This window comes from Coregonus lavaretus (genome assembly GCF_964263955.1).
Source record: "Coregonus lavaretus genome assembly, chromosome: 29".
NCBI classification, from domain to species: Eukaryota; Metazoa; Chordata; class Actinopteri; order Salmoniformes; family Salmonidae; genus Coregonus; species Coregonus lavaretus.
In genome coordinates this window covers 15,403,787-15,510,120 of record NC_140016.1, presented here as the reverse complement: position 1 = coordinate 15,510,120, position 106,334 = coordinate 15,403,787, and the positions used below count along the sequence as shown (strand labels likewise).

The 106,334-nt window shown below is 44.5% G+C and overlaps 1 protein-coding gene across 5 annotated transcripts; it reads right to left on the bottom strand.

Annotated features, from left to right (window-relative positions):
• Positions 1 to 3,040: 3,040 nt before the first annotated feature.
• Positions 3,041 to 84,228, bottom strand: LOC311104775 (peroxisome proliferator-activated receptor gamma coactivator 1-beta-like; the record flags this gene model as incomplete). Of its 5 annotated transcripts, XM_084146683.1 has the most annotated exons (12): positions 3,041 to 9,610; positions 9,785 to 9,918; positions 10,591 to 10,709; positions 12,507 to 12,582; positions 15,288 to 15,885; positions 18,809 to 18,873; positions 19,667 to 19,712; positions 19,949 to 20,939; positions 24,256 to 24,381; positions 30,773 to 30,943; positions 32,299 to 32,484; positions 84,148 to 84,228. In XM_084146683.1, the coding sequence occupies 12 exons, from the start codon at positions 84,226 to 84,228 to the stop codon at positions 9,519 to 9,521; spliced, it is 2,685 nt and encodes an 894-aa protein (XP_084002809.1). In that variant the 3' UTR covers positions 3,041 to 9,518. The 5 variants fall into 5 exon arrangements, with proteins under 5 accessions (XP_084002809.1, XP_084002810.1, XP_084002811.1 ...); XM_084146684.1 differs by lacking the exon at positions 24,256 to 24,381; XM_084146685.1 differs by lacking the exons at positions 32,299 to 32,484; positions 84,148 to 84,228 and having other exon boundaries at positions 30,686 to 30,775.
• Positions 84,229 to 106,334: the final 22,106 nt, after the last annotated feature.

Sequence of the window (106,334 nt, the reverse complement as noted above, 5' to 3'; positions counted from 1 at the left end):
AGTATTCAGACCCTTTGCTATGAGACTCGAAATTGAGCTCAGGTGCATCCTGTTTCCATTGATCATCCTTGAGATGTTTCTACAACATTTTTACATTTACATTTTAGTCATTTAGCAGACGCTCTTATCCAGAGCGACATACAGTTAGTGAATGCATACATGTTTTATTTATTTTTATTAAAAACATTTCATACTGGCCCCCCGTGGGAAAAGAACCCACATCCCTGTCGGCCAAACCCTCCCCTACCTTGGACGACGCTGGACCAATTGTGCGCCGCCCATGGGTCTCCCGGTCGCAGCTGGCTGCGACAGAGCCTGGACACGAACCAGGATCTCTAGTGGCACAGCTAGCACTGCGATGCAGTGCCTTAGACCACTGCGCCACTCGGGAGTCAACATGATTGGATTCCACCTGGGGTAGTATGAAAAAAAAAGAAGAAGAAATGTATGCACTAACTGTAAGTCGCTCTGGATAAGAGCGTCTGCTAAATGACTAAAATGTAAAAAAATGTCAAATGTAAAATAAATTGATTGGACATGATTTGGAAAGGCACACACCTGTCTATATAAGTGCCCACAATTGACAATGCATGTCAGAGCAAAAACCAAGCCATGAGGTCGAACAAATTGTCCGTAGAGCTCCAAGACAGGATTGTGTCGAGGCACAGATCTGGGGTACCAAAAAGTGTACCAAAAAATGTCTGCAGCATTGAATGTCCCCAAGAACACAGTGGCCTCCATCATTCTTAAATGGAAGAAGTTTGGAACCACCTAGACTCTTCCTAGAGCTGGCCGCCCGGCCAAACTGAGCAATCAGGGGAGAAGAGCCTTGGTCAGGGAGGTGACCAAGAACCTGATGGTCACTCTGACAGAGCTCCAGAGTTCCTCTGTGGAGATGGGAGAACCTTCCAGAAGGACAACCATCTCTGCAGCACTCCACCAATCAGGCCTTTATGGTAGAGTGCCCAGACGGAAGCCACTCCTCAGTAAAAGGCACATGACAGCCCGCTTGGAGTTTGCCAAAAGGCACCTAAAGGACTCTCAGACCATGAGAAACAAGATTCTCTGTTCTGATGAAACCAAGATTGAACTCTTTGGCCTGAATGCCAAGCGTCACGTCTGGAGAAAACCTGGGACGGTGAAGCATGGTGGTGGCAGCATCATGCTGTGGGAATGTTTTTCAGCGGCAGGGACTTTGAGACTAGTCAGGATTGAGGGAAAGATGAACGGAGCAAAGTACAGAGAGATCCTTTATGAAAACCTGCTCCAGAGCGCTCAGGACCTCAGACTGGGGCGAAGGTTCACCTTCCAACAGGACAACGACCCTAAGCACACAGTCAAGACTACGCAGGAGTGGCTTCGGGACAAGTCTCTAAAAGTCCTTGATTGGCCCAGCCAGAGCCCGGACAATCGAACATCTCTGGAGAGACCTGAAAATAGCTGTGCAGCGACGCTCCCCATCCAACCTGATGAATGGGAGAAACTCCCCAAATACAGGTGTGCCAAGCTTCTAGCGTCATACCCAAGAAGACTTGAGGCTGTAATCGCTGCCAAAGGTGCTTCAACAAAGTACTGAGTAAAGGGTCTGAATACTTATGTAAATGTGATATTTCCGTTTTGTATTTTTAATACATTGGCAAAACAAATATTTTAAAACAACAAAAAATAACGTTTTTGCTTTGTCATTATGGGGTATTGTGTGTATATTGATTAAAACAATTTAATCAATTTTAGAATAAGGCTGCAATGTAACAACATTTTGAAAAAGTCAAGGGGTCTGAATACTTTCAGAATGCACTGTATATGTAGTAGTCTATCCTTGATTTCAGCAGTGTATCTCTGTATTTAATTGATATAGATGTGTATCCTATGCTACCCTATCCTATCGTTATTAGTAATGTAAATAAACCGCTAATTCAACTCTGCATCTGTCCCTCACCGCATAATTAAGTCCACAGCCTCAGCATCACCCTCAGGATGTAGTGAGTGTTACAGTGTGTGTACAAGGTGTGTGTGTGTGTGTGTTAACTATCCCACTGGGGTCATAAATAACAGTCTTATAAAACACAGAAAGATGCCCCACCTAATTGAGCGCCGAGAATGAGAACTGATTGGCAGAGGGAATCAGAAGGGGTGGGCTTTCTTTAGCAAAGAGCTGTGTGTCACCACTACACACCAACAAGCTACACAACACAGTAGTAAACATAGTAAAGCACTGTGCTAAGCAGTGCACTGACCCAGCTGCCTCTATCTCTCTCTGTTTAACCAATAGGGGATTGCTGCAGTCAGGGTTGCCCCTATAGGGCTGTGGTGCTCAGTGAGGCTCCTAGTGTCTCGTAGCTGCATAGAGGCTGAGGCTGCAGGGGGATGAGAGACAGCCAGTTAGAGAGCATCACACTGACATGAATCACAGGCAAGATGAGTGGAAAATTGGCCAGTGGCTCCTTAAGAGACACCATTAATCGGGAAGTCTTAATCAGTCAGTGCGTCCATCCGCTAGGCTAGCTAGATATGTCCCCTTAACAAGGATAACTGCGGACACAGACACTCTACACCAAGGGACCCCCTCCCCTCCCCTCCCAAACCACTGCATAAAAACAAATTATAGAATCATACCAAATATGCTTGTGTCAGATGTGATGTTTCTCTTTGTAGAAAGCATGGGGAAAAGGTTGATATTGCTTTGCTGTGTAAGCCTTTCAATAGAGAAATCCCCTTTTGTTGCTTTCTTGTGATGTCATTACTGATTACTGTAGGTCAGAATGTGCAGTCTAGTAAGGAGCCCTGCTACAAAGTCAGGCACTGCATGTATTGGCTCTGAATATGCACCACAGAAAGAAAGATTAAGATCTGAATTAAACTAGTTTAACTACTGCTGTTGTGTGTTGTGTTGTTTTGTGTTGTCTTGTGGTGTAACACCACATCATAGTACCTCAGTGAAACGTGACCTGACTAGACCTCCTCTGCTCCATGTGTACCGTCTCAACCATTGACACATGAATTAATGCACAACTCATATAATGTCATGTCCAAACCTTCACGTTGTTCATTAGGATTTAATTTTTTGGGAGGCAAATTAATGAATATGTACTTTTTTACAGTATATGAGGAACATTTCTATAGTTTAATAATGTAAACAATCTCTGAAGAGAAATGTATTCAGTTTAAAAGGAAGTCATCATCTATTTACATGAATTAAAATATAATTTATAACATCAGATCATTTCCGCTATAGATAAATGCATCTATGAAACTAGATTTTAACAATTCAAAAATACTGAAATGCATTTTGTCTCTACATTATCAACACATTTGAAATCACACGAAACAGAAAAAACACCAATAAAAGACATCCAAACTAAGTGGCATATAAATAAAAAAGAATAAACGCTAAATAAAACAAACGTGTAAAAAATATAAAATCTTACAAGCAGTATTTACCGTTTACCAAAAACTAAGTTAAAAAAGGAAATCATTTTGTGAATTTTTATAGTCATTAGATGTAAATAGACACAAAAAAAACTATACCAATAAAAACTAAAAAACACACAACAATGTATGCCCTTTTTTGTCCGTTTTTCTTCCACCAAACACCCACAGACAGCTAGCTAGATTGTGACCGTTTGCAACCCCCAAAGTGCCCATTGACATCACGTTACCATCTGTCTGCCTGGGATTCCATTTTTTTTGTTGATACACACAACTAGTAGTAGTGCAGACATAACCATTTACATCCAGAATACAGTGATCAGGGGTGATTCAGTGGCCTATATAGGACCAGTATTGCAAGCACTTTCTGTCCATAGGGCGTTTTATTAATGTGGTGGTGAGTTTAAAGAGACATTTTCCAATTAAATGAAATGTCAGAACTTAAATATGTACACGAAATGACCAAAAGTATGTGGACACCTGCTCGTCGAACATCTCATTCCAAAATCATGGGCATTAATATGGAGTTGGTTCCCCCTCTGCTGCTAGAACAGCCTCCACTCTTCTGGGAAGGCTTTCCACTAGATGTTGGAACATTGCTGCGGGGACTTGCTTCCATTCAGCCACAAGAGCATTAGTGAGGTTGGGCACTGATGTTGGGCGACTAGGCCAGGCTCGCAGTCGGCGTTCCAATTCATCCCAAAAGTGTTCGATGGGGTTGAGGTCAGGGCTCTGTACAGGCCAGTCAAGTTCTTCCACACTGATCTCGACAAACCTTTTCCACTTCACAATGACAGCACTTACAGTTGACCGGGGCAGCTCTAGAAGGGCAGAAATATGACGAACTGACTTGTTGGAAAGATTGCATCCTGTGATGGTGCCACGTTGAAAGTCACTGAGCTCTTCAGTACGGGCCATACTACTGCCAATGTTTGTCTATGGATATTGCGTGGCTGTGTGCTCGATTCTATATACCTGTCAGCAACAGGTGTGGCTGAAATAGCCGAATTTACTAATTTGAAGGGCTGTCCACATACTTTTGTATATATAGCGTATTTGTGTGGGCCATGTTGTTGACATTTAGAAAATAAATCTGACGAGGCACTCCAAATTCGATTTCAAGCCAACATCAAATATAGTTTTTGGTCAATTTGCCTCAAGTTTATTTCTTGCTATTTTCAGAAATGAAAATTGGAAAGGAAATATTGCATTCTGTTCTGACGAGGGTCCCCTTTGGAAGGAGTTCAATTTGGATCATCTCTCAATTTAACAAATGCTAGATTGATAGTAGGCTAGTGGTTGAAATGTGTCAAAGTGCTCTGAAACACTGAGGAAAATGGTCACATCAAAGTTTTCAATAAGAAAGTATATACAGTGCCTTGCAAAACTATTCATCCCCCTTGGGGTTTTTCCTATTTTGTTGCATTACAACCTGTAATTTAAATTAATTTTTAACATAAACAAAATTGTCCAAATTGACATTAAACAAAATAGTCCAAATTGGTGAAGTGAAAAAATAAAATAACCTGTTTCCAAAAATTCTAAAAAATAAATAATGGAAAAGTGGTGCGTGCATATGTATTCACACTCTTTGCTATGAAGCCCCTAAATAAGATCTGGTGCAACCAATTACCTTCAGAAGTCATATAATTAGTTAAATAAGCCCACCTGTGTGCAAATAAGTGTCACATGATCTCAGTATATATACACACCTGTTCTGAAAGGCACCCAGAGTCTGCAACACCACTAAGCAAGGGGCACCACCAAGCAATCGGCACCATGAAGACCAAGGAGCTCTCCAAAGAGGTCAGGGACAAAGTTGTGGGGAAGTACAGATCAGGGTTGGGTTATGAAAAAAGATCAGAAACTTTGAACATCCCATGGAGCACCATTAAATCCATTATAAAAAATGGAAAGAATATGGCACCACAACAAATCTGCCAAGAGAAGGCCGCCCAGCAAAACACATGGACCAGGCAAGGAGGGCATTCAGAGTGACCATCAGGTTCTTGGTCACCTCCCTGACCAAGCCCCATCTCCCCCGATTGCTCAGCTCTAGGAAGAGTCTTGGTGGTTCCACACTTACATTTAAGAATGATGGAGGCCACTGTGTTCTTGGGGACCTTCAATGCTGCATACATTTTTTGGTACCCTTCTCCAGATCTGTGCCTCGACACAATCCTTTCTCTGAGCTCTACGGACAATACCTTCGACCTCATGGCTTGGTTTTTGCTCTGACATGCACTGTCAACTGTGGGACCTTTATATAGGTGTGTGCCTTTCCAAATCATGTCCAACAATTTAATTTACCACAGGTGGACTCCAATCAAGTTATAGAAACATCTCAAGGATGATCAATGGAAACAGGATTGACCTTAGCTACATTTTGAGTCTCATAGCAAAGGGTCTTAATACTTACGTAAATAAAGTATCCGTTTTTTTATTTTGTATACATTTGCAAAATTTTCTAGAAACCTATTTTCGCTTTGTCGTTATGGGGTATTGATGAGGACATTTTTTTTATTCAAACCATTTTAGAATAAGGCTGTAACGTAACAACATTTGGAAAAAGGGAAGATCTGAATACTTTCCGAATGCACTGTACCTTTTATAATATGGATGTATGTATTGAAAAAGGTTTTCATTACTTCAGTAATTAATAAAACACATTGGATTTGAAAGGAGCTAGAACAGTAACAACAGTGATAGATTTAGTTAGTCCCTATTGTGTTAAGGCTCTCCTTGTGAGAATCGTCTGTTTGCTGTCATTCAATTCTACTGATGGAAGCACACCACTGGCATCAAGTAGGCCGAAAATACAAAAGGGCTAAAATTGCAATGACTGTTTTCTTTCCTTCTATCCAAAATGTGTCATATATGTTCACAAGTTACCAAATATTAAGTGTCCACTGAAATTCAACAAGTTGAACAACCTGTGTACCGACATTATGTGTCAGTAATAGATAGTTCCCTTCATGAAAAGTTGCAAACAGATATTTCACTATTTTTTACAGTTCTAACATTACTTTTTAGATGTAAAAAATGACTGACCACATTACTATTATTTGTCATTTTACAGGATCTGTTTTCAAGGATTGCCCCTGTCATATTTTAACAACCAACCACTTGAATAACCCCTTCCAATCCCTGTCATATTTTAACAACCAACCACTGAAATAACCCCTTCCAATCTCATAGATATATATGTATTGCATCTCAATACAAAAAATAAAAATCATTAAAAATATTTTGTCATAAAATAAAAAATAAAAAAACCTTAGCATATCTAAAGGGATACTTTATACAACAGTGTTTGCCTTGAGTCAAGTAATTTCTACATAAATTACTCCCTGTATTGTTCAAACTTGCATCTTTAAACAGTTTATTCTTGCCTGTCTGATTTGCGATCGTGACCCACCACCTTTATAATGCACGCTGTATAGACACAACGACACATTTAATGTTTACACTAGACATAGTGCTATATACACATATTATATCATATATACACATATTATATCATATATACACATATTATATCATATATATATATTGTATTGTGTAAACCAGCACATTCTCTCACTATTTAGTAGTATACATACTAAGCACAAATACTTTTTCAGCTTTTCTTCTTTTGATTAGTAAGGGGTTTTTCAGATTACATCTAATTTCTCAATCAGTATGTATAGCACTAAATTGTCGTTTATTCGGTAAACCTACTAGGGTAAGCCAAGAAGGCACATCCTGATAGGATACTCTCGAACACTGAATAAGGCGTCTTTGTACTTAGTGTGCGCTCTAATAAAGTGGAAGGAGAATTCAGTGATGTAAACATTCAGTTTCATGTGTTACAGGAGGAGTTTAGATAAATGAGGGGTAGAGCGAGACAGGGATAAAACCCTAGAAAAAAGGAAAGGGGGTTTGCCAAGGCTGGGGCAGCACGAGGCCCCATGCCCACACACAGAAAGGCTGCACAGTATTGAGGGGCCGGAGGACAGGGGGACCTGGTCCTTGAAGAAAACAAGAACAAAAGGGGGAGAGAAGAAGAGGTCTTAAGTCTCCCAGCACACCAGAGGGCCATGTGTCCCCCTGGGATCCCCAGCGATGGCAGCGCTCACCCGAACACGAGACAAAGACAGACGACTCACTCAGGTACACATTGGATACACGGTTGAGACTGACTCCAAAAAACTGACACACAATCTATTTAGAGTTTTTAGCCACGAGGCGAGAAGTGGGAGTTTTAGCGGGAAAACCAAGCTGACGTCCTCCACCTATCAGAGAGCTTGGGAAAAGTAAACAAGTGTTTCAGAGTAGAAGGAAGAGAGAGAGAGTAAAAAGAGGGAGAGAGAACCCGAGAAGGAGAGGGAAGGAGAGGGGAGAAGAGGGAAGGAGAGGGAATGAGAGGGAAGGAGAGGGAAGGAAAGGGAAGAAGAGGGAAGGAGAGGGAAGAAGAGGGAAGGAGAGGGAATGAGAGGGAAGGAGAGGGAAGGAAAGGGAAGAAGAGGGAAGGAAAGGGAAGGAGAGGGAAGGAAAGGGAAGAAGAGGGAAAAAGAGGGAAGGAGAGGGAAGGAGGTAGAGATGCTTGACTGATGTAGTACCATCCATACCTCTGGGAAATGTCAACAGACTTCGACAGAGTTGATTTCCCACCCCCCCCTCTCTCAGGTGTTAATGCTAGTATGACCTCTACCCTCACCAGATACAGAGGTAGTTCCCCTGTACGGTGAGCCTCGGACGGTCTCACCCTCAGCTATACTGCTGGCTGCATCACAAAGAGACAGGCTGCAATAGAGCTCCATTAAAGAAGCACAACTACAGAGACTTGGATTAATATAATAACAATAATAATAACAACAATAATAATAATAACAATAATAATTTGGATTCAGGTAGGGGCTCTACATTCGGATCATTCAGGTGTACATTCCATTACTATAGTTTAGGGTATATCTGGAACTTGTAGTAAATGTCTGATTCTACTCTGTCCTTGACTGGGTTGACTTACTGACTGAGTCAGATGTTCCGACAGTACGAACAGTGCAGAGAATTGGCTACGATGGATTTTGTGATTTTCTTAGGGTAAATATGCCTTGATGTTTACTTCATGACATAATAGCATTGGTTGTCATAACCCCATTGTGTGTTGGTAGGATAGGAAGTGACTGCCATCCTAGATTAGTGTTAGCACAGCGTTCCCCAAACTCGGTCCTGGGGCCCCCCCTGGGTGCACGTTTTGGTTTTTGCCCTAGCACTACACAGCTGATTCAAATAATCAAAGCTTGATGATGAGTTCATTATTTCAATCAGCTGTGTAGTGCTAGGGCAAAAACCTAAATGGAAATGGGAAAAGCTGTAAGTTAGCAGGTTGTGTCTATCTCAGCAGCAGTGGGAACCTTCAGAGTAACGCAGCCAACAGCATGGCAGCGTTGTGTGGCAGAGTAGGGGAAAATCGAGAGAAGAACATTATTACCTCGTTAGAGTGCATAGATTAAATTAAGGAAGCACTAAAATGACATAAAACAAGATTTCTTTCTTTTCATTTTCGATTTGTAAACTTTAAGTTGTTCAAATGATTTTTCTGCTTTTGTATTTTATGTCATAACACACATAGTTTTAACATCCACAAGTTTGCTAATATAGAGCAGGCTCGTTATATACTGTACGACGCAACGGCCAATACAGCTGAGCTTGCAGTTGCACCAGTAGTGACCAAGGGGGTACAAAGAAACGACACACACGCAGACACACACACCACAACGACCAACAGAGGGAGAAATGTTTGCTACAGAAGTCTCGCCTGACTGCACACCCACTCCCAACGGGGCGACGACGAGTCACGACAAAGTCATGAACACAGACAGGAAGCAGCTTTTGTGTTCAGAGAGTTTCTATGTTGTTTGGTTGCTTTTTCCTCCACCCCTTCAACCCCCGCTTGCTTTCTCAGTAGTATCCTCAGTCGAAAGAGACAAGGTCAGTTTCTTATTCGAATGTTAAAAATGTAAACATGATGAGTTGCCTTGGTTGAGGTACTGAGGTGAGTCTGGGGGTGGTTTGGGGATTCTAAGGCGAGGCCAGCCGAGTCACCATCAGCGATGCAGGCTCTTCTGGGCCTCCTTCAGCAGGGTGTCAAAGTCCAGGGCGTCATACTTGCTCTTTACCGGCCCTGGTCCCGCTTCGTCTGGAGAGAAAAAGCTCTGTTAGAACAGTCATCATGGCTACACCCAACTCTATTACATCAACATTACAGAGGGAGAGAGATAGATACTACACATGAAGTATCTTAGCATTGCCAACAGTCATGTTTTGACTATACCTCGGCTGTATAACATGTTTTGACATTATCTCTGCTTACCCAGATCTATGTATCTCTTCCTGCTGAGCCTGTGCATGCCACCCCCTCCATTCTGGAAGAGCGGCTCTCGCCTGTGCTTCTGGATCTGCTGGCCACTGGACTCTTGACGGAACTTGATGACTCCACAGCGTTCCCTATGGGCACGCGCATGGACACACACACACACACACACACACAGAGATGAGTTTCAGCACGTGGTCCTCACCTTCACTGCAGTCTGTACTCCAAAATGCCACAGACAGGCCAGACAGGCAGACAGGCCACAGGCAGGCTAAGCAGGCAGACAGGCCACAGGCAGGCAGAAAGGCCAGACAGGCAGCCAGGCCAGGCAGGCCAGACAGGCAGACAGGCCACAGGCAGGCAGACAGGCCACAGGCAGGCTAAGCAGGCAGACAGGCCAGACAGGCAGACAGGCAGACAGGCCAGGCAGGCCAGACAGGCCAGTCAGGCCAGGCAGGCCAGGCAGGCAGACAGGCAGACAGGCCAGGCAGGCCAGACAGGCCAGTCAGGCCAGACAGGCAGACAGGCCACAGGCAGGCTAAGCAGGCAGACAGGCCAGACAGGCAGACAGGCAGACAGGCCAGGCAGGCCAGACAGGCCAGTCAGGCCAGGCAGGCCAGGCAGGCAGACAGGCAGACAGGCCAGGCAGGCCAGACAGGCCAGTCAGGCCAGGCAGGCAGACAGGCCACAGGCAGGCTAAGCAGGCAGCCAGGCCAGGCAGGCAGACAGGCAGACAGGCCAGGCAGGCCAGGCAGGCCAGGCAGGCAGACAGGCAGACAGGCAGACAGGCAGATAAAAGGACCTACTCATTTTTGGTGATGACTTTGCAGTCCTCCGGGTCGCCAAAGGCCTCGAAGCGTTTGCGCAGCATAGTTTGTGTGACGCTGCTTGGCAGGTTGTGAATGTAGAACACTCTGCAGTTGTCCTAGGCAACGACACCATGGTAACCGTCAGAACAAGACACTTGCTGCAGTGGCAAAGCATGCCTACTTCACACATTTATACTTCACAAAAATATAAATGCAACATGCAACAATTTCAAAGATTTTACCAAGTTACAGTTCATATAAGAAAATCAGTAAATTGAAATAAATTCATTAGGCCCTAATCTAAGGATTTCACATGACTAGGAATACAGATATGCATCTGTTGGTCACAGGTAACTTCTTTTTTTTTTTAAGTAGGGGCGTGGATCAGAAAACCAGTCAGTATCTGGTGTGACCACCATTTGCCTCATGCAGCGCGACACACCTCCTTCGCATAGAATTGATCAGGCTATTTATTGTGGCCTGTGGAATGTTGTCCCACTCCTCTTCAATGACTTTGCGAAGTTGCTGGAAATTGGTGGAAACTGGAACATGCTGTCATACACATCGATCCTGAGCATCCCAAACATGATCAATGGCATGTCTGGTGAGTATGCAGGCCATGGAAGAACTGGGAAATGTTCAGATTCCAGGAATTGTGTACAGATCCTTGCGACATGGGGCCGTGCATTATCATGCTGAAACATGAGGTGATGGCGGCAGATGAAAGGCACGACAATGGGCCTCAGGATCTGGTCACGGTATCTCTGTGCATTCAAATAGCCATCAATAAAATGCAATTGTGTTCTTTGTCCGTAGCTTAGGCCTGCCCATACCATAACCCCACCGCCACCATGGGGAAATCTGTTCACAACGTTGACATCATCAAACCGCTCACCCACACGACGCCATACATGCTGTCTGCCATACATGCTGTCTGGGATTCATCCATGAAAAGCACACTTCTCCAGCCCATCGAAGGTAAGCATTTGCCCACTGAAGTTACGACACCGGACTGCAGTCAGGTCAAGACCCTGGTAAGGACGACGAGCACGCAGATGAGCTTTCCTGAGACGGTTTCTGAAAGTTTGTGCAGAAATTCTTCGGTTGTGCAAACCCACAGTTTCATCAGCTGTCCAGGTGGCTGGTCTCAGACAATTCCGCAGGTGAAGAAGCTGGATGTAGAGGTCCTGGGCTGGCGTGGTTACACATAGTTTGCGGTTGTGAGACCGGTTGGACGTACTGCCAAATTCTCTAAAATGACGTTGGAAGCGGCTTATGGTAGAGAAATGAACATTCAATTATCTGGCAACAGCTCAGGTGGACATTCCTGCAGTCAGCATGCCAATTGCACGCTCCCTCAAAACTTGAGACATCTGTGGCATTGTGTTGTGTGACAAAACTGCACATTTTAGAGTGGCCTTTTATTGTCTCCAGCACAAGGTGCACCCGTGCAATGATCATGCTGTTTAATCATGGTCCTCTGTAGCTCAACTGGTAGAGCACGGCGCTTGTAACGCCAAGGTAGTGGGTTCGATCCCTGGGACCACCCATACACAAAAATGTATGCACGCATGACTGTAAGTCGCTTTGGATAAAAGCGTCTGCTAAATGGCATATTATTATTATTATTATTATTATTATTATTAATCAGCTTCTTGATATGCCACACCTGTCAGGTAGATGGATTATCTTGGCAAAGGAGAAATGCTCACTAAAAGGGATGTAAACAAATTTGTGCACAACATTTTAGAGAAATAAGCTTTTGGTGCGTATGGAACATTTCTGGGATCTTTTATTTCAGCTCATGAAACATGGGACTAACACTTTACATGTTGCATTTATATTTCTGTTCAGTGTACATAACAGGGTTGCATGACTTTGTCAAAATTCATAATGGAATAACTGGTGTTTACCTCGTCAATTTGAAACCCAGACTTGGAGATTTTGTTCCCCTGCTTGTCTCCGTGGCACGTCTCAGAGTTCTCACAGCTGAGGAGAGAGAGACACAAGGCAGAGATATTAGACAGGAGCGAATGGAAGAACCTGAGTCACATAACGATGAGAAAAGCCATAGTACTCCTGGCTGTGACTGCTAATCAGACTGATCAGGGCCTCTTTACACTACACTATTTTGATGACTCAAACTAGGATACTTGTGTAGTGTAAAGAGTCTGAGCTAGATTCAAATCTCCCTTTAAAGGTCCAGTGCAGTCAAAAACTTTATCTTCCTGTGTTTTATATATATTTCCACACTATGAGGTTGGAATAATACTGTGAAATTGTGAAAATTATGATAATGCCCTTTTAGTGTAAGAGCTGTTTAATAAGACGGCCTGAAATTTCTGCCTGTTTTGATGGGATGGAGTTTTGGCCTGCCTGGTGACATCACCAGGCGGTAAATTAGTTAATAGACCAATCCGCCAATAACAAATAGTTTTCAGTTTTCCCCTCCCCACTCCCAGACAGTCCTAGCAAAATTATTGCTTGAGAAATTGCTCTTTGCTAAGAAGCTATTTTAGTTTCTTTTTTACCATTTTAATTGAAAACAATCGCAGTAAGGTACTTAATTGTTACCCATGAATGATTTGATAATGAGACAAAAACAGCTGCATTGGACGTTTAAGAGATGTCTCCCACACCACCTCCGGAGGTAAACATCTACACCACATACAGTTGAAGTCGGAAGTTTACATACACTTAGGTTGGAGTCATTAAAACTCATTTTTCAACCACTCCACACATTTCTTGTTAACAAACTATAGTTTTGGCAAGTCGGTTAGGACATCTACTTTGTGCATGACATAAGTCATTTTTCCAACAATTGTTTACAGACAGATCATTTCACTTATAATTCACTGTATCACAATTCCAGTGGGTCAGAAATGTACATACACTAAGTTGACTGTGCCTTTAAACATCTTGGAAAATTCCAGAAAATGATGGCATGGCTTTAGAAGCTTCTGATAGGCTAATTGACATCATTTGAGTCAATTGGAGGTGTACCTGTGGATGTACTGCAAGGCCTACCTTCAAACTCAGTGCCTCTTTGCTTGACATCATGGGAAAATCAAAGGAAATCAGCCAAGACCTCAGAAAACAATGTGTAGACCTCCACAAGTCTGGTTCATCCTTGGGAGCAATTTTCAAATGCCTGAAGGTACCACGTTCATCTGTACAAACAATAGTACGCAAGTACAAACACCATGGGACCACACATCTGTCATACCGCTCAGGAAGGAGACTCGTTCTGTCTCCTAGAGATGAACGTACTTTGGTGCGAAAAGTGCAAATCAATCCCAGAACAACAGCAAAGGACCTTGTGAAGATGTTGGAGGAAACAGGTACAAAAGTATCTATTTCCACAGTGTAAAATGAGTCCTATATCGACATAATCTGAAAGGCCGCTCAGCAAGGAAGAAGCCACTGCTCCAAAACTGCCATAAAAAAGCCAGACTACGGTTTGCAACTGCACATGGGGACAAAGAACGTACTTTTTGGAGAAATGTCCTCTGGTCTGATGAAACAAAAATAGAACTGTTTGGCCATAATGACCATCGTTATGTTTGGAGGAAAAAGGGGAAGGCTTGCAAGCCGAAGAACACCATCCCAACCGTGAAGCACGGGGGTGGCAGCATCATGCTATGGGGATGCTTTGCTGCAGGAGGGACTGGTGCACTTCACAAAATAGATGGCATCATGAGGAAGGAAAATTATGTTGATATATTGAAGCAACATCTCAAGACATCAGTCAGGAAATGAAAGCTTGGTCGCAAATGGGTCTTCGAAATGGACAACGACCCAAAGCGTACTTCCAAAGTTGTGGCAAAATGGCTTAAGGACAACAAAGTCAAGGTATTGGAGTGGCCATCACAAAGCCCTGACCTCAATCCTATAGAAAATGTGTGGGCAGAACTAAAAAAGCATGTGCGAGCGAGGAGGACTACAAACCTGACTCAGTTACACCAGCTCTGTCAGGAGGAATGGGCCAAAATTCACCCAACTTATTGTGGGAAGCTTGTGGAAGGAAACGTTTGACCCAAGTTAAACAATTTAAAGGCAATGCTACCAAATACTAATTGAGTGTATGTAAACTTCTGACTCACTGGGAATGTGATGAAATAAATAAAAGCTGAAAGAAATAATTCTCTCTACTATTATTCTGACATTTCACATTCTTAAAATAAAGTGGTGATCCTAACTGACCTAAAACGGGGAATATTTACTAGGATTAAATGTCAGGAATTGTGAAAAACTGAGTTTAAATTTATTTGGCTAAGGTGTATGTAAACTTCTGACTTCAACTGTACATCTCCCACGTCCCTGCAATAATAACCTTAATACCAGTAGACAGCATTGTTGCGCTGATAGCCAAGTTGAAAATTAAAGGCTTTTAAAATATCCACACATTTGTGAATCATTGCGTTAATCAAGTGTGCAACACTATGTGCAACATGGTTGATATGAGAAGCTCCTGTATAGTTTGAATTGCTATCCTTATTTGGTTTGTCTATATACTATGGTATTTACAGTATGCTAATAGGTACACACACACGAAGCAGGAATGTTGCTTGGGCCACACCACATCCAGGGCTAGTGTAAACAGAAAAGTTGCAAATCTGATGTTGAAGAGAAATAGATCTCACTAGACATATTTTACTAATGTAAATCCTTAGAACTGTGGTTTATATTCTCACCTGATGTCAGGCTTACTGCTAGGGGAATGGGGCTGGCAGAAGCTGGAGTGGAGGATGGGGGAGGGAGAGCGGGAGGAGCGTTCCCCCTCTTCATCATACTTGTGGGGCGATAAAGCTTGGGGCGATCCTGATTGGCGTACTGCCGCAGTCGCCCCCCGCCCGTCCCCCTTGCTGTCAGCCCTGGTACCGTTACTCAGGTACTCTGGTGCCTTGGAAAAGAGTTTGTCTTCACGCTGAAGTCCAAGCCTCTCGTCCCCCAGCACCCTGGACTCAGCCCTGTCCCCCTTAGGCTCTGGACCCTCAGGAGAGGAGCGTCCGAACAGGGAATGGGACAGCATGGCGGCGGTTCTCTTCCGGCGCTCCCCCAGACTCAGCAGGCAGTAGTCGTGGTCTCCGAATGTCTGGTGGACTTTGAGTTCTGCATCGCTGGCCTGGCCCATCTTGCGGAGCTGGGCGTAGAGTTCGGTCTGCTCGGGGAGCTTGCGGGAGTGGGCCCGGTTGAGCCACAAGCCCTTCGGGGGGGACTCTCCTTTCCCCTCGGGCTTGAACAGCTCATCCTCCACAGGCTTGTGAGGGGGGGTGGTGGGAGGGGTGAGGCCTGAAAACACATGCCACTCTCATAAGTCACGTGGTTTCATACAGATCTGACATGTTAGCATCAGAGAAACATCAACGATTCACAGACAGAATGTTAATGATCAACTGTTACTGGGTGTACTGTCTGTTACTGAACTGAGTAACTATCTGGTTACGACAGGGACATTGCAGAATAGCTGTCTTTCAACGGCTTTCCTAATAGAACAAATTGCTTTGATGCTGTTATATCGTAAACATTACAGCAACACAGCATCTCGATATGGCACAAGGCGAGCACACAATCTCCTATTGATTTTGACCGAAGAGCATATTTGACATTCAATTGTTAAACGTTATGGATTTTGAGGACGATATCAGCGGCAGACACTGCATTGTAATATCTGTTTTCTCAGCTACCCAAGTAGCTATGGAACCAAATTAGCCCTGTCAAGATGACATTTACCCAGGAATAGAGTGAAGTCATGCTCTTTCGAACACAATACAAATACATTCCCCCTCTCCTCTACCACTCTACTACTGAGCTGTTAGCCACACTTTATCTACAGTACATTATGTTACAGTACTATATCTACAGTACATTATGTTACAGTACTATATCTACAGTACATTATGTTACAGTACTATATCTACAGTACATTGTGTTACAGTACTATATCTACAGTACATTATGTTACAGTACTATATCTAGTCTCCTGTACATTATGTTACAGTACGATTTCTACAGTCTACAGTACATTATGTTACAGGACTATATCTACAGTCTACAGTACATTATGTTACATTACATTATGTCACAGTACTATATCTACAGTACATTGTTACAGTACTATATCTACAGTTTACAGTACATTATGTTACAGTACTATATCTACAGTCTACAGTACATTATGTTACAGTACTATATCTACAGTCTACAGTACATTATGTTACAGTACTATATCTACAGTCTACAGTACATTATGTTACAGTACTATATCTACAGTACATTGTTACAGTACTATATATACAGTCTACAGTACATTATGTTACAGTGCTATATATACACCAGATACACTGGACTACAGTACATTATGGTACAGTACTATATCTAGTCTCCAGTACATAATGTTACAGTATGATTTCTACAGTCTACAGTACATTATGTTACAGTACTATTTCTACAGTACATTATGTTACAGTACTATATCTAGTATCCAGTACATTATGTTACAGTACTAGTTCTACACCAGATACACTGGTCTACAGTATATTATGTTACAGTACTATATCTATACCAGATACACTGGTCTCCAGTACATTATGTTACAGTACTATATCTACAGTCTACAGTACATTATGTTACAGTACTATATATACAGTACATTATGTTACAGTACTATATCTAGTCTCCAGTACATTATGTTACAGTACTATTGCTACAGTCTACAGTACATTATGTTCCAATACTATATCTAGTATCCAGTACATTATGTTACAGTACTATATCTACAGTACATTATGTTACAGTACTATATCTACAGTACATTATTATTAAGAGTACTATATCTACAGTCTACAGTACATTATGTTACAGTACTATATATACAGTATATTATGTTACAGTACTATATCTATTCTCCAGTACTTTATGTTACAGTACTATTTCTACAGTACATTATGTTACAGTACTATATCTAGTCTCCAGTACATTATGTTACAGTACTAGTTCTACACCAGATACACTGGTCTACAGTACATTATGTTACAGTACTATATCTATACCAGATACACTGGTCTACAGTACATTATGTTACAGTACTATATCTACAGTCTACAGTACAGTATGTTCCAATACTATATCTAGTCTCCAGTACATTATGTTACAATACTATATCTACAGTACATTATGTTATAGTACTATATCTAGTCTCCAGTACATTATGTTACAGTACTATTTCTACAGTCTACAGTACATTATGTTCCAATACTATATCTAGTCTCTGGTACATTATGTTACAGTACTATATCTACAGTACATTATGTTACAGTACTATATCTAGTCTCCAGTACATTATGTTACAGTACTAGTTCTACACCATATACACTGGTCTACAGTACATTATGTTACAGTACTATATCTATACCAGATACACTGGTCTACAGTACATTATGTTACAGTACTATACCTACAGTCTACAGTACATTATGTTACAGTACTATTTCTACAGTCTACAGTACATTATGTTAGAGTACTAAATCTACACCAGATACACTGGTCTACAGTACATTATGTTACAGTACTATACCTACAGTCTACAGTACATTATGTTACAATACTATACCTACAGTCTACAGTACATTATGTTACAGTACTATACCTACAGTCTACAGTACATTATGTTTCAGTACTATATCTACAGTCTACAGTACATTATGTTACAGTACTATACCTACAGTCTACAGTACATTATGTTACAGTACTATACCTACAGTCTACAGTACATTATGTTACAGTACTATACCTACAGTCTAAAGTACATTGTTACAGTACTATACCTACAGTCTACAGTACATTATGTTACAGTACTATACCTACAGTATACAGTACATTATGTTACAGTACTATACCTACAGTCTACAGTACATTATGTTTCAGTACTATATCTACAGTCTACAGTACATTATGTTACAGTACTATATCTACACCAGATACACTGGTCTACAGTACATTATGTTACAGTCCTATACCTACAGTCTACAGTACATTATGTTACAGTACTATATCTACACCAGATACACTGGTCTACAGTACATTATGTTACAGTACTATGCTACTTCTGACAGACACAATAGGATATAGATCCAAAATGCTGCTCTCATCCAGTCGCGTAAAAGGTGTAAAAGACGTCACAATTATCAACACTGACTCAAAGCCCCAACATTACCTGCTGTGCCACACAGGTCCACGCAGAGTGTCTGCTCAAAGGGCTTGTTGGCATACTGTGTGTCTCTGATCATGGGGAAGAAAGAGAGAGAGAGAGAGAGAGAGAGAGAGAGAGAGAGAGAGAGAGAGAGAGAAAGAACGAGAACGAGAGAGAGAGAACGAGAGAGAGAACGAGAGAGAGAACGAGAGAGAGAGAGAGAGAGAGAGAGAGAGAGAGAGAGAGAGAGAGAGAACGAGAGAGAGAGAGAGAGATTGCAGAGTCATCATCAAGGCCAGGGGAAGGGGTGTGGAGTTGGGACAAAGGATACTGCTGAGTGCTGACTGATGATTCTTTAGGATTTCTTAAGGCGCTATGAGGGTTTAGTAGGGTTTATGAGTGTTTCGTAGAGTTTATAAGGGTTTAGTAGGGTTGATGAGGGTTTGTTAGGACTTATGCAGGTTTAGTAGGGTTTAACAGGGTTTATGAGGGTTTGGTAGGTTTTATGAGGGTTTAGTAGGGTTTATGAGGGTTTAGTAAGGTTTATGAGCGTTTAGTAGGGTTTACGTTTGAAGTTTGTATTACATTTCCATTGTGAATGTGAGCATTCCCTTTTTCCTGTAATGTTTTTCTTTACAGCCTTCTGTGATTGGTATTACAGTACAAGCTACGTCTCCTATTGAGGTCTATTTTGGGATCTGTGTTACCATGAAAGGCTTTTGTGGAGTGATTTGGGGATATTACAGGGAACATCACAGTAATTTTACACATGGAAGAGTTCCAGAAGTGAACATTAAAAAGAGCTTTGTGATTGCTTGACTGGACAGATGGGCCAGCAGTATATGTGTTGTAGTGTATAGGAATATAGTATGGAAAACAAACCCTGAAGATTTGGGAGTCAGCGGCAGACAGAGGCAGGTGCGTTTCTCTGCAATCAGAACAACAGAAAGAGTTAATGGTACCAATGATCACATACATGGTCAGAGAACACACCAGCAGACCTAGCAGGTGTAGAAACAGCCTTTTGCTTAGCACGCTGTGTAAAAATGCTGGCGCTCTTTATTTTTCATCCACGTCAAATTGAAGAAAGATGCTGCATGATGGAGCCATGTGGACTGGCACAACAGGACTGGTGTAGGGAGCTTGGTGCTTCATCTTCCTTACCGTTTTGACAGCAGAGGTTATCGGGTTCGGCTGCGTCTGCCGTGGTTTGGAAAGAAGTACTGTTGTTAGGGGTGGTGGTGTCTTCCTCCAGGTTGTGTCCCATGGGGTGTTTGACCGCCGTGTCCTCCTCGCCAGGGCGCCCCGCTCCCGACGAAGGCTCCACCCTCATCTGGCCCGCACGCAACTTCTTGGCGAAGCGGCTGGGGAAAGAGGCGAGCCTTCGGGAGCGGCGGACAGAGAAAGAGGCATCCTCCAGATCGGGGCTCTTAGGGGCCTCTAGTACCCTGTCGCTCTCAGAGCCAGCAGAGTATTTTCTAAGCTCTGGTTTGGTTGAACGGGCAGCCGGACTGGGGGTCTCAGTCTTTCTGTCTTGCGCTGGTTTGGGGATAGCTCCTCTGTTATGGGTGTAGGGGGGGCTGTGGAGTCTGTAAGGCTTGCTCACGTCAAAGGATTTGACCGCTTCGAGCAGTTCGCGCAGGAGAGAGTTGGCTTTGAACTCCCGTCTGCGGGTGAAGGCGAGGCGTGGCCGAGGGACGCTGCTCTGGACCTGGGTTGCAGCCTTGTGACAGTTTGGGGGGATACGAGCCGGGGGACACTCGGGCCTGGCCCTGCGTACCTGGCCTGGGCACTCGCGCTCCTTGCGCTCCCAGTTGGCCTGCTTGCGTGTGGGGAGGCAGTATGTGTGCATGTACTTGATGAGCTCTACCACAGAGTGCAGTTCTTTCTCCGAGGAGAACTGGGGCTTGGCGGGATCAGGCGGGGTGGAGCTTTCACCCTCACTGCTCGAGGTCTCTTCCTCCTCCTCCTCTTCTTCCTCCTCGGACTCACTGTCCTCCTCGTTATCATCTTCCTCCTCCTCCCCGTCCTCCTCTGTGTCAGCTGAAGGAGTGTCCTCGGCCTCCTGTGTGGTGGTCAGGTGCCGGTGGAGCTCTGTGCACAGACGTCCAGCTGGTCGCACCGCTCGGGGTTTACGCTCCTGTGTGCTGTCAGGCTGCAGAAAGAAACACAGAGATTAGAGTTAGAGTTATTACCTACAAACATGACCTTGGTGAGACTCTGTGCACTGCATGATCCAAGAGATTAACGAATTACTTCTATGTCTAGTCAATGACTACATACCGTACAGAGTGAACAACTCATGACTACATACCGTACAGAGTGAACAACTCATGACTACATACCGTACAGAGTGAACAACTCATGACTACATACCGTACAGAGTGAACAACTCATGACTACATAACGTACAGAGTGAACAACTCATGACTACATACCGTACAGGGTGAACAACTCATGACTACATACCGTACAGAGTGAACAACTCATGACTACATACCGTACAGAGTGAACAACTCATGACTACATACCGTACAGAGTGAACAACTCATGACTACATACCGTACAGGGTGAACAACTCATGACTACATACCGTACAGAGTGAACATCTCATGACTACATACCGTACAGGGTGAACAACTCATGACTACATACCGTACAGGGTGAACAACTCATGACTACATACCGTACAGAGTGAACAACTCATGACTACATACCGTACAGGGTGAACAACTCATGACTACATACCGTACAGGGTGAACAACTCATGACTACATACCGTACAGAGTGAACAACTCATGACTACATACCGTACAGAGTGAACAACTCATCAGCAACCAAAACCAACACAGAGACCCTTCTTTGTGATTGTGACAATTTGCCAAAGTTATACAACAATTAAGATTAGATTAAGATCACTTTATTAATATTAATTGTACACAAGGTCCAACCAAAATATGACTTCCTCTTTATCCCAACCTCCAAAAGACACACATACAGGTTGGAGCAGGGGGCTGCCACACTGGGCGCCCGTGGAGCAGCTGTTGTGGGGGGTTGAATACCTTGCTCAAGGGCACAACGGCAACTAGGATTTGATACCAGCAGCAATCTGGTTGCCAGCTCACTTCATGACAGATTTTTCCATCAGACCTGGGATTGGAACTGGCTCGCCCCTCTAACCGCTAGGCTACCTGCCGCATACCAATGTTCCAAGTAGAGAGAGAGAGAGAGAGAGAGAGAGAGAGAGAGAGAGAGAGAGAGAGAGAGAGAGAGAGAGAGAGAGAGAGAGAGAGAGAGAGAGAGAGAGACGAGAGAGAGAGAGAACGAGAGAACGAGAGAGAGAGATAACGAGAGAGCGAGAGAACGAGAAAGAGAGAGAGAACGAGAAAGAGAGAGAACGAGAGAGAGTGAACGAAAGACAGAATGAGAGAGAGAGAACGAGAGAGAGAGAGAGAGAGAGAGAGAACGAGAGAGAGAGAGAGAGAGAACGAGAGAGAGAGAGAGAGAGAACGAGAGAGAGAGAGAGAGAGAGAGAGAACGAGAGAGAGAGAGAGAGAACGAGAGAGAACGAGAGAGAGAGAGAGAGAGAGAGAGAGAGAGAGAGAGAGAGAGAGAGAGAGAGAGAGAGAGAGAGAGAGAGAGAGAGAGAGAGAGAGAGAGAGAGAGAGAGAGAGAGAGAGATCATTGCCAGAGCTGCCCTTCCCCTGGTCAGCCATCTGTCACTCCAAAGATGACACATGCCTTGGCCCCCGCAACCAGAACTGAAAAGCCAGAACAGGACAGGGGTAATAAATGAGAAAACACAGGCTTAGTATAGAACTAAGGGTCATAATATAGAACTAAGGGTCATAATATAGAACTAAGGGTCATAATATAGAACTAAGGGTCATAGTATAGTACTAAGGGTCATAATATAGAACTAAGGGTCATAGTATAGAACTAACGGTCATAATATAGAACTAAGGGTCATAGTATAGTACTAAGGGTCATAATATAGAACTAAGGGTCATAGTATAGAACTAACGGTCATAATATAGAACTAACGGTCATAATATAGAACTAACGGTCATAATATAGAACTAACGGTCATAATATAGAACTAACGGTCATAGTATAGAACTAAGGATTATAATATAGAACTAACGGTCATAATATAGAACTAACGGTCATAGTATAGAACTAAGGGTCATAATATAGAACTAAGGATTATAATATAGAACTAAGTGTCATAGTATAGAACTATGGGTCATAGTATAGAACTAAGGATTATAATATAGAACTAAGTGTCATAGTATAGAACTATGGGTCATAGTATAGAACTAAGTAAGGGTCATAGTATAGAACTAAGGGTCATAGTATAGAACTATGGGTCATATTATAGAACTAAGTAAGGGTCATAGTATAGAACTAAGGGTCATAGTATAGAACTAACGGTCATAATATAGAACTAAGGATTATAATATAGAACTAAGTGTCATAGTATAGAACTATGGGTCATAGTATAGAACTAAGTAAGGGTCATAGTATAGAACTAAGGGTCATAATATAGCACTAAGGGTCATAGTATAGAAAGCCTTTCCTGTCGTGTGGCCTATGCACCCACTCTCTCTCTCTTTAAAGTAAAGATTCACCCATTTTGAATGTTATATTGTTGTTGTGCATCTCCAAGCGACGTTCTATCGATTCCCGGTGTCATTTCATGTTTTCATATATATCTGAGCTATTGCCGTTCAAGCAGGCAGAAATTCAGCCGGTATGACGTAGCATTGCGATAAAGCCGCTCTCACTACACTCGAAGTTAATAGGAATCAGATTTCAATACTGTCCGATGCCATAACGCGAGAGGTTGTCTTCTCTCGAATGAGCCATTGATCATATTTTTGCAATATTCCTACCTCGAGAAATGTGTAATTTAACAGAGGGTCTAACACATTTCTCCTATTTGTCTGCCTCTTCAGTCCAGGGTGCATTGCATGGTGCCGTTGCGAATGTCAGGCTCCACTCTGTGAGGCACATAGATCTGAAGGTTAAACATGGTGAGATTGTAGAGCAGTTTGTTTAGGTGATTTTACAGCTAACTAGCTACTTCACATGCAGATATGGACTTTGGTATTATTGTGTGTAGCTACTTTGCTAGCTAGCTAGCTACCTAGCTAGCCAGCCCATAGAGAGAGCATTGCATTGTGGGTTTTGTAGTCGACTTGAGCTGCAACGGATTTCCACAACGATTTTCACGTTGCTACCAACCTTATTACAACGACAAAATGAAGCATTTGTTCACAAAAAATATTGTTCTCACATATTAGTGTTATGTAACTTTTATAGGAATGAGTGGTTTTGGTTGGATTTTTCCTTTAAGTCTCTCATGTTCCCTTCATTCTGAGCTTCTAGAGCTCTATTCTAGACAGAGCTCTTTTCTACAAAACAGAGCTCTATTCTAGAACACAGACAGAGAACTCCAACTCACTCACCTTAACCAAAGGCCTGACGGGTTTCAGATGCAGGCTCCGGCTGCTATGACGATGCACACTGCTGCCCTCTTTGTGTGACTCCAGGCCTGTGGGCATGTTAGGGGGGGATAGTAGGAGCCTTTTCAGCTGTAGAGAGGGGGACATAGATTGGGACAACTCATTTACACGTCTCCCAAATCAATCCATCCATCAGCAGAACATACAGTATCATCACTCTTGACATGGTCCATTCCGAAGCAAAAACCCTCCTTTCATTTCTGCTCCTTCATCCAGCGTTCAAACCGAAGCTGACAGGAGGAAGCTGTGTGAATAGAAGATCAAACGGAAATGTGATTCTATATCTCTCCTAGTCACTTTTTAACCAGGAGGTAATGCTGCATCGCATTTCAAATGGATATTTTATTCCCTCGCATTTCATTCACTACACATTGAGGCAGCGGTATCGCATGTGAAATCATCAGATTATATAAATCTGCTTGCAACAACAATCCCCTAAGCTGCGTTGGTTGTGGAACACACTGAGGATGTCACCAGAGTGCTGACTATAGATGTGAGGGAATGATGTGGCTGGTTCCAGTATGCTTGGCTGCTAGTTAATACTGACTGGTGTCATGTAGAAACAGATAATGAAATAGATGAGAAGAACAGTGCTAATTGAGTTGCCCATCCCTGTCAGCATGTGCCAACTTGGCATTGGCATCAATGGTGCCTCTCAGTGTTTCATTGAGGAAAGTGAAGGGGCGCTGAAGGTTTCCATCTCTATGTACAAAACACTGTTGGTCCACCCATGCCATGAAAGACTACTCTCCTCTGGTCCACTTCCTGCGCTGCCTGGCTCAATGCAGCCCTTGTTCTCTGCTGCTCACACACACGCGCGTGCACAGCCTCTTGTGTGCACACATACACCTTGCATCACACACACACACACACACACACACACACACACACACACACACACACACACACACGCACGTACACACACACACACAAACACAAACAACATACAACACATGCTGAGGTCAGGTGCAGTTACAGGTCCTGCCAGCAGAGGGAGTCCTGCTCCTCCACTCACAAACCAGTCATGACACTCCCAGGGTAATCTTGTTCCCAGACACTTCCGCCCAAATGCGCAAAGAGTCTAGTGGACCAACGCATCAGACTTGGCCTTTGTTAGCCAATACAGAGAGAAACTCAACTAACCAATCATCTCCCACAACACATTCTCAAACCACAAGCACAGAGCCACACCTCAGTCATGTGATTCGCTAAAATTAAATGATGACAAATACTTTACTCAGTAAGGTCACTTCCATAGAATCCTATGGTCACTCCTACTAAGGCCAACTTTGAGTGGTTGATATCCCAGGCTTATATGCGCTGTGTGGTGAGGTTACCCCCAGGGTCACATCAATAAATCCCCTGGTCTGTCACTGGGATGGAGAGGGACTGACAGGCAGGGAGGCAGGCAGGGAGGTGGACTGTTACATGTCACCATGTTAATCCACACTTCACCATAAAATGTGCCTTTTTTGCCTAAAAACAGGTGCAGAGGGTCAAGATTTTGAATATAATAATGAAATTGTGACAAAATATTGCCCATCAGTCCACTACTCTAGCCTATATATTTGTCAGTAAAAACATCACAGATGTTTACCTCTGAATGACTAGCATGCACAACAACAAATGTTTACCTCTGAATGACTAGCATGCACAACAACAGATGTTTACCTCTGAATGACTAGCATGCACAACAACAGATGTTTACCTCTGAATAACTAGCATGCACAACAAATGTTTACCTCTGAATAACTAGCATGCACAACAACAAATGTTTACCTCTGAATAACTAGCATGCACAACAACAAATGTTTACCTCTGAATGACTAGCATGCACAACAACAGATGTTTACCTCTGAATAACTAGCATGCACAACAACAAATGTTTACCTCTGAATAACTAGCATGCACAACAACAAACAGAATTCCAGTTTTGATCATTTTGTCGTATTGCTGCTACCAGTGCCAACTGATACCAACTCCCATGAAGATTCTTAAGCTATCTAAGGACATCATGAGGGTAATTTCCATCAATTTGTTAAAAATGTCCCATCAGTGGGTATATACAGTTGAAGTCAGAAGTTTACATACACTTAGGTTGGAGTCATTAAAACTGGTTTTTCAACCACTCCACAAATTTCTTGTTAACAAACTATAGTTTTGGCAAGTCGGTTAGGACATTTACTTTGTGCATGACACAAGTAATTTTTCCAACAATTGTTTACAGACAGAAAGTCAGAAGTTTACATACACTTAGTTGACTGTGCCTTTAAACAGCTTGGAAAATTCCAGAAAATGATGACATGGCTTTAGAAGCTTCTGATAGGCTAATTGACATAATTTGAGTCAATTGGAGGTGTACCTGTGGATGTATTTCAAGGCCTACCTTCAAACTCAGTGCCTCTTTGCTTGACATGGAAAAATCAAAAGAAATCAGCCAAGACCTCAGAATATTTTTTGTAGACCTCCACAAATCTGGTTCATCCTTGGGAGCAATTTCCAAACGCCTGAGGGTACCACGTTCATCTGTACAAACAATAGTACGCAAGTATAAACACCATGGGACTACGCAGCCGTCATACTGCTCAGGAAGGAAACGCGTTTCCTAGATATGAACGTACTTTGGTGCGAAAAGTGCAAATCAATCCCAGAACAACAGCAAAGGACCTTGTGAAGATGCTGGAGGAAACAGGTACAAAAGTATCTATATCCACAGTAAAACAAGTCCTATATCGACATAACCTGAAAGGCCGCTCAGCAAGGAAGAAGGCACTGCTCCAAAACCGCCATAAAAAAGCCAGACAAAGATTTTACATTTTGGAGAAATGTCCTCTGGTCTGATGAAACAAAAATAGAACTGTTTGGCCATAATGACCATCATTATGTTTGGAGGAAAAAGGGAGTCCTTGTAAGCCGAAGAACACCATCCCAACCGTGAAGCACGGGGGTGGCAGCATCATGCTGTGAGGGTGCGTTGCTGCTGGAGGGACTGGTGCACTTCACAAAATAGATGGCATCATGAGGAAGGAAAATTATGTGGATATATTGAAGCAACATCTCAAGACATCAGTCAGGAAATGAAAGCTTGGTCGCAAATGGGTCTTCCAAATGGACAATGACCCCAAGCATACTTCCAAAGTTGTGGCAAAATGGCTTAAGGACAACAAAGTCAAGGTATTGGAGTGGCCATCACAAAGCCCTGACCTCAATCCTATAGAACATTTGTGGGCAGAAATGAAAAAGCGTGTGCGAGCAAGGAGTCCTACAAACCTGACTCAGTTACACCAGCTCTGTCAGGAGGAATGGGCCAAAATTCACCCAACTTATTGTGGGAAGCTTGTGGATTGCTACCCGAAACGTTTGACCCAAGTTAAACAATATAAAGGCAACGCTACCAAATACTAATTGAGCATATGTAAACTTCTGACCCACTGGGAATGTGATGAAAGAAATAAAAGCTTAAATAAATAATTCTCTCTACTATTATTCTGACATTTCACATTCTAAAAATAAAGTGGTGATCCTAACTGACCTAAGACAGGGAATTCTTACTAGGATTAAATGTCAGGAATTGTGAAAAACTGAGTTTAAATGTATTTGGCTAAGGTGTATGTAATCTTCCGACTTCAACTGTATATAGTCTGAATGTTATCCGGTAATTGTAATCATCTCTGAGAGGCTGAGTGAGTAGGGGTAGAGACCATGTAGGTATGTAGATAACTCGTTTCACTCAGCGCTGTAACCCAAAACGACCTTTGTAACCCTTGCCTTGATCATTTGAGATTTCTGTATCTTTAAACCCGCTCCAAAGTTTGTGTCCTCTAGAAACTTAAGGAAAATGAAGGAAGTATGTTGGCTTCATTGTGGACAAGAGCAATAAGGACATATTACAGGAGGAATAAGAGGGAATATATTACACCAGACTTCCTAGTTCACTTTTGTGCCAGAGCTACTTACATGCTCATCCAAGCACACAGAATATCAACTGGCCAAATGTTTCCCAATGTAATGAAATCCTATTAATGTATTCTCTGTAAAATATACCAGTTTTCTGTTGCAATCCAGAGCAAACATGAGTAGATAGGGACAACAGTTGAAAATAAAAACATGTTTTTCCTGAGAGGAGAGGGATGCATGGGAGAGAGGGTAGGGGCATCCCAAAGGACAGTGTGAAAAGAGGAGAGGGCTAGAAGGGGGGGTCACAGGGTTATCTCCACAGTGTAACTGCTAGCGTTATAGGAGGCTGGGCTGGGTCCTAGGAGTCAGACATGGGTATGACAGTAGTATATCACCCCTTTAAGATGGCAAAGGAGTGAGAGAGAAATAGAACAATGGCGGAAAGTAAAAAAAGGAAGATTGAATGAGAGTTAGAGGAGGTACAGTGCATTGGGAAAGTACTTTTTCCACATTTTGTTACGTTACAGCCTTATTCAAAAATGTATTATATTATCTTATTTTTCTCAAATTGTCTACACACAATACCCCATAACGCCAAAGCGAAAAGAAAAAAAAACTGATTTTTAGTAAGTTTTGCAAATTTATTACAACTAAAAAACAGAAATACCTTATTTCCATAAGTATTCAGACCCTTTGCTATGAGACTCGAAATTGAGCTCAGGTGCATCCTGTTTCCATTGACCATCGTTGAGATGTTTCTACAACTTGATTGGAGTCCACCTGTGGTAAATTCAATTGATTGGACATGATTTGGAAAGGCACACACCTGTCTATATAAGGTCCCACAGTTCACAGTGCATGTCAGAGCAAAAACCAAGCCATGAGGTCGAAGGAATTGTCCATAGAGCTCCGAGACAGGATTGTGTCGAGGCACAGATCTGGGGAAGGGTACCAAAAAATGTCTGCAGTATTGAAGGTCACCGAGAACACAGTGGCCTCCATCATTCTTAAATGGAAGAAGTTTGGAACTACCCAGACTCTTCCTAGAGCTGGCCGCCCGGCCAAACTGAGCAATCGGGGGAGAAGGGCCTTGGTCAGGGAGGTGAACAAGAACCCGATGGTCACTGACAGAGCTCCAGAGTTCCTCTTTGGAGATGGGAGAACCTTCCAGAAGGACAACCATCTCTGCAGCACTCCACCAATCAGGCCTTAATGGTAGAGTGGTCAGACGGAAGCCACTCCTCAATAAAAGGCACATGACAGCCCGCTTGGAGTTTGCCAAAAGGCACCTAAAGGACTCTCAGACCATGTTAATCAAGATTCTCTGGTCTGATGAAACCAAGATTGAATTCTTTGGCCTGAATGCCAAGCATCATGTCTGGAGGAAACCAGGCACCGCTCATCACCTGGCCAATACCATCCCTACGGTGAAGCATTGTGGTGGCTGCATCATGCTGTGGGGATGTTTTTCAGCGGCAGGGACTGGGAGACTAGTCAGGATGGAGGGAAAGATGAAAGATTAACAGAGAGATCCTTGAAGGAAACCTGCTCCAGAGTGCTCAGGACCTCAGACTGGGGCGAAGGTTCACCTTCCAACAGGACAACGACCCTAAGCACACAGCCCAGACAACACAGGAGTGGCTTTGGGACAAGTCTCTGAATATCCTTGAGTGGCCCAGCCACAGCCCGGACTTGAACCCGGTCTAACATCTCTGGAGAGACCTGAAAATAACGGAGCAGCGACATTCCCCATCCAACCTGACAGAGCTTGAGAAGATCTGCAGAGAAGAATGGGAGAAACTCCCCAAAAACAGGTGTCCCAAGCTTGTAGCGTCATACCTAAGAAGACTCGAGGCTGTAACCGCTGCCAAAGGTGCTTCAACAAAGTACTGAGTAAAGGGACTGAATACTTATGTAAATGTTATTTTTTTTTTTTTTTACTTGCAAAAAAATTTGAAACACCTGTTTTTGCTTTGTCATTATGGGGTCTTAAATAATATAAATAAATAAATTGGTCATTTAGCAGACAGTCTTATCCAGAGCGACTTACAGGAGCAATTAGGGTTAAGTGCCTTGCTCAAGGGCACATCGACAGATTTTTCACCTAGTCGGCTCGGGGATTAGAACCAGCAACCTTTCGGTTACTGGCACAACGCTCTTAACCACTAAGCTACCTGCCGCCCCGAGTGTAGATTGATGAAGGGAAAAAAACATTTAATCAATTTTAGAATAAGGCTGTAATGTAACAAAATGTGGAAAAAGTGAAGGGGTCTGAATACTTTCCGAATGCACTGTAGGGGGAGTGGCGGGGGTAGGGGAGGTAAGGGGGTCAAAAAGAGGTGAGAGCCACAGTTTCTTTAAGAGAACATGTTTGTGGTCCAGGTTGCCTGCCTGTGCCTGCCAGTAAAAAGCATTCTTATTAGAAGTAGTGGTTGCTAAAAAGAATGGAAAAGCCCAAAATGAGAAAAATTCAGACCTTTGTTGACTATCATACCCATGCTGTGGGGTAGTCAGAGCAGAGGCCCATCCAAATCCATCTTAAACAGTGAGGAAGGGTTCTTACTAAAGATGGATCTTCTGTCTCTGGGCTCAGGGAGCCTGAAGGGAAGGGAAGGTCATCCTCAGACCCCTCCCCCAGCGAGGGAAACACAGACAGCCCCCCCTCCTCGTCCTCCACCATGCCGTCCAGGCTGTCTGTGAGAGCAGCCAGCAGCGCCGCATTCTCATCTTCTATCTGGAGGGGGCAGGAGAGAAAGAGAGGGCATCAGTGAACACACTACTACCCACTTACAACACAGTCAGTCACAGAGCACTCTGCATTTGAATTCTGAAATGGCTACTCTAGTCTGAGAGCACCATCCATTCATACACAGTGTTGTTCGTTTTAGCAGCTGCCATGTTGCTAAGAGCATAGAGTCTGGTGGTGGGATGATAGCGGAGCGGAGACAGCCTATGGGAAGTGAGCGAGGCTTCATCTCCCCCACCCCACCCATCTGAAGGTTAAATTAACTAAGCTGGGAGATCAATGGCTTCCACACAGGCATCCAAAACAAGGCCCAGAGGGGACCGTCCCAATCCAATCTTTACTCTACCCCTCTAAAATCAATCTGAACAAGGGATTACAATCAAGTGGATGGTAAAATAAACAACAGCGTTGGGTGGTGGGGCCCTGCTCACTCAATCACTACCATGGTGGATGATGTTTATGAACACATTATATTAGATCTGTGCATTAGTCTGATCGATAAAAACCACTGAAGGGAATTCTAAAATGGGAGTCTACAAACTTATCATAGACTAAGACTGGAGCCTCTTCAATTTACCAATAATCTGTGTAGTCTAGTCCTATGTAGGGTTGCAAAATTCCATGAACTTTCAATAAAATCCCTGGTTTTCCCAAAATCCCGGTTGGAGGTCTCCTGGAATCAGGAGGGAAATCCTGAATCATCCAAACAGGATTTCTGGAAAACCAGGGAATTTATTGAAAGTCACAGGCATTTGTAACCCTACACTCTTAGAAAGAAGGGTTCCAAAGGGGTTATTTGGCTGTCCCCATAAGAGAACCCTTTTTGGTTCTAAGTAGAACCCTTTTTGGTTCCAGGTAGAACCCTTTTTTTGTGTTCCCTGTAGAACCCTCTGTGGAAAGGGTTCTTCTACATGGAACCCAAAAGGGTTCTATCTGGAACCAAAAAGGGTTCTTCAAAGGGTTCTCCTATGGGGACAGCCGAAGAACCGTTTTAGGTTCTAGTTAGCACCTTTTTTTCTAAGAGTGTAGTCCTACGCCATAGGAATCTACAGCCATGTTTTAGGGTTATTCTAGTCCCTATGTTGGAGTTCTATTACATAGGGTGGGTGGTCCTGGTGGAATCCTTGCCTGGTCCCAGATCAGTTTCCAAGACAGCACAAACAGATCTGGGCCCGTATCCACAAAGCGTCTCAGAGTAGGCGTGCTGATCTATGATCTGTCTAATCTTATTCATTATGATCTAAAGGCAAAACTGATCCTCGATCAGCACTCCTACTCTGAGACACGTTATGGATCCAGGCCCAGGCTAGTGGAATCCCGTGCACACGGGCCGAGCATCTCACCTCAAAGAGCTCCGGGTCTGGTGTGCTGTACTGGATGGAGGCAGGGGAGATGTCACAATTGTCGTTGCACCAGTGGAGCTCGCTGAGGCAGTTGACTGAGTCAAAGTTGCTGGCGTCCAGCTGAGAGAGGTCAATGTCAGGGAAGTCAGCATCCAGGCGGTCCGAGCAGACCTCCTCCTCCCCATACTGTAGAGAGAGAGAGAGAGGAGGGAGGGAGGGTCAGGTTAGACTCTTGTTTGATCAAAGTCCTTTTTAAGACATACAGTACATTGAAGATATCATTGATATCTTATCAAATATATATAAATTAAATAAATTACATTGATATCAAATATGAAATAGCTGTAATGGTTAATAGAAGGGTAATGGGCCAGCAGCCACTACTTAAACCATGCTCCTCAGCATGCTCATATTAATGGAACCCGGGGTAGACTGCTACAGTACAGTAGAGTATGGTTGTCAATGACACAGAGACTTCTAAAAGAGACAGTCTCCCTCAGCACACGCTCATTACAACTAATGGACAGAGTGTTGAAACATGCACCACACAGACAGACCAGAGTCACGAGACTGAGACCATCTTCTAATGAGCCCCAGTAAAATGGGGATATTCTACTACAGGGCAGCAGTGCTGGAGGTCCTCTGGTAGTAAAACTGGGATATTCTACTACAGGGCAGCAGTGCTGGGGGTCCTCTGGTAGTAAAACTGGGATATTCTACTACAGGGCAGCAGTGCTGGAGGTCCTCTGGTAGTAAAACTGGGATATTCTACTAATTGATACCGGTTAGGAGTTCATAAATTGCAGATGTAGGCCAACACAGTTGTGTGTGTGTGCCACTATAATGATCAAAGGACTGGTTACTCAAGCCAACTCAATTATGATGTTCTCTGGCTGAGCGAGAGAGAGAGAGCGAGCGAGCGAGAGAGAGACAGAGAAGAACAAACATCATTGTAAATACAACCCATATTTATGTTTATTTATTTTTCCCTTTTGTACTTTAACTATTTGCATATAATATGATATTGGAATGTCTTTATTCTTTTGGAACTTTTATGAGTGTAATGTTTACTGTTCATTTTTATTGTTTATTTCACTTTTGTTTATTGTCTACTTCACTTGCTTTGGCAATGTTAACATTTGTTTCCCATGCCAATAAAGCCCTTATATTGAAATTGAATTGAGAGAGTGCTGTGGTGGCAGGCTAGCTGGTGTGTTATCTCAGAAGATGTGGAAGGAGTAAAGAGAAGAGGGAGAGGAGAATGCCTTCTGCAGGTCTGACTAGAGCGGTTCACTCACTCACTCACTCACTCACTCACTATACCAGTGAACCACAACACTGAGCAACAACCACACCATTGAACCACAACCACACAATTGAAACACAACCAGGCCATAATTGAAGTGGCTCTGGCCTCTGTCATTTAGTAATACTACACGCTGTCTGTGGGGATCCATGCTGTTGCCCATTCACCAGAACTGAATCTCTATAGAAGGAGTTCTAATCTAGGATCTGTCCATATAATGTTATTTATTATGATATAAAAGCCAAAACTGATCTTAGAACAGGACCCTTACTCTGAGATGCATTGTGGATACAGGCCCATGAATCACAATACAGGAATCATCTAAAGCAGATAACTATGTGCTGTGGTGTGAATTGTTGTTAACTCAAAGGAGGTTATGTATAATAATCAACCTATCAAATGCAGAGTGGATATTATTGCCTTGTATGGACCTAAAAGGAAATGAGTCATAGTGTTCTAAAGTGGCATCAGCAACTTCCAACTGAGACATGAAAACAGTGTTAGCTCAGCCATGTGTTGTGTGCAACTACACACAGAGATAATTATGCTAATGTAGGCTGGCGCGTCATTGTTAATCCAGCTGTAACCTACTACCTTCTTTTTGTCTGTCTTCCTCCTCATTCCGTTGTTCCGTTGTTCTGTTATTGGCCGATATTAGCCTTTTACGGCTGTATTTGTATCTGTGTTTAATCCACCGAACAGGATGGTAGAAGATGCGGATAAAAACACACAAAAAACTTCAGAATATTTTACTTTTTTTTTGAATTTCATCATTTGTCCTGAAGAGGGCGATTTGATTCGATTTGTTGCTCCCCCTCAGCTGCTATTGTCACGAATTCAGCCGAGGCTGCCCCTCCTCCTTGCTCGGGCAGGCTTCGCCGTTCGTCGTCACCGGAGGACTAGCTACTACCGATCCATGTTTCTATGTTCGACTTGTTTTGTCTTTATTGGTCACACCTGTTTCCCATCATGTAGTTATGTCTTCCCTATTTAACCCTCTGTCTCACACTGTGTGTTGTGCGTGTTTGTTCATGTTTTGGTTGTCGTTAGTGTGCAGGTTTTTTCCTCCCTGCATGGAGGTTTGTTCTTTCTCTTACCTACGAGTAAAGTAAGTTTTTTCGATTAGCTCTGTGTCCTGCGCCTGACTTCGTCCTACCGCATTACACTGACGCCTTGACAGCTATGGGGGACGTGTAGCCTACACCACCACCACTGAAATATGTGACATCAACAGAAAGCCCAAGGTGACAAGGACAAGGGAGATATAAACCAGGAATGAATATGTCAACTATGCACTCCTTGTAGATGTCCCTGTCTGTTTACAGCCAACTAGAGCCGATATTATTGGCCGATATTAGCCTTTTACGGCTGTATTTGTATCTGTGTTTAATCCACCGAAAAGGACGGTAGAAGATGCGGATAAAAACACACAAAAACAAACGTACTTCATAATATTTTACTTTTTTTTCAATTTCATAATTTGTCCTGAAGAGGGCGATCTTTACATGGCTATAAGCCTATCTTGCCTTCGCACTACAGCAAGACTGGCGACCATCACCCAACGCAACTGTTTAGAATCCTCTTGGACCTAGACTTGGCGCTCCGGTACCGCTTGCCGTGCGGTAGCAGAGAGAACAGTCTATGACTAGGGTGGCTGGAGTCTTTGACAATTTTTAGGGCCTTCCTCTGACACCGCCTGGTATAGAGGTCCTGGATGGCAGGAAGCTTGGCCCCAGTGATGCACTGGGCCGTACGCACTACCCTAGCCATACAGAAAATGTTTTTTTTTCTTCATTCCAGCTATACTAATAAAAATATTGGCAGTTATCGTGAATATTTCCCCTCTAAAACTGGTATCAGATTTTAAAAATAACATATCGGTTGGGCTCTACAGCCAACAGCCTTAATATGCTGTATACAAAATGGCCAGAATCCATAGTGGCCTTTTGAAAACAGAGAGGGAGCAGGATTCTTGAGGCCATTAAAAGAGCTATTTGTTGAATTTCCATTTGTGTTCGCTTAGGCAACACTTTCCTATCCATTCAGACAAAAACGGCAAAGACATCTATATCGACCCCCCAAAAAACTAATTATAAACAGCATATGGAGGCTCGCTATAGCGTGTGTTGTGTTATATAAAGCTCACACAGTCACAGTCATGTGCTTCAAAGTCAGTGGAACGAGTCACACAGTGCTGTGTGGGTCGCTGATACTCTCTCTCACTCCCAAAGCACAACCATACAAGGACAACTTGTAGGCTGGTGAGAACAGGGAGCATTGACGAACTTCTGCTACAATTACTGTTACAACTACTGTTACTACTGTTACAACTACTGTTAATACTACTGTTACAACTACTGTTACAACTACTGTTACAACTACTGCTACAACTACTGCTACAACTACTGCTACAACTACTGTTAATACTATTGTTACAACTATTGTTACAACTGTTACAACTACTATTAATACTACTGTTACAACTACTGTTACTACTGTTACAACTACTGTTAATACTACTGTTACTACTGTTACAACTACTGTTAATACTATTGCTACAACTACTGTTAATACTATTGCTACAACTACTGTTACTACTGCTACAACCACTGAAATAACACATATGGAATCATGTAGTAACCAAAAAAGTGTTACACAAATCAAAATATATTTTATATTTGAGATTCTTCAAATAGCCACCCTTTCCCTTGATGACAGCTTTGCACACGCTTTGCATTCTCTAAACCAGCTTCATGAAGTAGTCACCTGGAATGCATTTCATTCCAATTGCGATCCAATTACGATCTTGTCTAATCGCTGCAACTCCCCAACGGGCTCGGGAGAGGCGAAGGTTGAGTCATGCGTCCTCCGAAACATGACCCGCCAAACCGCGCTTAGGGGGGATATACAGAAGATAGCCCTATTTGGTAAAAGACCAAGTCCATATTATAGCAATAACATCTCAAATAAGCAAAGATAAATGACAGTCCATCATTACTTTAAGACATATAGGTCAGTCAATACGGAAAATTTGAAGAACATTGAAAGTTTCTTCAAATGCAGTCGCAAAAACCATCAAGCGCTATGATGAAACTGGCTCTCATGAGGACCGCCACAGGAATGGAAGACCCAGAGTTACCTCTGCTGCAGAGGATAAGTTCATTAGAGTTACCAGCCTCAGAAATTGAAGCCCAAATAAATGCTTCACAGAGTTCAAGTAACAGACACATCTCAACAACTATTCAGAGGAGACTGCATGAAACAGGCCTTCATGGTCTAATTGCTGCAAAGAAACCACTACTAAAGGACACCAATAAGAAGAGATTTGCTTGGGCCAAGAAACACGACCAATGGACATTAGACCGGTGGAAATTTGTCCTTTGGTCTGGAGTCCAAATTGGATATCTTTGGTTCCAACCGCTGTTTCTTTGTGAGACAGCATTCTGCAGCGATACGCCATCCCATCTGGTTTGGGCTTAGTGGGTCTATCATTTGTTTTTCAACAGGACAATGACCCAACACACCTCCAGGCTGTGTAAGGGCTATTTTACCAAGAAGGAGAGTGATGGAGTGCTGCATCAGATGACCTGGCCTCCACAATCCCCCGACCTCAACCAAATTGAGATGGTTTGGGATGAGTCGGACCGCAGAGTGAAGGAAAAGCAGCCAACAAGTGCTCAGCATATGTGGGAACTCCTTCAAGACTGTTGGAAAAGCATTCCAGGTAAAGGTGGTTGAGAGAATGCCAAGAGTGTGCAAAGCTGTCATCAATGCAAAGGCTGGCTATTTGAAGAATCTCAAATATAAAATATATTTTTTGGTTACTACATGATTCCATATGTGTTATTTCATAGTTTGATGTCTTCACTATTATTCTACAATGTAGAATACTGTTACAAATACTGTTACAACTACTGCTACAACTACTGCTACAACTACTGCTACAGCTACTGTTACAGCTACTGTTACAAATACTGCTACAACTACTGCTACAGCTACTGTTACAACTACTGTTACAACTACTGCTACAACTACTGGTACAACTACTGCTACAAATACTGCTACAACTACTGCTACAAATTCTGCTACAAATACTCCTACAGCTACTGCTACAGCTACTGTTACAACTACTGTTACAACTACTGCTACAGCTACTGTTACAACTACTGTTACAACTACTGCTACAACTACTGTTAAAAATACTGCTACAGCTACTGTTACAACTACTGTTACTACTGCTACAACTACTGCTACAACTACTGTTACAACTACTGTTACTACTGCTACAACTACTGCTACAACTACTGTTACAACTACTGCTACAACTACTGTTACAACTACTGTTACAAATACTGCTACAGCTACTGTTACAACTACTGTTACAACTACTGCTACAGCTACTGTTACAACTACAACTACTGTTACTACTGTTATAACTACTGTTACAACTACTGCTACAACTACTGTTACAGCTACTGTTACAACTACTGTTACAACTACTGTTACTACTGCTACAACTACTGTTTAACTACTGTTACTACTGTTACAACTACTGCTACAACTACTTGCATGGGCTGCGTCTCAATCCACCACATCGGCCAATGGTAGTCTTCCGCATATGCAGCGTTTGTCAGACCATGAGACATCCCGAAAATCAGCCTTCTCACGAAAACTTCAGTAGCGTCTGAACTGTTACAACTACTGCTACAACTACTGCTACAGCTACTGCTACAACTACTGCTACAACTACTGTTACTAATACAACTACTGTTACTACTGTTATAACTACTGTTACAACTACTGCTACAACTACTGTTACAGCTACTGTTACAACTACTGTTACAACTACTGTTACAACTACTGCTACTGTTACAACTACTGTTACAACTACTGCTACAGCTACTGTTACAACTACTGCTACAACTACTGTTACAGCTACTGTTACTACTGTTATAACTACTGTTACAAATACAACTACTGTTACTACTGTTATAACTACTGTTACTACTGTTACAACTACTGTTACAACTACTGTTACAAATACTGCTACAACTACTGCTACAACTACTGCTACAACTACTGCTACAACTACTGCTACAACTACTTGCATGGGCTGCGTCTCAATCCACCACATCGGCCAATGGTAGTCTTCCGCATATGCGGCGTTTGTCATGACCATGAGACATCCCGAAAATCAGCCTTCTCACGAAAACTTCAGTAGCGTCTGAACGGTTTTGCTTATAAAATGCTGGAAGGTGAACCTCCGTCCCAGTCTCAAATCTCTGGAAGAGTGAAACAGGTTTCCCTCAAGAATTTCCCTGTATTTAGCGCCATCCATCATTCCTTCAATTCTGACCAGTTTCCCAGTCCCTGCCGATGAAAAACATCCTCACAGCATGATGATTCCACCCCCATGCTTCACTGTGGGGATGGTGTTCTCAGGGTGATGAGAGGTGTTAGGTTTGCGCTAGACATAGCGTTTTCCTTGATGGCCAAAAATCTAAATTTTAGTCTCATCTGACCAGAGTACCTTCTTCCATATGTTTGGGGATACTCCCACATGGCTTTTGGCGAACACCAAACGTGTTTTCTTATTTTTTTCTTTTAGCAATGGCTTTTTTCTGGCCACTCTTCCGTAAAGCTCAGCTCTGTAGAGTGTACGGCTTAAAGTGGTCCTATGGACAGATACTCCAATCTTCGCTGTTGAGCTTTGCAGCTCCTTCAGGGTCATCTTTGGTCTCTTTGTTGCCTCTCTGATTAATGCCCTCCTTGCCTGGTCCGTGAGTTTTGGTGGGCGGCCCTCTCTTGGCAGATTTGTTGTGGTGCCATATTCTTTCCATTTTTTTTATAATGGATTTAAATGGTGCTCTGTGGGATGTTCAAAGTTTCTGATATTTTTGTATAACCCAAACCTGATCTGTACTTCTCCACAACTTTGTCCCTGACCTGTTTGGAGAGCTCCTTGGTCTTCATGGTGCCGCTTGCTTGGTGGTGCCCCTTGCCTAGTGGTGTTGCAGACTCTAGGGCCTTTCAGAACAGGTGTATATATACTGAGATCATGTGACAGATCATGTGACACTTAGATTGCACACAGGTGGACTTTATTTAACTAATTATGTGACTTTTGAAGGTCATTGGTGGCACTAGATCTTATTTAGGGGCTTCATAGCAAAGGGGGTGAATACATATGCACGCACCACTTTTCCATTATTTATTTTGTAGAATTGTTTGAAACAAGTTATTTTTTTCATTTCACTTCACCAATTTGGCCTATTTTGTGTATGTCCATTACATGAAATCCAAATAAAAATCGATTTAAATTACAGGTTGAAATGCAACAAAATAGGAAAAAATGCCAAGGGGGATTAATATTTTTGCAAGGCACTGTAATCCATTGCGGAGGCCTAGACTAAAAGCCAATTTATGCTTGAACCGAAAATGTGGTCTGAGGCTCCATATGGAGGGAGTGACGCAATTGTGGAGCCTCCAGTGGTATGCAGAGGCCAAATCGAGCTCTGTACCGCATCGCCATGCGCCTCCCAAATGTTGTAACAATGCGGAGGGCTCTGTATAGCTCCGCATTGACATGATTGGTTGACGGTAGGTGGGGGCGATGCATCCTGTATAAACACAAACTCACTTCCTTGACAACAGCTCTTCACTGCTCCATATAGCACAAGAAGTATGAATGCCCTGACTTCTGCTGAGGCCATATCACTGTAAATGCTGCATGGCCAATGATTGACCATGCACCCAGATGCACAATGCACCTCTCTCTCCAGAATGCGATCTCTCCCACCAATTCGTGCACATTCACTGTTTCATAACTTCATTGTGTGAATTGTTTGTGTTTGATTGTTAGTGTATATCAATTCCCCATTACATATATCACCAGTAGTACTGTTAAGTCCTATAATTTCTCATCTACAATGTTTGTTACTTTGGTAACAGTAATTATTTTAATGCATTCAATATTATTATTCCAGTCTTCCTGTTCTCATTGTCTGAGTGGACACATTGTTTGCAAAGTGCACAACCTATGCTACACTTGTGAGAAAAAAGTTTTGGTTTATTTCATTCCATTTACGAGTTTTGTCAATTTAGTCATTGTCTTTTGTTTGGAGCGCTCCAGTCAATGTTGAGTATGGAAGCGTACGCATAGAAGTAGGCCTATAGGCTACCTGAAAAATCTTTCCAGCTCTCTCTCTTTCGATAACCACTCAGCGTAAAAGTGAAAAATGTAATGCTCTGATCCAGTGGAAACGTCATAAAATAGGCCTACCTGATTACTTCTTATCAGTGCTTGACTTGGACTGAAATACAGTGAGGGAAAAAAGTATTTGATCCCCTGCTGATTTTGTACGTTTGCCCACTGACAAAGAAATGATCAGTCTATAATTTTAATGGTAGGTTTATTTGAACAGTGAGAGACAGAATAACAACAATAAAATCCAGAAAAACGCATGTCAAAAATGTTATAAATTGATTTGCATTTTAATGAGGGAAATAAGCATTTGACCCCCTCTCAATCAGAAAGATTTCTGGCTCCGGTACTCAGCTCCGGTAAGCTCCTGCCCAAGTCAGGCACTGCTTCTTATCCCTAGTCTCCCAGCGGCAGGTACTGGGAGACTAGTCAGGATCGAGGGAAAGATGAACGGAGCAAAGTACAGAGAGATATTTGATAAAAACCTGCTCCAGAGCGCTCAGGACCTCAGAATGGGGCGAAGATTCACCTTCCAACAGGACAACGACCCTAAGCATACAGCCAAGACAATGCAGGAGTGGCTTCGGGACAAGTCTCTGAATGTCCTTGAGTGGCCCAGCCAGATCCCGGACTTGAACCCAATCGAATATCTCTGGAGAGACCTGAAAATAGCTGTGGAGTGACGCTCCCCATCCAACCAGTCAGAGCTTTAGTGGATCTACAGAGAAGAATGGGAGAAACTCCCCAAATACAGGTGTGACACGCATGTAGCGTCATACCCAAGAAGACTCAAGGCTGTAATCGCTGCCAAAGGTGCTTCAACAAAGTACTGAGTAAAGGGTCTGAATACTTATGTAAATGTGATATCTGTTTTTGTTTGTTTTTTGTGTGCAAAAATGAATGCACTGTGCATTGCACTGCGAGTATTGACTCAGGGGTGTGAATACTTACGTAAATGAGATATTGCTGTATTTCATTTTTAATACATTTCCAACATTTCTAAAAATATGTTTTCACTGTCATTATGCAGTATTTTGTCTAGATTTGTGAGAGGAAACAATCTATTTAATCAATTTTGAATTCAGGCTGTAATACAACAAAATGTGGAATAAGTCAACGGGTATGAATACTTTCTGAAGGCACTGTATAGATAAATGCTATCATCAAGCTGCTTGTGATGGGCCAGCCAGGGTTTATATTCTGGCCATGCCAAATTCAGATGGGCTCTGCTCTATTCAGAAACAGACACACAGAAAGCTAGACAGATAGGAAGATTGACAGACACGCATACACACAGATACACACAAATACACACACACCACACTTGTACTGATACTGTACATGAATGGATTAGATAGGTTCAAATCAACATCATCTTCAAATCCACAACAAACAGAAAGACATGTTTAAAATACTCCTCAATGAGTCTCTGTCGTCCTTCAGTATTAGATGTGTTCTTCATGAGATGCCTCTCTGAAAGGATGTCTCCTCTCCAACCATTCATTCCCCCAACAGGAAATGTAAATTCACTGCTGACGGTCGGTTACTAGAAGTAGGCTAGTTAAAGGGGGATCTGAGACAGCCATGTACTATATAGTCAATTACGGATGTTCCTGTCATGGCGATCGTTCAGTAGGATTGATACAAGTCTTCCTCATAGGTCCAGTGGGTAGTTTGTTACTTTGTTTTGCCATTTTAGGTCATTATGGCCTAAAATGGATTGCTTGAGTGCCCCTCTCGCTCCCATCAGACATTGGCTCACTTTCAGCAAACATTTAATCTCCCATGAAGCAGCAGGACGATTGGTGCAATTAGATATGCATCTTATTGAGCTCCTGTTTGAGAACCCAAGGAGAAGCCTCCAGGAAAAATACGAAAGGCCTATCGTTTTTGGGGAAGTGCTCGGTTGGCCGCCTCATTGCATTGCCAGGTAAATAAAACAAGTGAGAATGTATTGAGTTGAGTCCATCTTGCGAAAGAATACAGTACAGTTGGCTAATCAAGACTCAAAGAGATCTATTGTGGTTCCACTTGCAAAACTGTCCATTGTTTTTTGTGTTTTGTTGTGTTTGTTCACGATGTAGAACTGGGGGCTATTGTCTTGGAAACCTTCTTAAACCTGTTTATTTTCTAGGGATTGTTGAGATTAAATGTGGATTAGAACAATTGTGGTGTTTGGATTGGGGGCCCTTCCTCTAACCTCTGCTTACTCTTGTAGAATAGATCCCTTAACACTCATCTAACCTCTATCCAACCCCTCACTGACAGTCACACTGACAGTAACATAATCTAGCCTCTATCCAACCCCTCACTGACAGTCACACTGACAGTAACATAATCTAACCTCTATCCAACCCCTCACTGACAGTCACACTGACAGTAACATAATCTAACCTCTATCCAACCCCTCACTGACAGTCACACTGACAGTAACATAATCTAACCTCTATCCAACCCCTCACTGACAGTCACACTGACAGTAACATAATCTAACCTCTATCCAACCCCTCACTGACAGTCACACTGACAGTAACATAATCTAGCCTCTATCCAACCCCTCACTGACAGTCACACTCTGACAGTAACATAATCTAACCTCTATCCAACCCCTCACTGACAGTCACACTGACAGTAACATAATCTAGCCTCTATCCAACCCCTCACTGACAGTCACACTCTGACAGTAACATAATCTAACCTCTATCCAACCCCTTACTGACAGTCACACTCTGACAGTAACATAATCTAGCCTCTATCCAACCCCTCACTGACAGTCACACTCTGACAGTAACATAATCTAACCTCTATCCAACCCCTCACTGACAGTCACACTCTGACAGTAACATAATCTAGCCTCTATCCAACCCCTCACTGACAGTCACACTCTGACAGTAACATAATCTAGCCTCTATCCAACCCCTCACTGACAGTCACACTCTGACAGTAACATAATCTAGCCTCTATCCAACCCCTCACTGACAGTCACACTCTGACAGTAACATAATCTAGCCTCTATCCAACCCCTCACTGACAGTCACACTCTGACAGTAACATAATCTAGCCTCTATCCAACCCCTCACTGACAGTCACACTGACAGTAACATAATCTAACCTCTATCCAACCCCTCACTGACAGTCACACTGACAGTAACATAATCTAACCTCTATCCAACCCCTCACTGACAGTCACACTGACAGTAACATAATCTAGCCTCTATCCAACCCCTCACTGACAGTCACACTCTGACAGTAACATAATCTAACCTCTATCCAACCCCTTACTGACAGTCACACTCTGACAGTAACATAATCTAGCCTCTATCCAACCCCTCACTGACAGTCACACTCTGACAGTAACATAATCTAACCTCTATCCAACCCCTCACTGACAGTCACACTCTGACAGTAACATAATCTAACCTCTATCCAACCCCTCACTGACAGTCACACTGACAGTAACATAATCTAGCCTCTATCCAACCCCTCACTGACAGTCACACTGACAGTAACATAATCTAACCTCTATCCAACCCCTCACTGACAGTCACACTGACAGTAACATAATCCGATTCGGACAGATGACCCAATATTAGTTCTTCTCTGACCTAGACAAGTTATTACAGGAGCCTTGTGTTCCTTGGGTGCCCTCAGCAGTCACCAAACAGTACAGCCTCCACGCCCCTTTAAATCCCTCTTAATTCCTCCAGATTAGCAGTCAAACTAAATCTAAGTGTTCGTATTAAGTGCGCCTCAAGGACGTCCACGGCCCGTGGGGGAAGATGTGGGAGGCGCTGAGATGGTGGGAGAAAAGCACTGCACTCTCTGGCACACAATCTCCCTCCACTAGGTAGGAAAGTAATGGGATCTGATTGGAAAGCAGATTCAGTGCTTAGAAAAAGGGCTTTGATAGTCTGCCGGTTCATTCAGGGGGAGATCTTTGCATAAGAAAGGAATAGAAAATAGATGACCAGTGCAGGACTGGGGGTTGAAGTATGAACATGAATACAGCTATCTCTAGTAACTCAAATATCTGTTGCTGCAGATTGAGTTGCCTCCAGTGATAGTTCGTATCTCTAGTAACTGCAGATTGAGTTTCCTCCAGGGATATGTATTATCTCTAGTAACTGCAGATTGAGTTTCCTCCAGGGATATGTATTATCTCTAGTAACTGCAGATTGAGTTTCCTCCAGGGATATTTATTATCTCTAGTAACTGCAGATTGAGTTGCCTCCAGGGATATGTATTATCTCTAGTAACTGCAGATTGAGTTGCCTCCAGGGATATGTATTATCTCTAGTAACTGCACATTGAGTTGCCTCCAGGGATAGTTCTTATCTCTTAACTGCAGATTGAGTTGTCTCCAGGGATAGTTCGTATTACAGGCTAGTTGCAGCACTAGTGATTCAAGTCAAAGTTTACGGTGCAGGGTAGAGTACTGGGTGGTAGCCGGCTACTGACAGTGTCTAAGCTATTGATCATCTGTAAATCAGTGTATCTGATGTTCTTTTCAATAGCGTCATTATCAATTAGCGGTTGGTGGTAAAACCGACCAACAACTCAAACAGACCTGCTTTGATACAGTACATTATAGGTAATGTGTCAATCACATTGTGTGGGATGGGAACCATGTCAGACGGAACAGGATGGTGTAGTATAGTGAAATGGAGCTACACTGTAGGAACAGATCAATCTATTTCCTCCCTCATCCTCTCTCTACTACAGATGTAGGATCTTAATTTGAGCCAGTTTGCTACAACTGGTAAATAATCTTGCAGCAACAGGAAATGTGCAACAGGGTGATCAAATTAAGATCCTACATCTGTACACCCACCCACCTCTGGCAGCGGAGACCTTCCTGTCACACGTGTCATCTGAGGCAAGACAGCAATTATTTCGGACTCATTAATTTTAAGTGACATCACTTGATCTTCTACGGCCCTTATTTAAGGCCCTGTTTGTAAGTCCTTAACGAGATTGGAGAGAATGATGGATAACCTTATCAGTAAGGGCAAGAGATGACAAGGGTTAACAAGTCTCAGTCCTCCCAGTCTCGTCTGAACATTGCAGTTTGTTTGTGATGACTGGACAGGGATAGGTCTATTTTTACATTGTGTTTGTCACGTCCTTGTAATTTACATTAGGTACAGACAGTGGAAATATCATAGCCTAAATCTCCATTTTGAGTAGAACCTGAAGGCAGATGACTTTCGTTCTTACATCATAACTGGCACTGTTGATCATTCTAGAGCTTTTGGTTGAGAGCCAGCTCATTCTGAGAAAGCTTCCTCCAAGCCTGTTCTGACCCTGATCCTACACCCACTACTATACTGCACCAGCTTACACCTGTTTAGAATCCCAGGACTCCACCACCCTGACTTCTCCCTGCTCCTCTCTCTTTGACGACGGTGATGCTTCCTGATTAACTCCACTGCCTGTATAGACACAAAGGCCGACCACTGCCGAAGAGATACCTCTGCTGCAGACACTCACTGATTATTACAATAGGAGGCTATGTGAGGATAAACAGCAAAAAACAACTGACCACCTTGGAGCCTGAGGTCCTCCTGGGGAGGTAACATGATATTCAGTAACACTGGGGAGAATATGTAACTAATATCTGATAATCAATTATCAAAAGACAAATGAAGTGACGTCACCATGAGTGTCTAAACTTAGTCTGCAATATAACACTGTTACGCATAGATCCCACAATGTTATATGTATGCTGCATAGGCTGTGAAGTCGTATAGGCTGAGAAATGCACATATGCAATTGGACGTAAAACGTTTGCTCCCTTTCCTACAAATATGTCATCCACTATTCATGTACCTTTTTATAAACATGCCAAATCCTTTTCCACTAACCCTTGCATCTCAGTCTGTGAAACAGAGCTCAGATGTGGTCAAAATAATACTGACGACTTTTAAAAGAAAAACTGCAAGGATGAGAGGAGGGAAAGAGTACCATCCTGTCTTCATATTCATTTGGGATTGCTCTCGTCTGGCGTCTCCTGAAGGGACTCCATTCCCATCCTATGAGAGCGGTGCTTTGTCAACAGCCTGTGAGCAGCCAGCCAGCCCATCCAACAGGGTAATGAGATGGAGACTGGAGTGACCAGGAGGATAGTCCATTAGCAATGAGATCTAGTGATCACCCACAATCAGTTCTTATTTGCATTCCCAGATAGAAACACAAACCGCTACCTAGGCTATTGCTTTGCTTACGACATTTATGTGTTCATTTCTGATTCCCTGCTGTTAATCAGCTGAATGTTTGGTGGCGATATGATGCTAAAACGACAACCCAGACTTCAATTACCCAAAAGGCAATGCCTGCCTGCTTCAGACAGCAGCCTCAGCAGCGCACCTAATCAGCAATCATGGAACCTCCAGCCTTAATTCAAATCAAATGGCTTTCTCCAGCCAGACTGCCTACCTAACCGTAACTAATAGGAACCTTATCTGCTCCTTCAACTGGATGGCAGTCGGTCAAACCAAAAAACGGCTTCTCAAGGTCGCAGGGAATTTCACTGACTATGCAGATACACCACATCAGCCATTTACTGACTGCCTGCATGGGGAGAAGACTGGGTGGGAGGAAGAGATGCTGGTTACCAAACGTTGGAAGAGATGTATGGGGAGAGAGTTAGAGAGAGCTGGTTACCAAACATTGGAAGAGATGGTATGGGGAGAGAGTTAGAGAGCTGGTTACCAAACGTTGGAAGAGATTTATGGGGAGAGAGAGATAGAGCTGGTTACCAAACATTGGAAGAGATGGTATGGGGAGAGAGAGAGCTGGTTACCAAACGTTGGAAGAGATGGTTTGGGGAGAGAGAGAGCTGGTTACCAAACGTTGGAAGAGATGGTATGGGGAGAGATAGAGCTGGTTACCAAACGTTGGAAGAGATGGTATGGGGAGAGAGAGAGCTGGTTACCAAACGTTGGAAGAGACAGTATGGAAAGAGAAAGATAGAGCTGGTTACCAAACGTTGGAAGAGATGGTATGAGGAGAGAGAGAGCTGGTTACCAAACGTTGGAAGAGATGGTATGGGAAGAGAAAGATAGAGCTGGTTACCAAACGTTGGAAGAGATGGTATGGGGAGAGAGAGAGCTGGTTACCAAACGTTGGAAGAGATGGTATGGGAAGAAAAAGATAGAGCTGGTTACCAAACGTTGGAAGAGATGGTATGGGGAGAGAGAGAGCGAGAGACGTAGAGAGTGAGAGCTAAAGAGAGAGAGCTGGTTACCAAACGTTGGAAGAGATGAAGGATCAGCAAGAGATCCAGAGGGTTAGTCAGCACTTCTGGGCTTCCGAGGCCGTATCCCATTGCAGTGGAACAATGAGACGCACGCTTCTCCCATTACCTTGTGTAAGTTTGCTGGCAGGCTATTCCGTGTCACATGTTCTGTTCTTTACACAACCTAACACAACACAATACAGTGCCGTGACTTTGACCTGGCAGAGAGAGAACAGAAGCACTTCAAACCCCCCATTACCACCATCTTAGCAGCAGTTACCAGTTATTATTATTAGCTGAAGAGGCAATGGATTGGGGGGTTATATTGGACACAGCCACTATATCCAGGCAGATATCATGCCACTAGGCTGGCTATCACAGTAAGGAACTTTAATAACCTGGTCGCTACATCCTTCATCATACACATCTCTTGTCTAACCCTGATTTATGGGCAAAGCAGCCATTGAATTATGATGACGGAGTGTGGCGTGTGACAAATCAGGAGCATAGTAGTTTCATTAGGGCACCTCATCAGTGATGGCCAGGTTGAGCAGGTAGCAGGTTCCTTCCTCTAACTGGATTAACATATTGCAGCAAACAGAGAAGATGGTGAGGGAGGGAGGAGTAAAGACAGGAAGTGAGCTTGGCCCTAGTCACCTCACATATCGGTGACTGCAGAGCAGACATATCACGACTCAGGGAGAAATGTGGCAGGAGTCCAGCTCCGACTTCTCCACATGCAGCAATCAGGGTCTGCCTGAGAGTTGATCAGTGAAGACTGCTTGTTCTGTAATCAAATAAAAAATGCTTTTTCTCTGCTGACTATTTCATCTACGGGGCGATGGGGCTGGCCAGGCTGCTGTGTCCTTGGGCTGTGAGGAGAGCTTAGAGGTATGCATGCAGCAACTCCACAAAGCGCATTGCCTGCTCCCCACTCCCTCCTTCCTTCCCTCCCTCTCTCCTCTATTCCTCAGTCACGACTCAACAAATGGATGGAGGTGGAGAGGAGGAGAGGCTAGGAGAGGGACAACTAGAGTGGGGCCAGGTTGCAGTTTGGCTAATCACTAGGGTGGGTCACTGGTCCGGCACCACCACTAGGGGCTAGTAAAGCCCCATGTCTTCAGGGGGCACAGGCAGGGTCACACTTCCTTTCCAGGCAGGGTCACACTGCAGTCAGGCATGAATAGCATGGTGTGGAATAGTCATGGTAATTCATATCCACCTAAATATAGAGGCGAGGTATTAGTTTCACAACATCAATACCACCATGTTATATTGCAAAGTGCACGGCACAGATCAAAGCGAGTCACGCTTTTTCAGGGGCCCTGTCGTCTTGGTTTTAACAGGATGTCAGAGAGGGAACATCCTCCTCCTCTGTCCCATAGCAACCCTGGCCTGCTGCATATATCTCTCAGTCTAAATATGGAAATAGTTTCTACAGCAGTGGATTTGCTCTCTCTTGCTCTCTGGCTGTCCCTGAGGAAAATGTACTAATGCACCAACATGAAAGAAATCAAGGGCTTCACTTGACCAGTGATTCCCAAATGCAGACATCCAAAGCGGTGCATTATGGGTATGGAAACAGTTAGAATAGGGGGAGGAAGGGAGGGTGGGAGGAAGGGAGGGTGGGAGGAAGGGAGGCTGGGAGGAAGGGAGGGTGGGAGGTTTGGTACTAAAACCAAAGTCGTGCGGAGTGTCACGGCCACTATCATAAATCCTCTTCTCAGGTTTCCCCGTCTACCGTTTGATAGCGGCCAAGAAATCGAGGTAGAAAATATCTGCCTCTCTATTTTGGAGTTCCCTGCCCAGTGAGAATGAAGGGGGTTTGTTTTGAAACCCAAGAATTGACTGAAGCACCGCAGGAGCGCTGATCTTTGCCGCAGGATTTCAAAGGTTGAAAGGACAGTGCTGAGACACAGCTGTTCAAGTCTCGCACACATCGTTGGCGGTAGCTGGTCTACTTCAAGCAGACCATTTGGCTGTAGAAACAGTGAGATACTGTACCTCCCAGTCCCAACAGCAGTCAGCTACAACCTCCAACCTTGTCAGGAGATCTCCTCAAATTAGCCTACTACTTTCCAAAGACATTTAATGAGATAAATTAACACCATTCCCTAAAACTGTTAGATTAACACCAACACACTTTGATCCAACAACCCCATGACCAGAAATGCTCACTGGCATTAAATACAACATAATAAAGGCAATCAGAATTACTGTAGATAAAAAGCCTGGCAGTACTGAAGCTGACACTGTGTTCCTATCTCAAAGTTCACACTCATGCTGCCCGCTGCTCCAAGCAGGTTGCCTGCCATGATTGTATAAAGCTCATGTTATTTTGGTGACTGTAGGTTCCAACCCCCTAAAACCGGCAGTTGTTTAAAGAGCTGGCAGCATTTGCCCCTGCACAGACCCAAAGAACAAGCCTCACACTCTGTAAATGTCCTTTGGTAAACGGTTCTCCATAAAAGAGACACAGTAACCAGGCAGATACAGGAGGACAGTTTGCTATCAAAACCCCTCGGATATCAGCTCTGAATGCTACTCTCTCTGTTCCCCTCAGCCTGCCTAGCATAGCCTATACTCTGCAGAAAGAACCTGCATCAACATGAGGTGATTTCTATCAGTCAGCGTTGTTCCATACAGCCCTTGAGGAAGAAGCGATCAGTGGGTGAGAAAGAGAGGTCTATAGGACACGGCTACACAGGGCTTCCTGGCTGGGTGAGCTTTGGAAGTTGGGGGTGACATCCTGAATACCTAATGGTCAAACAGAAGGCTCTGCCATCTGCTAGCCGTCCTTCCTACTGCAGCCATTAGGGTGCTGATATCCAGCAGTACCGTAGTGGGTCCTCCTGTCTACTGCAGCCATTAGGGTGCTGATATCCAGCAGTACCGTAGTGGGTCCTCCTGTCTACTGCAGCCATTAGGGTGCTGATATCCAGCAGTACCGTAGTGGGTCCTCCTGTCTACTGCAGCCATTAGGGTGCTGATATCCAGCAGTACCGTAGTGGGTCCTCCTGTCTACTGCAGCCATTAGGGTGCTGATATCCAGGAGTACCGTAGTGGGTCCTCCTGTCTACTGCAGCCATTAGGGTGCTGATATCCAGCAGTACCGTAGTGGGTCCTCCTGTCTACTGCAGCCATTAGGGTGCTGATATCCAGGAGTACCGTAGTGGGTCCTCCTGTCTACTGCAGCCATTAGGGTGCTGATATCCAGGAGTACCGTAGTGGGTCCTCCTGTCTACTGCAGCCATTAGGGTGCTGATATCCAGCAGTACCGTAGTGGGTCCTCCTGTCTACTGCAGCCATTAGGGTGCTGATATCCAGGAGTACCGTAGTGGGTCCTCCTGTCTACTGCAGCCATTAGGGTGCTGATATCCAGGAGTACCGTAGTGGGTCCTCCTATCCTGGCTGCTGGCCTTCATAGTGCTCCTTAACACCAATTGGCTTTGTCTAATCGGGATCCATTTACATTTGAGTCATTTAGCAGACGCTCTTATCCAGAGCAACATACCACACAACCACATATTAGTCCCAGTAAGTAGTTACATCCGTCTCTTATCACTGCCTCCCTCCAACGCCTACGGCTCTTGAACTTTTATCTTTATTTTTTTACGATGATTGGGTCTGAAATAACACAAGAGAGATACTGACAGGAATGTATTATTTAAAGTACTGACAGCCATTGGCCTCAGGGACAATGGTAGACAGGAAGACACAGTCCTAACTAAACTCAGTTATAGCCTAGGCTAGGAATGGCTACCATTTAGCCTAGCGCTCAACTTAGAGTTATTAGTCGCAGGCAACCTGTTTTTGGCCCCTAATGAATCTTCCAGTATAAGCCCAACAGTTAAGGTCATTAGGGGTAATTACTGCAGGGCCAGATTACCATTCCACTTCAGTTTCCTCTTTGTCTATGGTAGAACGGGCTGTCATGTCAAGGACATTGCACCAGCTTAACACATGTGCTGAGCACTGCTCCTAGACAGAGGAGAGGACAGAAGGTGGTGACTACGGACCGGCGTAGCAGGGGGCAGGAGGGGAGTCCTGGCTGTAACCCTCCGGTGACCGGTTCCCTATGGGTGAAATGGCACATTCCCCATCAGGGACCCCCCTTGGTGGAAGTAAAGGGCTAATCAGGTCCTTCCAGACATCTAAAGTCCATTTACACATTCCATTCCTTCTAAACAGCAGGATACCTGTCCTGTATGAAATGTACAGCACACAAATACCTCACCAAGGTAAGCTAAACCATGGATGGGATCCCCTGCTCCGGTTGTCTGGCATTACTCTCCAGGGTTATGGAATAGGATCCTATCTGATTGGTCTATGTACTAATCCATGAATCAATCAACCGGCTGTATGTAGGACTATTAGAGCACAGTTGGATGCCCCCCAAAAGTAGTTCCTGTGAACCGCACATTTGTGTCAGAAAGCTAACAGACCAATGAGCTTTGTGAAGAAAGGTGTCTAGTCTGTGTGTGCTCTCAGCCATTCCCTTTCAAAGCCACGTGCGTTCCAACCAAATTAATTGCATTTTATGACAAATTGTGATTAATTCTCCTCTTGGCAGGCGACCAAGACAAATCCTTCTCTTTTTATACTTCAATGCATTTCTGGGGTCATTCAGACTACTGCGTGTGGAATGTGATAGTATTTTCATAGAGAACAACATTGCAGATGCATTTTCAACAAAATTTAACAATAAAAACTGATTACTCCCTGGAAAGCAGTAACTCTCAGTTGTAATTCTGCATGTGATTTTACTCTGAAATGTGAAAATGGTAATCCTGCTGCTTGTCTACTCTATCTACTGTTTCACCTCAGAGGGATGCAGTGGCGTGAATACAATGTGCCAGTCCCATCACATCCCTGTGGTGGAGCTCTCAGCAACTTGTCTCTCCAAAAGGTCAGGCCTTTGGGGTGCTAAATATCCAGATCTTTGCACAGATGGGTGGAAACAGAGCCCCCACCCCTACCACCACCCCCACCCTAAATCCCCCGGCCGGAACAGCCTGGCGATGACAACCAGAGAGGCTCTTCTCCTACTGAGACCCCTCCTAACCTCAGTGTCCTCCCCCACCCCAATACCCCACCTCCGGCAGCCTGAAGCTGGGATAGGTAGTATCAGATTAACAACGTCTCCTTCTCCTCTTTGACTCGCTCTATAAATGATTTAGAGCTGCAGAGGGCGACGAGCAGCAGGGGAGTGGTATAATATGGTGGAGGTGTTTGGGTAGGAACGGTGCTCTTACTGGGCTGGCCATGCAGGGCACAACGCAGCGAGACAGACTGATGCATTACCTGCAGGGCACAACCCAGCAAAGACAGACTGATGCATTACCTGCAGGGCACAACCCAGCGAGACAGACTGATGCATTACCTGCAGGGCACAACCCAGCAAAGACAGACTGATGCATTACCTGCAGGGCACAACCCAGCAAAGACAGACTGATGCATTACCTGCAGGGCACAACCCAGCTAAGACAGACTGATGCATTACCTGCAGGGCACAACCCAGCTAAGACAGACTGATGCATTACCTGCAGGGCACAACCCAGCTAAGACAGACTGATGCATTACCTGCAGGGCACAACCCAGCAAAGACAGAATGATGCATTACCTGCAGGGCACAACCCAGCAAAGACAGAATGATGCATTACCTGCAGGGCACAACGCAGCGAGACAGACTGATGCATTACCTGCAGGGCACAACCCAGCTAAGACAGACTGATGCATTACCTGAAGCTGCTCTGTCTTCTTCTGTGGTACTAATGGTTTGTGCCTGGGCTCTGTAATCTTTTAGCTTTGTCACGGTCTGCATGCTCCCTAGATGGATCGAGGTATACACACTGTTCCCAGTTCAGTGACTATGGCCTAATGTGGACAAGCTCATAGAGAGGGTGCAGGCTACTACCGTGTAGCTTAACTCAGTGTAGGTCTACTGTGTTCACTAGAGAAAGGGGATCCTCTCCATTTAGAAATTAGTTGGGCCAAGGTAAGGCAGTGTACTGTGTGGAATACAACACAACGGTTGACTGCCCCGCTGCCCGCCGTCTCCTGAGTTTCAGACGCTCAAATATCTTTCATTTGGATCTACCGTGCTGCCTGGAAGAGACTCCTTTAAACTCTGTTAGTTACTGAGGCGTAGGATGGACAATACCCCACAGTACATTCAACGCTTAGTCTGGTAGAATAAAAGCACCTTTCACAAGTCCCAATAAAAGCACCTTTCACATGTCCTGAAGTTTGCTGGATAGATTTGGTCCAGGGCTTTCAAACAGAGTGAACACAACAAAGATCTCTTATTCATCACAGTTGGTGTGGGGGGATTATTAATTACATTTTTGTCTAAATGTAACTGTGCATTCTGCAAAATGATGGCTTGTCAACTGCGAGCATAAATGAAATCTGTTATAATTTATTTTGATTGTAAAGCTTGAACTTGCTTGGCAGCCGGTCAAGAAAGAGGGCGGTGGTAGTAATACCACTAAATCTGCTTGTTAGACACTCCTAGACCTGCTGTCAGACTAGGCTACACCTTGACCCATTCTTCCTCTGACAGACTTTCACAGAGGCTTGGTGAAATCAACCCCAGCCTAGGGACGCCTAAACAAATGCATTGCTAGGAAACAAATACTGGAATCACCCCCGGCAGAGCACCTGTGTGAAACATAAAGAGAATATGTAACTTTAGTCCACTACGTGACTGGTTTTATAGGCCAAGCCTTGTTGCACTAAATAGGTGTCCTAGTTTACAACAAAATTGAGTAATGAAAAATAATAGAGGTAGCTAGTGAAAGGTGATGATACCTGTACAGGCATGCTCAGGCATGCAGTCACACCATGCAGTCACACCATGCAGTCACACCATGCAGTCACACCTTTCTCTCTCGCCCTCTGCCCCTTCCTTTGAGTCAGATGGAGAACGTGCCTGCAGCTGTCTGCCTGCTGGCTGATAGTTCACACACCATCCATCTCCATCAGCTCTCCTCTCATTAGCTGAATGAGGAGGAGAAGGAGGAGGAGAGCTGTGGTGGTGAAACTGGCTGGCTTGCTGGTTGGTCCGTCACCCCCCCTCCCATCTTTACATATTTTCACTGTCACAAGCCGAGCTGGTCTATACTGCTGCTTTCATTTCAGCAGCAGAGGAAAAGGAACCTAGAAGAGACTGCTGTCCTTTGCCGAGTCACACGCACATACACACACACGTAACTGCATTGAGAACTCAAAGCCTGGGAGAGGGTGGCAGAGGCAGGCGAGAAGCAAGAGAGAGAACAAGGAAACAGGAAGAAGTAGAGGGAGAGAGAGAGAAAGACGTGTGGTTTCTAAGCATGTTTCCTCCCTCCCTCTCCCCAAGCCCGGCAGCATTGTAAAATGCATCACGTTTGGTGGTTTCACAACTCTCTCTCTGGTGGTTTCACAACTCTCTCTCTCTCAGGGGAGGTGTGCTGTAGGAGCAGAACAGACAGGTGGGCAGCAGCTCCTCTGGCTGCCATGGCGACAGGGACGGGCGCTAAGCGACCTACTCCGACCCTGTGTTCAGCCACACCTTTCCTCCTGCCTGTCTGGCTAAATCTGATGACACGCACAACACAAGCCTTGAAGGGCACACAGACACCGCAGCACACCAGTCTGTCCCTACCCGGCATCAAGGACACTATGGCAGAGTGTAGTGGTGTAGTAGACTGATCCTATCTGCTCTCCTTCTACATTGACTAGGCTACAGTAGGAGCCGTCCCTCCTGAGAAAGTGGTCCTGGTCCTCTAAGGCCTACTACACTACCCTGCCCAGATCCACTGCTGGAGGAGCCGGTGGACATAGCACCTTCACAGGCTACTAATGTGCAGCTCTCAGAGTGGAAACAGGCTTTAGTGTTATTCCCTGTTGTAATATGGTCAGGATGGCCCCTTTACACTACTTTACATTCTCCTCCAATGATTAAGATGTCCTTTGAAATGTGTCATTGGCCTTCACAAGTCACCAGATAGCCATTCTGACAGCTGCATCATGAAGAGAAGAGCTTAGGCAACACTAAAGAGGGGGACTTCATTTCACTTAACATCTTAAACATGTAAAAAGCTCATTTATTGTGGTGGTGGCCATAATATGTTAAAGTATGTTGCTGGTGGTCGGTCGTATTTTTTCATGGCTTTAACCACTCAGCGTAGAGAATACATTATGCACCTCGAGCTCCAACGTTTCCCGCAGTTATCATTTGGTTATTGATTTAATTCATTAGACAAAGTGCTCTCTTCCAGACCCTTAAGCACACAGTCTTCCTCTCCACTCCTCACGACTATTTTACAGCATTGCTATTCACGACCAGGCCCCTCAAAAAGCCTGTGGTAATCTCCATTAATTCAGCTGTCCCACAGCTGTAACTCACCCACCGTGTGAAGGCTCAGCAACTTATAGAAAGGAACTGGGACTAAGAGGCCCTGGCCTCTCTTCTTCCCAAAGAGACTGGCAACCTTTAGCACAGATGGGGGAAGTTTTATATTGGGCAACAAATGGAGCAAGGTCCCTATAAGTCTAAAGACGCTTGAGGTCCAAGTCAAGTGGGGCAGCAGGTAGCTTAGTGGTTAAGAGCGTTGTGCCAGTAACCGAAAGGTCGCTGGTTCTAATCCCCGAGCCGACTAGGTGAAAAATCTGTTAATGTGCCCTTGAGCAAGGCAATTAACCCTACTTGCTCTGGATAAGAGTGTCTGCTAAATGACGAAAATGAAGTGTGAGCAAAGCTCTTCACCCAGTGCAGTGGACTATTAGCTTTCACTTTCTAACCTTTGTTCAGGTTTATCAGAAGAGGACTTTGTCTACAGTCAGTGGCCTCAGAGGGACTTTTACTATGTTGGCTAGTTCCATAAACAAGGTCCAGGCAAATCATGACAGCATTTCAGGGATGAATTCTTAGTGCTGCCACATAGAGATAGTTAAGTGTGTGACTAATGCCAGGTGTACACTACACGACTTGAAATCCTAACATTGCTGAGCCTCTCACATTAAACAACCGTCTTTCCTGTATTTGGTTGTCATGCCAACTTAGTGGTGCGCACACCAAACGATCTGGCACATCCTGGGGGTCACACACTACAAGATTCTTCACTTGGTCGTGAGGATTCTCCATACCACCACGCTGTCTTGCCAAAACAATGATGTGATGATGTGATTAGATTGTTAACGTAACTGGAACGAGCTGTGGCTCAAAGCAGCCTCATAAACGTTTTCAGTCAGACATTCACGCTTGCCATACAGAATTGAAATATCTAGCCAACATTTTGAATTGAATAACATTGCTTTTGAACTTCAGAGCTGTAACGATTTCACACTTTGGCTTTGGTTAAAGGCAAGTACAAACGCATACTAGTAGTAGTCAATGTTCCTGCTGGAGAGTCTACACATTCTGGGTGATGCAAAACAACGTTATCATCTCACTGGCTTCTTCTCCGGCGAGCTCTCATTGGCTAAATCACTTCTATGCTCGCTTCGAGGCAAGCAACACTGAAGCATGCATGAGAGCACCAGCTGTTCCGGATGACTATGTGATCATGCTCTCCGTAGCCGATGTAAGTAAGACTTTTAAGCAGGTCAACATTCACAAGGCCGCAGGGCCAGACGGATTACCAGGACGTGTAATAAGAGCATGTGCTGACCAACTGGCAAGTGTCTTCACCGACATTTTCAACATGTCCCTGACTGAGTCTGTAATACCAACATGTTTCAAGCAGACCACCATAGTCCCCGTGCCCAAGGACACTAAGATAACCTGCCTAAATGACTACCGACCTGTAGCACTGACGTCTATAGCCATGAAGTGCTTTGAAAGGCTGGTCATGGCTCACATCAACACCATTATCCTAGAAACCCTAGACCCACCCCAATTTGCATACCGCCCCAACAGATCCACAGATGATGCAATCTCTATTGCACTCCACACTGCCCTTTCCCACCTGGACAAGAGGAACACCTACGTAAGAATGCTATTCATTGACTACAGCTCAGCGTTCAACACCATAGTGCCCTCAAAGCTCATCACTAAGCTAAGGATCCTGGGACTAAACACCTCCCTCTGCAACTGGATCCTGGACTTCCTGACGGGCCGCCCACAGGTGGTAAGGGTAGGTAACAACACATCTGCCACGCTGATCCTCAACACGGGGGCCCCTCAGGGGTGCGTGCTCAGTCCCCTCCTGTACTCCCTGTTCACCCATGACTGCATGGCCAAGCACAACTCCAACACCATCATTAAGTTTGCCGACGACATAACAGTGGTAGGCCTGATCACCGACAACGATGAGACAGCCTATAGGGAGGAGGTCAGAGACCTGGCCGTGTGGTGCCAGGATAACAACCTTTCCCTCAACGTAACCAAGACAAAGGAGATAAGTCGCTCTTGGATAAGAGTGTCTGCTAAATGACTAAAATGTAAAATGTAAATGTGAGAGGATTGTGGACTACAGGAAAAAAAAAGAGGACTGAGCACGCCCCCATTCTCATCGACGGGGCTGTAGTGGAACAGGTTGAGAGCTTCACCATCGAACTATCATGGTCCAAACACACCAAGACAGTCATGAAGAGGGCACGACAAAGCCTATTCCCCCTCAGGAGACTGAAAAGATTTGGCAAGGGTCCTCAGATCCTCAAAAAGTTCTACATCTGCACCATCGAGAGCATCCTGACTGGTTGCATCACCGCCTGGTATGGCAACTGCTCGGCCTCCGACTTCAAGGCACTACAGAGGTTAGTGCGTACGGCCCAGTACATCACTGGGGCCAAGCTTCCTGCCATCCAGGACCTCTATACCAGGCGGTGTCAGAGGAAGGCCCTCAAAATTGTCAAAGACTCCAGCCACCCTAGTCATAGACTGTTCTCTCTGCTACCGCAAGCGGTACCGGAGCACCAAGTCTAGGTCCAAAAGGCTTCTCAACAGCTTCTACCCCCAAGCCATAAGACTCCTGAAGAGCTAATCATGGCTACCTGGACTATTTGCACTGCCCCCCCACCCCATCTTTTTACGCTGCTGCTACTCTGTTAATGATTTATGCATAGTCACTTTTACTCTACCCACATGTACATATTACCTCAACTACTTCAACTAGCTGGTGCCCCCGCACATTGACTCTGCACCGGTACCCCCTTGTATATAGCCTCCCTACTGTTATTTTATTTTACTTCTACTCTTTTTTGTTGTTGTTTTATTTTACTTTTTTATTTAGAAATAAATGCATTGTTGGTTAAGGGCTGTAAGTAAGTGATTCACGGTAATGTCTACACCTGTTGTATTCGGCGCATGTGGCAAACAAAATTTGATTTGATTACGTTCTCAAAAGTTGTCGCTGCACATCTCACACTACAAGAGCATTGCATATTTTGTGCCGATAAAATCAAACATGTTTGAAAATATCGGGATGTCTGGGACTGCTCAAAGACGGGATCGTTAGCCCTCAGATTGTGTGTCTCTGACCCGTTCACATTAAACGAGCGTCGGTGACGGCTGCGCGCCCCGAGTACGCAACGACATCGGGATTTTGCCTCCGATCTGAAAAACTTGTGTGGGACAGCTAGATCAGGGCCAAAAACCCAGCTCTCTCTCTCTCTCTCTCTCTCTCTCTCTCTCTCTCTCTCTCTCTCTCTCTCTCTCTCTCTCTCTCTCTCTCTCTCTCTCTCTCTCTCTCTCTGACAGAGACTGAGATAGGGAGGGAAGGAAGGGAGCATGCTTGTGCCTGGGGAGTAATAATCCAGAGGGAGGGATGTTGGAGGGATCTGTGAGCTCACAGCAGATGCCGTTCCCTCTTTCGCAGCCTATCCAATCCATCACTGTCAAGGTCCGCCTGACTGATAGGACAGAACAGGCGGTTGAAGATACAACCGTCTCCATGCTCACCAGCCCCCAACCCCCCCTCAACTTTTGGGTTGAGCAGCTTTACTACTCAAATACGAGGCTGTTAGCGTGTTTGTGTGCAGAGAGAGAGAGTGATAATAAATCCGGGGTTATTGTTTTACCGGTCACATACTCTGGCTATAGTCATGCATGCTTAATGTCGACATGCATCGTCTCTCATATCTCACCTCTCCCCTATTTCCTATTCCTATGATGTGCTAGCTGGTTTCATGTTATTTAATTCCTATGATGTGCTAGTTGGTTTCATGTTATTTAATTCCTATGATGTGGTAGCTGGTTTCATGTTATTTAATTCCTATGATGTGCTAGCTGGTTTCATGTTATTTAATTCCTATGATGTGGTAGCTGGTTTCATGTTATTTAATTCATATGATGTGGTAGTGTAAGGGATCGGGGGTTGGCTGGGTCTAGACAGACTTGCTATTCATTACAGGTAGCTGGTTTCATGTTATTTAATTCCTATGATGTGCTAGCTGGTTTCATGTTATTTAATTCCTATGATGTGCTAGCTGGTTTCATGTTATTTAATTCCTATGATGTGCTAGCTGGTTTCATGTTATTTAATTCCTATGATGTGCTAGCTGGTTTCATGTTATTTAATTCCTATGATGTGCTAGCTGGTTTCATGTTATTTAATTCCTATGATGTGCTATCTGATAAGGGACTGTAGCGAGGCTCATGTTTGACTGTGTGGGTGTCTGCCTCAGGAAGCCATCCTAACTCCATCTGTACCACAGAACGCTGTGCTGATGTCTGCCTCAGGAAGCCATCCTAACTCAATCTGTAACACCGAATGTTGTGTGGGTGTCTGCCTCAGGAAGCCTGGTCCTCTGTAGCTCAATTGGTAGAGCATTGCGCTTGTAACGCCAGGGTAGTGGGTTGGATCCCCGGGACCACCCATACGTAAAAATTTATGCGCAATTGACTGTAAGTCGCTTTGGATAAAAGTGTCTGCTAAATGGCATATTATTATGTTATTATTATTTTATTCCTATGATGTGCTAGCTGGTTTCATGTTATTTTATTCCTATGATGTGCTAGCTGGTTTCATGTTATTTTATTCCTATGATGTGCTAGCTGGTTTCATGTTATTTAATTCCTATGATGTGCTAGCTGATTTCATGTTATTTTATTCCTATGATGTGGTAGCTGGTTTCATGTTATTTTGACATGCTAACCTGAATGGCACTCTGGTGTATTCCAAGGACTGCCCTGTCGGATTAAGGTTGCACACGCTGCTAAGCAACGTACCAGATGTGTGCTCAGATATCAGACATAACCCCACAACCCCATAACCTCACAACCCCAGCAACCTCACAACCCCAGTAACCCCAGCAAACTCACAAACACACAACCCCAGTAACCACACAACCCCAGCAACCCCACAACCACACAACCCCTTCTCCTCCAAACCCCACCCATGTGCCTTGCCTAGCCCACAGCCAATGCAATCAGCAGTGATGTCCTTGAGCGCCAAACAGAGTGAGGGATGCCTCTGTGACACATCATCACCGGGCTCCCACCCCATTACTCACCTCTCTCCGCTCGGCTCTCATCAACCATACCCCTGCTAAATCACCCCCACTGCGACCCAGCCCTCAAAACGACAGTCAACAACACCCCACTCCCTCCCCAACACTTCCTCAATCTGATGTTGACAGGGACATGGTCAACATGTGAATAAATGAGGGCAGATTTACACCATGCAGCCACGTCTGAGTTACTACCCGAAGATCCCCGCCCCTGGACAGAGACCCTCCACGTATCTGAGTGTGAGGATGTGTTTGTGTGAGTGTGTGTGTGAGTGTGTGTGTGTTTATGTGTGTGGCGGGGTGTGATAAGGGACTGTAGCGAAGCCCATGTTTGACTGTGTGGGTGTCTGTCTCAGGAAGCCATCCTAACTCCATCTGTACCACAGAACGCTGTGTGGGTGTCTGCCTCAGGAAGCCATCCTAACTCAATCTGTACCACAGAATGTTGTGTGGGTGTCTGCCTCAGGAAGCCATCCTAACTCAATCTGTACCACAGAACGCTGTGTGGGTGTCTGCCTCAGGAAGCCATCCTAACTCAATCTGTACCACAGAACGCTGTGTGGGTGTCTGCCTCAGGAAGCCATCCTAACTCAATCTGTACCACAGAATGTTGTGTGGGTGTCTGCCTCAGGAAGCCATCCTAACTCAATCTGTACCACAGAATGTTGTGTGGGTGTCTGCCTCAGGAAGCCATCCTAACTCAATCTGTACCACAGAATGTTGTGTGGGTGTCTGCCTCAGGAAGCCATCCTAACTCCATCTGTACCACAGAATGTTGTGTGGGTGTCTGTCTCAGGAAGCCATCCTAACTCCATCTGTACCACAGAACGCTGTGTGGGTGTCTGCCTCAGGAAGCCATCCTAACTCCATCTGTACCACAGAACGCTGTGTGCATCCCTATATTTTCTTCTCCAAGTGGCTGACATTTGGGGCGCTTTTCATTACGGAGAGATGTGGAGCAATGCTCCCTCTCTCCCTCTCTTAGAGCACCACAGATGCCTGAGGGGGGATGGCGACAAGGTAAGGCAGCCATTTGCTCACCTCACTCTGAAAGGATTTCCTTCAGTGCTCATCATCACGACTCACTCTGGACACAGTGGCTTAGCCTTAGCAGTACTGACTGACAGCCTGCCTAACAGTAACACTGCTTGCTAAATTAGACTCTTGAATTCCACACTTTCATACAGAGACAGAATAGTACTAGAGACCTGGCAGTAACATTGGACTGTTCAGACCAGACTCCCATTACCATTTTGGGCACCTGGGTGAAGTGGGCAAAAGGGCAGGTGGTGTCATTCAGAATAGCCGGAGTGGGAGGGAGCTTAACGAAATGTGAGCAGATAACTGGGCTTAGTGGTTAAGCTCTTACTGTTCGAAGGGTTCAAAAAAACGTTAGGAATTACACTACTGGTTTTAAATCCACTGCTGTTTCCCTTTACTTGCAGTCTTGCAGGCATTCTACTGTCGAATTGAGTTATAGAGAAAAAAAACTCACATAGAAATGAACTGTCACGTTTAACATTTAGTTGACAGATGGCAGACAGTGTCAGCTCTGCCTCGACACAACAACCCAAAAACATATCTTCCTAACTTGACCAAATGAAAAAAGAAACATTTTACAAGCTGACACAGTTGGCTGTCTTTCCCTTTGGAGACGAGACTTTAGTGGAGAAAGCAGTGAACCTAACATTATTCACAATGATACAGTTGCTATAGTTAGGCTACAGTATGAGTAAATCATTGTGAGCAGACCTGACTTTGGTGACGTGTTGGTTAGCGTTTCGATTTTTTCCTAAATAAATCCAGTGGAATAACCCTGTTGAAACCCTGTTTAAACAACAGGGACTATGAGAACCATGTCAGTGAACTGTGAGGCCTAACAGCACATGACTGAACAGCTCACAGAGCACCACAGCCATATTTGGGAGAAAACACCCATCTGAGTAAAACAGTGTCAGAGGGAAGAGTCTGCTCTAGACCCTGCTAGGCTGCTTCCTCAATCTATCACCAAACACCACAGTCTAATCAAGACAAGCCCACTGACTGACTCAAAATTATAGTTACATTAATCTGGCTTTTGTTTAACCTGGCAAAAAATCACAAAGATGGTGTGTGTCTGTGTATGTCCATGCGTATGTGTCATCGGTGCAGCTTATCCTATCAGAGAGCAGCAGCTGCGGTTGAAAAGGACATGGGCGACTACAAAAGCACATGCGTTCCCTCATCAGAAAGGGCGCTAGTCCTTTGAACTTCACAGCTGTCCGATTAAAGAGGATCTTCCTTTGAGATTTCAATAAACAGCCTTGTCTCTGCCAGTCTCGCTATCGCACAGATCCACGGCAATCACATAACACGAGGTATGTTCCCAAAACCAAAGGTCCCTGCCGATACCCATGTAAAGATCACCTGCTTCACAAAGGTTACAATCAAGACTACAAATGTGGTCTATTCATCTCTCTTATTACGTTTGACAAAAAAGGTGAATATTCACGGTTTCAAACAAACAGACCCATTGGAGGAGCAATGTGGACAAAATGGCTCCTCTCCATCAAACAGCCGACCAATCAGCCTGTTACAAGTGCTTAGCAAACTTTTGGGAAAAATGGTGTTTGATCAAATAAAGTAATTTTACCAAAAACGAATTAACAACAGACTTTCAGCATGCTTATAGGGAAGAGCACTCAACATGCTCAGCACTGGCACAAATGACTGATGATTGGCTGAAATAAATGGATAGTAAGAAGATTGTGGGAGCTGTTTTGTTAGACTTCAGTGCAGCTTTTGATGTCATTGATCATAACCTATCGCTGAAAAAACGTAGGTGTTATGGATTTGCATCCTCTGCCTTATTATGGGTTCAGAGTTACCTATCTAATAGAACACAGAGGGTTTTCGTTAATGGATGCCTCTCTCATGCAGATTCAGTTAAGTGTGGTGTACCGCAGGGCAGCCAGCTAGGGCCATTATTGTTTTCTGTTTTTACAAATGACCTTCCACTTACCTTGAATAAAGCCTGTGAGTCTATGTACGCTGACGACTCAACAGTATACACGTCGGCTGCAACATCAAAATAAATAACTGACACCCTTAACATAGAGCTCCAGTCAGTTTTAGAATGGGTAACTAGTAATAGGCTGGTGCTAAATATCTCAAAAACTAAAGCATAATTTTTGGGACAAATCACTCACTCTACTCTAAACCTCAATTAAATCTATTATTGAATAATGTGGCTATTGAGCAACTTGAGGAGACTAAACTGCTGGGTGTAACCCTAGATGTTAAGCTTTCATGGTCAAAACATATAGAATCAATGGTTGCTAAAATGGGAAGAGGTCTGTCCATGATAGGGCATTGCTCTGCCTTCTTGACATCTCAGTCTACCAGACAGGTCCTACAGGCCCTAGTTTTGTCGCACCTGGACTATTGCCAAGCTGTGTGGACATGTGCGCGGCAAAGAAGGACATAGGTAAATCGCAGTTGGTCCAGAACAAAGCAGCACGTATCGCACTTAGATGTACACGGAGGGAAAGTGTCAGTAACATGCATGTCAGTCTCTCCTGGCTCAAAGTTGAGGAGAGATTGACTGCATCACTATTGATCTATTTGTGAGGTATTGATGTGTTGAAGGTACCGAACTGTCTGTTCAAGCAGTTGGCACACTCATCGGTACAACACATGACATGCAACCAAAGGTCTCTTCACAGTCCCCAGGTCCAGAACAGAGGCTGGGAAACGCACAGTATTAAATAGAGCCATGACCATATGGAACTCTGCCATCCCAGGTAACTCAAGCTAGCAATAAAACCAGTTTCAAAAAACAGATAAAAGAACACCTTACTACACGAAGAGGACTGTGAAGAGAGCCAGCCATTTTATATACACTACCGTTCAAAAGTTTGGGGTCACTTAGAAATGTCCTTGTTTTCCATGAAAACATACATGAAATGAGTTTGAATAGGAAATATAGCAAAATGCATAGGAAATGTAGTCATTGACAAGGTTAGAAATAATGATTTTTAATTGAAATAATAATTGAGTCCTTCAAACTTTGCTTTCGACCTGTGTAGCTCAGTTGGTAGAGCATGGCGCTTGCAATGCCAGGGTTGTGGGTTCAATTCCCACGGGGGCCAGTATGATTTTTTTTATAAAAAAAATGTATGCACTCACTAACTGTACGTCGTTCTGGATAAGAGCGTCTGCTAAATGACTAAAATGTAAATGTCAAAGAATCCTCAATTTGCAGCAATTACAGCCTTGCAGACCTTTGGCATTCTAGTTGTCAATTTGTTGAGGTAATCTGAAGAGATTTCACCCCATGCTTCCTGAAGCACCTCCCACAAGTTGGATTGGCTTGATGGGCACTTCTTACGTACCATACGGTCAAGCTGCTCCCACAACAGCTCAATAGGGTTGAGATCCGGTGACTGTGCTGGCCACTCCATTATAGACAGAATACCAGCTGACTGCTTCTTCCCTAAATAGTTATTGCATAGTTTGGAGCTGTGCTTTGGGTCATTGTCCTGTTGTAGGAGGAAATTGGCTCCAATCAAGTGCCGTCCACAGGGTATGGCAAGGCGTTGCAAAATGGAGTGATAGCCTTCCTTCTTCAAGATCCCTTTTACCCTGTACAAAACTCCCACTTTACCACCATCAAAGCACCCCCAGACCATCACATTGCCTTTACCATGCTTGACAGATGGCATCAAGCACTCCTCCAGCATCTTTTCATTTGGTCTGCGTCTCACAAATGTTCTTCTTTGTGATCCGAACACCTCCAACCCAAACACTTTTTTTTTTACAATCTTCCTCTGTCCAGTGTCTGTGTTCTTTTGTCCATATTAATATTTTCTTTTTATTGGCCATTCTGAGATATGGCTTTTTCTTTGCAACTCTGCCTAGAAGGTCAGCATCCCGGAGTCGCCTCTTCACTGTTGACGTTGAGACTGGTGTTTTGCGGGTACTATTTAATGAAGCTGCCAGTTGAGGACCTGTGAGGCGCCTGTTTCTGAAACTAGACACTCTAATGTATTTGTCCTCTTGCTCAGTTGTGCACCGAGTCCTCCCACTCCACTTTCTATTCTGGTTAGAGCCAGTTTGCGCTGTTCTGTGAAGGGAGTAGTACACAGCGTTGTACGAGATCTTCAGTTTCTTGGCAATTTCTCGCATGGAATAGCCTTCATTTCTCAGAATAAGAATAGACTGACGAGTTTCAGAAGAAAGTTATTTGTTTCTGGCCATTTTGAGCCTGTAATCGAACCCACAATTGCTGATGCTCCAGATACTCAACTAGTCTCAAGAAGGCCAGTTGTATTGCTTAAATGTATGTATTTCAGTCCTTGACTAATAATGTTCTATTCTATGTATTATGTCATGTTTCATGTGGATGGGGATCCTAATAAATACCAAAACCTCTCTATCATTTTTCAGAGCTATAGGGCACCATGGGGCTACTTGAAACTACTGCTTTACTTTCTCCAGCTCTGCAGTACATGTTTAGCCATGCAGGCTCACACTGGCTCAGACCCCCTCGTATGGGGCCCCTGTATCCAGGCTAGGGTTTTAATAGCCGGCAAACAAAAATAAAAAAAATAGAAAGCAGATTTAAAAAATTGTCGGTGAAATGTCCTAACGGAAACCCTGCTCCAGGCAGACATGCAGCACTAGAAGCTTGTTTTCTGGGGAAGCTAGCAGTAAATAATACATGGCTGTGAAGCTCGTTTGGCCGGCCAGTTTGCTTCCTCTCACGACTGACCAGTGACCTTGTGATTCCAGACACGGAAGGACTAACCCAGCCCTGAAGAGGGGAGGGAGGTGGACACGCTACACTGATGTCCCCCTCAGGATGGAGCGGGCCACCTCGAGCAGCAGAGCTGTTTATGGCACCATGGTGGCCTTCACACCAGGAGTCTCACAGAACACTGTGTGATTGGTTAGGCTTTATTGTGTCCCATTCTTCTACCTAACTATGGCCACTATTGAAGATACACTACAGTAGTGTTGGAAATGTATTGATAAGGGTCAAGGGTTAGGAGCTAAACTAAAGAAGAGAAAACCAGTGGAATGAACCACAATAAGGAAGGTGTGTGTTGCAATTGTTTTGGTGATTGTTCTGGGGCAAAGCAGGACCCCTGGTACTGTTAATCACTGCATCATGTTCCTGCTGTCGACGGACTGTGTGATGCTGTGTCCTCTGTTCCACTGTTCCTGTGGCAGAGATAAGAGGAGAGGTAGAGGAGGGGGAACAGTGGAGGGATTGTGAAAGAGAGGTCCTGGAGGACTGGCCAGGCATGATGATGAGTGGAGAGAGACACCAGCTGAACCATCTCCAGGCCCTTCTCTCCTCTCCTCTCCTGTCCTGATCCCATCCCACCTCATGTCATCCATCAGGAGGTGTCCACCCACTGACTAGGTGTCCCCTGTGACAGAGCACAGAGAAGAGGAGAGAGGGCTGGCCTTGGCGGAGGAAGGGAGGGATGGGGTGGAGGAGAAGAGTGGAGAGGAGAGAAACATCCCTTCACATCTCAGTAGCCCTGCAGGACACCAGAGGACCAGTAGGGGGTGTGTGCTCTGCGCTGCTGATGCTCTTCTGTCATTCACAGCCATGCTACTCCACTAATGGAAGCACCCGGCAGTGGCACACACACAACGCACACACACGACTGATGTGCGCCTTTGATGAAAGCTAGGGGTTTGCCAGTGACATAGAGAGAAAATAGCCCTCTGGACCTGCCGGGCAAATACCTGAGGTATGGTGCGCTGAAAGATTCATTGGCGTTTTGTAAAGCACTATATGTCATGATAAGTGCTGCTTGAGAATATTTCAGGAGCAGGAGTGGGAGTCAGTCGGCAATAGAGTACAGCGCTGGGTTTTATGTCCCAGTGTGAATTAGTGGGTGTTTGTCGGGAGGTGTAGGATGTACTTACACAAGGCTCACTGCTAGACGAGAGGACAGGATGGCTTACATAATTAGAGTCATTTGCTAATCCTTCAGGAATGCAACACGACTGGCCTCACATTCATGGAAATGGATTGTGAAACGTTAAAAGTTAATGCAGATGTAGTAACTTGCCCCTTGACCTACTCTAGGGATAAATAGGTTAAACATGTGCGTGAGTGAATGTTTCAATGTATTTCAATATGTATTGCTGGTATGTCTCGTTCCTTCATCTCTGCTGCCTTGCAAAGAACACAGTGCTAGAACATTCTAGAAAAACTTCCCCTGCAGGTCTTAAACAATTCCAGCTCCATTCAGCTTTGTTTTGGACCAAACTTGAGGCTAACTGGCATGAAACAAATGGCCCAGTGTGCCTCTCCCATTCTAATGACCCTTCATATTGAGAGAGAGAGACAGACACCCCTCTGAAAGCATTCAGTCCTCACTATGGTCCATCACTACCAACACACCATCCTGGTGACACCACCCAAACACTGCCCCAACATAAAAGGACAACTCCAGCAGCCTCCACACGGCCCGACTCCTAAGTAGGCAGGATTGTGTAAGGCCCCGTGTAGCTCAGTTGGTAGAGCATGGCACTTGCAATGCCAGGGTTGTGGGTTCAATTCCCACGGGGGCCAGTATGAAAAAATGTATGCACTCACTAACTGTAAGTCGCTCTGGACAAGAGCATCTGCTAAATGACTAAAATGTAAATGTAATTGTCAGTGATACCGCGGCTTGGCCGAAGCCTCTATAACATGGCCTTTTGAATCCCCGGTGAGGTGGCATTCCCTGCCATACTCTCGTCAAATAGGGCTGGGCTTTAACATGAGCCATCTGAAGAACACTCCTCAGCCCAGGCTGCTGAGGAGATCCAGCTCAGTCTCGTGACTTCATTCACTTCATTGGATCTACAAAGTTACTGACAAAGGAAAAATGAAATGGCTTAGCACGAACGGATCTTCCCAGACATAATACCTTCCTCATTTCTAGACTTGCAGCCAGCCACAGACCTTCTCCCTTTATCTAAACAGAGTGTTAAGAAAAGCAGAAGCTATCTCTTGAGAAAGCATCTGGAAAGTGGGCCGGGTGGGCCTCAGTGCAAATCATTTTTCATCCCTTTCCTCAAATCAAAGTCAAATCAAATTGTATTTGCCACATGTGCCGAATACAACAGGTGTGGACCTTACAGTGAAATGCTTACTTATAAACCCTTAACCAACAATGCAGTTTTAAGAAAAATAAGTGTTAAGTAAAAAATAGATAAGTAAAAAATAACAAATAACAAATAATGAAAGAGCAACAGGAAAATAACATAACAGTAGGGAGGCCATATACAGATCACCTCAAGACAAATACCTGCAGAGAAATCAATGAGTCATCAGGGCCAGAGTGCATCCCCATCTCAACTCCCTCCACTGTTTACCTTTCTCATCCAGGCGTCTGCCCCAGGTGATCGTATACTGACACTTTTACTAGACAGATAACGCTGACAGCTTCTGCTAATAGGTGTCTGTGTGTGTGTGTGTGTGTGTGTGTGTGTGTGTGTGTGTGTGTGTGTGTGTCCGTGTGTGTGTGTGTGCGTGAGTTCACCTGTCTGTGTCACACAATCCCAATAGAAATCTGACTGGCTCAATGCTTATCTGTTTACTCAGTAAAATCAGACCACTCTCCAGTGGGAGTCTGAAACTCCAGATGCCGCTGCCTCCAGACTGTTGTTGAGCCTGATGATGCACTGACATCAGAATAGACTGTTTCTAATTTATTCAAAGAATAACATGCAAATTAAGCTGCTGTCGATCCAATGAGTTGGCTCTTGCTCGCTTGTGTAAACGGAGACGGCTTAAAATAATGTCAGGCTAGGCAGCAGAGCATCATGGGAAGCACTGAAAAGCAGAAAGAGTGCTGAGGAAGTACATGAAAGGACTAATGTAGTGGGAGAGAGAGAGAAACATTCTATGGAGTGGGCAGAATTCAAGACTCTGACAAGGAATAGAACTGACTCCCCAACATTCTAAGGTGATTGCTAAAAATGTACCCATGACAACCAGAGGCCAGAGTAGACCTTGTCTAAAGCAGTTAACTCACTTTTCCTTCTGTGGTTGGAGACAGGGGCTTTAGAGAACCGAGACAGTCCTTTATCACAGGAGCACACTTCTGCCGTGAAGTTAGAAAGGTTCAACTAAGGCTACGTAATTTGTAGTGGGGCAGAAGCTGCAAGATGCAGGTCCTCAGGTGCATTGTTGGGTTTGAGCGAGTGAGCATGTTAGTCAACAGTCAAGTGCAGCGATTTGGAGATGTCACTGAACTCTGTCAGGTTCCATATCAGTCAAACTTAAGACATAGAGCTATAAATAAATAAATATATGTTTTATAGTCACATATACCCTGATAGGTGCATGAAATGTGTTGTTTTACATGGCCAGTCATAGTAGTACAGCGCCCCTGGAGCAAATTCAAGTAACTTGCTCAAGGGTACATCGACAGATTTTTCACCTTGTCGGCTCGGTATTCGATCAAGCGACCTTTCAGTTACTGACCCAACTCTATACTACATCCTCCCAAGATGATCAGCAAAAGGAGAGAGTCATATTTCATTCGATTTCTCTATGTTAGTCAAGGTTGGGAATCCACAATTATACCAATGTCTTAGTACTTTCATGATACTATCAGGGGGATGTGGCGTTCTAATAAGCATGTTGGAGGGAAGTCAACGTGTAGATAAACCTTTTCTATCGAGTCTTCACTGAGGATTGGAAGAGTATTGCATCCTATATGACCTTTTTTCATCAGAGTGAATCTGGTACGTTTTGAGTAGGAGGAAATACTATTAGATGGGTTGATCTTCTTAGTTGAAATCATGTGCAGACAGGGCACAAGCTAACACTAGTTTAGACTAAATCTTACAAATCCCAGCCAAATGTGTCACCTAGCCAATAGTTACAGTGGCTTGCGAAAGTATTCACCCCCCTTGGCATTTTTGCTATTTTGTTGCCTTCCAACCTAACACAGCTCCCAAGCTCCAGTCACGCAACCAACCCCTAAGCCTGCCAAGCTAAAAGTTCACTATTAAACTACAGTGGGGAGAACAAGTATTTGATACACTGCCGATTTTGCAGGTTTTCCTACTTACAAAGCATGTAGAGGTCTGTAATTTTTATCATAGGTACACTTCAACTGTGAGAGACGGAATCTAAAACAAAAATCCAGAAAATCACATTGTATGATTTTTAAGTAATTAATTTGCATTTTATTGCATTACATAAGTATTTGATACATCAGAAAAGCAGAACTTAATATTTGGTACAGAAACCTTTGTTTGCAATTACAGAGATCATACGTTTCCTGTAGGTCTTGACCAGGTTTGCACACACTGCAGCAGGGATTTTGGCCCACTCCTCCATACAAACCTTCTCCAGATCCTTCAGATTTTGGGGCTGTCGCTGGGCAATACGGACTTTCAGCTCCCTCCAAAGATTTTCTATTGGGTTCAGGTCTGGAGACTGGCTAGGCCACTCCAGGACCTTGAGATGCTTCTTACGGAGCCACTCCTTAGATGCCCTGGCTGTGTGTTTCGGGTCGTTGTCATGCTGGAAGACCCAGCCACGACCCATCTTCAATGCTCTTACTGAGGGAAGGAAGTTGTTGGCCAAGATCTCGCGATACATGGCCCCATCCATCCTCCCCTCAATACGGTGCAGCCGTCCTGTCCCCTTTGCAGAAAAGCATCCCCAAAGAATGATGTTTTCACCTCCATGCTTCACGGTTGGGATGGTGTTCTTGGGGTTGGACTCATCCTTCTTCTTCCTCCAAACACGGCGAGTGGAGTTTAGACCAAAAAGCTCTATTTTTGTCTCGTCAGACCACATGACCTTCTCCCATTCCTCCTCTGGATCATCCAGATGGTCATTGGCAAACTTCAGACGGGCCTGGACATGCGCTGGCTTGAGCAGGGGGACCTTGCGTGCGCTGCAGGATTTTAATCCATGACGGCATGGTGTGTTACTAATGGTTTTCTTTGAGACTGTGGTCCCAGCTCTCTTCAGGTCATTGACCAGGTGCTGCCGTGTAGTTCTGGGCTGATCCCTCACCTTCCTCATGATCATTGATGCCCCACAAGGTGAGATCTTGCATGGAGCCCCAGACCGAGGGTGATTGACCGTCATCTTGAACTTCTTCAATTTTCTAATAATTGCGCCAACAGTTGTTGCCTTCTCACCAAGCTGCTTGCCTATTGTTCTGTAGCCCATCCCAGCCTTGTGCAGGTCTACAATTTTATCCCTGATGTCCTTACACAGCTCTCTGGTCTTGGCCATTGTGGAGAGGTTGGAGTCTGTTTGATTGAGGCTGATGACTCAATGGCTGGTGATTCTACCTACTGTTCACCTGCGATGCTGGGTGCCATAATGGGGAACCAGCCATTGTTGTGGCCAAACGGCCTGAATGGAGATAATGGAAATGTAGAGGTTGTGAGAAGCCTCCTGGCGGGAGGCCAGGTAATCAGAGAGTTTACAGAGGTACTAGTGAGCCAGGCCACTAATCAGATCCCTCCCCTCTCCTGTAGTTCCCTAGCCAGCCCACCGTGTGGTGGAACACTGTCCTGCTTTGTTGTCATGGGAGGGCACTGAGTGGAATGTTTTTCACAGGTGTGCAGGTAGTGGCTTGCAGTGCAACTCTATTACTTAGTCCCCTGAACAGTTTAAATTCACCCTCGTTTCCACCATGCAGCAGCAGCCCTCAGCAACATGTTTACTACCTACCTGCTGCCATCAGTACTCAGGCCCTGCACCAGCAGCCCTCAGCAACATGTTTACTACCTACCTGCTGCCATCAGTACTCAGGCCCTGCACCAGCAGCCCTCAGCAACATGTTTACTACCTACCTGCTGCCATCAGTACTCAGGCCCTGCACCAGCAGCCCTCAGCAACATGTTTACTACCTACCTGCTGCCATCAGTACTCAGGCCCTGCACCAGCAGCCCTCAGCAACATGTTTACTACCTACCTGCTGCCATCAGTACTCAGGCCCTGCACCAGCAGCCCTCAGCAACATGTTTACTACCTACCTGCTGCCATCAGTACTCAGGCCCTGCACCAGCAGCCCTCAGCAACATGTTTACTACCTACCTGCTGCCATCAGTACTCAGGCCCTGCACCAGCAGCATTCCACAAGGTGGGACAACACTACACGGGTGTACTATTTGTTGTGAGTGTGTGTGCCAGGGACCCATGAAAGGTTACCACTATGGTAAGTTAACACAGCTCATAACACACAGGCTAAGCTAACAGTCAGATCATGATGCAAGATGGTGATCTGGCCTGAACTCATGACATACACAAAAAAAAATTTATGCACGCATGACTGTAAGTCGCTTTGGATAAAAGCGTCTGCTAAATGGCATATTATATTATATTATTACATAACAAGGGTCAGATCACTTGTCTAGGGCAGTGAATACCGGTTCCTGTTTAACCTTTCATAACTGGATAGTAAATCACAGAGCAGTGAAGGACAGAGGACAGACACTCTTGACAGCGCAGATGGAGATCCTGTAGAAAGACAACCAGGCAGTAACGCTATCTTTAAATGGGACACTGCATCTTGTGTTCAGGTTGCAGTAAGGGAAGTAGTTGGAGGGAGTTGTAATCCCCCAGAGCTTGATGATGATTATACGGCATCATGATGAAATCATGCAGAATCCAACCTGACATGCTGACAACACTTCATGCAAATACAGAACTATGCCACTGCCATGGTGGCTAATTATAAACTCCACCTTCATCTGAGTAGCAGAACTACAAGGAACTGTGCTGCTAATAATAGTAATACCCTTATAAAAAAATACAGGATTTCCCTTCACCGACTGTAGTGTCACGCTGACAGTCAGCTGGCCGTGTTATTAGCGATCGGCTATAGCCATGAGCAATGCTATCAACTGCCAACAGAATAATAGTACATGAGAGATGTGTGAAACAATTAGCAACCACCCCATAACAAGGTTGTAGGGTTCTGATTGGCCATGTGAGATCCATAACTAATATCCATCCGGTAAAATAAATAACCAAGTATAGCTGCAGGGAAGGCCCTGTTGCCTGTGCCTGGCCACACTTTTGACATAATAACAGATAAGGCATTTATTTTCACCTCGTGATGTCTAAACTTGTTACACTAAAGAACAGGGAGTCAACATCCATACCTGCTCTGAACATGCACAATACACACCTCTTGTTAATGAGCAGGTTATGAGCTAGCTGAGCTGCCATCCATAACCCAGTCAGTGTTAGGGGGTAAGCCCTTGCCAGTGTGAGCTTGCCCTCCCCAGTGAGTCCCCAGGTGCTAGGTTACCATGGTAGGGCTGGCACACGGCAAGTCTGTACTGCACTATCAGGACCTTAGAATTTTCCTTGAACCTTTCCCTGGTTTACAATCACGCCCAGGAGAGAGAGAGAGAGAGAGGTTGGACCGACAGGTTGGTCCGTCCACAGTAAGGGTTTACTATGAAGGAGCCATTCATTTACCACCCAGATCTTCAGATGACTGGGCTTAAGGGCTAAATAAATCACAACCTCACAACAGCAACACATGTAAGCACTAGGCTATATTGGATATTATATCCAATTCATCTATTTATATCAACATCTAAATGGTTCCCTTCACTCTGAATGAGGCTGAAGTGCAGAAATACCGATCAGTCTTGCTGTTTAAAACATCAGGATTTAATTGTCTCAATCCATATTCCACACACACCCACTCACGCACGTGCGCATACACACACAACCGCTCCACACTTTGACAGAAGCGGAGTCAGTACTCTGTATGGAGGTCTAGCTCACGCTGCACTCTTAGATAAAAAGGTGCTATCTAGAACCTCAAAGGGTTCTTCGGCTGTCCCCATAGGAGAACCCTTTTTGGTTCCAGGTAGAACCCTTTCGGTTCCAGGTAGGAAGAACCCTTTTGGGTTCCATGTAGAACCCTTTCCACAGAGGATTACTGTTATACTATTCCAGGTATTCCTTAAAGAGGTGGGGTTTCAAGTGTCTCCGGAAGGTGGTCAGTGTTGCCGCTGTCCTGGCGTCGTGGGGGAGCTTGTTCCACCATTGGGGTGCCAGAGCAGCGAATAGCTTTGACTGGGCTGAGCGGGAACTGTGCTTCCGTAGAGGTAGGGGGGCTAGCAGGCCAGAGGTGGATGAACGTAGTGCCCTCGTTTGGGTGTAGGGTCTGATCAGAGCCTGAAGGTAAGGAGGTGCCATTCCCCTCACAGCTCCATAGACAACTGATGCAGAGTTGGACCGTTGTCCACTACGTCCTGACCAGACATTAATTTACAACTGAACCGACTGCAACTCTCATTAATAGCTGTTTTACAAACTTCTACTGAACTGGCCAGAAGAGGTGAATTACTTGCATATTCAAATAGGGAAAAAAAGATTTCCCTTAAATCATCTAAATGATTTTGAACGTTCATCTTATGAGTGTTTTTTAAGGAAATAAAACGTCTGCAAGGAATATGTATTTAATCTTAAATCAATATATCTCACCATAAACTACAAAAACAAACTTACAAACCTGTTGACCCTACATTCAGCACACACAATCCATATACAATAGACTACCTGCACACCCATTGTTTGGCTGTGGCTGAGGTACAGTATAATGACCTGGAGGATGCTGACTACGGACAAATGCCTGACTGCACATTGAAATAGTAAAGCAGGTGGTGGTGAATATCATCAGGGGACGGCAACACCTGGCAACCCAGTTTCAACTTCCCTTTACCTAAGTCAGCCTCATCAGACAGTCTGCTACTCTGCTCCTGTCCTGGCCTGTCCTGGCCTTTCCTATCCTGGCCTCCACCTGCATATCATGACCTGTCTCAGCAGTCATGTGCTTTAGTGGCCAGGAAAAGCACACACATGGGGCAGACTACAGAGTGAAGCAGCGTCCTCTGTTCCCAAGTAGGGCCCTATAAAATCTGTTTATTTGCCTGATTCAATTAATTTTTTTCACACATTTTGTTTTCTCCATTTGTTTTTCCAGGTTTCCACTCTCAAAACACACTTTTTTAATAGAAAAACAAAAAAATGTATGTTCTCAAATCAAATCAAATTTCATTTGCCACATGCGCCGAATACAACAGGTGTAGACATTACCGTGAAACGCTTACTTACAGCCCTTAACCAACAATGCAGTTTTTTCTTAATAAAAAAGTAAAATAAAACAACAACAACAAAAAAGTGTTGAGAAAAAAAGAGCAGAAGTAAAACAAAATAACAGTAGGGAGGCTATATACAGGGGGGTACCGGTGCAGAGTCAATGTGCGGGGGCACCGGCTAGTTGAGGTAGTTGAGGTAATATGTACCGTAATTTTCGGACTATAAGCCGCGCCTTTTTTCCCATTTTTCAACCCTGCGGCTTATATAACGGTGCGGCTAATCTATGGATTTTTACAGCTAACGGCCACTAGAAGACCTCCTAAATCTATGGATTTTACAGGTTACAGTCCACCAACTTTAACTCTATGGGCTCTATGACCGGTCCGCGCCCCCCACCTTTAAGCGGCGGGCTCCAGCAGGAAAAGCTGGAGGCCGGAAAAGAGTGAGACAGGTAGCGCGCAAAAGTAAAAGTGGAACCGAGAGTGGTACGGGAGACAGAACGAGAGACAGAACGAGAGCAAGACAGACAGACATTACGAGAGCGAGACAGTTTGTCTCTTTCCCGACAATCCCCTCTGTGCACGAACCTTTACATATGGTAATTAAACATTAAAACACCTGCGGCTTATAGTCCAGTGCGGCTTATATATGTACACATCATTCAATATCATTAAATTTAGCTGCTGCGGCTTATACTCCGGTGTGCCTTATAGTGCGGAAAATACGGTACATGTGGGTAGAGTTAAAGTGACTATGCATAAATAATTAACAGAGTAGCAGCAGCGTAAAAAGATGGGGTGGGGGTGGGGGAGCAGTGCAAGTAGTCCGGGTAGCCATGACTAGCTGTTCAGGAGTCTTATGGCTTTGGGGTAGAAGCTGTTGAGAAGCCTTTTGGACCTAGACTTGGCGCTCCGGTACCGCTTGCCATACGGTAGCAGAGAGAACAGTCTATGACTAGGGTGGCTGGAGTCTTTGACAATTTTGAGGGCCTTCCTCTGACTAAGTCCACAACAATGCTTAAACCACATCAGCAGACCCTTTTAAAATCTAGATTTTTGGGTATAATTATGCCTACCCTTTAATTCAACTGCGCACCAGCCAAAGACCGTTGTTTGGTTAGCGATGTTTCTGTAGCACTCATGTGAGATTGCAAAAAAAATGGCCACTGGATTGATACAAATAATCATATCATCATTCTGCCCGGAAGGCATAGGCGACTTTGTAGTTAACATTTAATTGAAAAGGTTTTGGGGAAAGCCTTTCCATCAAACAGAAGACGGTTGTCATTACATTAGCATCATCACTAACAGCTACACAAAGTGGTAGACAAACGCGCACACACAGACAGGGGCATTCCTGTGACGTTGCCTCTTCAGAAAGTTCAGCAATCATCATTTATTCCAAAAACAATGTTTCCATCATCATTTTTTGCAATAAATAAAGTTAGACAACAGAAAAATCCACCCGTCAAACTGATAATGTTGTCGATCTTTAGAAAATGTCTCCTATATCTGCCATTTCCATTACACATGTCGCAAAGATTTTGTTGCCGACATTGCTTTTGTCAAATAAACCTGGGTCAATGGCAACCTGCCTACTTAGTCCCATAGGCATTATGTTAATGCCCCTGATGTATTTCCCTAAGCAAGGTACAGAATATGAAACAGGCTCACACTAATGTCGTCAATAGAGTCATTGTGATGAATACAAAACACTTGCAAAGGTTAATTAAGGACATATCTTCACTTAAGTCTTAGAGGCACAACATTATGGCTTGTTGTGTTGTATTACATATTTTTTTTAACTGCACATTATTTCATAATATATTTCGAAACCATGGCTAATTTCAAAAGCAAAATGAAAGACAATAATACATTTGCATGTTGACACAGCAAAAGATGAGTCATAGGACAAGAGATCATCGAAAACACAATATAAGGAAAACCAAATGATCCTCATTGACTTGGGACCACACAGCCTGAATATGTGAAGACAACCAAATGCCTGCTATAGTCAGTGTGTGTCCATGCAAAGGATAGCCTTTGATGCCATTTTTGCAATCAGCCGATGATGGATTAGCCTGCATCAATTATTGATATCTAATCACCTGTTTTATAGTTCCCCTCCCTCCCATACAGTCAGAAAGTGTGTCCCAAATAACACCCTATTCCCTTTATAATGCACTACTTCTGACCACCAGGGCCCGATAGGGCAAAAGTAGTGCACTATAGAGGGAATAGGGTGCAATTTGGGATGCATTTTCTTGGGCCCCAAAAACGTTTTTAGTAATAAAATGATATCTATTTTACTTTATGGTAAAAAAAGACTGTAAAATCACCAGGAATTCAGCTAAAACTTTGTTATATTTAGAAAACCTGTTCCCAAGTATTCCTACGAATCAAAAAAGAGACATATGTGATGGTGTCTCAATGTAATCAAGGTATGAAATTATTGTTATTTTCCAATACAACCTCTTTTTGGGCTTAATTGTTGTCAATTTGCAGTGTACAAATTATTATAATTATGTTCCGCCCCCCCGACCATCCACTCTGACAAAAGTCTGCCTGCAGCTGAATCTAGTTGGCTACACATGGACTAGGCTCAGAATGGAGGGGAGGGGTAAAGTCATCCGTGAGAGTGCATCCTCAAGCCTCCCTGAGGACAAGCCTCAGAGCCTCAGCCAGATGATGGATCTCTGGGGCTTTGGGAAGGAAGCAGCCATTCCCATCCTCAGTGACAAACCACAAAGCCAGGCAGTGACACAAGCAAAACCTCCCAGCAACACTTCTGGGAGATTAGACTCTTTCATCCTCATTTGAGTTGATCATTTTGAGGGATGATCATTCAGAATGACAAATAATATATATATGCTCTTCCTACCTAGATAATGATCATTTGAAGGATGGGTGGTAGGCTAGGATCTTTCAGAATGATCCTCATAGATCATGTGTGAGAATTTTAAATATTGGTGAAATGCTACTCCTAGAGCAACATTATCAGTGATGAGAATCATCTCTGTAACTGTTTCATTTATTGATTTTCCAGATTGTAGTAGGGCTTAAAGATACAGTAACATCACAGTGAACATCCAAACACAGAAGCCACTGTCCTGTGGTTCATGGCCAGTCTAAATCAGCATCAAACCCCCCTAAGCAAAAGCAAAAGCTAGTCTTATCCATCATCTTCAGTCAGTACACAGCATAGCCAAAGCTAATTTCATTCATTCCATCAGAGAGACAGGCAGGGGTACTGTAGGAACTCCTCATTTCATAGACATAATGCATTTGCTCTTGCTAAAGAATAGGCCTCCACTCTAGGCCTGACAGGTGACTCAGCCCATATCATGGAAGCTGAACACATAGCACTGCAGTATTCCATCACGGCAGGACAGCTCAGTGTCTGTGCAATAATACACAGACTTTCATTGCAGAGAGAGCGAGACTGTTGAGCAAAGTGAGCACCCTGCCTGGTGCAGTGGGCTATATTGTTTCCCTGTCTGACTAAATCTGGGAAAACAAGACTTCTGTTTGCAAGCTGATATGACCATGTAACAAGACGACAACTCACTCAGCAACCAGAATCAAATGAACCATTGACTGACAGGTGGTGAAACCACATACTGTAGCCTAAACGATGAGGCAAACTACAGAAATGCATTTGCTATGTCACTCATGCATCTCATGAATATAAAGGATAGAACATAACTAAGCCATATAACGTTTGTAGCATAGGCCTTTAAATATTTACATCAAAAAGGATGATTACATTTGATTGAGTACTTAGAAAGAAAATACACTGCTCAAAAAAATAAAGGGAACACTTAAACAACACATCCTAGATCTGAATGAATGAAATAATCGTATTAAATACTTTTTTCTTTACATAGTTGAATGTGCTGACAACAAAATCACACAAAAATTATCAATGGAAATCAAATTTATCAACCCATGGAGGTCTGGATTTGGAGTCACCCTCAAAATTAAAGTGGAAAACCACACTACAGGCTGATCCAACTTTTATGTAATGTCCTTAAAACAAGTCAAAATGAGGCTCAGTAGTGTGTGTGGCCTCCAAGTGCCTGTATGACCTCCCTACAACGCCTGGGCATGCTCCTGATGAGGTGGCGGATGGTGTCCTGAGGGATCTCCTCCCAGACCTGGACTAAAGCATCCGCCAACTCCTGGACAGTCTGTGGTGCAACGTGGCGTTGGTGGATGGAGCGAGACATGATGTCCCAGATGTGCTCAATTGGATTCAGGTCTGGGGAACGGGCGGGCCAGTCCATAGCATCAATGCCTTCCTCTTGCAGGAACTGCTGACACACTCCAGCCACATGAGGTCTAGCATTGTCTTGCATTAGGAGGAACCCAGGGCCAACCGCACCAGCATATGGTCTCACAAGGGGTCTGAGGATCTCATCTCGGTATCTAATGGCAGTCAGGCTACCTCTGGCGAGCACATGGAGGGCTATGCGGCCCCCCAAAGAAATGCCACCCCACACCATGACTGACCCACCGCCAAACCGGTCATGCTGGAAGATGTTGCAGGCAGCAGAACGTTCTCCACGGCGTCTCCAGACTCTCTCACGTCTGTCACATGTGCTCAGTGTGAACCTGCTTTCATCTGTGAAGAGCACAGGGCGCCAGTGGCGAATTTGCCAATCTTGGTGTTCTCTGGCAAATGCCAAACGTCCTGCACAGTGTTGGGCTGTAAGCACAACCCCCACCTGTGGACGTCGGGCCCTCATACCACCCTCATGGAGTCTGTTTCTGACCGTTTGAACAGACACATGCACATTTGTGGCCTGCTGGAGGTCATTTTGCAGGGCTCTGGCAGTGCTCCTCCTGCTCCTCCTTGCACAAAGGCGGAGGTAGCGGTCCTGCTGCTGGGTTGTTGCCCTCCTACGGCCTCCTCCACGTCTCCTGATGTACTGGCCTGTCTCCTGGTAGCGCCTCCATGCTCTGGACACTACGCTGACAAACACAGCAAACCTTCTTGCCACAGCTCGCATTGATGTGCCATCCTGGATGAGCTGCACTACCTGAGCCACTTGTGTGGGTTGTAGACTCCGTCTCATGCTACCACTAGAGTGAAAGCACCGCCAGCATTCAAAAGTGATCAAAACATCAGGAAGCATAGGAACTGAGAAGTGGTCTGTGGTCACCACCTGCAGAACCACTTCTTTATTGGGGGTGTCTTGCTAATTGCCTAAAATGTCCACCTGTTGTCTATTATATTTGCACAACAGCATGTGAAATGTATTGTCAATCAGTGTTGCTTCCTAAGTGGACAGTTTGATTTCACAGAAGTGTGATTGACTTGGAGTTACATTGTGTTGTTAAAGTGTTCCCTTTATTTTTTTGAGCAGTGTACTTCTGAAAAGAAGGCCAAATAAAAATGGATTCACATGGAAGGGGAAACCCTAAAAGGGCATAAGAGCATCCACTTCTCCATCTACTTTATGTGGTTAGGGCAGGGTGTGTTGTGGTTGTAAGTAGGACTGATCTTTAGATCCTCTTGACTAAACTGGAGTAGACCCGGTGAATTATTCGTCCTGATCTAGAAGCAGCCGGCCAGCAGTAGCAGCAGCAGCTCCAGTCACATGCAACCCAGAGGACTGAGTGTAGCTGTCGCTCATGCACGTCACTGGAGCAGAGTCCTCCAGACTACTATGCAGCAGAAAGCACATGACTGCAGCAACTCTGTGCTCTATAACTCTGGGGTGTATTCATTACGGAAACCGTTTAAGAACCAACCAGAAGCAAACAGAGCAAAACTAGTTTTTATTGGACAAATTCAGTTAAGTCCCTCCCCGTTTCGTTTGCTTCCGTTTAAGAAAGGTTTTGCAACAGAATAGGCGGAATGAATTCAACCCTGGTCACGATAGTAGGGTCCTATTACAATGACCATAGATAGCACAGTCAACCCAATAATTCGGCAAAATGAACATGCAACACTGTAACACAGCATCGAACCCTACATTTGATGGGGCTATTATTACAAACATCACTACGTGATCAGAGCCTGATACAACTTTGTCACATTACGCTCTGGGCCAAATGTAACTTTCCGTTTAGGGGAACTTCGTATCTAAGCGGGGACACCCTCAATAGGCATGTTTTACCCTTTGTTAACGTCATTATGCTGTACCATGTTTCAACTCATAGTTCATTAATGTTATTATCAGATCATTATTAACTGACATTTAACACGGAATGTTCACTGTGCACACCTTACACGTGACTTGAAATATAAATAGCTTTTAGTCTTGGCTTCTGCAATCAATGAACCTACTCACTAGCTACACATCTAGCAAAGAGTAGAATATCTGAGCTCAGAATGAACGCTCTCATCGCAATCTAGCGTTACATCATAGGCTATCCTAGGTATGCTGTAATAAAGAATAGTCGGAATTCAATGAGATTTAGCCTACTGAGAATAATCTGTGGGTATGCTGGCGAGTTGCATCCTATAATTATTTGAAGTCTGGTGGTCTAATAATATTGTGCAATATCACATTACGATGAGATACAGCCTATAATTTGATTTTCATTCATATGAATGTTTGACAATTGTTATTTTGTTACCCTAGAACATGCATTTTTGGTATCAAGGTTTTGTAACAGTTGCTCGCCGGTATCAAGGTTTTGTAACAGTCTCGCCGGTAACAAGGTTTTGTAACAGTGGCTCGCTGCTTACGCAAACGATTACGAAAACATAATCGCCTGAATTTTTCACAGATGGGCACAATATTCCGCATTTCACATCATCATTCTTGCAGCACATGAAACTCAACGGACGTCGATGATCGGATCAAATAGCCATTATCGTTGCATTGCACCCTATTCCCTTTGTAGTTCACTAGCAACTTTAGCCCAACTTTGAACCGTGAGAGGCGCACTGTACAGAAACCGTAGCCTACCGGTCTACAGTTGAACTATCTTTAGTTACTAGATAGATGGGCTAGTGAAACAGATGGATAGCCAACATAAGCAAGTTGCATTGATTTGCAATAACATAAGCATTCATCAAAACTCCAGTTTGTAGGCTATTAGCTGGATGGGAAATAAAGACAGCATTGTATAGAGCCAACAATACAAATACATCAATATTTCTAGATAGTCAAACCTTTGTATACAAATTATTGCCAATATATCCGTTAATTTCAATGTCAAATGTATAAATAGCAAAAAGTCAAGTTCATGCGACGATAGCCAACCCACGTGCTGGGTCTCGGATTTGACAGGATTAGTCAAACATAGTAAAAGTTTTAAGAGCAACATAGAAATTGTTATTTAAATGTTAAATTACAAAATAATTTTACGCAACCAAAATTATTAAACTAAATGTTTTATGAATTCCTATCACCACGTTGTTCGAACTAATAACATTTCCTTACAACTCCACGTGAAGCACATACGTCAAAGGTCTGAAGACGCCGGTTGGAGAGCCGAGATGCTGACAGCCAGAGCATACATGAAGATTAAATTACGCATGATTCTGCCAATAACATGCAAACATGAACCCCCGGCCAGGTAGTCCTGATCCTGGATATATAGAATATGAACATCCCTTACCTGGCTGCCGGAGTTTTCTGTCAGGTAATTGAAGACAAAAGAAGAGAGCTCCTCATCTAGCAGTGAAACGCAGTCCGCCATCTTCTAGAGAATGAGAGCTGGAAAGTCCGACAGCGGGTATAGTTATGTTCACGTTCAATTGCAGTTAGTCGCCGGATGAGGGCGTTGTCATAGACTGATATAACTGAATACAAATGTTCTATTACATAGCCTGTAATGATGTTATCACTGTTTGTGAGATTATTTAATTTTCCTACGAAAGGTTGCGAATCAATCGACGTGCAGGCATATTGTACTTGACATAAGTAATGAAAGCCTGCTTGGAAAAACAAAATGCATATGAGTAAAATAAAATAAAAATAAAATGTCCAGCTGGAATGGGCTCATAATGCATGTGGGGACTATGATGATGACTCATACAGCAAACACGCAATTCAACTGATCTGTTTACACAACAGGCCTAACAATTTAAAGTACTGCATACTCATATTTGAATATCATTTTAGATTTTCCATTTTGGTCTATTTTGACAATATTTGACAGGTTATCCATAAAGAGCACATCATTCAGGCCAAATGGCCACCACCACAGTAGGTCTATTCCAACACCCATGTTGAGGTCTGTTGCCTGGTTAGGTTTGGCAAAACAAATAGATAATTGGTGTCCAAATCTAAATTATTGGAAATGTATCATTTAGAGCTATTATGCCTAATAAAAATGGTCTACAATATCCCCAATGACTGCAGGGAAGAATATTTGCTCATTGGCCCACCTTTGCCCCTACTGATTGCATTTCAGCTGGGTCATGCGAGATTCAGGGACAAGCTACTACAGTACATTATGGCTCCTCCCTCCTCCACCTCCTCCCCAATGCCCCACTTCCTGCTGCATCAATTTACCATTCACAACATAACACAGGCAGCTAGTGAGGTCTTTTGTTGGCTTATCGTGTTGAAGGTTATGAGTTGTACAATTGTTGTACAAGGTTTTATTAGCTTACTAATTTGTTTGCCCACCACATACACCAGCGCACACACACACATGTGCACATTTCCTCCTGTAATCTTGGCCAAGTCATCCAGCAAGACAGATGAACCTAGACCGAAAAGTGATTGAAATCAAATGGAATGTGGACCAAGAATGTTGCCCACTATGACTGGAGTTTATATATAAATGCCTGGAGCATTTCAATTTTGGAGAATCTCTTATAAAATGGGATAAAATCATGTATAGTAACCCTAGGTGTAAAATAGTAAATAATGGCTATTTCTCAGAAAGTTTTAAACTGTCAATAGTAGTAAAACAAGGGTGTCCACTATCGGCATATTTATTTATTATGGCCATCAAAATGTTAGCTATTAAAATCAGATCCAACAATAATATCAAGGGATTAGAAATCCAGGGCTTAAAAACAAAGGTGTCGCTGTACGCTGATGATTCATGTTTTCTTTTAAATCCACAACTTGAATCCCTCCACAGCCTCATAGAGGATCTAGATACATGTTCTAACCTCTCTGGATTACAACAAAATTATGATAAATGTACTATATTACGTATTGGATAACTAAAAACAAAAAAAAATTACATTACCATGTAGTTTACCAATTAAATGGTCTGATGGTGATGTGGATATACTCGGAATACATATCCCAAATGAAATAAATGATCTCACTCCAATACATTTTAAAAGAAAGTTAGCAAAAATAGATAAGATCTTGCTACCATGGAAAGGTAAATACCTGTCTATTTGTGGAAAAATCACCCTGATTTACTCAGTTTACCTATTTGCTTATGGTCTTGCCTACGCCTAGCGAACAGTTTTTTAAATTATATGAGAAATTTGGAACGGCAAGCCGGACAAAATTAAACGGGCCGATTTATACAGTTGAAGTCAGAAGTTTACATACACTTAGGTTGGAGTCATTAACACTCGTTTTCAACCACTCCACACATTTCTTGTTAACAAACTATAGTTTTGGCAAGTCGGTTAGGACATCTACTTTGTGCATGACACAAGTAATTTTTCCAACAATTGTTTACAGACAGATTATTTCACTAATAATTCACTGTATCACAATTCCAGTGGGTCAGAAGTTTACATACACTAAGTTGACTGTGTCTTTAAACAGCTTGGAAAATTCCAGAAAATTGTGTCATGGCTTTAGAAGCTTCTGATAGGCTAATTGACATCATTTGAGTCAATTGGTTTGGCCGGTGTAGGCTGTCATTGTAAATAAGAATTTGTTCTTAACTGACTTGCCTAGTTAAATAAAGGTACAATTAAATTGGAGGTGTGGATGTATTTCAAGGCCTACCTTCAAACTCAGTGCCTCTTTGCTTGACATCATAGGAAAATCAAAAGAAATCAGCCAAGACCTCAGATTGTAGACCTCCACAAGTATGGTTCATCCTTGGGAGCAATTTCCAAACACCTGAAGGTACCACGTTCATCTGTACAAACAATAGTACGCAAGTATAAACACCATGGAACCACGCAGCCATCATACCGCTCAGGAAGGAGACGCGTTCTGTCTCCTAGAGATGAACGTACTTTGGTGCGAAAAGTGCAAATCAATCAAGATGCTGGAGGAAACAGGTACAAAATTATCTATATCCACAGTAAAACGAGTCCTATATTGACATAACCTGAAAGGCCGCTCAGCAAAGAAGAAGCCACTTCTCCAAAACCGCCATAAAAAAGCCAGACTACGGTTTGCAACTGCACATGGGGACAAAGATTGTACTTTTTGGAGAAATGTCCTCTGGTCTGATGAAACAAAAATAGAACTGTTTGGCCATAATGACCATCGTTATGTTTGGAGGAAAAAGGGGGTCGCTTGCAAGCTGAAGAACACCATCCCAACCGTGAAGCACGGGGGTGGCAGCATCATGCTGTGGGGGTGCTTTGCTGCAGGAGGGACTGGTGCACTTCACAAAATAGATGGCATCATGAGGAAAGAAAATGATGTGGATATATTGAAGCAACATCTCAAGACATCAGTCAGGTAGATAAAGCTTGGTCGCAAATGGGTCTTCCAAATGGCCAATGACCCCCAGCATACTTACAAAGTTGTGGCAAAATGGCTTAAGGACAACAAAGTCAAGGTATTGGAGTGGCCATCACAAAGCCCTGACCTCAAACCTATAGAAAATGTGTGGGCATAACTGAAAAAGCGTGTGCGAGCAAGGAGGCCTACAAACCTGACTCAGTTACACCAGTTCTGTCAGGAGGAATGGGCCAAAATTCACCCAACTTATTGTGGGAAGCTTGTGAAAGGCTACCCGAAACGTTTGAATTAAATGTCAGGAATTGTGAAAAACTGAGTTTATATGTATTTGGCTAAGGTGTATGTAAACTTCCGACTTCAACTGTATAATGAATATGAATTCGGAGGACAGAAATTATTAAATATTAAAGCATTAGACCTATCACTAAAAGCTTCAGTCATAAAAAAAGTTATACTTAAATCCGAACTGGTTCTCTAGCAAATTCGTAAGATTGTCTCACCTCATGTTCAAGAATGGCCTTTTTCCCTTTATTCAGATTACAACCTCTCACTTTCAGTTATTTGAAAAGGAAATCGTCTCCTAAATATCACTATTTCTAAACCAAGCCATAGAAAGTTGGTTGCAATTTCAATTTAATCCTCCAGAAACGACAGAACAAATAATGCAACAAATATTGTGGTTAAACTCAAATATACTAATTGAAAAAAAACATTATTTTTTGATTTGGCACAAAGCCACCAGTGATGATCCATGGCACGAAGCCTCCAGTGATGATCCATGGCCCGAAGAGTCCAGCTCCGGTCAGCTGCTCCACTCCAGTGCCAGAGCAGTCCGCTCCACCGGTGCCTAGTCCAGCTCCGGTCTGCTGCTCCACTCCAGTGCCAGAGCAGTCTGCTCCACCGGTGCAAGTCCAGCTCCGGTTATCTGCTCCCTACCAGAGCCGGGGAAAGTCCGCTTCACCGATGCCCAGTCCGGGTCCAGTCGTCTACTCTTCCCCCATGCCAGAACCATCCGCTCAACCAGGGTCCAGACAGGACTTGGTGCATCGCGGGAGGACTGCCGAGCTGGAACCAGACGTTAACCCCTTTCCAGGGTCGGGGTCTCCCACACCAGGGTCCAGACATTGTTTCTTTAAGATATTAAACATGTACACATGTCACGCTGCACCTTGGTCCGAGCCTTTACACAACGAACGTGACACATATGGAAATGTCTGCTCTACCCAAAATTACAACCAAATAATTGCAACATTACCGCAAAAATGGAAGAGGAAAGTGGAAGGGGGAAAAAGTAAGGAACTTGTCTGTCGGCCCTGCATTAAAGAACATCATTGGTTAAAGAAAATGACTACCTGGTTTGGTAACAATGTGGCAACAACTCTTTGACACTTACTTCAGAGAATTCAATCCAGTTGGTTACGACCTGTCACCAAATGTTAGGTAATGATGCTTGTTTTAATGACTCTCCCAAAGTGACAGAAGAGTAGTTATTAGATAACTAGCATGTAATTACACTCTATAAGTAAATAACAAGTCAACAAAGAAACTGTCTGCATGTTAAATGTACAGCTGTACATGAACACAATGCATCCACAGACCAGTTAGATTATATGAATCTCTCTATTAAAGCTGATGAATGCTATTATTGTTTGGGACAGAATCGAGACGTAAACACAGACGTTGCCTATCCAAACGGACATAATAATGATCCTATGCCATGCCATACTATGAAAAGCTCTGTGCTCTGTTCTACAGCCTTAGACAGCCTGATGCATGCCCACCTGCTCTAATTAGGGTAGAGGTTACACAGTGAGTAGACAGGCCCTCCCTCAGCGACAGTGGATGGCATGTCTGATACTATATCTGCCAGTGGTGGTAACATAGCCTGGTCCCATGATCTGTTTGTGATGTCAATGACAAAGCCCATTGCAGTTTCTAGTGGAAACAGCACAAACAGGCTAGTGGAAATGTTGTTGTGTATTAGTATTAGAACTATAGGCTATATATGACCATCAATCAGTAGAGAGCCCAATCCTTTTCCTCAGTTATATCAATTCATTGATCTGGCAGGAGGAAAGGCCTGATGTGATGTGGGAGGTCAATACAGCGGGGCTGCCTGCTGCACGTTCTGCCCAGCCTACGCCAGTTGTTCAAGGATGCCAATCAATAGGATTCGCACAATCTTTTCCGAAACAGGGGGCTCGCACGCCACTGTTTGATTGGGGACAGGGGCATTTTCCTCAGTCGTGATCAATGGGGATGAAATGAGCGCTACATGTCACTTTCGCAGGACGGCGACGCCATCCCCCCCCCATGTGACGCGGCCAGGCATAGCCCCAGTGACATGGCAAATCAAATTTGATCCGTCACATGCTTTGTAAACAACAAGTGTAGACTAACAGTGAAATGATTACTCCCCTTCCCAACAATGCAGAGAGACAAAAAGAGAAATAATAGAAAAATAATAACACAAGGAATAAATACACAATGAGTAACGATTGGCTATATACACGGGGTACCAGTACCAGTCGATGTGCAGGGAGGGGTACGAGGTAGTTGAGGTAGCTATGGACATATAGGTAGGGGTAAAGTGACTAAGCAACAGGATAGATAGTAAACAGTAACAGCAGAGTATGTGATGAGACAAAATAGTTACAAAAAGAGTCAATGCAGATAGTTAAATAGTTAACGAATAGCTACCTGTACTAACTATTTAGCAGTCTTATGGCTTGGGGGTAGAAGCTGTTAAAGGTCCTTTTGGTTCCAGACTTGGTGAATTGGTACCGCTTGCCATGCGGTAGCAGAGAGAACAGTCTAAGATTTGGGTGGCTGGAGTCTTATTTTCAGGTCCTTCCTCTGACACCGCCTAGTATAGAGGTCCTGGATGGCAGGGAGCTCGGCCCCAGTGATGTACTGGGCCGTACGCACTACGCTCTGTAGCGCCTTGCGGTCGGATGCCAAGCCGTTGCCATACCAACGGTGATGTAGCCAGTTAGAATGCTCTCAATGGTGCCGCTGTAGAACTTTCTGAGGATCTGAGGGCCCATGCCAAATCTTTTCAGTCTCCTGAGGGGGACGAGGCGTTGTCGTGCCTTCTTCACAACTATGTTGGTGTGTGTGGACCATGATAATCCCTTAGTGATGTGGACACCAAGGAACTTGAAGCTCTTGACCTGCTCCACTACAACGATGTCGATCTGGATGGGGGCGTGCTCGGCACTCCGTTTCTTGTAGTCCACGATCAGCTCCTTTGTCTTTCTAACGTTGAGGGAGAGGTTGTTGTCACTGACCTCCTCCCTATAGGCTGTCTCATCGTCGTTGGTGATCAGGCCAACCACTGTTGTGTCGTCAGCAAACTTAATGATGGTGTTGGAATCGTGCACGGCCACGCAGTCGTGGTTGAACAGGACGTACAGGGAGGACGCTGTCCTTTTAGAGATGATATGGAAGCACTGTGGCTGTTTACTGGGGGTTATAGGTCAGGTCAGCTATAGGTCAATAATTGGCCTCATCGATATTATCAGTCAGTCATTTATGGTTGGGAGAGTACTATATAAAAAACAAAGCAAATAGAGTATCCTGTATTTTCAGGCCAACTTTTTATGCAGTTGTTTGACAGTATTAGTGGCTTTTTCTAGAAGCATATCTCTTCTTATATGTGGGAGATTGATTTCATTGAGATTTTAGCTTGGAATTATTTATCTCTGGTAATTATACAGACAAAACAGTGATTGATTCTGACATCTTTTCATAGCATCCAATTTCATCAGAATTTTTAAATTAAGATTAAGATCACTTTATTGGTCAATTGTACACAAGGTCCAACCATCATTTGACTTCCGCTTTTAACCCAACCCCTCCGAAAGACAAACATACAGGCCTTCAGAAAGTATTCACAATTGACCTTGACTTTTTCAAAATGTTGTTGTGTTACATCCTGAATTTAAAATGGATTAAATTGAGATTTTGTGTCACTGGCCTACACACAATACCCATGATGTCAAAGTGTAATTGTGTTATTTGAATTTTTTACAAATGAATAAAAAACGAAAAGCTGAAATGTATTGAGTCAATAAGTATTCAACCCCTTTGTTATGGCAAGCCTAAATAAGTTCAGGAGTAAACATTTGCTTAACAAGTCACATAATAAGTTGCATGGACTCACTCTGTGTGCATTAATAGTGTTTAACATGATTTTTGAATTACTACCTCATCTCTGTACCCCACACATAAAACATTTTTTTAAGGTCCCTCAGTCGAGCAGTGAATTTCAAACACAGATTCAACAACAAAGACCAGGGAGGTTTTCCAATGCCTCGCAAAAAAGGGCACCTATTGGTAGATGGGTAAAAAAAAAAGCAGACATTGAATATCCATTAGAGCATGGTGAAGTTATGAATTACATTTTGGATGGTGTCTCAATACACCCAGTCACTACAAAGATAACTCAGTTGCCGGAGAGGAAGGAAACCGCTCAGGGATTTCACCATGAGGCCTATACTGACTTTAAAACAGTTTAAGTTTAATGGCTGTGATAGGAGAAAACTGAGGATGGATCAACAACATTGTAGTTACTCCACAATACTAACCTAATTGACAGAGTGAAAAGAAGGAAGCCTGTACAGAATAAAAATATTCCAAAACCTGCATCCTGTTTGCAACAAGGAACTAAAGTAATATTGCAAAAAATGTGGCAAAGCAATTAACATTTTGTCCTGAATACAAAGCGTTATGTTTGGGGCAAATCCAATACAACACATTACTGAGTACCACTCTCCATATTTTCAAGGATAGTGGTGGCTGCATCATGTTATGGGTATGCTTGTAATCATTTAGGACTGGGGAGTTTTTCAGGATAAAAAATAAACGTAATAGAGCTAAGCAAAGGCAGAATCCTCGAGAAAAACCTGGTTCAGTCTGCTTTCCACCAGACACTGGGAGATGAATTCACCTTTTGGCAGGACAATAACTTAAAACACAAGGCCAAATCTACACTGGAGTTGCTTACTGGAGTTCCTGAGTGGCCAAGTTACAATTTTGACTTAAATCTGCATGAAAAATCTATTGCAAAACCCCCCAAAAAAATTCAAGAATAATGAGCAATCGTTGCACAATCCAGGTTTAGAAAGCTCTTAGAGACTTACCCAGAAAGACGCACAGCTGTAATCACTGCCAAAGTTGATTCTAACATGTATTGACTTCTGGTTGAATACTTATCTAATCAAGAAATCAAGATATATTTGTGTTTTATTTTTCATGAATTTTTTACAATGTTAGAATTTCTCTTCCACTTTGACATTCCAGAGTGTTTTTTGTAAATGGTTGACAATAAAATGACAATTACATTGATTTTAATCCCACTTGTTGAGGGGTGTGAATACATTCTGAAGGCACACCCACATAGAGGTTTGGGAGAGGTGGGGGGGGTGGGGTTGTTGTGGGGGGTTAAGTGCCATGCTAAAGGGCACAACAGCAGGCAATGGCATCTAGGATTTGATACCAGCAATCCTCCGGTTGCTAGCTCACTTCCCACCAGATTTTTCACGTCGGACCCGGGATTCAAATCACTGACATGCTCTTAATATGGCAATATACAATCAACAACAAGAAGGGGACAGAGTGAATGAATTAATGAATGGTGCGCCTCTTACTACTGAGCATCACCTACATCCACAGAGCTGTAGATAAAACAAACAGATGTTTAGCAACCTAAATGTATCTCCACTGAGGCATCTATTTAATGCAATGTACTAACCCGCAGTATGACCTATGTGGCCCAGTGTAATGATGAGTGAAGCGTGCTGCGTACATACAGCAGAGCACAGCACACTGAACCATTGAGCGCTCCTCTCCTAGTGGAGGCAAGGCAGGTGACTCCACAGAGATGAACCGTTGAGTGCTCCTCTCCTAGTGGAGGCAAGGCAGGTGACTCCACAGAGATGAACCGTTGAGTGCTCCTCTCCTAGTGGAGGCAAGGCAGATGACTCCACAGAGATGAACCGTTGAGTGCTCCTCTCCTAGTGGAGGCAAGGCAGGTGACTCCACAGAGATGAACCGTTGAGTGCTCCTCTCCTAGTGGAGGCAAGGCAGGTGACTCCACAGAGATGAACCGTTGAGTGCTCCTCTCCTAGTGGAGGAAAGGCAGGGGACTCCACAGAGATTAACCATTGAGCGCTCCTCTCCTATTGGAGGAAAGGCAGGGGACTCCACAGAGATGAACCATTGAGTGCTCCTGTCCTATTGGAGGCAAGGCAGGGGAAGAATTCCATGCTCCGCATTCTGTGATTGGCTGGCCAGGCTCTTGTCTCTGAGTGGTGGAGGAAGGAGAGATACCCCTGGCCAACACGTGTCTTTCCTTCACACGACTCCCTCTCTCTTCCAGAACAGTGCTGGCAGGGAGGCAGGCAGGCAGGCAGGCAGTCGCTCAGGTGATAAAGGGTTTCAAAGTCATCTGACCTAACACAAACAGGCAGTGGGGGTGCAAAGTTTGTTCCGGCTGAGTGGTCGCATGCCGGACATTTCTCTGCATAGCCTTAGGCTAGTCCCCACTCCTCTCTCTCCCCTTTATCCCAGTGCCCCTACCCCCAGACATTGCCCTTGGGCAAAGGGAAGAGGGGAGAGGGGAGAGAGGTGAGATTTAGGGGCTAGGGGATGGAGGGACACAGGGTCAGCCGGTGCCCGGGGGTTGGACACCAAAGGCCCTATTTATACTTCACCTAACCTTCTCCTAGTATGTAACGTTCTATAATATCATATCCCTTGTAAATGAGGAATTTGTACATTTCTTTATTGAAAACAAATGAGGACAGAGCCATGATGGTTACCAACAGACCAAACTTCAAACCGGGTTGGAAAGCTCCTGCGTTTGGACTTGTTTGAACAACGACAGGTATTAATGAATAGAGATCCATATTCTGTTGTTTGCCTTGCTCCCTGCCCTACACTGGATCTGCATGTGACATTCAGAAGCCTCTCTTAGACCTTCTCAGAAAATGGATCAGAAGCAAACACATACAGTAGAGTATTTATTGAATGTCCCAGAGTGGGTAAGAATGTGTTAAAGTAACTGTCCAGTGTTTCCAGATTTCTATGAAATATGACCTATAATTAATTACAATATGAGTGAAATCATTTTCCTTCCAAAAAATTGTAATTAAGTATGTTAAAATGCAGCTTTTCTGTGTTGGAATGGTGTGGGCATATACCGGTCATTAAAAATATTAATGCGAGTAGACCACTTATTGGCCAGCTCATCCTCCTCAGGAGGATGACATCATCCTCTATGAGGAATAGCAAGTATTTTCAAAATGGTCTGTTTGAGATATACGTTTGAGGTGGGGTTTTTGAAGTGTTTTTTCTCTAATTTATACTTTGGCCACAAATACTAGTATAGGATGAGTCAACAACATTATTTGGGTATGAGTAAACAGAATATGAACAGTTACTTGAAAAGCCAGTGTCCTGAAAAACTAGGATTAGTCATTAGATGAAGCGGAATGGAGAAAGCCAACTGTGTTCCAGGAAGTGTGGTGCACTGAGTTGCTACAGACATGTTACCTATTAAACCCACCCAGCTGATGTTGGCTCCTCTTCAATCTCATTACTGCACTGTTGATGACAGGGCCGCAGAAAAAAGTTCTGAGGAAAACGGTTCATTACTTCGACAAATTAAAAACTAACTGTCTAGACAATGGACAGTTGTCTTTTCTTTGGAGCGGCCTGTTCCTTGACCTGTGAGAGTGTGCACTCTATTGAAAGTGGCTGAATTTGAGTCAGTGCAGCTTGTGTGTACATTGTGGAATGTGTAGCATTCCTGCCATTGTTTTGTGAATGGAGTGGTGTCGGGAATCCACAATTTCTGCTTTTCAGCCACGCTATTAAAGCCTGAAAAGAGGATTCCAAAGGCTTTTCCACACCTTGACGTAAATTCACACACCACTCACACTCCCCCCACTCACTTGCACACACATGCATGCACATACTCTGTGCTCGCATTCACGCACAAAACCTATGAAAAAAATGGAACCTGTCTTGACCAGTTTGCTGTGTTTATACTGTATGTTGTGTGTTAACATACTACATGGGGGGTAATGATGGAAACCGATTTGCCATGGGAAAGCTTTTTGGCCTCTGCTGCTAGGGACAAGGGTGACATTGACGCAGGAGTGTGAAGCTGGTCTTTAAGGATCTCACATTCTCTCCCCAGAGAGAGTGTGTGTGTGCGTGCGCTTGATCTCTTGGCCCAGAGCCTGGGGAAGATGTCTGTCACTGTCTGCAGACCCACCTGGCAGCGTCGCTCTCTCCCTCCTTCTCTTTCTCCCACCCTCTCTCTCTCTCTCTCTCTCTCTTTCGCCCACCAACCCACCCTCTCTCTCTCTCTTTCGCCCACCCACCCACCCACTCTCTCTCTCTCTCTCTCTCTCTCTCTCTCTCTCTCTCTCTCTCTCTCTCTCTCTCTCTCTCTCTCTCTCTCTCTCTCTCTCTCTCTCTCTCCTCTCTCTCTCTCTCTCTCTCTCTTTTAAGGTACAAACTGCGAGGGTACAATAATGCACCTATAACTAATAATAATAATAATATGCCATTTAGCAGACGCTTTTATCCAAAGCGACTTACAGTCATGCGTGCATACATTTTTGTGTATGGGTGGTCCCGGGGATCGAACCCACTACCTTGGCGTTACAAGCGCCGTGCTCTACCAGCTGAGCTACAGAGGACCACGGTACAATGGACACACCTTACAAGGTAACACTACAGTGACCAAGCGTTTGTACCCCTTTAAGAAAAATTCGGTACCTTTTCTTCTGAGATTGCAGGCAGGCAACGAGACAGACTGGCTGTAATTAAGATAAGCTCACATAAGAGGGTGTGGAACCCATACTGGGAAGATGAGAGATCTGACTCTATGTCCTATCTACTACATTACTCTCCTTCAGGAGACCAAAGCAGTTCAATCAAAGCATTGGCAAAATAGGGAACATGAGAAGCAGTCTATTGACAATGATATTCCCTGGGTACTGGGTGACTGGATGTAGGCTAGGCTTGAGTTAAAGTGATGGATGGGAAATCTGGGATAATGCTGAATTGTCTTATTTGGTCTCAGCTGGATCTCTGTGTGTTTTCTGGGAAATGCAGTATTATTGGGGCATGGGAGAGGTTGGGCTGCTGGAGTCAGCCTGTGTTGATGTTGACAGCCCACCTGCTGTTATGCTGAGTGGAGTGCTGCAGGATAGATTAGATTAGTATTGGACTATTAGTATTACTCTCCATGCCCTGATGCTACCTCCCCATGCCTCCACCGTCACTCCCCCATGCCTCTGTAACAGTGTTTCTTCCGTCCCTCTCCTCGCCCCAAACTGGGCTTGAACCAGAGACCCTCTGCACACATCGACAACAGTCACCCTCGAAGCACCGTTACCCGTCGCTCCACAAAAGCAGCGGCCCTTGCAGAGCAAGGGAAACAACTACTTCAAGGTCTCAGAGCGAGTGACGTCACCGATTGAAACGCTACTAGCGCGCACCTCTAACTAGCTAGCCACTTGACACCGGTTACACTCACCCCCCTTTGACCTCCTCCTTTTCCGCAGCAACCAGTGATCCGGGTCAACAGCATCAATGTAATAGTGTTGCTTCCGTCCCTCTCCTCGCCCCGAACCAGGAACCTTTTGCAACATCGACAACAGTCACACTCGAAGCACTGTTACCCATCGCTCCACAAAAGCCGCGGCCCTTGCAGAGCAAGGAAAACAACTACTTCAAGGTCTCAGAGCGAGTGATGTCACCGATTGAAACGCTACTAGCGTGCACCGCTAACTAGCTAGCCATTTCATACCGGTTACACCTTCTTCTCGCTCCCTGCCTCTCCTCATTGCTTCCCTCATGCCTCTCCCTCCATCCTACCTCCCTCCCTGCCTCTTCCTCCCTCCCTTCCTCCTGCCTACCCATCTTCCTCACTCCCCTCCCTCCATCCTCCCTGCCTCCCTCTTCCATGCCTCCCTCCCCCGGGAGATACTGATTTATCGGGGAGAGCACCTGAGGGGAAGCACGACAACCTTGTTTCACATCCCTCCCATGGACAACAAGTTTAGGAATACTGAAGCAATGCTTAGCTAGTCATTTTAGTCCTTGCCACTCCTGTCATTTGCCAAAGACAAATTGGCAAATAACAGGAGTGGCGAGGAATGGAATGTAATAGCTGAACAGAGACGGCAACCAGGCTAATGCTTAGCTATGGGTGTAATAAACAACCCATTCAGTTGGATTTAAGACCTCCAATACTTACTGTTTCCCCCAGCCACACACATGCTAACACACACACACACAAACATGCATATATTCACGCACACACACACAACCACATGTGCACACACACGTGCAGGCGCACAAACACACACACAAATCCTGACTAATACACAGTATACACACAAACACATGTGCACACACACACACACACACACACACACACACAATCACACACACAATCACATGCACATGTCAGAATAAACAGTATAAGCAATAGGAGCGGAGGTATTTATTGAGGATTGAAGGACATTAGGGACATGCGGTAGACATAGCGTACTTTGGTAAATATAGTTTAGCCACAGTGGCTAGCGCAGGTGCTTCTAGGGGGTCGTGCCGTGGGGTGGGGGTGGAGGGGGCTGTGTTGCCCCTGGGAACAGATAAAGGGACGGGGTGGGGATGGAGGGGGCTGTGTTGCCCCTGGGAACAGATAAAGGTACGTTGTGGGGGTGGAGGGGGCTGTGTTGCCCCTGGGAACAGATAAAGGTACAAGTCTTTGTTTTATTTTGGTCTACTCCATGGAAATCCAGAGGAATATCTTTAGAGCATCCCAGATGTTTGGCATTGAAGTGATCTGGAGTTATCACAGCACAGCTTTACTGGGAAGAGCAAGTACCAAGCGAGATTTCTCTCTATCCTCCTCTTGTGAGTCTTTCACACAGTAAAGTGATAGATAGCAATAGATAGCGATATATAGTGAAGAAAGAGATAGAGATGAATAGCGTTGAATCATATGAAAGAGCAATGAGTCACTCCCAGCAGGACAGAGCAGAGGTAGACATGGTGGAATGATTGTGTTATGTGGGCAGCTTGTCTCTCCCTTTTCTGTTTCCCTTCCTCCTTGTTCTGTCCCCTCTTTGTCTGTTGTATCTGTATGTGTGTTTGTCCCCTTTATGTGGGTGTGTCTGGAGTGGATCAGGGGGCGTGCTCAGGATCTGCCTCTCCTGTGCAGCTGCGGGTTGTTTCCAGTGATTCCTGCCTACGCAGCTGCATCCTATTCTCTCATCAACCTGCACTACTAATTCCTGGGCATGGCTCTCCACCGGCGCCAGATCGTTGTTCTTACTAGAGCGGTAACTTGGCTCACCAGTAAAGTTATATTATCTTAGTCTTCAGCCTGGCTTTTTACTCTCCTTAACCTGTCGTTTGTTTTGTCTTCAGTTCAGACATACCTCCCTGCCTGCCTGCCTTCGTGCGTGCCTGCCTGCCTGCCTGCCTCAGCCTCTCCTTCCTCCGGAGCCGACTAGCCCACTCTGTTCCTTTTCTTCAGTTGTTTTTTGGACTAAGACAAATTGAACTTTTATTAAAATAATTTTTGTTTCCTCCACTCCCTTAGTCGTGTTTGTTTCTCTGAGTGCTGGGTTGAACCATAGCGTAACAGAACGATCTGGCCATGGACCCAACAGAGAAACAGCACGGGGAAAACGAAGACAGCTTCCAACAAGCTATCCAGGCTCAAGGAACGTTGCTAGGACAGCATGACCAATTGATTCGGACTCTTGTGGAAGATAATCATCAATTGCTGAACCAGGTGACTCAGTTAACTACACAAGTCTCTAAATTGTCTGTTATCAGTTCTCCATCTCTCTCTGACCCCCAGTTTGATGCACCCCAAGTTGTTTCCTCGGACATTATGCAGGCTTCGTTCCGTCGGGAACCCCCTGTCACGTCGCCTGAACCATTCAATGGAGAATTGGACAAGTGCCGGGGATTTTTGCTTCAGTGTGACTTGATTTTTCGGCAGAGACCACTGTCGTTTTCTACTGATTCCTCTAAGGTACATTATGTTCTGGGGCTGTTAAGAGGGATAGCTCTGGTTTGGGCTGTGCTCAGATCAAACTTTGACTGGATTGACTTTTGCTGATTTTTCTCCTAAATTGAAGACTGTTTTTGACCATCCTGACCATGTGGGTAATTCCTCCAAGATACTTTTTAATTTGAGGCAGGGTTCTAACAGTGTGGCAGAGTACTCTATTGAGTTCTGGACGTTGGCAGCGGACTCCAAGTGGAACAATGTGGCACTTCAAGGAGCATTTCTAAACGGTTTGAATGAAGCCATTAAGGATGAACTGGCTTCTCGTGATGAGCCACATGATTTACATTCTCTCGTTTCCCTGTCCATTAAGCTAGACAACCGGTTGCGGGAGAGGCATCGGGAGAGAGGCGGTCGGCCACATCTAGGAGGACGAGTTCCCCAGCATTCAACCACTCGAGTCTCGCCTCCCCGGAGCCGGCAGCTTCTTGTTCCTGATCCCATCCCGAGCACAGAGGAGGAACCAATGCAAGTGGGTCGAGCTCAACTACCTCCAGCAGAGCGGAAACGGCGCCTCCAGGCAGGTGAGTGCCTGTACTGTGGAGACGCCACACACATTCTGGCTACATGCCCTAAGCGACCCAAAAGACAAGGCTCGCTCGTAACGGTGGGTCTACTTGCGAGCCCAGAGTTAGATCCGGAACCCGTCATTCCCCGATTACAAGTACCTGTAACCTTACGTTTCCAGAGTCATTCCCTGCCACTCTCAGCTCTCATAGACTCAGGTGCAGAAGACAACTTTATTAGCCACCAGTTCGTTACACAAGCTCGTATCCCCATGGAGCCACTACCTACCCCCATTCGGGTCACAGCCCTTGATGGGCGCCTCCTTGCGGAGATAACTCATCAAACCTCCCCCATTTCCCTAGTGATTTCTGGCAATCATTGTGAAAGCATTCAGTTAAGAGTTATGTCTGGCTCAGCTACCTCCCTAATCCTTGGCTTCCCCTGGTTGGCTCTTCACAACCCACAAATTGATTGGACACGTCACACCATTCTCAGTTGGAGCACTAACTGCCATTCAGAGTGCCTTAGATCAGCGGTTCCCCCCACTAAGTGTAACCCAACTCATCCCTCAGCTCCTCTCGATCTGTCATCTGTCCCCAAAGAATACCATGACTTAGCGGAGGTTTTCAGTAAGGACAAGGCTCTGTCTCTACCACCACATAGGCCTTATGATTGCCCTATTGAACTGCTTCCTGGTGCTCCCTTGCCCTCTAGTCGCTTATACAATCTGTCCCGACCGGAAAGAGAGGCAATGGAGCAGTATATTGGGGATTCTCTGGCCTCGGGCATAATCCGTCCCTCGTCGTCTCCTTTGGGTGCAGGGTTCTTTTTCGTGGAAAAGAAAGACAAGTCGTTACGCCCCTGTATCGATTTCAGGGGTTTAAACAACATAGCTGTTAAAAACAAGTATCCCCTTCCACTCATCAACTCAGCTTTTGAACCTCTGCATGGCGCCACAGTTTTTTCCAAGCTCGACCTCAGGAACGCTTATCACCTTGTCCGGATCCGAAAGGGAGATGAGTGGAAAACCACTTTCAACACTCCACTGGGACATTTTGAGTATTTGGCCATGCCCTTTGGGCTCTCAAACGCCCCTGCTGTTTTCCAAGCCATGGTGAACGATGTTCTTAGGGATTTTTTTGAACCGTTTTGTCTTTGTATACCTGGATGATATTCTTCTTTTTTCCAAGTCACCCGAGGAGCATGAGTCACACGTCCGTCAAGTCCTTCAACGGCTCTTGGAGAACAAGCTGTACGTCAAAGCAGAAAAGTGTGAGTTCCACAAACAGTCTACATCGTTCCTTGGTTTCATAATTGAGAGCGGGCAGGTGAAGGCGGACCCCGAGAAGATCCGGGCAGTGACGGAATGGCCCACACCCACCACCCGTAAGCAACTTCAACGATTTTTGGGCTTTGCTAACTTCTACCGTAGATTCATTAAGGGTTTTAGTAAAGTGGTGGCACCCCTTACTAGACTCACATCCCCAAAAGTCCCTTTTCTGTGGTCCCCTGAGGCGGAGCAGGCGGTAGAGGTTTTGAAGGAACTGTTTTCCACCTCCCCCGTGTTGATACACCCCAATACCTCTCTGCAGTTTGTTGTGGAGGTGGACGCGTCGGACTCAGGTGTGGGAGCAGTCCTCTCCCAGCGCTCCCCCACTGACCAAAAGCTTCACCCCTGTGCTTTTTTCTCCAAGAAATTGTCACCCACAGAACGGAATTACGACGTTGGAAACCGGGAACTGCTGGCGGTCAAGCTAGCACTGGAAGAATGGCGGCACTGGCTGGATGGAGCTGAACTGCCGTTTGTGGTCTGGACAGACCACAAAAACTTGGCTTACATCCAAGCCACTAAGAGACTCAACTCACGCCAAGCCAGATGGGCCCTGTTTTTTAGTAGGTTTAACTTTATTCTTACATACAGACCGGGGTCAAGAAATGTTAAACCAGATGCTTTGTCCCGCCAGTTTGCTGACCCTTCGGAGACCAGCGAGCCTGAGGCAGTCCTGCCTTCCTCATGCGTCGTGGCGGCAGTACAGTGGGAGATCGAGTCTCTTGTGAAGACTGCACTTGCCACGGACCCGGGACCGGGTGATGGACCTCCCAACCTACTCTTTGTTCCCGAGACGGTCCGGTCTCAGGTGTTGCAGTGGATTCACACCTCCCGTTTTGCTGGTCACCCTGTGATGAGACGCACGTTGACGCTGCTTAGGAGACATTTTTGGTGGCCTTCAATGGAAACTGATGTTCGGGCTTTTGTGGCAGCCTGTTCAACCTGTGCTCGGGGCAAAGCCTCCCATCAGTCCCCTTCGGGGCTGCTGCTACCCCTCCCAGTTCCCAGCCGTCCCTGGTCCCACATTGCCATGGATTTTGTCACCGGCCTACCCAAGTCTGAAGGTAATGATACTATACTTACCATTGTGGACAGATTCTCTAAATCTGTCCACTATATAGCATTACCAAAATTACCGTCTGCCAGTGAGACAGCGGACCTCCTAGTCCAACATGTATTCCGTCCCCATGGAATACCTGTGGACATCGTATCTGATAGAGGCCCACAGTTTACTTCCCGTGTTTGGAAGGTTTTCTGTTCTGCTTTGGGTGCTTCCGTTAGTCTGTCCTCAGGGTTTCATCCCCAGACCAACGGTCAAACAGAAAGAGCCAATCAAAACCTCGAAGCAACCCTTCGTTGTGTGGCTGCTCAACATCCATCATCCTGGGCCAAACATCTGCCTTGGATAGAGTACGCCCACAACTCCCTCACCACCTCTGCCACCGGTCTTTCACCCTTCGAGGTTGGCTGTTCCTTCGGTTCAGGAGAACCTCCGCCGCTGCCAGAGAGTGTGGAGCGACGCTCGGGAAGCATTGCTTCGGACCACCGACAGGAACAAGACGACAGCGGATAGGAGCAGGACTCCCGCACCTGTGTTTCATCCTGGTCAAGAGGTTTGGCTGTCATCAAAGAACGTACCTCTTCGTACCAAATCACGCAAGCTGTCTCCTCGGTACCTGGGTCCGTTTGTGGTGGAGTCCATCATTAACCCCGCTGCGGTTCGTTTGAAGTTGCCTTCAGCCATGAAGATACACCCTACTTTCCACGTCTCCCAACTGAAACCTGTGTCCTCCAGCCTTTTGTGTCCGCCGGCTGATCCACCTCCACCTGTTCGCCTCACTGACGACCATCCGGCCTACACCGTCAGTAGGCTCCTGGACTCTCGGAGGCGGGGTAGGGGTCTCCAATACCTAGTCGATTGGGAAGGTTATGGACCAGAGGAGAGGTCTTGGGTCCCTAAGCATTTTGTGTTGGATCCTCAGCTGATCACGGACTTCCATCACGACAACCCTGACAGGCCTGGTGGGTCGCCAGGTGGCGACCATTGAGGGGGGGGGGGGGGGGGGGGGTACTGTTATGTGGGCAGCTTGTCTCTCCCTTTTCTGTTTCCCTTCCTCCTTGTTTTGTCCCCTCTTTGTCTGTTGTATCTGTATGTGTGTTTGTCCCCTTTATGTGGGTGTGTCTGGAGTGGATCAGTGGGCGTGCTCAGGATCTGCCTCTCCTGTGCAGCTGCGGGTTGTTTCCAGTGATTCCTGCCTACGCAGCTGCATCCTATTCTCTCATCAACCTGCACTACTAATTCCTGGGCATGGCTCTCCACCGGCGCCAGATCGTTGTTCTTACTAGAGCGGTAACTTGGCTCACCAGTAAAGTTATATTATCTTAGTCTTCAGCCTGGCTTTTTACTCTCCTTAACCTGTCGTTTGTTTTGTCTTCAGTTCAGACATACCTCCCTGCCTGCCTGCCTTCGTGCGTGCCTGCCTGCCTGCCTGCCTCAGCCTCTCCTTCCTCCGGAGCCGACTAGCCCACTCTGTTCCTTTTCTTCAGTTGTTTTTTGGACTAAGACAAATTGAACTTTTATTAAAATATTTTTTGTTTCCTCCACTCCCTTAGTCGTGTTTGTTTCTCTGAGTGCTGGGTTGAACCATAGCGTAACAGATTGAGCTTTGGAAACATCTGGACAGAAAGTTTAATCCAATATGAGGTTACCCATCTAGCACACAACGTTCTGAGAACCATTTGTTATTTTGCATACAACCTTCCCACAACTTACTCTCACACACAGACACAGACACAGACACAGACACAGACACAGACACAGACACAGACACAGACACAGACACAGACACAGACACAGACACAGACACAGACACAGACACAGACACACACACGCACACAAAACACAGGGATATAAAAGCCAGTATAACAGAGCCCTCTTATCTCTTGACACTGGCAGTAATTGATTTTGTGCATGAGGCCATTTGCACAATTAGGGGAAGAATTCAAAAAGCATCACGAACAGTTGAGCAGACTCTGTCTTCTGGCTACTGTTTGATTTGACTCTGACTCTATGCTCGCCAGCCTCTCTGCTTTTCAGTAGTTAATGTGTTAGTCAGATTATACTAGATCTACTGTATCGTCATTATGCTCATGTAGAGAACAGGGATCTGTTAGGATCCCAGGACTACATCATCACACTACTCTGCCGGGATGGATCCACAAGGAAAGTAGTTTTTGTGATGTAAGTGTTACGTTCCATAAGGGACCAATGTGAATCTGCATACTGTGTAGAATAATTTCTAAAAGGGAGCTTTTTTCCAGAACATCAAAGTGTCACATCAAAGAACTTATAATAATCATGCATTTCCTAATGCTGGCTGTCAGCCCCTTAGCCGTTCATACTGGAGACCCATGGTTAGATTAGTGATTTTAAATTACGCTTGAACCAACTGGATACATTTCAAATGTTTCCTCTGACGTGACTGGCCCCAGGATAATCTCTGAACCCAAACAAAGCTGTTAATCTAATACCAAACCATCCATCCATCCAGCATGACTGGCTGACACGCTTTATGGGACATCATATTATTATACACATCTTACTATCATGGTGTGTGTGTGTTTGTGTGTGTGTAAGTGTGTGTGTGTGTGTGTGTGTGTGTGTGTGTGTGTGTGTGTGTGTGTGTGTGTACATGCATGTGTGTGTGCGTGTGACATGATATATTGACAGGGCAGAGACTTTTCCTGCCAAGCTCATTCCTGCGGTGGTGATTGAAGTAAATGACTCCACTCCCTACTGTATAATATGTCACCTAATTAATGTTCAGTCTGAACCAATCATGCTGGCACGAAAGGTTTAGAGACTCTACCGCTATGGTCATAGACAGTCTGCAACAATGGCTTTTCTGGTTTTGTGGTACAGAGCCTCCCTTCGCATGCACGAGCACCAACACAAACACATGAACTTACTCTCCCTCCCTTGGAAACAGCTGTTGTTGGAACTGAACCAGACACTAGCTTACTGGGTCTTCTTAGTATGAGCACAATGGTGCAGGGGAGAGAGGGAGAGGGGAGGGTGAAGGGAGGGAGGGAGGGAGGGAAGGAAGGTGAGAGAAGGGAGGGAGGGAGGGAAGGAAAGAAGGTGAGAGGAGGGAGAGGGGAGGGAGAGAGGGAGGAGGGAGGAAAGGGGGAGGGAGGGAGCCCGTACAACTGGCAATTCACCTTGCACTGAGGATGCCGGCTATTACAATACAATTAATGTGCTCATCTGGGTAAATTGACCTGTGACCCTGACCCTTCTTATTCCTACCGTTAGAAGGCCAGAATAAACTGGTGGTTAATATACCACAGAGCGGCTGCTGGGAGGTACAGAGCGAGAGTGGAATAGGGAGGATAGAAAGAGAAGAAGAAGAAGAAGATAGCATTAGAAAGAGAAGAAGAAGAAGAAGATAGCATTAGTGTTACGGATACGGATGTGTTTTTCCTCTCCTTCTGCCCTAATCACAGGTGTCCTTTGTGTTCCTGATTGGTGGTCGTTGGGGTGTCCCACCTGTTCGACATCCGGTTGTCTGCTGATTGCTGAGGTGGACCAATCAGTGGACATTCCTCTGTATTGCACTACCTGTTTATGGTTTTTCACTCACACCTCCCATTGTTTTAAAAGCCAGTTAATTGTGTTTGTTGGGAGAGACTATTTTCGTATGTGAGTATGGATACTGTGGTGTCCTGTTTTTTGTGTACTCACTTATTTGCTAGTTACTCTGGTAACTATGTTGTGTGTTTCTGGGAAAAGGGGGATTTAAGTAAGTTGCCCTTGGGCATACATTACCCGTAGGAAGAAAATTGTCTAAAAACACTAGTTAGACCTGAGCGGACCACTCACTGTAATTTATGTATGGTTAGCAGTAGCTTAGCGGTTCTTGAGGCAGGCAAGATCAGTTTAGTTTTTTTTTACATTATTGTTTAATTCCTTGGGTCCTGCTCAGCCCTTTTTCCCAAACCTTTACCGTGTGTTCAAAATAAACATTTTATGTTTGACGGTAACTTATGGTTGTCGGTGTATTTTTTGTTCTCGCTGTTCCCATGTAACGATTCTAATTTGCATGAATTATGTTACGGGTCTCTTGTCCATCCACCCTAGACTTTTAAAGCCACAGAGTTCGTAACAATTAGAAAGAGAAGAAGAAGAAGATAGCATTAGAAAGAGGATTAACATTATTATCCCACCAGGGGG